Source organism: Adiantum capillus-veneris, chromosome 1 (genome assembly GCF_014529385.1).
Source record: "Adiantum capillus-veneris isolate H3 chromosome 1, ASM1452938v2, whole genome shotgun sequence".
In the NCBI taxonomy this organism is placed as follows: Eukaryota; Viridiplantae; Streptophyta; class Polypodiopsida; order Polypodiales; family Pteridaceae; genus Adiantum; species Adiantum capillus-veneris.
The window spans coordinates 193,764,712-193,908,890 of NC_140931.1; the positions used below are offsets into that span (position 1 = coordinate 193,764,712).

The 144,179-nt window shown below is 40.1% G+C and overlaps 2 protein-coding genes across 2 annotated transcripts; both read right to left on the reverse strand.

The window, feature by feature from the left end:
• Nucleotides 1-93,130: 93,130 nt before the first annotated feature.
• LOC147466245 (uncharacterized) lies at nucleotides 93,131-93,481 on the reverse strand. Its single transcript, XM_086513577.1, has 2 exons — nucleotides 93,402-93,481; nucleotides 93,131-93,317 (listed from the first exon to the last, which is right to left on the reverse strand). Exons 1-2 carry the CDS (start codon nucleotides 93,479-93,481, stop codon nucleotides 93,131-93,133), a joined length of 267 nt encoding a protein of 88 aa, XP_086369703.1.
• A 3,734-nt stretch (nucleotides 93,482-97,215) lies between these two features.
• On the reverse strand, nucleotides 97,216-97,521 carry LOC147466246 (uncharacterized). Its single transcript, XM_086513584.1, has one exon. The coding sequence runs from the start codon at nucleotides 97,519-97,521 to the stop codon at nucleotides 97,216-97,218; it is 306 nt and encodes a 101-aa protein (XP_086369710.1).
• Nucleotides 97,522-144,179: the final 46,658 nt, after the last annotated feature.

Below are 144,179 nucleotides of genomic sequence, written 5' to 3' on the forward strand. Positions count from 1 at the left end.
GGTTCAAATCCAATTTGTCAAGGCAAAACGGGTTCAATATTTGAACCCATTTGTGAAGGAAAAACAGGTTCAAATCCTAAAAGAAGTGTATAAGGAGACCCCATATACCTCAAGTAATCATCTGACCAAGTTTTGGGTTCATACATGGAGGAACATGGATCAAGATCCATGACCCCCCGATAGATTTTGGGACTATGACCTTAGAGAATTGTAGCAATTATTAACCTAGATATGTTGTCCCAAAACAAGGATATTAAAAAAACACTCAAAGGAGACTTAAAACATGCTAGAGACAATCAAGACTAGAATTTGAGACTTTTGGGGGAGCTAAAGGTCATCTAATCATCTAAAAGTCCCCTAGCAATTGTCAAGATATTGTGGAAATCTTGTGTATCAAATTTCAAGTAATTCTATCTAAGGGTACATGGATCATGATCCATGACCCCATGACACATAAAATTTGCAGATTGATACCAAAGTAGGTCCTAGTCTTGGTAAATACATTGGTATTTTTAAAATCCAATTTGGATTTGTATTGTGCAAATTTCAAGAAAAATAGGAGTTGTGTCAAAAAGCTCGACAAAATTCTAACTTCTATAGATTTTGACTAACCCAGTGGCTGTAAGGTTATAGCCACAAAATGAATCTTGAATAGATCCAACAGATCATAGTCGACAGATCACAGTCGAGTGGACTTGTCTTCGATTGAAGCACTAAATGCACCATAAAAGGTCAGGGTTTTGTAAGCTTTGATTTCTTGATGTATTTGTGATCATGAAAATTGTATTAGAAATAGAAGTCCTAGCAGTAGAGACCAAGCGAGCCATATTTCCAAGGAGGGTAGTGTCAACCAAGGGACCATCCCACTTTAGAGCCAATCTCAAAAGAGATTCTTTCTGATACTTCGTCAGAGAGATCATATCACTACATGGATGAGGGAACCAAAACTGTGAGTTTTAAAGAAGAGACCAAAATGAGAGCGTGGTCATCTAAGCCCGTGCCAACTCAAAGACTTTTGCACTTACAATATGAGTTCAAGAATGAGGTCAGATAGATAAAGACGGTACGGATCAATACTGTGTGAAAATTGGAAGAGAGGCCAAGTGAGCTTAAGTTGGTAGTGCTAGTAGATTACAGTGTGGTGATCGATACTTTGACAAAGAGGGAAATGTGTATAATGTTGTGCCTAATCCTTTCATTAGAGAAATAGGGATTAGCATGCACCAAAGAGAAAGTTGACGTAGAGCCCGAAGAGAAGTCGCCAACGTTGGACATTCCTAATGCCAAGCTTTGGCGAGTAAATGTGTCTATACCTGTCAACATCGATAACATCCACGTGGGCTTATACAAGTATGATAACGATGAGAAAATGCTCTATTATAAATGTGAAGAACTCAATGTGAGGGAGTTAACTCAGCATAAATTCTTGTATGTGTTTACATTCAAAATCGAGAGGGACATCCAAATTATTATGTTGGACAAGTATGGTTGAAAGTATTCTTTAGTTAGTTGTAATGAGCTTGAGGACTATATGTACTTTGGAGAACCACTCCATGAGTACTACTTCACCCTTAGCCTGCATAGACCTACTATTTTAAAATTGACAAAACCAAAAACGACAAGAATGAGTCCCTTGAAGTCTCACGTGGAAGACTCATTCAGCTGATCTCACCTGTCTACACCTGAACTAATGGGATCCCTGGATTCTTGGGTTTCTATGTCAACACATCAAGGTAGTGCCATTGCAGACACTATATTCAATACAAGAATGCTAGAACTTAGAGTGGAAGGCCAAGACATAAGACCTGAGGAAAGGGAGACAAAACAAATCCTTTCCAAAGCACCTATCAATGGCTATGAAATGAGAGGTTCTATGGGTGTAGAACCTAGAGTGATGATGATGGTTGCAAAAATCAAATAATGAGAACTTTACAAGTGGCTAAATGCATACCAAAGAAGTATAGTGGATCAAGAGATTATTACACACATGTTTCCATCTTTAAGCAAGTCTTAAGAGAAGAACAACTGGTGGATTTCTATATAGAGTATGAAAGGTTTGAGTTAACCTTGGAAGGAATTGTGCTAACTTGGTTGTAGACACTCAATAGTGGGGATCTTTTTACATTGATCAAATTCTTACTAGAGTTTGCTGAGGAATTCTCCAAACGAGGAATCAAGCACAATACGATTTCTTAGATCTATGCTTTCAGGCAAAAAGAAAATGAAAAAGTGAAGGAAGCTTCCCTTCGTTTCAAGTAATACATTGAAAGATGTCCACTGCAAGAGTTACCACAACATGATCGCTTATCGGTTCTCTTTATCATGAGGGCTTGAGAAATGAAACTCTCAAAAAGAACTTGTACTTAAAAGCTTGCACCACACTTGAACAAGTCACCAAGGAAGCCTTGTACTTGGTTGACAATTGCAAGACTTATGGCAAGGTAACAAAAAGACTTAGAGACCAATCTTACACTATGAAAATTGTTTACCGCAGTCGTTTACCGTGTTTTGTAGAGAGAAGGTCCATATTCATTTGGAGAGCGTAGAGAGAGGAGGGCGGGGGGGTGTTATTAAAATTATTATTGCAAATATTTATGTGATTATTACCGCGGTATTTATCTCAGTTATTGCCGCTACTGTTACCACATTTATTTCCATGGGAAGATTTAGTGCCTAAAATTTCAAATTTTGGCTTAAACATTCCCCCCCCCCCCCCCCCCCCCCCCCCCCAAAATTCTGGTGTTTCCCTCTTCTCAATAAAAATTAAAGTATATTATATGGAATTTGCATTTTTTTTAAAAAGATATGAAAAAATGAAACAATAGCTAGCTATTTAGGATCGCACTTGGTTACAACTAAACTAATCAATGTCACTTGATTAACACAATTGAGCGTGTTCACAAAATTAGAGAGAGGAAGAGTGGGGAGAGAGATGCATGGATTACACAACCAAAATTCTTTATAACTTAAAGTATGAAAAATGTTTATGACTCATCTTCCAAAAGATCCCTACAAGAAGCATCATCCAATTCTAAGCCCATGGCTCCTAAACTTTCAATAAAGAGAGAAACAGAATTGTTGTTTGTGGATGCATGGGCTTCATCATCTTCAAATTTGTCATCCTCCATCTCATCATCTTCATCATCATGACAATCATCCTTGCTAAGACTTGCTACCGCCAAACTTGATTCATCAACCTCCCTCTCCTCTATCTCCACCTCATCCAAAGTAGGAGGTGGAAGAGGGTCGAAGATTGCAGGTTTGTCAATTTAGGCAGCACAAGTGTCGTTTCGCAGATTTAGGTAGCACCTCGGGTGTAGATTCGCCGGTTTAGACACATACTCATTGGCTGGCCACCACTGTATCTGGTGTGTTTTGGTTTCCCGGGTATACAAAATGAAGGATATTTGGATTTGGATTTGAAATGAATATATGTTGGCAGATATTTCAATTTGGATTTGAAATTGGATTAGGAATGGGTATATGATGATTTTGTGTCGCAACAGTATTATGTAATTGAACTTGAGATTGATGAAAATTGAATATTGAATGATGGGTGTGACCAATGATACCCTGATTCACTAGGGTGTGACATATACTGCTTATTCTAGTGGTATGGGACACTTGAGTCGGTAGTATGTGGATGACAGAAAGCATAAGCAATGTTGTTTAATTTCATAAATTTCTCTTTTACTGTGTGATATTTTTAACACAAAATACTAATCACGGTTTTGACAAGTATGCTTTGCAGATTCTTATCTTTGCAACAACTGAGGACAGTTTCTTTCTAACGGCGGAGAGGTATGTAATGGTATTAATATTTTGGTATTTACTTCAGCTAACATGTGGAAAAGGCTTAACCACACTAGGCCTATGCAAATGGATATATATTTTTTATGTGCATTTTATTATTCAAGTGCTCTTTTGTGAGCTTTGGCCATTTATAACTGGTTGACCAGTTTGTACTCATTTTGACCATCTAGAAATCAAATACATGCAAGAGGGAAATGGTCACTCTTGCATGGGGGGAGATTGTACCCAGTGCCTGTTTACCTCTTCTCTGCTCTTCTCTCCTCTCTCGCCATGCCGCCATAGCACTCCGCTCTAGGAGGTGTGCTTGCATGTGCTCTCTTCCTCTCTTCCTCTCTCTATCTCTGTTTGTTCGCGTACATCGTTGATTATGTGCTAATGGATTTTCTAGGTATGCAAATTTGTGTGTTTCATGGTTGCAATATATGGTTTTTAGTGTGTTGCAGGACCTTCCATGCCATCTGTTTGTAGAACTCTCTCTCTCTCTCCCTCCATATTCTCTTTTGTGTAATTAACATACCAATCATAGTATGAATGGCTCATTAATGTTTACACCATAATGCCATTCCCTTTCACTAAGCTATTGAAAATCTATAGAAAGAATGATATGGTTTATGCTATATAGATTAATCTTATAGAGAAGATCCAAAAATACCTAAACTTCACTGGCTTACCAAATTTGATGATATGTTTCCTAAATAAATTTTGGAGCTACCACCCAAGTGTGAAGTTGATCATGCAATAGAGATAATTCCAAGAGCTCAACTAGCTACTCAAAGACCATACAAGATGTCAGTACTTGAGTGTATGGAATTCAAAGAGCATTTTCACTTTTTCACAAAGGTTTCATTTGACCTAGTGTCTCTCCATGGAGTACTTCTATTATATTTTATTAAAAAAAAAGGATAGTTCTCTACACCTTTCTACCCACTATTGTGGATTAAATCCGGTAACAATCAAGAGTAAGTATGCAATAGCTAGGATCGATAAGTTACTTGACCGACTACATGGCGCTTCTATTTTCACAAAACATTGATCTTAAGTCTGGTTATTATCAAATACAAATCAAGGAGGAAGATGTACCAAAGAGAGGATTCAACATTCAATTTGGATTGAACTTATAGTTATGCCCTTTGGATTTACAAATGCTCTAGCAACTTTCAAATGTTCCCTTATGACCATCGTGTTTATAGAATATCTTGATCATTTTTTCTTTTCTTGTTTGATAATTTTTTGGTCTATTCAAAGAACAAGGAAGAACATGAATATCATGTACGACAAGTATGTGAGCTTCTATGACAAAATCAGCTTTATGCTAAGTGTAGCAAATGTGACTTTTTCACTATAGATTTAAGTAGCATTATTCATGATTTGGGAGATAATAGGAATATTATTCATTCACCTATATTTTACGTCCGTTTTATACATCGTCACATCAACAAAGACAGTGTTTCATATAAATTCTTATTTTTTTGATCAAAGTTTGTTTCGATAAGAAAAAAATGTATATAATCAGAAAGTGCTGCCTCTTCGGTACATTTGACACTTCAAAAGGTAATCAACGTGTAGAGAAAATTTTACGAATAAAGAAAACCCTTAACTTATAGAAATAGATTGGAAGTTACTAAGATAGTTTTAAAATAAATTTAATCCAAACAAATTAAATTATTCTTGATCAAATTTGATAGAATTTTTCTTTTATGGGTCAAATAGTATAAGCATTGTATGTTGTGTGGAGCTTGGTCTCTCACTGTATGCAAGGTGTTTGTTTTTGAAGATTCACTTGCCATGTGCTAAGTTAACTGACATTTAGAAGTGAATTAGTGAAATAATTTAGGGTATTATCATTGTGTGCAGAGTGTACTCTCACATAAGGTAATCACTTTGACAAATATAACATAATCGAGAGTAGTTTAGTATTAATTTGACTTTTGTTTTGCATAGATTTTAGCACTTCAAAGTGAACATAGGTAGACATTTTTATGTCCTCCATAGAACCATTCACACTATGATCTCACGAGAGTTGAAATTTAGAAATAGGATGTCCAAATACATTGATATTTAATAATCTTATTTGAAGTGCAAGATCTATCATACTGTGTGATCATACACATGATTGAACTTCATTTAAAAATCTATGGTGGAGTGTGAGAACACTTTAAATAGATATGATAATTGTCAAGGTTTGCAATTGATCATCATTAGCAATGTCACTTCCAGCTTCGATAGCTTGTGCATTTTGTAATGATAATCATTTTCAAGACTTGTTTAATATTATTGATTATCATAATGGGTGATAGCCACAAGCTTTCACTTTAGATAAATCGATATAGTAAAATGTCAAATGATCTAATTTACATGTATTGTTTTTATAAGTGATTAAGGTTATTGATTATCGTAATGTGTAGAAGTTGCAAGCTTGCACTTTAGATAAATCGATATAGTACAATGTGGAATGATTTGATTTATATGTATTGTTTTTTATAAGTGATTAAAACTATCAATTATGGTAATGTGTGAAATCCACAAGCTTGCACTTAAGATAAATCGATGTAGTAGGCTGTAAACATAATATGATCAAAATATTTGGTTTTAAATCATTTTGTCTTTTCTCATTTGGAAAGATGAGGATTGATTGTCATGAGTTGATACATAGAGAATGATAGATCATCATTTCTTATTGAAAATTGGTAATGTAGATAGATTTTGACCATGACAGTGGTAGATAGAGCATGAGTCTACTCGATAGTTTAGATAGATTTTGATCATTATATTGATAGATAGATCATGAGACTAATAGATAGAGTATGAGACCCTATATATTTTTTCCATGAGACTTATAGATAGTGCATGAGAACTATAGATAGAGTATGAGACCCAATAGATTCTCTATTGATTTAGATCCTCACATTGCTTGATGCTTAAATTGTTTTTGGCCTCAAAATTTATAGGTGCATTTGCTGCTACTAGCAGATTATCATTGTGCAACATGGTGAAAGACAAAAATAATACATCTCAATTGAAATTCAAGTCATGTGACCATGAGTTCAATGTTAATGCGACTAGAACCAAAGAGAATTTGTTTAAAGTCCTTGGCAATGTGTTGGAGTTTATGGCCTAGACAAAATACATTCATGTTAGATTTCCCAAGTACCCTCGCAAAGTAGAGTAGATTATTGCAACCAAAAAGAAAGGTGGCTCATTTGAAGAAGTTTGTACGGATGTTGAAAAGTCCATTGGCAATGATAAAATGGAGCATGTGTTTATGCAAGTAAATGAGCAATGTTCTCCTCAGCCAACTCCCCTTAGTGGACATGCTTCAACGTCAAGAGTGGGCCCTAGAACAGCTAAATCATGCAAAGCATCATCCAATGGACAAAGGCTATACAAAGCATTAGATAAGTAGTGGTTGCTTGAGCTGCACTTGAAATTGACTCAAGATTTTGAGGCATACGATATACCATTCAATGCTTTGCACAGCCCCATATGTCAAGATTCTTTGATGAGCACGAACAAAAAAGGGTTTATGCTTTCTCATTACAACAAGATACGCACTGAGTATTTAGATACATTGAAAGATAGTACTCAAGCCATCCTTAAGTGTATGGTGGTAGATAATTACACTAAATTAGAGCGAGAGAGAGAGAGAGAGAGAGAGTATAGACTCAAAACTCAACTTGATTAATCATAAACTAATGAAATACATGTAATGCTTGATGAGGTTGAGGTTAGAAAGTGTGTACAAGAGCTTTCTACTTATATAATAGCTCATAGGGCCAGATGCACCTCTCAAGGGTCACAAGTACCTTTTCCCAAGGATCAAGGGGAAACTCTCCAAAGGTCAAGAGTGGCTCCACAAAATGTGGAAATTCCAGGCTAGCTAGGATGGCATTTAGACTCTTGTGAAACTCATCTATCACATGTGCTGATCCATAGTGCCCTCACATGCTTACATGCTTATTGGGTTGCTTACTATATAAGGAGATGGTTCTCACACCAACTATCAGTGTTATGACAAAGACCACAAACCCAACATATGGCCATATGCATCATTATTGGAGGCATTTGAGGGCACAACATCACTATTAAAATTCTCAAGCGTAGCTTGCTGATGCTACCACTCTCAAAGATATATCAAAACACATCTAGGCAGGATGATGAAGGACCTCTCGCCCCTCCCGCAAGCTCGCATCTTCCAACCGCACGGTGTGTTCAACAATAGACCTTATTGGTAACATATCTCACAAAGCACTTTAAGATTCAGGCAATACTATTTCTTGTATTAGTCACCAATTGGCTCGTGATTTAGGTTTATGCACATCCACAACACCTCCAATTATGGTCATGTTTGGAGATAATAACCAAGTCTACCATTCACATACTCAAACATTGTAATTTCTCTCTTGCTAAAAAAAAATATCACCCATTCTTTTTATGTTTTTCCTAGGAAACTTTTTTAATGGAAATGGCCTATGGACTTTGCCAAGAATAGCAGGAGTAGGAGAATTAAAGAGAGCATTTTTGTGAGACTACTTTGAGAACACAGAGGGTGAACTTAATTGATCGTAGAAACATAATCATAGTACTTAATTAACTTGGCATGAACAATACTTTTGCAAGAGGGAGAGTTTACAGAACTTGACAACAATTAAGGATCCGATTTATGTGAAGCCGGTCCCCCCTCCAATAAGCTTTTGTATTATAGGTTCTCCCATCAAGAGAGACTTGGTACAATACAATCTTTGTGTTCCTTATGACCTAGGTGATGGAAAGCTTTATGAATCATGAGCATAACATAGTCTTTGTAAAAATCATAAACTATTCCCAGCCTCTGACCCAAGGCCTCAAACACCTTCAAAGGTGGAGAGAGCTAGCAGGGAACGAGGGTAGGGAAGAGGAAGAAGAAACATTCATAGGAAAAAGAAATAGTTCCTCACTTATCATCACTCTTCTTGCCACCATAAGATGGAGAAGATGGAAATATTAACCATTGAAGCATGGCTCTTGGTTGGATATGCATTCCATAGCCAAGAGTGTTGGTGTAGGATCTCAACTTCTCTACTATCTTGGAGAAGGAGATGAAGCTCTTATAATTTGCACTTCACACCATAAATGTGTGTGTGTGTGTGTGTGTGTGTGTGTGTGTGTGTCTGTGCGTGGGAGAGTATATCCTACAAAAGAGCAGTGAGCCAATCATACCCAAAGAGGCCTTCTCTCGGGTGGTGAGAGAGATGATGGATGAATATAGCAACTCGGTTACACGATTACAACTTGCAAATCTACTGGTCCTACAAGATGTCACCGAAGACATTTTGGTGCACCTTTTTCAAGATGGCGTTTGTTGTATGGTGCATGCAAAGCGTGTAACATTAAAAAATACGGATCTAGCCTTAGAATCAATTTAAGAAATGAAGGATGCCTTCATAAAAAAAAGTCTATCCCATGTACTCTCTCTTCATGAGATTTGTAATCTTTTTCTATAATATCAAATAGTAAATTTCTACCATTCCGTGCAATTGTTCAACTTTATTTTGCACATTGTTTATAATAAGTATTTGAATTATTGGGTATGTTAAATTAAAGTTGAACACCATGGCACTCTGTTCGTCTGACACTGTCCACATGCACAAAACCTCAAACATGCAGCCACCGAGCGGGCGGGGGGCATGTCTCAGTTATTCTTTTGCGAAACAGGGCAATTGGGGGGGGGGGGGGGGGGGGGGGGGGGGGGGGGGTTCAACCAGACCAAAAAATATCGGTGGCACCTACGATAGGGTCAGATGGGGCAAAAAAAGCCCCTGTGCGCCATGACGTGTAGGGAGCAGGTCTGGAAGTAGACGTGCCCCTCAGTCACCCGGTGTCTGCATGTTCAAGGTCTGTGCATGTGGACACATGTGGTGCAAAAATGAAACTTTTTGGACAGTATGAATAAAAAACCCAAGTGTCGAATGGTGACATAAATCGTTGACAAAAACAATTATTCTTTATTGATTTGGATATTACATCATGGTCGATTAGTTTTTCAATGAATTACATCTGCGGGTATGGGACGAATGGCTGACTTGACACCAAGGGATTTTACAATTTCCTCTAGGTTTGTCAACCCTTGACCTAGGCTCGAGGCGTAGTGGGAGAGGACCGAGCTTAGGTGCTTGCCTGTAAAGGCATACAATGCTGCCTCTCGATTCATCAACATACATTTGTGAGTGTTTAGGGTGAGAGAATCTTCACCGAGTATGCCACTTAATGCTTTGCACTTTAGGAGCTCCATAGAACCATTCTTGGAGAACCCCATGTGAGCAACTCTAAGAATCAATGGTCCCAGGTGACTTAGGTAGTACTAAACCAAGCTATCCCTACCCATGGAGACGTTGCACGAACCTCCAGTATGCATTGCAAACTTATCAACATGGTATGCCATCTGCAAAGCATTTTAATTGACTTTAACACTTGTAGTAAGGAATATAGACATTCTACCAGGTTAAGATTTGTTTATCTAAATTTCTTTATCTTTCTCTTCAATATTTTTCTTTGTAAGATCGATGCTAGATCAATCCTCTCTACCAATCGCGATCAGTGGTTTGTGTGGATGAAATGCGCTTTTTGGTATGCTTTTGTAGAAAGAGGCACATGATTCTATTTCCACTAGTGTACTTGCTATTGTTTACACCAACTGCTATTCAGTTTCATTGGGGAGGAAAGAGAGGCTTGATGGGAGATCTTGATCTTCAAAGTCAATTTGAAAATTGACTTTTTCTTCCTTTCCATTGGGATCCTTCATGCCCGCATAGATAGCAAGCACTATGAGCGACTCATCTTCTCTGAGTCCTAATGTTTTGGCTCATCTTCTCTAAGTCCTAATGTTTTGTCATTGTTGTCAAGGAGTAGAAAGTTACGATCATCCACCACCACTACATGCAAAGTGAGAATTTGGAGGTCTGGACCTCTTCCAGCACCTCATCTCCCTCTATCATTCGATCTTCCTCCTCACTGGATCTGGGATCTTGCAAGAGGACGAGTGCCATAATTGCTTCGGTCTGCTCATCAATATCTTTCATCACTTCATTTGACTCCTCCACAATGGTCACAAGAGGTCTTTGGTTGACTTTTCCTTTTATTTTCCCTTATCCGTGCCCTCAAGCACAAGTAAGACTAGAACCATGTCCCGTGAAATGAATTGGGTGCCTATGCACCCATGCCCAAATCTATGAGATCATCATCATCCTCTGTCATGTAGTCCCATTCTGTGAGGCCTTTAATAAACCTAAATAAGTGAAACCAAAGTTTTTTTCGGACGCATAGAGATGTTTCAAGAAATCCAGTGGCAACCACGCAGTGTCAGATCCCTCAAATATTATGGAATATTCTTCCATGTGCTACACCATGTAGTCAAGAAAGCTTTTGAATGCCTCTGCATGAAGGTTGGAAGCGGCCTGCATGTCAATTATCCCCTCAAACACACTGATTAGTTCATGTGCTCGATCTGCAATTCCTACCTTTTCTAATTGTGTGAAAAATGCATCAGTAGACGCTGCCATGGGTTCGTTCGCGAAGAAGATTCAAGAGAGATTAGAGCTAGAGTTTTGTGAATGTGAGAAATGAAGTTTAAAAACTAGAAAGTCACTTTTTAAAAATCACTTAAAATTAACGTCAAAATAACTTAAGACTATAATTTTAGAAATCACGTGACAAGGCATTGAAAGAAACCAACATTGAAAACATGTATTCTCCACATCAAATAAATTGCATGTTTCAATTGAAAACTTAAACAAGTTGAGAATAAGCAAGTATGCGTAGAAATAAGATTCAAAACATTGTATGTATTAATGTGGGAAAAACCCCTATTAGCTACAAGCTTTTACAAAAATACATCGCAAAAACGGAACATTCTCACACAGAAAGCGCTTCTCTTTTTTGGAGCAAACAATCCTTTCATTGATTACAAAGAGATATTTCTCGGGCAAGGTATATTGAGATTAAGGTACTCACAAAGGTGACTGAGATGCCAGTCATTGTTCACTGTAATGTGGTGCAGTGCATCATTGTGGAGGCGTATTTGTAGGTCAACTAATTCTCTAGCAGCAACCTCAGAGTCTAGTGCCTTCCATTCTCCCATCGTCAACTTCCATATTCTATAGGGAGAAACCATCGACAAGCTTTTCCTCGTAATATGGTATCTGAACACCAGATTGTCAGAAAATAGAGAGAACTTGATTCTATCTCCTTGGTGGTTGACCACCTTAATTTTCCATCCAGTTGTTGCAAGAAATTTGTTGATCGCACTTCCCCCTTTTCAAGTCCACATTGTTGGTGTCTTGTGAACACTTTGAGGTCGAACTATAAACCATGTTACCATGGCTTTGTGGGAACCATCGGTGCATTTTATTGCTGCTTGCACATCCACCTAGATTCTTCTTTTGGTTGCTGCAATCAAGGCACTATCTGGCTTAGGCCATTCCAAACTCTCCAAGGTTGGCGAGTGAGCCAGAGATAGATTACCATATCCATTTCACCTAGGTGTGACATAAGTATGATTATAAAAAAATGTCACGTGAGGCAAGATCAAAGGATTGGCAGCCAGCATAGAGCAACTTTCCTAGCTCAATGTGGATGGCCTCAAAAGATCATGTGAAGGACTTTATTGGCTCCCACTCTACAAAATCAGATGGAAAACAATATGCAAACATAAACAAGCAATGGAAATCTTACAACACACCAGGCAAAAATACTAAATAGATGACCGAAAAGCTTGAAAGAGGAGTAAAAATTAAAATATGTAGGAAACCTTGATGGAGTGACTACTGTCTCTAGATTCACTTGTGAAGCAGCATACACATGTTGCACCTGCGCAAGCCTCTTGCCATTTTGTGTTTTCTTGAACTCCATGATTCTTCCCTTCCAGTGGTGTGCTCGAGAAGCCATGTATCTCCTTGAGACCTTGTGTGCACCTCTTGAGCTGGGCTACATTGTCACCCACATCATTCATTTTAACCTTCATCGCCACCCAATATCCATTGTCGTCCTATACATTGCTACATGAAATGGATTCAATGACACTCCTAGGTCAATGAGTATCTGATGATGCCATGGGAAATAGTGGCACAACCTACACACAAACACAATAGACATTGCACATCCATGTTCTCAGTTGCATAAAGAGAAAGATTATTGATGGTACACAAAGGTGAAGGATACCACTTACTGCTATACTGCTCCACCTGCTTGTTGGCTTAATGCGGAAGATAATGTTGCAAATCTTGAGAGGGAAATAGATCCTCTCCAGAGAGCTTAATGGATAAGGAGCACGAAACTTGTTGAGTAAAGAAAGAGGGATGATCTAGTAGAAGGATATGCTTTAGATCTTCAGCTTTAGCCAGAGGTATTTAGTGAAGCCCATGGAGAAATGGAGAACTTCATCTTGAGGAGAATGCAACCCTCAAGAATGTAGTAAGCTTGAGGAGGGAAAGCAGGTTCAAACTTCTACTGCAAAGATTTTGGGGGGGAAAATTGAAAGGAAGGAAAGAGTAGCAAGGTGAAGTGAAGAGAAGTGAGAGATGGTATAGTAGAGAGAGAGGGAGGGAATGATCAGCACGTTTTTGGAGGGACCCTCTTTTAGGAGAGAGGGGGGGAGAAACTGACAGCCAATAGAGAGAAAGGATTGGTTTTTACTCAACTATTTAGAGAAAAGTTTAGTTTTTTGAATTTAAAATAGATTTTCTCTTTATATTTTATAAAAGAGTACAAGTTTGACCATTTAATTTTAGGCCCTTCCATACACATCATTTCAGTCCACATGGCATCCACCTATTTGTCCCTTCCATAATCTCCTTTTTAATCCCATGGAAAATAAAGAGGGCCCCTTAGACCCCATTCCCTTCCTAATGGATTGATAATTTTTCTGGTTTTGGGCTGATTAGGTGATGCTACAATTTCTCCCAACAATATGACACGATGGATGTTGGCAATCCATGGTGTTTGAAAATATGAGATATGAAGAGAGTTTCCATTTGGTTTGCCTTGATAGTCTTTTTTATAGGAATAAGGTGTGCTTGCTTGCTAAACCTGTCAATTATTGTCCTTATTTTTGTATTCCCATGGATAAACTTGGGTAATCCAAAGATAAAATCCATGGATATACTCTCTCACGGTGAATTTGGGATAGGCAATGGCTGGAGTAACCCAGGTTGCTTCCCTCTATCATTCTTAGTCTTTTGTCATACCACACATTTTGAAACATACTCTTGTATGTCCACTTTCAAGGTAGGCCAATAGAAATACATCTCTACTCCTCGAAGAGTAGGTTGAATGCCTCTATTTTCCACATATATAGTAAGGAGCATGGGATTCATACATGACTTTCTCACGAAGGGAGTGGGTAACACATAGCCTCTTTCCATGGAGAAGATAACCATCCTGCAAGGTGAATGGTTCATCTTTCTTTCTCAAATCAAGGGTTGACATTATGGCTTTAAATTTGGGGTCAGAATCATACTCATCTATCATAGAAGATAGATCATTATGAGTTGCTATAGACACCACATTAACTTTTGGTTGTCATGAAAGTGCATTGGCCACTTGATTGTGCTTGCTAGCAATGTGAGAAATCTGAAAATAAAATCGCAAAAGAAAATTTACCCACCTCATTTGTTTTTCAGAAAGCTTAGTTTGCGTCATGAAGTACTTGAGACTTTGGTGGTCGGTTCGTAGAACAAATGGAGTCCCCAATAGATAGTGTTTCCATGTGTTTAGGGCATGTAGAACAGCTAAAAGATATTTTTCATATATGCCCAAGACTTACTCATTGGTATTGAGCCTTTGGATCTCATATGCTATGGCATGCCCTTGTTGAAGCAAGACTGCTCCAAGGCAATCACCACAAGCATCACATTGGATCTTAAATGGCTTTTGAGAGATCCGGAAGAATAAGGACAGGTTGGGAGGTAATCTTCTCTTTGATATTGTCAAAAGAATTTTTCTCCTAAGCAATCCATGAGTACTTAACGTTCTTCTTTGTTACATAATGGCCCTGCTATTTGAGAGAATTTTTCTATGAAGCGTCAATAGTATGCACACATACCAATAAAGCTTCTTCGCTCATGTAGATTCCTTGGATTAGGCCATGCTTGTACTACCTCTAACTTTGATGGATCCATACGGATACCATCTTGGGAGATAATATGACCTAAGTATTGAATCTCTTGAAGGAGAAATTCACTTTTCTTTTGATTGATAAAAATCTTGTTCTCCCTCAATGCTTGAAAAATCACCTAGAGATGTTGCTTGTGTTCCTCCAAGGACTTGGAGTAGATGATGATATCATCAAAGAACACTCCAGTGCATTTGCGGTAGGGTCTCAAGATATTTTCCATTAAACAATTTAACATGGTTGGTGCATTAGTCAAGACAAAAGGCTTGATTAGAATTCATAAAGGCCAAATGTTCTACAAAAGCGGTCTTTAGGATATCTTCCACTATCCTTATTTGATGTGATAGCCACTTTTGAGGTCAGTCCTACTGAAGTAGGTAGAGCCTTGTATCTTATCAAATCGACCTTCTTCTCGAGTCATGGGATCTGTTTTTGATAGTAATATGGTTTAGTGCTCAATAGTCCACATGCATATGGTATGTACCATCTTTCTTTTGCACTAAAAGGACTCGAGAACAAAAGGGAGAGGAGCTAGGCCTCACCATCACTTTGTCTACCAATTCTTGTACTTCCCTCATGATATCCTCTTGTTGAACTTGGGAAAGTTGATAAGTAGGATTGTTAGGCGGTGAGCTTGCTGGTAGGAGCTCAATTCAATGGTCATCATCCCCTCCTTTTGGAGGTAAGTCCATAGGGATATAATCGATGAACACAAGTCTAACTCTTCTCGATTCCTACTATTTACATTTGATGAAACATTAGGACCTTTTAGGGACTCTTTGACAAAAATCATGTACGCAAAAACTAAGCTCTTTAGTGATGTATCAAAAGCAGGAGGATTTACAAGTGGTATAGTAAGACAAGACTCAGTAGCATCTATAAACATTTTCTTTTCACTGTAGGTGAAGTAGATTCTTCTTTCAGGGAACTTCATGTTGGTAGCCATGTGTTTGAACCATGGTGCCCCTAGGATAGCATCCTCATGTTGGAGAGGAGAGATGAAAAGTTCTTCTTTGTCCACATAGATTTGGACATGAAGCCTCAACTTCTTAATCAAGGGAGTAACGGAGGCTTGTTGTCCCTTGTTAGCGGTATCGGCAGTTATAGTATCTCCCATCTCAAAAGCTTGAATGCGCAACTTGGTGGCCAACTCCGTTGATATGAATTTATGAGTACAGTCAGGGCCAAACAATATGAAGGTATCATGCTCCCTTACCTTTCCTCAAGCATAAGAGAGAGGTGATCCTTTGCAATGAGCATCCTCTTTTGGAGCTTTGATCGTGGAAGCTCTAGGAGTCTCATTGCAAGAATTTCTCTTGGGGAAAGAATGATAGCCATGTCCTTGCTCCCCACACTTAAAAGATTTTTTGTCCTTGCAAAAAGATTTAATCTCTTCACGAGAGAGTTTATTTTTACCTTTTAAACTCCCTTATCTTTGGATCGATTGTTCTTGTTGTTGTTGTTGTTGTAATTACCTTGGGAAGAATTTGGGCATTGGTTTTCTCCTTTGCATCACTTTTATCTTTGCTTTCCATGGGATTGACATTCCTTCTAGCCCCTCGTTGGAAATTGATGCACGAAGCAACCATAGTGTGGTGAATTACTTCAGTGATAGAAGCAAGCCATTGGGAGTTGGTGTACTCAGCCATCTCTTCAAGTAATCCGGCACGTAATTGTTGCTTTTTCTCATCAAAGTCTATCTTTTGAAAGACACTAGCCTTGAAATGTAAATCCCAAAACTTTTTCACGTATTTGTGGATAGACTCATGAGATAGAATCTTCAAACTCTGCCATTCGGTAAGCACTTTGTCCTTTGCATCGCTTGCAAGGAATTTCTTCATGATGGAAACTCGTACAGTTTTCCATGTATTTGGGGCTTCGTCATTACCATGAAGTCAAGCCCACCATTGATGAGATGATTTTTGAAAGTGCATAGCTACATGGCATAGCTTAGAGCACTCTTTGAAGCCCTCGTCTCCAAAGGCCACATCAAATTGCTAAATGAAGGCCAATACTTTGTCAGTAGCACCAAAGGTGTCATCATAGGTGAGAAAAGAGATACTCTTTCCTCCCTCTTTGAATTTCTTGAGCTTTTTTGACCTTGGCCATGCAGGGTAAGATTTGCGATGCCCTCCCCCCTTGTATTCTCTAGGAGAATAGCCATAAATTTCATCGAAAGAGGAGGAAGGTGAGGAAGAAGGAGGAGAGGGTGGCCTCTTTATTTCCCCTTTCTTCCTTTGTTTCCCCTCTTCCCTTTTGGAGTGACAAGGATAAGTACTGTAAGTTGACCATTTCCTCGTGGGAGGAGTTGGTGACTGTCTAGATCGTTGTCTTTGTGGAGCCATATCTTCAGAGGAACTTATGTATTCATTACTTTCTTGCTCTTTGGATTCCTCCTCTCGTATGTGAGAGAGTCTTCTTTTGGGGGTCTCATCAAGAGGCCTCCTAAGCTCTCTCTCCTCTTGGAGAGGAAGGAAAAACCCATAAGCACGAAGTTGTTGAGTAACTTCGCCTTGCAAAGCGGGATTGCCCATAGCTTGCTGCAACCTAGTAACAAGATAATTGACGAACATGGGGGCATCATCATTAGTACCTTCATGTGCAAAATCAAAGTTATTAATGCTCATTCTACTCTCTTGGTTATTGTCATCCATGCTAATTAGACGTATATATAGATTACTTTGTGCTTTGATACTCTCAAAAACTTTAGTCGTTACTCTTGTTTACCATTGAAAATCAGCTCTCAAGCAGCCACACCCATGGTTTAGACACTGTTGATTGCAAAGACTAGTGTAGAGGATCTAACATTGCTCGGTTAATTATGGTTTGGTTAAAGCCAAAGGCAAGCCCCGAGAGGCTCCATTATTAAGACTATAGTTCCCAATGGTGTACCTCAAAGTAAGTCCTTCTCAACCAAGATAATAGATCACTATCCCACTTACCCTATTGCAATAAACAGGCCGAGCCTTTCATGGAAAACTTAAGGACTTCTATTCTTAAGCAATAAAAGAGAAACCAATAGCTTCGATCCCAATGCAATGGAAATGGCCTATGGACTTTGAGAATATCAAAATTATGAGAATTAAAGAGAGCATTTTTGAGAGACTACTTTGAAAACATAAAGGGTGAACTTAATTGATGGTAGCAACACACTCATAGTACTTAATTTACTTGGAATGAACAATACTTTTCCAAGAGAGAGAGTTAGAGAATCTGACAACAATTGAGCATTGGATTTATGTGGAGCCTATCCACCCTCCAATAGGCTTTTGTATTATGGGTTCTCCCATCAAGAGAGACTTGGAACAATACAATCTTTGTGTTCCTTGTGACCTATGTGATGCAATGAAGATAGAAAGCTTCATGCATCACAAGCATAACATAGTCTTTGTAAAAAGCATTAACTATCCCCACAGCCTCAGTCCCAAGGCCTCAAACACCTTCAAAGGTGGAGAGAGCTAGCAGGGAATGAGGGTAGGGAAGAGGAAGAAGAAACATTCATAGGAGAAAGAAATAGTTCCTCACTTATCACCACTCTTCTTGCTAGCAACATAATAGCATAGTAATGAAGATGGAGAAGATGTCAAGCTTAAGCATTGAATAATGGCTCTTGGTTGGATTTTCATTCCATAGACAAGAGTGTTGGTGTAGGCTCTCAACTTCTCTACTAGCTTGGAGAAGGAGGTGGAGCTCTTACACTTTGCACTTCACACCATGAGCATGCGTGTGTGTGTGTGTGGGGGGGGGGGGGGGGGGGGGGGGGGGGGGGGGACTATATCCTACAAGCAGGCCCCTCCTTGCTTGGGTCGACCCCCTCTTCTAGCTCTAGATGAAATCTCATTTGCCCTTCCAAGCCCACCCAATCACAAGCTGGGTGCGCCCCTAGGACAAGTGTCCCCCTTTCCCCTTAGCAAGAGAGGATAAATGAAAAAACAATTAGCTAAATTAACTACATTATCATTGGACCTCTCTAGGGATCAACCATTAATCGTTGGAAACTCCATGAGGGAAACCTAGCTAGGGGCTTGACATGTGTCCTACTTGCCTCTTGAGCAAGGGGTGCCCTTTTGGGAGAGAGAGAGGTCAAGCAACCACCCCCTAGGGAGATTTGCTGACTTTTGTGACACCTCAAGCCCCTCAATCTTGGGCCCGGTTCTCACCACAAGCTCATACCTTAAGCCCCTCAAGCTTGGGCCGAGTTACCACCTCAAGTACAACCCTAGCATCTCAATCATGACAAGCACCTCAAGCATCAGGCATGACAAGCACCTCAAACTTGGGTCAGGTTCCCACCTCAAGCACAACCCTAGCTTGCCTAAGGTCAATGGACTTTTAACACTAACCATTGGAGGTTTTTAATGAAGATTACCCTAAGGTCTTTAAGATTCATTAGCTAGCCTTGCTCTTTGATAGATCATCTCTCATTTGGACCCCTTTACCATTGGCCCCTCGTGTTGAGATAGACCCGTAAGAACATGTCTATATTCAAACCCTTGTTCCCATCTATTATCCCACATTAAATGATCAATTTAATATGAGAAAATCATATGGGTTGGTTAGATATTAGATTTTATGACAACTTTTTTCATTACTTTGTGATGTGATCAGTTTGTGAAAATGAGAGCATAGTTGAATTCTGATATTAATGAGCAAGTTTTACAAAACATGCTTCATGTGCCCATGCTCTTCTCTCTCAAAGTTCAAAATTTTGTGCATACTACACAATGTAGTTTAGAAAGTGCACACACACATTTTTCTCACAATATTCCTCAAATTTCTCAAACTTTTTCACCAACAAGCACACATATATGAGATAAATCTACCCACAAAACATGTAATCAATACAGGATATGCCTTTCCAGTCTACATGGCATCTCAACAAATAACTCCTCTTGAGAAGTAGAGAATAGATGAAGCAATTCAGAATGTGCTTAAAAAAGAAGTAATCATTCCCTCTTACAGTGACTAGGTGTCTGAACCTTATCTAGTACGAAAGAAAGATGAAATTATTGATTTTTGGAAAATAAATAAGGTGACGTATTAGACCAAGTAGCGATTTCAAGGTACCTCCTCTTACTATAGTAGATGACCTATTAGACCAACTAGGGAAGTCAAGGTACTTTACCTTCCTAAATCTTGCATGAGGGTCTTGGTATATAATGTTGCATCTAGAACATTCCCAAAAAACTTTCAAACTCACAGAGGATTGTTCCAATTCACTAGGATGCCAATTGGCTTGTCAAATGCTAGAAGCTCTCCCCAAACATTTATACATTTTGGAGAAAGTACTAAGAAAGTTCTAGTAATAAAATCTATAGGTGCAATTAAAGAAATATAAATGGCAGATGAGAAAACTCAAAATTTAGGTTTTATAATATTTGTAGATGGTATTGGGATGGATTACTCTAAAATTATTGCTATCCAAAACTACCCAGCTCCATCTTCAGTCAAAACCCTCCAAAGCTTCCTTCGGATAGCAAATTGTGCACTCAAGTTATATAATATCCCAATTGGGTTGGGAAAGGATTGGCTTCTTTGCTGATCACATCTTTGAAGCATTGGAAATTGTGTTCACATTCTGCAGTCTTGATGTATTTATTTCATTTCTTTGTGAGCTCATACAAGGGTAGGTCTTTAGATGCAAACATATGAACAAATCTTCAAGAAGAATAAATTTACCCCAAGAATGAACTCAATCTTGAAACCGTGGTTGGTGCTCTAGCTTGCTGGATACTCCTAATCTTATCTTTAACCATCTCAATCCCATTTTGTGAAACACTATGTCCCAATAGGTGACCCATCTAGACCATGAAAACAGACTTGAATAGATTCAAACAGATCCTCTTTTCCTTGCACCTTTCAAAGACCATTTCCAGAAACAATATATGCATTTCTTCAGTGAAAAAGATAGTAAAGTCGTCCACAAAGATGGTGAGAAACTTGTGCAGAAACTCGCTGAAGATTTCCATCATACACCACTGAAAGGTTGATGGATCATTAAAAAGTACAAATGGAATTACCAAATATATAAATTCTCCCCATTTAGTGATGAATGTTGTTTTAGCTTTATCTTTTGGTGCAATCTTTGTTGATTATAGCCACTGTATCCATCCATGAAACTAGAAATTTCATGGCCTGCAATCTCATCTAACATCATATATGTGAATGATAATAGGAAGGGATCTTTAATGGTCTGAGCGTTCAATTTCCTATAATCCACATAGACTTTGAGCTTGTCATTCTTCTTTGAGACAACCACTATAGGGAATAGATAGTCACTGCTTGCCACCTTTGTCATGAACACAACTTTAAGCAAATTATCAATTTCCTCCTTGATGCTCTTTGCATAATTAGGATTCATTATGTATCTATGTAGTCGTAGTGGTCTGGCATCAGGTTGTAGTGGTATGCAATGATCGCACATTTCTTGATCTACTTCCTTTAGATCTGTATGTTCCCAAGTAAATACATATTTGGTTTTTGGGGAACAGTACCTTGGCTTTTTTCTTGATCTTGGGCTTCAGATGTTTATTGATTTGAATCATTTTAGGATTCTCCTCTGATTCGAGACTCCATTCTTCTAATTCTTGATCATCTTGAAGCAGCCAATTTTGCCCACCTCCCTTTATCTTGGCCAATGACTCTGCTTCCTTGCTATTGGAATACTAGCAGCATCGTCATTAAATGGATTACTAACTTCTAGTATATCACTGTGAACATCTGGTTGCAGTACTACTGGAATTTCTTCATCAACAAATGACCCATTCATTGAGCTAGGATCTGATCCAAAGGTAAGCTTTCTTGGTGTAGACTAATTTAGTACCCGACCATCAATTTGGATTGATCTTTCCCTAGTGTTCAATTCAGTAAATTGTTCTGGGTATTGTTTCTTTTGTTGCTCAACTTATTCCTTGTCCATCAATACTGCACTAAGGCTGATCTTTGTTAAAGGGAAGATATCCACGGAGGCTAGCATCCTCTCAATCTTCTTTGTACCATACTTCTTGTACAACTCTTCTGGCCTCAGTGCTTTCCTCTCCTCCATGTCCTGGTATTTTTTGTCTTTATATGAACTCTTCTACTAGAACCTTGAATTGTAAATGTTTCGTTTGCATAATCATGTCCAACCCCAACAGTTTTGAGCCATGGACTTCCCAGAAACATTCCATAGGCTCCTTGAACGACCAACACCAAAAATCTAGTTTTGAAATGTTCCTTCCCTACCCATATCTGCATTTTTTTAATGAGACTAGTGGCTTGGACCACTCTAATATGATTGTGGATGGGTTTCCTAACCTCACTCATATCTTATTGCAGACATAGCGAGAAACACAAACATAATTGTCAATCCATGGGATGAAGCTGACTTGACTAGTGCATGGAGGCTACAAGAGGGTGTCAATCTCTTGGAAAACAACAGAAAACTTTCACCTAACACAAGCTACACTCAATGACCTAAGTCATCAAAAGCTAGTCACTAATTGATAAACAAACCATGACAAGTATATAAGACCTAAGTGCACATTCTTATGGTCTCAAATCTCACATTTGATGAAGTGAAAAAAATGAAATTATTAACAGCAGTGAGATTTTGACCTAGTCTTTTTTGACTTCAAATGTATCTAAATTCTTAGTAATGATGTCACAATACACCACTTATGCTTATTTTGTGATTTCCTAGCTTAAATTCCTACTTATGATGAAATTTGGTTGCGGATCGGTGACGTCAAAATCTATAATTTATCATGATATGTTTACGTCAATGCGTGGAGCTCTTACATGTGGTTGCAACACAACAGACAGCACTACAATGTGACAACCGACAAGGAAGATAGAAGCATGAGAAGGAGAGAAGTGAGCGCCGTAAGCTCACTCTGTGTATTTAACTTTACAAAATTAGCTATTATACCTTAGCCAAGGTTTCTTTGGTCAAGAACTAATCATCTAGGAGCTCTAGCTAAGGATAATTTGATACAATGTGGAAGGTTATAGCTCCAGCTCATAGATTACAATATTCACTTGTTCAATAGGAGTTACAATATGTTCGATTTATCAAAAGAATAAGTGTTTTTACAATAGAGCTCCCAGAAAATGTAACATGGGTTAGCTTGCTCCTAACAGTCCCCCCCCTCCTCGACTGCATTGTCCCTTGACATAGTTTCATGGACTGAAATAGTCTTCACGTTGACAATTGGCGAGGCGGTCTTTAAGTGGTTGAAGTGCTTTTTGATATTTGATGGGCCGTTCTTTCTCAGGGACTTGCAAAAACTAAATACTAACTTTATTTTGGAGTTCTATAGCTGAATATTTGATGAAACTTGCTGTAAGATTGTTGATCATTGGTCCAAAAATCTTTGTACGCCATGTGAAGAACCTAGTGTAAAAAGCTTCTTGAAATGCCAACATATTGCTTGATGGCAAGAACATGCATATGCAATAGAAGCTATAAAGGACTTCTTCTGAAGGTTGTGCAGTCAAATCATTGCATAATCCTTGGTTACCTTCTAAAAAGGGCATCCATGGGGATCGTGCTTGTTCAGGCTCTGAAAAACTTGGATACATGTGAGCAGCATTCTGCATATTTTAAATATCATCGCACACAAGAGGTCAGGGAGGCTCTTCAAGAAGTTCATGGCGCCCGTTAGGGTTTTCACCATGTATTCCACAGTTGTGGGTTCTTGCTGTGGAGCTGGCAGTTTCAGGTAGTTAGGCCAAGTCGGCCTTTGCTTCTTTAGTGTTTCATGTGCTTGCCATGTCTTTACCCTTGGTACAAGAATTTTTTTTGGGTCTTTTTGGATTGATTCCGGTGCCCTTGTAAACAAGATGAGATACCTTGAGTTTTTGTTCAGCCAATTTTTCCTCCATTTGGGGTGGAGAGAACCTGACCCTTCTTCTTGTATATCCTTGTAAAGTCTTTCTTTTACTTGCAATAGCTCCACCTTGATCAAAGGATACGGTAGTGACTCTTGATGCCACTAAGAATTGAATTGACTGGGAGTGAGTTGTGTTATGTCGAGAGAGTGAAGAACCCTCAACTCCTAATCCATAGCAGCTTTCCATTCAGCATCCACTTCTTAAACAATCTTCTCTTTAAGTGCATCTTCTTTAGCTTTAGAGAGCTAGACCATTGGCACTTGCTCCTTCTCGATAATTGGTACTTGGAATTCAAAACTTCCTGTCTTCCCTTCAGTTGGTTGTGTTTCCATTCTTGCAAAGGAGATTGTTGGTATCTCTAGATTTGGCTGTTTAGATATATATACCTCCTCCTGAGTTTTCACACTCCCTTCTCTCAGCAACTGATAGGATTTCTTTAATTTCTCTATCTCTTTAAGCAATTGCTCTTCTCTTTGTATGCGCATTAGGGTGAGGTCGCTCCGTTGTACTTGTTCCAGCTTCAACTCAAGTTCCAAGTCTTTGTTCCTCTTTTCTAAAGTCTTGTAAACTTCATCAGTCCCCTTGAGTGAAGGTATTAGTGGATTTTTCTTGATTTGCTTTAAAAATGCCGCTTGGTCATTGATTCTCTATTCTTAGCATTGCAAAGAGGCATTTTCTACATTCAACTATATCTGGAGCTTTTGTACCAACAAGGTAGAAAAAAAATTGTTATTTCAATCAGCTGCTGGTCCTTTCTTTTATAGGCATACGACAACTTTGTGAGGAGCTCCCCTAATTCTTCCATCTCCTTTTTTTGCTTTTTCTTGACGCTTTGGTGTTGTGCTGCCTTGTTCTTGAGCTCTTGGATTTGGCCTTGAAGATTTTCAATGATATTCATCATGTCTTCATGCTCACCTTGGAGAGCATCAATCACTTGTTAAAGTTCACGAGCTTAAGCACTACGGCTAAGAGCTGTTGTGTTCGCATTTTCTCCGTCTTCATCTGCATCTGCTTTGCATATTCATTTACTTGGATGATAACTTCATTTGCTATTTCCCACTCTTCAGATTCTACTTGAGGCTCTTTAGAAGGTCCAACAGATTTTACTCCTTCTTTGTGCTCTTGAGTGTTGTAAGCACATACTCAGCATGATCTATTGATTTTCTTGTGGTTGACTTCATTACCTATGTGAAGGTGGTTGCGATAGCATGATTTGGGATAGTGTATCTTGGTGGTTTCTTGGCAAGGAAGTGGAAGTTCTTGTGATATAGATGGGTGGGATCCTCTACTTGCTTTAGCATAAGGTTGAAAAAGGTGGCCGTAGTTGTGCTCTTTGTGAATGTACCAGTTGTCTTACAATCTCTGTATCTCATTGTCATACCTTCACATGGAAGCTTTAGTGCTTCAACCACCATTAGAAAATTTCGGAGGTCATTTGGAGGGCACTTGCACCTTGTGAGTACGTCCAAAAGGACAACCAGACACTTTAAAAAGTAGATTTATATTCCCAATCGTCCTTGAAAACGGTCACTTTTTTATTTAATGTGAGCGTCTTTTTCAGGAGGCAGGTGCGGCGCATTCAAGGCAGCTTACGTCATCACTGAAAGTTAAAAAGTCACAAACTGTCAAATAGTGATAGATTTTGAGGCTTTTGACACCACCAATGCGTCCGAAACGCCAAAATACCCTAAAAACGAATGTCTACTTGTTTCATTCCGACATCCGGAGAGGCAAAAAATGTCAAAAAACCCCAAAAAATGGGCTTTTTACTTAAGGCGCACGAGGAAGCATTCTAAAATGCTAGAATGCCCCTCTGCGCGCCGTTAGTACAAAGCTCTTTTTAGTGATTTTTTGACAATTATCTTTCAAGAAAGCCTACCCATGTTTCTCTATTGCACTTTTGCACCATGCTCTCTCTCTCTCTCTCTCTCTCTCTCTCTCTCTCTCTCTCTCTCTCTCTCTCCTTTCTATAGCTTAGCATATTTAAAGAGAGAGCGAGTGAGAGACTCCCATTACTAACGACGCGCGTGGAGCATGTTTTGACCTCAAAAAACACCTCCTCGCGCCGTTAGTATAAGGTAACAGAAAGACTCTCTCTCTCTCTCTTTCCCCCGCCTTACTTCCTCTCTCTATAACACTCACACATACACACATAAACACATACATTGGTGGATGCACAGTACTAAAGGCGCGCATAGAGACATGCACACCGGTTGTGCCTCTCTACGCGCGCCTATAGTACAGAGAGAGAGGCTCTTTGTGTTTATGTGTGTGTGTGTGTGTGTGTGTTATATTTGTGTGTCTGTGTGTTTGTGAGTGTGTGTGTCTCTGTGTGTGTCGTCTGTGTGTGTGTATGTTATATTTGTGTCTCTGTGTGTTTGTGTGTATGTTATATTTGTATGGCTGTGTGTGTGTGATCAAAATGCACTTTGTAGAATTGTAACAATCGGTGTGCGTGCTCACTCTTATAGACCCGAAATTATGATCTCTAAGGCTAAGATGATGAAGAAAAAACCTATGTGATAGATGGAGGCCTTTTTAGAGATTTTTTGACATTTTCCTCTCAAAAAGCTCTCTAAAAGAGGAAAAAAGGGGTTTTTTACTAACGGCGTACGATGAGGCATTCCAAAATTTTGGAATGCCCCCTCGCGCACCGTTAGTAAAATGTTCTTTTAGGGGTTTTTGACATTCTTTTCCTCTTTGGATGTCGGAGCTAGGCAATTGGACATTCATTTCTAGGATATTTGGGCGTTCCGGACGCATTGACAGTATCAAAAGTTTCAAAATATTCCACCACTTGATAGTTTTGTAACTTTTTGAATTCTAGTGATGACGTAAGCCGTATCAAATGCACCGCATCTACCTTCTGAAAAAGGTGCTCGCATTAAATGAAAGAGAGTGATCGTCTTCAAGGACCACTAGATTATTAAATGAGGAGAGGGACACCTTTTATATTTTTGTTAATATCAATCTATTTTTCTACGTAACGTAGGCTCTTCTCTCATTGGAGGAGCTTATTTTCCTCTCTCTTCCAAAAGGCCCTCCAAAAGACCTCCGAAATCTCCTAATGTATGTCTTTCTTAATGACTACTTTGACCTTCTGTCCTTGCTGATCTATAATCTGGGCAGATCCATCCTCTTTGATTTTTGACAGCAGTTCAGAAGCTCTTTGGAAGTCTACTCCACATGGCTCTTGATTGTAAAATTCTTGAAGGCCTAACCTCCTATTGGCTTCATTTCTTATTGGCTTAGCTGCTATATCATAGACTTCTTTGGGTATCATTTTCAACTCTACCTGATTTCCATCTTCACTTTTGAATCTTCTAGTGAAAACTACAATGTTGTGCTCCTCAAGCTGTTCTTTTGACAGGTAGGTTACTTTGGTCGTCTTCACAGAACTCGGCTCCAACTGATATGGTGGCAACTCTTCCACTTTTTCTTTCTGGGTCATTCTCTTTTTTGCTTTCTCAGCAGCTTGCATTGCACCTATTAGAAGAATACAATTTCAAAGTTAGAAAATTACACATATTCGCTCTGAAATACCCTATGTCTGAATTGCTGGCAAATGATGTCTGTTTTGCTTCAAATCAATTTTGGAGCATACATAGATGCACAAATGTTGAGCTTATATGTGAAGCTACTCAATATATGGCACCCAAGTCCCCTCTATATATACATCATCTCATGTGTGTATTCTACACACTTTGGGTCTCTCTCTCTCTCTCTCTCTCTCTCTCTCTCTCTCTCTCTCTCTCTCTCTCTCTCTCTCTCTCTCTCTCTCTCAACATGGTATCAGAGCATGATTTTTTTGTTTTCAAATTTTCTCCTGATTTAAAATGATTTTGCTAAAACTATTCACTTGAGGTACCCAAATCGATGTGGTCTACAACTTTGCAGAAGAAAGTTTTTCCAAATTTTGCACCGATTTTGATTTATCGTTCGCGGACTGCGTACATGCCTAAAAAGCAACTTTTGCGTTTTGTTCTTGATTTTTCTGTTGATTGAAAATGATTTTGCAAAAACTACCTAAGAAAAGCACCGGAATCGATGTAGTCTACAACTTTGCAAAAGAAAGTTTTTTCTAGTTTTGCATCGATTTTGACGTATCGTTCACAGACTGCGTACATGCTTGAAAAGCAACTTCGCTTTTTGTTTTTTATTTTTCTACTAATTGAAAACGATTTTGCGGAAACTGGCCTTTCAAAACTTTAGAACTGATGTGGTCTACAACTTTGCAGAAGAAAATTTTTCCAAATTCTACACCGATTTTGAGTTATCGTTGGCGGACTGCGTACATGCTTGAAAAACAACTTTCGCTTTTTGTTTTTGATTTTTCTCCTGTTTGAGAACAATTTTGCAGAAACTATTCTCCTGGGCCATCGGAATTGATGTGGTCTACAAATTTGCAGAAGAAAGTTTCTCTAAATTTTGCACCGATTTTGGGTTATCGTTTCGGACTTCGAATATGTTTGAAAAGCAATTTTACTTTTTACTTTTGATTTTCCTCATAATTGAAAACTTATCAATTATATTTTTTCTTCATCAATCATATATTTGTTACTGATATAACTTTGCTGCAGAAGCCAGTTACATATCGTTCCGATTCAGTCGAGCCGTTGATGATCGTCCAAATTTTATCGAGCTATTGTTGGTACATGATCTTTTGTTATATGATATACTCGTTCATTGATTCTCGTATAATTATTCTTCTAGAGATATAGTTTATGCCATTTTATTGATAATTTCTCGTTGATACTATAGTGATTTTGATGGTATCAAGAAGATGTTTTGTTAGTACTTTGGTCATGGTGATTTTTGTTGATACCATGATGATACTTCATTGATACCATGGTTATTCTCGGTGATGCCATGATGATATTTCGTTGATACCATGGTTATTCTCAGTGATACAATGATGTTGTTTCGTTGATACGATGGTTATTCTCGATGATACCATGATGATATTTCGTTGATTACATGGTGATTTTCGTTGATACCATGATGATGTTTCGTTGATACCATGGTTAATCTCGGTGATACCATGATGTTGTTTCGTTGATACCATGGTTATTCTCGGTGATGCCATGATGTTGTTTCGTTGATACAATGATTATTCTATAATGCTTTTCGTTAATACCATGATGATTTATTCATTTTTTTTGATACAATGATGATATTTTGTTAATACTTTGTTGTCGTGCATATATATGTCGTCAAAAGAGTGGCATCGTGAACCATCTCTTATGGCATTGTGAACGTAATTATTTCACTAACGATGCTAATAAATTTCATGATTATGTTTTTTGAGTCTATGATCTATGTAGGATTGATCAAAGAATTTATTTCATGAAGACAAACTTGGTGACAATAAAAGATTTATGAAGACATGTTTGGTTATGCGATATTGATGACAACATGAAGATATGTTTGGTGATGCGATAGTGATGACAAGCTACATAGCAGATTCATGGAGACACTTCTAATTACGAGCTAATCGATAGCCTTTACACCTCTTTATTGAACCTTTGTATTCATTATTGTATTTGATAGGATAGGAGTAATGTAACTCCTCATAAAGCATTCATTGTAAAAGGAGTGATGTAGCTCCTCATAAAATATTCATTGTAAAAGGAGTGATGTAGCTTCTCATGAGCATTTGTATATTCAATGATTTTTATAATATAGCGGTGGGTGTATATAGAGCTGTGGGTTTTTTCCTTGATCCCCCAAGGGTTTTTTCATCCATAGTTAGGGACCCTTATTTGAGCAGGGGTGTTGAAGTTATATGTGAAGCTACTCAATATATGGCTTCTCTATATATGGCACCCAGGTCCCCTCTATATATACATCATCTCATGTGTGTATTCTACACACTTTGGGGTTCTATTTCTATTCTCTCTCTCTCTCTCTCTCTCTCTCTCTCTCTCTCTCTCTCTCTCTCTCTCTCTCTCTCTCTCTCTCTCAACAATAAAAACATGTAAAGATCAAAACCATTCACTCCAAGTAGAAATTGCAAGCAAAGTACATAATTGCAATCCTTCATAGCTGTGAGGTCCCTGTCCCTTTTTGAGAGGAGCGGAGTACCTTTGATAGGTCTCTAATCCTGAGAAAGAAAAACCAACGGACATTGCCTTAGCTACTATGTAGCCACGGGCATGAACCGTTAGTGAAGGATTGGTCCTATCTCGCTATGGCGGAGCGTGACCACCATAACCCTATCTAAAAACTATTTATAATCAACTATACCTAAAAGTATAAATCTTAGAGTGACCAACCTGTGCGCTTTTTTCCCCATGTTTCAGAAGCACAGCCGCCAAGGTTTGTCTCTTTTAAGATTTATGACTAATTAATATAAAAAAATTCTAGCGTTAGAAAGTTACCCGACTCATCGGGTCCACCCGTCCCTAGAATGATACCGTCGGGGTATCATTCTCTCACTTTCCACACCACACTCACCCTTCTTTTGTTATCTAATTACTACCACACTGTTAAAACATACATGTTCCTTTATTTTATTTATGATACTGGTTCGTTAAAACAGCCCTTCAAACAGTATTACAAACAATAGTCAAACAAGAAGTCGTCCAATTTTAAACCAACAACCCTTGAATTAGGTTCACTCAAGAATCTCTATTGGCGCTATTATGTCCGATCGGTATATACATTATTTATAAAAACCCTTGTCCTCATGATGGTCCCATACCGCTCAACAAGTACTCGTTGTGCTAATCTAGAGGTACTCCCGTCACAGCAACAACGGTGCCAATCTGGGCGTCATCCTCACGCCACGGCAAAACAAAACTGCAGTATCCACCTGGGCTAATCTGGGTGTACTCCCACCACAGCATCAGCGGTGCCATCCTGGGCGTCATCTCACGTCTCGGCAACTGCCACATAATGCCAGCGCTAATAAGTAGAGAGACTTGAGAAAAACCATACCAAAGGTTTTGGACAAACATTCTTTCCTATAGCAACTAGTTTAACCAGACAATCTTTCCTACTTGTCAAACATATGACGAGTTTCTTCGGGTTAAGCCCTATGGTTTCGGTCCATGTTTTCTTTTTATAAGGTACATAATATATTCCTATGGTCTCGCATATGCAATGATGCATAACTTGAAACTGCAATACTAACCTGTACCATATCTCTGATTGGTCCGATCAGTGGAGACATAGCATTTTCCGCAGGGATTCCACCGTTACTTGTACCAGCTTCATGATCATTAGCGCCTTGGGTTCGAGCACGCTTTGGAGCCTTTTTTTTTTGTACTACACTTATGTTATACACTTAGAACTTTAAATTGGTCAATTTCCCTAGTAATCTCCTTGTTTTCAAAGAGAGTCTGTAATTTGAACCCTCGCCAACTCGGACGCCAACTCGGATTCACACTTAGTGTTGTTGTTCTACATCTAATTTCTATACATCAAATATTTCCTAATCTTAATTAATCAAAAATTAAGTGTGTAAATTACAAGTGAAAGTTTAGGAATGCATTACTTTTATGCATGACATTTCTAGTCCAATTCTAATTTCAATTTCTATACTTTAACTAAATCAATTTTTAGTATTATTCAAAATTCTATTTAACCTAATTGATAATAACATTGGTGAATGAGAATTTCATCATGTATAATAAGAATATGATGAATTCTCTTATGTATTAACTTTCAATTAACTATACATAAGTTAATAGTGAAGATCTACTAACTAGAGAGAGTAGATATACTTAAAGAGATTATAGTAAAAGAAAACATACAAACACATCTTTTCTAAATTTAATTGAATCTTACTAATCCATTAGAAAGATTAGAGTAAAAGAGAACACACACACATCCTTTTCTAAAGCTAATTGAATCTTACTAATCTATTAGAGAGATTAGAGTAAGAGAAAACATACACACACATAATTCCTCAAGTTAATTGAACTTTACTAATCTATTAAAGAGATTACAATAAGAGATAGTACACACACACATATATCCTTCTTAAAACTAATTGAATCTTACTAATCTATTAGAGAGATTATAGTAAGAGATAGCACACACACACATATCCTTCTTTAAGCTAATTGATTCTTACTAATCTATTAGAGAGATTAGAGTAAAAGATAGCACACACACGCATACACACATATCTTTCTTAAAGCTAATTGAATCTTACTAATCTATTAGAGAGATTAGAGTAAGAGATAGCACACATACACACATATCCTTCTTAAAACTAATTGAATCTAACTAATCTAGTAGAGAGATTAGAGTAAGAGATAGCACACATACACACATATCCTTCTTAAAACTAATTGAATCTAACTAATCTAGTAGAGAGATTAGAGTAAGAGATAGTGCACACACACACACACATATCCTTCTTAAAGGTAATTGAATCTTACTAATCTATTAGAGAGATTAGAGTAAAAGATAACATACACACACACACATATATCCTTCTTTAAAGTTAATTGAATGCTTAATTAATACGCACCTTATTAGTCCACTAGAGTTTTTGCTCTCTTAGTGGTTTGTGGACGCCTTCTCTCTAAGAGAAGTGGCAGCACTTCCTGAGCGCTATAGAGGCAATCTCTATGTCTAAAGTGTGAGCATGGATGCTCTATTTATAGCAGAAAAGAAAACGTCCAACTTTTTTTTTCCCAAAAAAAATAATATTTTTTTAAATTATTATTTTTTTATTTATTTTTTTCCAAAAATTATACCCGCATTTTTGGTACCCTTGTGGTACCCATGAGTTTGACCACTTTGTCATTATCATCAAAAGATAAGGCCACACAGGACCCCCCTCATTAAGATTAGTCAAGAGTAGCCTCTCCTTTTTCATGTGACAATGTGTCCCACTTTGTCCCCTCCTATGTGAGTCCATGTGCCTTCATTTGTCATCCCTGTGTATTCTTTTGTCTTTATAAATATTTTATGATAATTTACTTCACATTTTTAAGTTAAACTTTACAGTCTTATATTAACTTTACAGTAGTTAAAGAAAATTCTACAATCAGTAAATAAGTCTTACAATAAGTTAGTTAGTAATTCATATGGCTAAACATGTCAGAATTTTGTAGCGTAAATTTTAATTTCTAGGTTTTCTCAACCTACGATTCATAATTTGAACTCGAATATCTTAAATAAGGAGTGATGGTTCAAAAAAATACAAATGCGTAATATAACTTGTGTGCAATTTGAAAGGAGAGACCTTACAATCTCCCCAACTTAGAATTTGAGATGTCCTCATCTCAAGAATAGTGAAGGGTAATCCTTAAGAAGGGATGTCTCATCTTCCCAAGTAGCATCTTCTATAGGAAAATCCTTCCATAAGATAAGATGTTCTTTGATGGATCTATTCCTAAGCTTTCTCTCTCGAGTTTCTAGGATAGTATCAGGTTGGAGTTGTAGAACATCTTGAGCAGGTAAAATGATTTGCTCATCATCAAGGACATGGTCAGGGTTATATACATAAGGTTTTAACAGACTTACATGAAATACATCATGCACTTTGAGATGAGAAGGGAGTTTTAGTGTATAAGCTTGATCACTTACAACCTTGATTATTTCGTAAGGTCCACAATATCGGTAGCTAAGCTTCTTATACCTTTCGAGAGACAGATTGCTCTTTTTGGGCTTTACTCGTAAGAAAACTTTGTCACCTTCTTTGAAAATACGATCAGATCTTTGTAAGTCGGCGTACTTCTTTTGTCGATATTGAGCCGCTTGAATATCCCTTAGAATAGCTTTGGTTTGAGCTTCCATTTCTTCAAGAATTTTCTTTGAGGCTTCTACCCTTATAGTGGGGTCAGAAAAGTTAAGAGGTGATAAACATTCTTGACCATAAAGAGCATTAAAAGGTGTCATTCCAATACTTCTATGAGTAGAGGAATTGTATGCATACTCTACCAAGGGTAGGTATTGAATCCACTTGCGAGGTTCCCTATTGCAGTAGGCTCTGAGGATGTCTTCAATTACTTGATTAACTCTTTCAGTTTGGCCATCAGTTTGAGGATGATAAGCAGTACTAAAACACAACTGGGTTCCAATAGCTTGAAACAATGATACCCAAAACTTTGAAGTAACCTTGGCATCACGATCACTAACAATCCTCTTGGGTAAACCATGAATTCTAAAAACCTCCTTCACAAACAGACGAGCAATATCTGAAGCTGTAAAGGTTGTCTTGACTGGGATTAAGTGAGCCACTTTAGTAAGCAAGTCGACTATGACCATGATTGAATCATATCTAGCTTGGACAGAAGGAAACTCGGTGATAAAGTCCATGCTAATGCATTCCCATTTCATTTGGGGAATATCTAAAGGATGTAATTTACCTGGAATCTTTAGTCTCTCTGCCTTAATCCTTTGACAAGACAAACACTGCTTGACATAGCAAAGGACATCACCCTTCATACCTTGCCAATAGTAACTTCTGCAAATTGCATTGATGGTTTTGGCATAGCCTGGATGTCCTGAAGTTGGGCCATCATGTGCTTCATATAGGATAGAATTCCTTAGGGTAGAATCCTTAGGTATGCATAATCGATTCCTATAGTAAATTTTCCCATCTTCTAAGGAGTAATGTAGAGGTTTAGGCTGATTTGATGATACCCTCTCTTCACGTAGGATACTAGCAAGCATCTGGTAATCTGTATCTCTGACAGCAACATCCAAGACCTTGTCTAGAATAGGGTTGTTAGCCATGGAAATTGCCCCAGAAAAGCTTTACGGCTTAGGGCATCTGCCACAACATTATCCTTACCTGGTCTAAATTTAATATCAAAATCATATTCGTGCATGAGCTCCATCCATCTCCTCTGTCTCATGTTAAGGTTAGGTTGGGTAAAAATCCACTTAAGGCTCTTGTGATCTGTTACCAACTGTAATTTGCATCCCAATAGATAATGTCTCCATAGCTTGAGAGCATGAATAACTGCTAGCAATTCTAAATCATGTGTAGCATAATTCACTTCATGAATCCTAAGATTCCGAGAAGTATAAGCTACAGGCCTTCCTTCTTGAGTAAGGACTCCTCCTAATGCAAGGTTACTAGCATATGTGATCACCTCGAATTCTTGGGTGAAATCTGGAAGTTTTAAGAGAGGTTCTGAAGCAAGATACTCCTTCAGCTGTTTGAAGTAAGATTCATGTTTTTTTTCCAAAGTATTGTAGCTCCTTTCTTTAGCAAGTCACTTAGTGGTGCAGCTTTAAGAGCATAGTCCTTTACAAAGATCCTGTACCACCCTGTGATACCTAAGAACCCTCTAACTTCGGTTTGTGAAGTGGGTTGAGGCCATTCCACAATATCTTTGACTTTGTCAGGGTCAACAGAGACTCCTTCAGGTGAAATGACAAACCCTAAGTAACAGACCTAAGGGGTAAAGAAGGTACATTTGCTTTTCTTTGCATACAACTTATTTCGGCATAAAAGCTCTAACACTTTCCTAACATGTCCTTCATGCTCTTCCTCTGATTTGGAATAAATTAAGATATCGTCAAAGAATACTAGGACAAAATCATCCAAGAATTCTCTAAAGATATCGTGCATCAGACGATTGAAAGTTGCAGGAGCATTCGTAAGTCCGAAAGGCATCACTGTAAATTCGTAATGACCATAACGAGTGTTGAAAGCTGTTTTGGAGATATCAGCCTCCTGGATTCGAATTTGATGATATCCAGATCGAAGATCGATCTTTGTGAATATTTTGGGTCCATGTAATATGTCCAGCATCTCATCAATACAAGAAATTGGATATTTATTCTTGATGGTAACCTGATTTAAGCCCCTATAATCTATGCAAAGTTGAAGAGAGCCATCCTTTTTCTTTTGGAAGAGAACAGGTGCACCCCATGGAGATGTACTAGGTCGGATAAACCCTTGCTCAATCAACTGTTTGAGCTGCTCCTTGAGCTCTATAGCCTCTGGAAGTGACATCTTGTATGGCGCTCTTGAGATTGGTTCACTACCTGGAAAAATTCTGATTTCATGGTCTACCTCCCTAGGTGGTGGTAGTTCAGAAAGTTCACTGGGGAAAATATCCAAAAATTCTTCTAGCCACATTGGTTCAGGGTTGGAAGAAGATTATTCTACTTTTTTTAGCTTGACTACAAAAATTTGTTGACCCTTGCGTAACTCTTTCAAAAGACGATTAGCTTTGACCAAGTAAGCTTTTGGTCGTCCATTCTGGCCTTGAATAGTGACCTCTTGACCTAGGTTGTCTTGACCTAGGTTGTCCACAAAAGTAACACTTCCTTGGGCACAATGGATATTGGCATTATGATTGGCTAACCAATCCATTCCAAGAATTTCGTCATAGATTCCTATGGGTAAGGTTCGAAAAGTAGCAGAAGTAGAGTATTCTCCCAACTTGAAATCTATTTTTCCCACAGTGTACTGAGATAACACCTCCTTTCCATTGGATAATCCAACTCTCATCTTTCTTGTAGGATGTTGATTAAGTCCTAACCTCTTTAAACATTTAGGTGACAAGAAAGAATGAGTACTACTGAGGCGGTACGGGGCGGGCAACAAGAAGAGCAACCTCTAGACACCCTTCAAGGCTCCCGTGCTGCTCAATGGGACTGGGGCACAACACAACACAAACCAAAACAGCAAACCCACAGCCAAAACCCAACTACACAAGGGGCACCACCTAGTTTAAGAGCGAACTAGGACGCAAAAGAGGAGAATCGTTAGAGCAACCCACAAACAAGCAAGGAATTTACACTAACCCTAACACCAATGGAACACTCTCACACACTAAAACACAAGAGAGAGAGAGAGAGAGAGAGATGGTGTACAACTTAGCTTCAACTTTATATTTTGCACAAGAAGGAACTTAGAGCTTGCGGAATCAAGTGACAAGATTTGGTTATAGCATCACTAGCACATTGTCTTAGGGTTATGGGAGCCCTCTCACCATCCACCCTTTTACAATGGTAGCCAAACAATAGCCAATGAATCACAAGAAACAAAACAACAACCTTCAATGAAACAAGTCACCTTATGATGCTGAATGAGTTTGCCAAGACAAATTGGAGGAGAAGCGTGAGCCTTTGGACATGAATTGCACCCAAGACTACCAATTCATTGATGTTGGGGTAGATACAACAATGGTAGGAAGAGTATCTTCTCCTCGCACTCACTCAAACTAGCTCAAGCTTTTCTATGCACCAAAGTGATGGTGTATAGAGAGCTTACTCTCTCTTTACAACCAAGATAGAACTGGCGTGTGCTACGCTCAATATAGTGTGCAATGGTATAGTGATGTCTTTTGCAAGGAGGAATGGGTTCTATTTATAGGTTTTAGAAGCCTTGATTAGGATTAAGCCTAATCAATTTTATTAGGAAAGATCAAGGATTATGAATTTTTATGAATTTCAAATGAGAGTGGGGTCTCTCTTATCTCTTGAGTCACATGGATGTGGGCTCAAGTAAGAGAATTATTGATATGGTGAAAGGAGAGAAGCTTCAATGGGAGTGAGTGAATTTGGTTTACTTGTGTGGTTGCCTACTCCATATGTTGATAGTGTGGGTGCATTTTTACAAGAGAAGTTAGTTGTAGTGGTAATAATCACTAGAATTGTTAGTGATACATTTACAATGGGTAGAATGAGTTGATTTGATGAAGGAATAGGGGTGAATTAAAAGAGAATCATTGATATGGTGAACCTTTGAAGAAGCTTGAACTCACCCTTGTGTAGATTGTGGAAAAAACGATCGCTGGTCTTCTTCTTCTTCTTCGCTTCTTTACGTCGCCGCCACGGTTGACCACCACGATGAAAAAGAGGATTTGTTGATGAAAAATCCTCAATTTGCAGAAGTTAGCATGGATAAGATGCTGAATTTTAGATATTTTTAGGAGAGTTAAATGAAATTGTAACATAGAAGCAATAGAGAGAGACATGGAGAGGGTGTATGTATGTAGAGGTTCATAAAAGAACTATAGGGATGAGAGAGAAGGGTAATGGTGAAGAGGGTGGGAGAAGCCATGAAAATTGCAGGTTTGAGTGAAGCAAGGAGAGGGAGGAATGTGTAAGAGTGAGTAGGTGTGTGGAAGGGTGAGAGAAATAGGAAGATTTTTTGGGTGTATGAGGTGGCAGTTTTGAAGTTGACCATAAATCTCATGTAAAATCGCCCTTGACTTCAAAAAGTTTGAAAAAATTATAGAAAATACTTCAGCTCACAAGCTACGTTTTGTCTTTTGGAAGTATCCTCAAATTTGGATCATAAGAAGGTGCCAAAATTTGAGCAAAAAGCCATCCCTGCAGCACCTAATAAAGCTTGAAATGGGCCACTGTTTGATTCTTTTTCCTTTGTAGTCTTCCAAGTGAGCCCCCCATACATCAACCATGACCTAATGAATCCAAGTGGCCCTTGCCATATGCATGGATGATGAATTTTGATGAATAAAAAACAATTGCACATGATAGACCTAGTGCTTGGATTTTTCCTAGCCTTTCTCTTTATGAGCACATGGTGTATGGAAAAAATATGTGCAGGACGCATGAAGGAAAATCACGATAGAAGTATTTTATTTTGTTTTTGGGTGAAAGAGTAAAATATCCAAGTGAGAAAATATCTAGTGAAAGTGAGTGACAGAGTAGAAACAAATTTCGACTTCCACGAGGGTGCGGGATGAAATATATAGGTTTATTTTGTAAAAATAAATATGATGGGGTATGTACACAGTAACATAGAAATATTTCATGCCATGAAAGGATGCAAAGAGATCTATAAAAATGCACACTTAGGTCTGATAACACACACCTAGGAATATATATTTATATAAATATAAAAAATTTGAGAAAAGAAACCCTTTATACTTAGGTCCTTTATTTGATAAAAATATTTACATATAAAGAGGACCGTAATATTATAAATTATTATTTTTGTCTCCTAGCCCAATGACTCGCTCAATGATTTGATATATAAAAAAATATGATAAAAAACTAAGCGCACGCACACTATTTATAATGAAAAAGCGAGCCTAGTCATTGTACTAGGGTGTTTTTGTGGGGTGAAGTGGCTTCTTAAAATTATTTTATGAGAGCCGAAAAACGGTTATCACTACCACAATCAATAAGAAGCTCAAATTTTTCACCTTGGTGATTTGCAGGTGTTTGAATGACAGCATATTGTTGTCTTGCTCTTGGGTTATCAATTGCAGCATGTAGAGTTTCTCTTTCCTCTTGTTCTTCTCCCAATGTTGGTTCTCCTATGATAGAATTGACTCTGGCAGCCATTCCACGCCCTCGACCTCGTCCTCCATTTCTTCCTCCACGATTTATTATTTGTCCTCGTCCTCTAGCTCGAGTAGGTGTATTTGTTGCGGAGACTCACCTAGGACATACATTCCTGAAATGTCCTAGCTCGTTGCATTCATAGCATCTAAGATCTGCATTTTGAGTTCCATTTGCTGAAGCTGCAACTATTGGATGAGTTTGGTGAACTAGGTGAAATTGCCTTTGGTTCCACATCATAGACCGTCCTCTCCTTCCAGCATTCCTTAAATTTCCATTTCGTACCCTTTGAGAGTTTGACATCTCTTTAGCTAAGGGTTTAGCTCTTAAAAGAGCATCTTGCAAATTTACAGGCCTCATGGCTTGTAGACGAGTATTTAAAGGAGAATTTAGCCCTTGGCAGAAACGGGCTACTTGTTGATCTGCGGTCATTGGCGGAGCATAGCGCCTAAGAGTTACAAATTTGGAGTAGTATTCTTCCACTGTAAGATGAAACTGACGTAAGTTGAAGAATTCATTCATCTTAAGGGATTCGTGTGCAGGTGGAAGATAATGTGCTTTGACAGCATACTTAATGTCTTCCCAAGTTTGAGTGTTTTGAGCTACTTGATTATCTTTGCAGTGTTGTTTCCACCAAAGCTTGGCATTCCCCGTGAGACGAAACATAGCCAACATTGCCTGGTTATCGGGAGTAGTACCAGTAGCAGCAAAATAATCCTCCATCTCTTCGAGCCACACTTCAGCATCGCGCTCAACTAGGGCTCCTTCCCCTTTGAAAGAGGGAAGTTTAGCTTGCTTGAGAAGTAGCTTTTTCTCTTGAAGAGATGTGTACACCGCACTCTGTGCAATATAGATTAAGTGAAACTTTATTGGATACTATAACTTTAATCCACTTTAAGGCAAGACTTGATTAGACACTAATACAAACAAAAGATAATATTAATCCAAAATTTATTTATATATACATTATTTACTACCAAGGTTGGTAGTCTTTAGGTACAAGGATTGTAATGTCTCTATATTTTGAGTTTAGTGACTACAAAAGGATAGGATAAAGGATCAAAATAATAAGTTTCTTTTGACTCCTGAAAGCTACGAGATACACATATGGGTCGAATCCTACCACCATGGATAACTTTTGTAACTTGGTTATAGACCCATTGAATCTGAGATATCTTTTCTCCTCCCAAGGTAATGGTAGCATCCGGATTCTTAGTACCAATGAAAAGATAAACTTCGATGACTTTTAACTTCTCTGTCCATCGAAGTTTCTTGAGATTGGTATCCATGCACCATATCTTGTCAGCATCGATGGTATAGATTCCTCCAGATGGACTCCAGTTGATGCCCCATCCTCTATGCACCCTTGGAATAGGTGGTGCAAACACCCTATCCAAAATCATCATCACCATTTTTCGAAACTGATAATTTGGTGATTGGCATGCATTTTCAAACATGATCGTGAACACCTGGAATTTCTGGTAGGCTGAATGAACATTTTTCTGTACCAAGAAAGTTCAGTCTTCAATACCATATAAAAACTCAAAACAATTTTTCTGGGTTCTTCTATTATTTCAAACATTCGCATCCTTCAACATCCAAACATCAATCTAAAAATCTCCCCAAGCTTTAACCTAGGCTTTGATACCAGTGTGAGGTCCCTGCCCCTTTTTGAGAGGAGAGGAGTACCTTTGATAGGTCTCCAATCCTGAGAAAGAAAAACCAACGGACATTGCCTTAGCTACTACGTAGCCACGGGCATGAACCGTTAGTGAAGGATTCGTCCTATCTCGCTATGGCGGAGCGTGACCACCATAACCCTATCTATAATCAATTATACCTAAAAGTATAAATCTTAGAGTGACCAACTTGTGCGCTTTTTTCCCCATGTTTCAGAAGCACAGCCGCCAAGGTTTGTCTCTTTTAAGATTTATGACTAATTAAAAAAAATTCTAGCGTTAGAAAATTACCCGACTCATCGGGTCCACCCGTCCATAGAATGATACCGTCGGGGTATCATTCTCCCACTTTCCACACCACACTCACCCTTCTTTTGTTATCTAATTACTACCACACTTTTAAAACATACATGTTCCTTTATTTTATTTATGATACTGGTTCGTTAAAACAGCCCTTCAAACAGTATTACAAACAATAGTCAAACAAGAAGTCGTCCAATTTTAAACCAACAACCCTTGAATTAGGTTCACTCAAGAATCTCTATTGGTGCTATTATGTCCGATCGGTATATACATTATTTATAAAAACCCTTGTCCTCATGATGGTCCCATACCACTCAACAAGTACTCGTTGTGCTAATCTAGAGGTACTCCCGTCACAGCAACAACGGTGCCAATCCGGGCGTCATCCTCACGCCACGGCAAAACAAAACTGCAGTATCCACCTGGGCTAATCTGGGTGTACTCCCACCACAGCATCAGCGGTGCCATCCTGGGCGTCATCTCATGTCTCGGCAACTGCCACATAATGCCAGCGCTAATAAGTAGAGAGACTTGAGAAAAACCATACCAAAGGTTTTGGACAAACATTCTTTCCTATAGCAACCAGTTTAACCAGACAATCTTTCCTACTTGTCAAACATATGACGAGTTTCTTGGGGTTAAGCCCTATGGTTTCGGTCCATGTTTTCTTTTTATAAGGTACATAATATATTCCTATGGTCTCGCATATGCAATGATGCATAACTTGAAACTGCAATACTAACCTGTATCATAGCTCCGATTGGTCCGATTGGTGGAGACATATCATTTTCCGCAGGGATTCCACCGTTACTAGTACCAGCTTCATGATCATTAGCACCTTGGGTTCGAGCACGCTTTGGAGCTTTTTTTTATTATTCTACACTTATGTTATACACTTAGAACTTTAAATTGGTCAATTTCCCTAGTAATCTCCTTGTTTTCAAAGAGAGTCTGTAATTTAAACCCTCGCCAACTCGAATTCACACTTAGTGTTGTTGTTCTACATCTAATTTCTACACATCAAATATTTGCTAATCTTAATTAATCAAAAATTAAGTGTGTAAATAACGAGTGAAAGTTTAGGAATGCATTACTTTTATGCATGACATTTCTAGTCCAATTCTAATTTCAATTTCTATACTTCAACTAAATCAATTTTTAGTATTATTCAAAATTCTATTTAACTTAATTGATAATAACATTGGTGAATGAGAATTTCATCATGTATAATAAGAATATGATGAATTCTCTTATGTATTAACTTTCAATTAACTATACATAAGTTAATAGTGAAGATCTACTAACTAGAGAGAGTACATATACTTAAAGAGATTAGAGTAAAAGAAAACATACACACACATCTTTTCTAAATTTAATTGAATCTTACTAATCCTTTAGAAAGATTAGAGTAAAAGAGAACACACACACATCCTTTTCTAAAGCTAATTGAATCTTACTAATCTATTAGAGAGATTAGAGTAAGAGAAAACATACACAAACATAATTTCTAAAGTTAATTGAATCTTACTAATCTATTAAAGAGATTACAATAAGAGATAGTACCCACACACACATATCCTTCTTAAAACTAATTGAATCTTACTAATCTATTAGAGAGATTACAGTAAGATATAGCACACACACACACATATCCTTCTTTAAGCTAATTGATTCTTACTAATCTATTAGAGAGATTATAGTAAAATATAGCACACACACACACACACACATATCTTTCTTAAAGCTAATTGAATCTTACTAATCTATTAGAGAGATTAGAGTAAGAGATAGCACACATACACACATATCCTTCTTAAAACTAATTGAATCTAACTAATCTAGTAGAGAGATTAGAGTAAGAGATAGCACACATACACACATATCCTTCTTAAAACTAATTGAATCTAACTAATCTAGTAGAGAGATTAGAGTAAGAGATAGCGCACACACACACATATCCTTCTTAAAGGTAATTGAATCTTACTAATCTATTAGAGAGATTACAGTAAAAGATAACACACACACACACACACATATATCCTTCTTTAAAGTTAATTGAATGCTTAATTAATACGCACCTTATTAGTCCCTATAGTTTTTTCTCTCTTAGTGGTTTGTGGACGCCTTCTCTCTAAGAGAAGTGGCAGCACTTCCTGAGCGCTATAGAGGCAATCTCTATGTCTAAAATGTGAGCATGGATGCTCTATTTATAGCAGAAAAGAAAACGTCCAACTTTTTTTTTCCCAAAAAAAAAAATAATTTTTTTTAAATTATTATTATTTTATTTATTTTTTTCCAAAAATTATACCCGCGTTTTTGGTACCCTTGTGGTACCCATGAGTTTGACCACTTTGTCATTATCATCAAAAGATAAGGCCACAGAGGACCCCCCTCATTAAGATTAGTCAAGAGTAGCCTCTCCTTTTTCATGTGACAGTGTGTCCCACTTTGTCCCCTCCTATGTGAGTCCATGTGCCTTTATTTGTCATCCCTGTGTATTCTTTTGTCTTTATAAATATTTTATTTATTTCTTTAATGATAATTTACTTTACATTTTTAAGTTAAACTTTACATTCTTATATTAACTTTACAGTAGTAAAAGAAAATTCTACAATCAGTAAATAAGTCTTACAATAAGTTAGTTAGTGATTCATATGGCTAAACATGTCAGAATTTTGTAGCGTAAATTTTAATTTCTAGGTTTTCTCAACCTACGATTCATAATTTGAACTCGAATATCTTAAATAAGGAGTGGTGGTTCAAAAAAATACAAATGCGTAATAGAACTTTTGTGTAATTTGAAAGTAGAGACCTTACAATAGCAAGGAAATTTTTCCATACTTTTACACTTTTGACTTCATAGGCTTGAAGAACATGTGATTTAGATACTCTCAGGGAAGTGTGAGCACCATCCAGGTATCATTTTCACGGAGAACAAATAGGCATCTGGTAGATCATTGTCTAACCCTTTAGGTGATCCTCCTGAAATAATGCTTGGCAAATGATCTGCTCTTTGATGAGTAGTGCCTTTTTTTACAACCACATTGAAATCAAATTCCAGAAGGATGATGAACCATCTCACTGTTCTTCTTGTGCTGCATGGCTTGTTGACCAAGTACAATAAAGCTTGGTGGTCTACAAAGAACACAAATTTGTTTACGAGTAGGTAATGTCTATACTTTTTTAGGGCATAGATCATTTATAATCCTTCCCTTTCAGTGGTGGTGTAGTTCTTTTCTGCCATGTTCAACTGTTGGCTAGCATTAGAAATAGGAAAATCAATTTTCTTATCTCTTGGTTGAGCTAGGATACAACCTATGGCAAAATTGGAAGCATCTACATGTATGTGAAATATCTTATTCCAATCTGGTGCTTTCAATATTGGAGTTGAGGTGAGAGCTTGTTTAAGCTTCATGAAGGATTCTTTACATGCCTCGGTCCATTCAAAGTCTGTAATATCCACAATGCCCCATGAGGGCTTGAACCCCCTTGACTGTTGTTGGTTTAGGCAAATCAACAATGACATGAATTTTTTCAATATCAGTAGCTATGCCATTTTTAGACACTATATGTCCAAGAAATTTTTCTTGTCTACCCATGAATGTGCACTTTTCAGGATTTAAGAAAATCCTATAAAGTCTACATGTTTCGAATACCTTTTTGAGGTGTTCAAAATGATCATCCCGGATTGATGAATGTACTCATAGATCATCCATGTATACTTTCAAGAATTTCCTAAGATATTCTTTAAAATCATGGCTCATCAATCTTTGAAAGGTGGCTAGAGCATTAGTTAACCCAAAGGGCATAACCCGATAAGCAAAAATACCCCATTCTATTGCAAAAGCAGTTTTATGGTGATCTTTTGGGTCAACCAAAAGTTGATTGTATCCCAAAACTCCATCTAAGAAACTGTAAGCTTCTTTTACTGTAACTCGTTCTAAAAAATGCTCAGTGATTGGAAGAGGAAAATTGTCTCAAATGGTAGCTACATTCACTTTTTTGAGATTGACACACACTCATAGTTTTCCATTCTTCTTGGGTACTACCACAATTGGAGACACCCAATTTGTGTGTTCAATTTCGTAAATGAGTTTGGCTTCCTTTAGTTTTTGAATCTCTTCCCTGATCTTCCTGGCAAATGTTTCATTATACGTGTATGGCCTTTCTCTACTTGGTTTTGCATCATCTCTCATGGGTATGGTATGTTGACAGATTTATGGATCAACACCCTTGAGATCCTTGTAAGACCAAGAAAAAATATCTCGGTATTCTTTTAGCAAGCTACAAAAGCTTCTTCATCCTATATTAGGTCATTTGCAATGTAGAGAGGCTTAGGTTCTTCCCCCGGTTCAGCCAAGTCTATCTTTTTCGCGTTCTCAGGCCCTTCGTAGGACTCGCCTTGTTTCCGTAATTCTCTAAAAGGTTGTTCGACTATGATTTTTTGATCTTGGAGAGTATAATTTTTGTAATGGGAAGGAACACTCATTACATCCTTACCATCCTCTTCCGTGGTTTCCATTTTGGTTGTGTATATCTCCTTTAGAGATTTTTTTAACTCTTGATATTTCTTTTTCCACCCAACTCTTGTCATGATTAGCCCCTTGTCCTGTTTGTTTGGCTTTGATTGAGTATCCTTCCTTGTTTTTCTTGATGTTTTTGACATTTCTGGATTTTCATTTGAAGGATATCTGCCATTGATTTTTTCTTTGACACAATCATTTGCATCTATCTGCATCAAGAATTGTGTTCTTCTAGAGACTGAAGGCATAGGTCTAACTTTCACATTTTTAGTGTCTCTTTTTTGTCTATACCATTTTTGTCTTCTTGATTTCTGGTTAGGAAAGTCAAAAAACTCTTCCTCCCCTCCTTTCAAGAGTAGCTTATCTCTCACTTGTTCTTTTTATTTCTGGCCCTAAATCTTCTGAGGTAGCTAAGTGTTCATCTAACTCATCTGTTGCAGCGTAGTAGAGGTTTGAAAAGACTTGCTGAGCTTTCATCAAGTCCTTGGGTTCCCCATTTTCATCTTCAATGTTGAGGGTTGAAATCACTTGGATGGGAATTATTTCATAGCCATCCTCATTGAAAAATGGAGTAGGCATAGATGTATTCACACATACATCCATTGTCGCTAAAATTTGAGTCCACTCAAATGACTCAAACAAATGCTCTGGAAAGGATTCAGGTTCATAGGCTTCACCTGTGCAATCTCTTTCTAGAATACATTCTTCTCGTTTTAAACTCTTGTTTTCTAAAGCTCCACGCATTCAAATAGGAGTGTCTTTGTTTAAACAGGATGGAAGCTTATTTTCAGCCGAAGAGACTGAATCAAACTCTTGTATGGGTGTTTTCAAGACATCTCTATAAGTGTGATCTTTTAGATTTACCCTTGTTTTAGATCCCACTTGCTTCAAGTACAGATAATTGTTTTTCCAATCTTGGATAAGTTGTACCTGTTGCATGAAAGGTCTTCCCAATATGATTTTGTAATTGAGTTTTTCCCCAAAGTCTACTATGGCAAAAGTGTGTTGATATTTAACCCCACATGAATTGACTATCACTTTTTCAAGCATCCCCAATGGTCTCTCAATGTGTCCGTCAGCCAATTGAAATTTCATTCAAGTTTGTCTAATGGCTGGTTGTCCCCAGGATTCCCATACTGCTTTCGTGGCTATGGCTATGCCTGTCCCACTATCCAGTATTTCCATGGTTTCAATGTCATTATATTTCATTGCAAGGGTGGTGTTTCCTTCTTCTCCTTCATAATATTCTCCGACTTTGTTCATTGGAATAGATTGAATCTCTTTGTTATCCATTTAGTTTTTTAAATTTTCCACATTTTTTGAGATCAGCCCTGTTATCCCCACCTTCTCTAGGGTTTTCTGTAGATCATTCCATAAATATGGTCCGAATTTTAGCAGTTCTCCCAAAGTAAGAGTGAATTTGATGGGTGTAGACATGATTGAATGAATGTTATCTACTTCTAGGGTCTGTTCCGCTCTTTTTACTTGAGTGGTCTTACACACTATGGATTCATCTTCGTTATCTCTCAAGTAAGTGGGTAATGTTTTCAAGGTCAATGGTTTTGACATTCCTGAAGCTTCAGATCCGCAATATCCATACAAGGATTGTACATCCATGTCCATATTAGATGGTAGGTTATCTAACCAAACTTCCTCTATAAGAGCTGACTTTAGAGTGAGGCTCCCATCATTGATCTCTCTAACTTTTTCCCATAAGTGTGATGGTCATTCTTCCTCTACAAATGGAATTCCTTCTAAGGCATCTTTGTTGTCCGACACTATAAATTCTGGTTCTTTTGTTTCAAGGTGGGGTTCTAGCACCACTTTGGATTTTTCTTTAGTGTCTCTTAACACAAGCTCCTTAGGTTTTGTGATACTTTCAAGCTTGGGTTTTTGTTATTCTAGCATTTCTTGCGTGACTCTTACAAAATTTGATAAGCTTCAAGCTTAGCTGCTTCCATGTCTGGAGAGGGATAGTTCTTTGATTTGTTTTCCATCTTTTGGCCTGCTTTTAGTCCTGCTTGGTAAGCTTTCAAGGCTGCATTAATAGGCTCAAAAATTTTATCAACCAAAATTGATCCGCTAGATTTTGCGGTTGTTTCCTTGATTTCGCTTTCAGTTTCTTTCATATTTTCCTTGAATAGTTGTTTTGCTTGCTCCTCGATTTCAGCTCGTTGTTTCTATCTTCACAATTCATACCTTTTGCTTCTGCTTCTTTTGGTCTTTTGAAAGGCAACTTTTGTAGTCTCTGAATAATCAGAGGAGTTGTGTTTCTTTTTCTTAGCCTGAGCTCTAGTGATTACCTTGATTGGAACAATCGGTTCACTCTCAGATGAGCTACTAGGTATCACTTGGACTACGTTTACTACTGTTTTACCCTTGTTTAAAGGATTTTTAGGACTATATTCCGGAAAGTGTCCTCCCTTTTTGCAACATTGAATACAATAAGCTTCAAGAGGCTTGAGGTTTTTGTCAAGCTTTGGGCAATCATTTTTCCAATGATCATCTGCACCACAGTTGTGACAGTTTCCCATTCTTGGCTTAATCATGGGTCTTACCATAGGAGGTTGGACACCTTGATTAGCTACATAATACATTGGTGCAAGCTCGCGCAGAGCATAAGTCACAGGTTCCTCCATTGGTGGTGGATGTGAATTATACCAATCTCCCTCTACCATTACTGTAGATGGACTAGGCTCAACATAAGGTGTAACTGGAACTAGTGCTTGTTCATCTATGACTCCTTCATAATGCATGTACTTTATAGGCACTCCATTATGTCCTGGATATGGAGGTTGCTGACGCAACACAGGTTGAGGTCTTTCCATACCCATTGGTGGTTTTTGAGCTTGGGCAATATTAGGCTAATATCTGTACATGGGTTGTCCTTGTGGCCTCATGGGCACGTACGGAACATTCCCATCATACTTTGGACGGAAGTAGCACTCATGGGTCTCATGGTTGGTCCATTTAACCTCGATTGCACACCATTTTTGTGGCCTGATTGGTTGTCCCTATTGTGATATCCCTTGTCGTGGTCCCATCATAGGTGCTTTTTGCATGTTGTTCATCATGTCATTCATCCTTTTGAGCATGTCTTCTATGGCTGAAAGCGGTTCTGCAACAGTCGTTGCCACTTGTGCTGGTTTTGTGGATGCTGTTTTTTCACTTTGGTTATCCTTAGGGATATCTTCTTCGTTGAAAATATCACAATTGTCTCCTAATTCAATCGCATCTAACACACACGCTTCTAGGGTTGTATGCTTCTTGCTATAGAGTATAGCATGAAGTTCTTTGTTTAGAAATCCCTCTAGAAACAATGATACCAGTAATTCTTCTGCAGGTATCTTTAGCTGTGGGCATATGGCAATGTATTGCTTCATTCACGTTGCACAATCCCTAACAGACTCACCATGTTTCTGCTTAAAGCTGTAAATTTGAGCTATCGTATTGTGTTTGATCCCAGTTTTGGAACAAGCAGCTACAAATCCTTGAGCTAAAGGATTCAAGTCCATCATTGACCTTGGTGGAATGTTTTGGAACCATGTCAATGCTTTTTATTCTAATTTCATTCCAAACCCCTCGAATTGAGTATGGAAATCGAATATCCATTCTGCTCTTAGAACTTGCTTAAAGCTTGCTAAGTGGTCGTATGGATCCCTTGATCCACGTATTTTCTGACCCATTTTTGAAAATCAGCTAGTCTGCGTCTATTGGGTTCAACTCCCGGTTTCTTGGAAGTTGTGGGCATGCTCCGAGTCTTTCAAACCAGTCTGTTGGAAATAGTGACTCATGTATCCCAGGACTAGCCTTAGTGTCAATCGGTTTTCTTTGTGATGAGGTGGTTTATGGTCTCTTAACGTTAATCTCAGATGATCTCTCACGGTGTGCATCTCTTGGAATGGTTTCTAGTCCTTGGCCCAATATCCAATCCCTTATGGAATACCCTTGGTATTTGGTTTCTTCTAACTTCTCAAGAGTCATCATAACAAAGTTGTTGTTATAACAATCCCTAAACAGGTAGGTAGGTAGGTTCACTGATCCCTTATCCTTGATCTTCAAGATATAGATGATATTCATGGCCGTTAGTTGTCCTGATTTGGCATGCGAAGTCCACAAAAGATCTTTTACGTTTCTATCCTATCCTAGGATTATCCATACTAAGCCGTTTCAAAGGCTTCAAATCTACTTGATCGTATCCCTCGCACTCTAAGGTTGGTGGTCCTTCTTTTGCTGACATATCTAGGATTATGGTGTTTACTTCTAGCCCCCATTCGTCTATCACATCACGGTTTTCAACTTGTAAATACTGAGTTCCGTTTCGATCTATGTACATTTTTCCTTGTTTGTTTGCCCTGATTTCTTCTTCGGACTCAATACCATGGTCATCAATACGAATAGCGTACTCTTCGTTAGGGTTTAGGTAAACCTGAGCTCCTCCGCAATTAGTCTTATAAAAAGAGAGTATATGCTTATAGCGCATTCTCGTTCCGGTTTCGGAGTGAGTTGAATAAGAATACATTTCGGACGTCGAATCAAAAAAATTATCTAAGACTTCTTCCGGAATAGTGTGCAAGGAATTGCCTTGATTCATGCTTTCCATTAGGAAAATATTGGACTTCTTTGGGGCCTTGTAAGGTTTGGGATTAAGTTTCTAATTGGTAGGGGGTTAAGGGGACACAAAAAACCTCTTAGTGGTTTTGAGCTAGAATATGTCAGTTTTCAAAAGAAACTGACTAGTGGGGTCTTTGGCCCATATTTAATAGGCCTTGGAAGATGGACCATTGGTTAATTGGAGAGGAAGGTGCAAGATATTTAATGGGTAAAAGACCAAGGCTCCATATGATGTGGGGGTGCAATGTTGACCATGGGATCTTGCACAAGATCAAGGGTAGAGGTTGAAAGGTTCCATTTGAAGTGGGGGCTCAATCTCAGCCTTTGGATTTCAATCAAGATCAAGGGAGGAGGTGAAAAGGCGCATTTTGAAGAGAAGGGAGTCCATCCTAGCCACTGGATCTCACTCAAGATGAAGGGTGGAGGTTGAAAGGCGCCTTTTGACGATATCCATTGGATGAAAAAAGGATCTAATGGTTGAGATTGAAGCCCCCCCCCCCCCCCCCCCCTCCCTTTTCCCCCCTCCCCAAATTCAAATTACATTGTACCATCATGTCATCTTCACTTTTCCAACTGTCACCTCACTGTCACAACCTCCTTTTCCAAGTTTTAAAGGCTTGTAAGAGCATGGTATTCTCTTCTAAAAGTTTGATTTGACCTAGGCAAACCAAGGGAAAGAGGGGACAAACTATGACACACCTAGCTCTTCCTATTGGCTGGCCTCTAATTAACCTTAATCCCAAAGGGCCCCTAGAGGGTTCATATTTCTCCTAATGCTTCGGTGGATACTCTACTGGAGGTTTCTCCAAATATTCCTTGGTTTCATAGTACACGGCCAAATCTAAGGTTCATAAATACTTGTGAAGCCCTGGATAGAGTACTTACCTTTGGATTGACTTGCTGTCAATTTCCACTTGGCTCGATTGCAACTTTCTGTCAAGCTACCAATTCCTCGTCTGCAACCTGATTCTTGTACAAATTTGATCAAGTAAGCTATTCTTCTATAAAGACAGTAGAGTTTTTGCTAATATGTCGTGATTGGTTTCTGTCTATCACTTCAAATCGAGCTATGGGAGTCAGCAAATGACTTTCAGATTTGACTTTGACAAAAAATCAAAGGATTAATCTACAACTTGGAAACTGAGTGAGCATGTACCAATTTGGATCCGATTGAACCCAAAATTGCCCGGTGGCTTTGTATTATGCTGGTCTAACACTATACAAGTTCAAAAGTCAAAACTTGTGTCCGTGCGTAGCAATAGTAAATAATCATTATTATTTACTTTTGCTAGTTTTTTGCACTTTTTGTCTTGGTTTGGCAAGTATACAAACTGCTAAAGTCCCTGAACAAGTTTTAACAAGTTTGGACAATTTCTATTCAAGTTTATCAACTGTTTTGTGTCCGCAGACTCTGATTTCAAGAATCTGGTTATGTCTCACTTTTGTGATCCAAATTTCACCAAAATTGATTTGGGTGGTCTACTTGATATGCTTGACCTTATGGTATGCTCAAACATGCAAAATTTTCACTTTTTAAAGCAAATGCAAATAATCACGATTATTTACTCTAGCTATATTTTTGTAAATTTTTGTCCCAACTTTGACACAGATCTGTTAAGCACCTCAACTTAAGGTCCCTAGCCAAGTTTCATCAAGTTTGAACAACTTTTGGTCAGATGGTCATCAATTTTTTGTCCGTAGACTAGCTTTGTAAATTTGGTCACAATTTTCAATCCTATGATCCAAATCTTACCAAATTTGGTTTGTGGGCTTATTACAACATGGTAAAGCTAGTGATATAGTTGAAAAATGGGACAGATGTATGATTATTTATAACTGGTAACTTTTTGCATCTTTTTGGTCAATTGAGCATATACACATGTTTATCACATCAATATAAGCCTATGAACCAAATTTCAACAATTTTGGACAAATTTTTCTCCAATTTACACTCAAGATTCAAAAAGTCAGTACAAACTTTAATTTTTACCCAATTTTTTTGCCAATTTGGTGATCCAAATCATTTGAGCCTTTACAAAAGTTGTTTGTACACATGCAATGAGTCAATGGTATGAACCTTGGTCAAATATGAGCTGAAAGTTAATAATCACGATTATTTACTTCAAGCTTAAAATAATACTTTTTTGCACTTTTTTCAAGGATAGCCCTTTCATGAGCTATTTTAAGCCTATGATCATGAATCAAGTCAAAACTTAATTTGGCCTAAAATATCAAGAAAAAGTGAATAATCTGAGTTTTGGCCAACTCTTGAAATTTTTACCTCGAAGTGTCCTTGAGCTTACCCACTGGTTCATACAACTTTAAGCCTACTCTCCAGTCGGATTGAGTGGTTTCACATCTTTTTGTGCTATTTCTAGCCATAGACCTCCCTCTCTCTATCTCAAGTTATTGTGATTTGATGTACAATAAGTTGTTGTATAGATCATGGTGGGAACTTTGGAAGAATTCTATTACAATGTGGGAATTCTTTTAAGAAAATCCACATCATGGTATATATTGAGGTTTGGATTAACCCATCATATATAATGAGTCATCGACGAAGGAAGGGGAGGGGGGGGGGGGTAGGGTTATAGATCATGGTGGGAACTTTGGAAGAATTCTATTGCAATGTGGGAATTCGTTTAAGAAAATCCACATCATGGTATATATTGAGGTTTGCATCGACCCATCATATATAACCAGTCATCGACAAAGGGGGGGGTGGGGGGGGGATAGGGTTATTGCAGTGATTTGATAGAAGAGTCACCAAGGGTGATAGTCATGCTTGATGTAATGAGGAAAACTTTGTGCTCGCACATGGCTTATCCCTTTCACCTATCTATGTGTTTATTGATCATGGTTACAACCTCCCCCCTTCTGGGACACTCTCTTTGATCTCTTTTGCCTGCGTTGATTCGTGACAATACTCAAACGCCTACTGGTTCTAGAGAAATTTAGTGTGAAACCCTTGATATATTGATATATATTCAGTGTACCTCTTAGTGTTGTTTCTTTTGAGCATGAGTCTGGAATATATAGACCACTAGGCTCAGATCCTAGTGCTCCATTGTCATTGCAACCCTCTCTACTTGCTAATGGCATTATTGCTAACGATATTGTGATGCTAGCATCTTGAGGCAGCCACAAGAAGATCCTCCCACTTCTGTGAGAAGCCCACCCATGCAAACACCTGCGCACTACCTGCAGCTGTTCACAAAGAACCTACTAATGGTTCTCTCGGCGGGCATGTAATGAGCCCATCCATTTCTTGCTGCTAACCTTGGCACCGTGGTTAAATCCATCCAAGCAACACCTGATGTAGGTGCAGCCAAGCCCGACGCATCCTTGCATGCTTCCGCTCAATTTCTTGGCACTGAAGCTCAGGACATTGCCACCTCCACTAAGGACCCTTTCTCAAATCACCCTGCTCTTGTGGTGAAATCCACCCAAGCCCGCCTTGCCCCTCCAAGTGACGCCAACCTGGTCAAGTTAGTGCAAGGCAAAGCCAACAACGTCATCATGGAAGAATTTGTTGTTTCACTAGAACAACTTTACTCAGTAGCCTACGATGATGTTGTTCCCCATCAGGTCACACAGTGCTCGAAAAAAACCTAGGTTTAGTGTAATCCCACCTACAAATTATGAAATTTACTTCTAAATTTTTTATTTAAAAATTAGTCTAATTTGGTGTAAAAACCTTCAAATTTTGTCGATTTACCTCTGTTGTTTTGCATACGTAGGTTTGCCTATTTTTTGGGGGAAAAAAAATCAAGAACTAAGATTCAGGTGACGATGCGGCAAATTACCCTGCAGAAAACAGAGAAGTTGCGATGAACAGCTCTTGTGCCACCCTCTCAGCCCCTTGTTGTGGATGATAATGCTTCTCCTGCAACCGGCGTCCCAGGCAACCATGACCTTGCTGCTCAAGTTACCGCATCAGTCCAAGCGACACAATCTACACGAACTGCTTGGGGTGCAATCTTGATCTTGGTGACACTTATCTTGTTGTTTGGTGTGGTCAGTTGTATTGATGATTTGCACCCAATTTTTACCAAATGTTACCTTTTTTCGTTGTTCAGATTCTCCCTCAGGAGGTTTTCTCGAGGTACGGCCTAGCAGTTGGAGCAACACCGAATCCTATAGTTCGGGTCCTAGTCCTTTAAGACGGTACACACCTTCCAGCGAACTGCTTGATGGAAACAATAGATCCTTTCCAGGCACAATCCAACAAAACCCTCACCATCTTTCTTATAGCTTGCGATACTTCCTGTAGGCTTGTAGCGAAAACAAAGACGCAAGCATATCTTGCACCGTGTGAGGTTGCCCATGGCTTATAGCCTGCGATACTTCCTGCAAGATAACATGGCTGCACTATCCAGGCTGCACCCTGCGAGGTCGCCCATGGTGAGGTTTTTCATAGCAATATCGGCATCCAGTTTTTCCCACCCTCTAGAATGCACCAGAAACCTACAAACCTCTCTCTAGCTATCCACGCCGGCGTGGATGGCTAGAGGGAGATGCATTGCACCCTGTGAAGCTGCGTACCAATATCTTAATCCACCTTTTCTCACCCTCCAAAATGCAAGTTGAACCTAGAAAAACTCTCTCTAGCCATCCGCGCCGGCGCGGAGGGCTAGAGGGAGTTCCGACTTTATTAAGAGTTGACTCGATAGTGGGGAAATGATCACCAAGCAGTCCCTCACAGATCCTTCTCAACGGGTAGTGTGCTCGTTGCAACTGAGAAAGAGAGAGGTGTTGCTTACAGAGTTTAGGTAGGTAGGCAAGTAGAGAGAGAGAGAGAGAGAGAGAGAGAGAGAGAGAGAGAGAGAGAGAGAGAGAGAGAGAGAGAGAGAGAGAGAGAGAGAGAGAGAGAGAGAGAGAGAGAGAGAGAGAGAGAGAGAGAGAGAGAGAGAGAGAGAGAGAGAGAGAGAGAGAGAGAGAGAGAGAGAGAGAGAGAGAGAGAGAGAGAGAGAGAGAGAGAGAGAGAGAGAGAGAGAGAGAGAGAGAGAGAGAGAGAGAGAGAGAGAGAGAGATGTGTGCCCTAGCTATTTCTGTCGATCCCAGGTGTCTTTCTCTCTCACACACACAAAGCTCAGCTTTTCGGCGTTTAGAGAAGAAGAAGAAGGGAAGCAACGCATGGTCCCCACGTGCCTTGCCTGTCCCCCTTCTCACTCATCCTCTTCGAACCTTCCCTTTTCCATTTTAGATTAATACCACCATTTTTTGAGTTTTCTCCAGCTGGTAGCCCATACTGGGGTCGCACTTGGGAAAAAATTATATCATAGTTCGAGAAATCTCACTACTACCTTGTGAAAGTGGAAAGGGTAACCAAAGTTCACGAGTAGATGCCCGTCCACCCCAACTTTCCTTGCCTTTAACATGTAGATACCCGTCCACCCCAACTTTTCTTGCGCCATCCTGGCCTACCTTGGCATACTACTGGCTGCAAGATTCTCCAATTTCCAAAAGTTATGGGCACATTTTCTAAACCCATTGGATGCGCCCGGTTTTAGGGGGAAGTAGCTATGTAGCTTCATAGACATGACTCAACGTGTGCATTCATAATAAGGTCTCGATTTGTTTGATCAAAACAAAAGGGTAGACTATTGATGAGCTCTAAGAAGGGTTGAAATTCTTCAAAGCTAAGGCGATAAACAGAAATCTCTAGAACTTCATTTTCTGGATCCAAAAGAGCAACCACGTCCCAAGTGATAAATTGCACTTGCTCTACAATTCCCAATGCACAAGCGGTTTGTATAAAAACTAGATCTTCATGCTCGTCGAAGGCCGTGAGAAAGTAGCAATTGACTAGGAGCTCCTTTCCTTCGAGTTCCACACAGTCGGAGTGAGGCAACCTTCTCACAATTTCATAAAGAACATCCTCATCAAGTCCGATCAAGTTTGCAAGATTTAAAGACTCCACTTGTGCTACAAAATTCCTGGACAAAAACTCCTTAGGATTATGGTTAAATCATTCAAAAGCATAAAGAGATTTACAATGTCTCTATGAACAAAGTGTCATAGAAAGTAGAGAAGGATGAGAATTTATACAAATTTGCAATCTTCTCTATGCTCTCTTTATTAAGACAAGCTCTGAATAGCTCCCTATCTCCTTTGTTGAAAGCGAAAGGAAGACTATTAATAAGACGCAAATGAGGGAAAAGTTCACCAAATGTGAGTCTATGAAGCATGAACTCTGGCCGCAAGTTTCCTGAAGAGTCTTCCTCAATGGTGAAATGCACTCGCCAAACGCCAAATTTCACTCTATTTACCAATCTTAGGGCACACACTAGTTGGATGAATGCGCGGTCTTCCTTAGTGCCCAACAACAAGAGGAAAATGGAATCCACGCGTAGGACCTTCCGTCTTAACTTCACCACCCTCTTGTTATGAGGGAGACGCCTTACTACTTGCTCCTGCAACTCAATTGGTAATAGAGCTAGATCTCTAAGGATTGAACTTTCACTGCACACACATTCCCAGTTAGAACAAATGATCGTTTTTTTGTTTCTTGTAACAACTTGGACAAAGAAAAAACAAACATACACACTACTTTGCCGGGCTGCACTTCATTTTAAAATAAAATGAACACATGTACATCAAAAGAAGTGTGGTAGTTGATGAGAGGTAGAATGACAGGGTTTGGTGATGCAAGAATTTCTCCTGCTCTTTGGGCACCAAACATGAACACCATTCGTTGTTGAAAATGGATCTTTCTACTAATTGCAACGTTTATTCTAATGTGTGGAGTAAAATGAAAGGGAAAAACCTCTATTCCTGGGCCATTATCCATGGCCTATGCATGTCCTAATGCTTAAAACAAAACAAAAATATAGACGTCCAAACTAAGGTCGTACCTAATGAGAGGCAAAATAAAAGGATTTACTGAAGCGTTTATCTCGGCCAACCTAAGAGGACCTAAAATTCTACGAATGACACGTTGAAATTGCAACTTAGTACTAACAATTATGTGTACCTTTTGCCTTGCAATGGGAATGAAGGGATCATACAAATCTTCGTGATTCATGCACACTACTTGACTATGCTAAAGCTTGATTCTACACAAAAATACACAAGCCGTCCTCAGTGGGGGCACCAATTTGAGGCGGTCCGGGGCGGGCAACAAGAAGAGTGGCCTCTAGACACCCTTCAAGGCTCCCGTGCTGCTCAATGGGGCTGGGGCACAACACAACACAAACCAAAACAACAAACCCACCGCCAAATCCCAACTACACAAGGGGCACCACCTAGTTTAAGAGCGAACTAGGACGCAAAAGAGGAGAATCGTTAGAGAAACCCACAAACAAGCAAGGAATTACACTAACCCTAACACCAATGGAATACTCTCACACACTAAAACACGAGAGAGAGAGAGAGAGATAGAGAGAGAGAGAGATAGTGCTCGGGCTGCTTTGAAACGTATCGGCGATGGTCAAGCAAACACAACTATATATTTAAGAAAGAGAGAGAAAGGGGGAGGGGGTGCTTGTTGCATTAATACCTTCTTACAAATTTTTCATGACAAATCAAAGTGAGATTAGTACTTGTTCAACATAGCTTGCGTAAATTTCACCACAACACATCACTAGAAAAGCCACCCCAATCACTGTCTTAAGGCCAGGGGAGTCCTCTCCACCCTGTCGCCCTCTTACAGTATGTGGGATTTATGGCTAGATTGATGACAACACCAGAGACAAGCTATCAAGAACTTAAAAAAAAAACCAAGACACTTACGCATCATTGTTGTCCATTACTTCGCGTTGGAAGGGAGACAAAATATCCAAGATTAGTCCAAATCCACCCTCCTTGATTCAGCGAATGTTGGGCTTACACTAGTAGGAGAAATGATAGATTTACTACTCTCAATTGAATGATCACTCTCTCTCTTACAATGGCATAGATTTCCCTTGCTAATCCCCTATTACAACACATGCACATGCATAAGACAATGAGCTTCCACTCAAGAGCTCCTTCTAGAGAGGTTGAGCTTGGCTTCTCAAGCTATAGCATAGTGCTCTTGCTTATGGCTTCCCCCTTTTATGCTAGCTACACCCTCCTTTTATAGCAATTTTGAAGGCTAGGGTTACTCCTCTAACCATGGTTGGGTTAGATTTTCAGCAATTTATCTAATTTCTTTTGCTTGGAATTATCAAGAAGTTGGTGGGGAAAGAGAGAGGAGAGAAATGGAGGTGATAGGACTTTTCATAGTGGGTTAGTGTTAGTAGAGTTAGTATTAATTTACAAATGGAATTGGATATTTACAATGGGAGTATCCATGTAGGATACAAATAAGGAAGAAAAACTCTTAAGAGGTAAGAAAAGGTGGATTTCTTACAAGGTTGATGCTCCAAGTGTCTTGAGTAGGGCCAATTTTGATGCTTGTTGTCGATCCACTAGCTTTGACGGTACATTTTTTCTCCACTCTTGACCTTCCTTGAGAGACAAGGTAATTGAAGCTGAGTAATCAACCACCATGATGCTGTCTTTTAAGAGAAGAGGCTGAATTTTGTGGTTTTTTGATAGATATGGGTAATTTGGAGGAGTAAAAATGAGACTAGGTGATCAATTTTGGAATGGAATTGTGTGTGGGAGGTATGAGTTCACCATGGCTTCTCTTATTCTTCAAGGTTGAGGAGAAGGTGAGTAGTGTGCAGAGAGGAGTGGTGAGAGAGATGGGGATGATGAGTGGAGAAGTGTGTGTGAAAGAGGAAAATGATAAAGTGGAAGAGAGAGTGTGGCTGCATAGCATGGGAAAACTGGGGTCCACTAAAAAAATCATAGCTCACATTTGGTAGCTCCAAAAATCATGAAAACATTTGGGGTGATTATTCAAAGTGTGGGCTACATTTTCTCTTTTGACCACCGCTCCAAATTCGGAGTGGAGATAGGTGCCAAAACTCTCACCAAAAAGCCTGTTTTTTAGGCCTGCAAAAGTCTTTTAGTGGTTCCCTCCTTTGCTGAATTTGTACAATGCATCCAAGAGTGAGCCCCTCCTTTGTCATATCATAATACAAAGCATTCAAGTTGCCCTTGACCCATGCATGGAGGAGGATTATTGGTGAAATAAGAAATATATACATGGTGGGACTAGTGTATGGACTATTCATGGACTTTAGCTCAATGAGCACATGGTGTTAGAATAATGAGTAAAAATAATAATAAAAATATGGAGGAGTTATGGATATGGAAAGATATTGGAATCATATGATATGGTCCCTCCTTGAATTATTTTGGGTGAAAGAGGAAAAGGTATGCAAGTAAATAATATAATAAAAGTAACCAATGAGTAGAAATCAATTTTTTGTTTTCACGAGGGTGAGGGTGAAAATGTAGGAGTGATTTGTATAAAGGAAAAATATGAGGTTAGAGTATGTACATATTGGCAAAAAAAAAAAAAAAAAAAAATTATGGTGTAAGAGGATGAAAGAAGGTGTACATAGGTTTAATAAAACACACACCTAAGTAGAAATATTTAAATAAAATACCAAAATAATTATAAAAAATCCCTATATTTAGGCCATATATACAATGAAATATTTACACACAAAGAGGCCATAATATACTTTTATTTTTTTATTTTTATTTTTTATTTTTTATTTTTTGGCTCACCTAGCCCAGTGACTAGCTAGCTGAGGGTTTTTAAGAAGATAAGGGAAAAGTCCCGTGACTCACGCACGCCTATGTACAGTGAAATGGTAGGGATAGCCACAGTGTTTGGGTGATTTTGGTAGGGTGAGGTAACTCACTGTGGCAATTACAGATAGCCGAAAAAACGGCTATCAATAGTCGTGAAGCAACTCATCCAATTCTGGCTCATTTGGAGTCAGTTTGACCTCGTATGTCGAAGTTGACGCTTTGTAGCCTTCTATCCGTTTTCTGTTTTTTGAGGGATTTGCTTGATTGATCTCACAAAACCAATCATATACATTGAATATAAACCTCGTAGGCAAGCTGTCTATGGAGTCATAACCAAATTCTTGTATCTGCCAAAAACCTAGCTTTTCTACTGGGGACTCCCTCGACCCCTGTTGAATGGTCAACTGATGATATAGAAAGGTTTCATTATATTACGGCATGCAACAGTTCAAATCCCATCTGATTTGGTCGAGCTGATAGGCCGCTATGGTCAATTTTTGGTCGTAGATCTTTGTGCACTGCCTGGATTCTAGGGTTTTTTTCTAGGGGTTTAGACTAGCTTCCGGCCGTACAAAATGGATCATTGATAAGTAAAGAACTTACCCCTCATGTCTTGTGTGAGACAGCATTGAAAACGGGCAACTGTAGACTCCGGAAAGTATGCGCGAAAGAGGTCGAAAAGCTCTCTCTACAAAGGTCACAAGTGGGAATGAGGTGGTTTTAGCCTACATGGGATATCTATACCCGGACATCCCAAACTATTTTTCCCAAATTCCGCCATTAGTCCTACTAGGCCATGAAATCTATGTTAGACTCAAAAATTTCTCCGATCGGATGCCTGTAGCTCATTCTGCAAGAATTTGGCAAAAGTAGGTCGCCTAAATTAGGCCTCCTGCTTCCATCTTCTAATTTCATTGAAATTTTTTATGCTTGTCCATATTGTCTTTTTGATCAGCATCGTCTCTTCAATTTTTCCATATGAGCTCCCTTGCTATTTATTATTAATTTTTGACTTGTTTATTGAAAAAATCAAAGAAAATAACAAAATGCACTAAAAAAGAAAAGTGAAAATCCAATAATTAAGAAAGTCCATTGAAAAACACAACTTTATTTTTTTCTGTTGGATTTATTCATTTTAAGTCTCTTTATCAAGAAAAATGATGAAAAATAACCAAAAAGGACTATTTTTTGATAGTATATACACTATTTACACTCATCGGGAAGATATTATCATTGAATTTTCCCTCGATGATGAATTATAAGGCATTATCAGGTAATTTTGCAAGAAATCACACGTTAACATCAAACTTTTTTCTTCCTCTTCAAACATTGCCCTTAATTACTTAGTGCCCTTCCACCCCTCCTAGATGGCGTACTCCGGGACGACTGTGTGGATGGGTTGAACAATCGTGTATTATGCATAGCCGTGGCTGGCTCTACCATGCTTTGAAGATCAATGCAATTCAAACCAATATGCTGTGCAAGAGCTGGGTCTTGAGTAATTAACTCAAGGGTTTCTAATGTCGAGGCTTTCTGATGATGTCTTTCAAAGAGAAAATCCTGTAGCTAGTGGGCTCTTTGTTGGATTGTACCATTAGGATGCTTCAGCACGCTGATTGTCTGAGCTGTTGGTAGCACTGTTGTCTGTTATCGAGCTTTTTCTCGCCATTGGTAGGTTTGTTTGCTTGGTGTGGAATGGTGTGGTGAAGTCTTTTGAGACTTAACTCTCCACTGCTTGATTGGTTTACGGTTTGTGGAGAAGATAAGTGCTCCTTTTTTGCCAAATCCATTTCAAGTTAGGTTCCTTGCTCGCAGATGCTCGTCTCTGTGTTTTGACCTTTGGAACTGTCTTCGGTTTTGTCGGTATTGTTTTGGGCACCCAAATTTTAATCGGCTTGTCCTTAAGCTGTGCTTTTGGTACCCAAATTTGCCTAGCTCCATGCATGCTACTTGTAGCATTTACTTGTCAAGAGGATGGAGAAGATTGATTACTTCGTGGTTTGCTCTGCTACTGACTGCCTTTTCGTTCCTCCTTACTGGGTGCAGTTGGAACAATGAGTTGTCTGCCTTTTGGTGATAGCTTGAGTTGATTTATATCCCAATCTGGTATTGCTTTATATGTACGCATCGAGGGAATTCCAAGAATCATCGCCTCATTCATGTGTTCATCTGGTAAGCATACAAACTGATGAGGACATGAACATACATGTGCTATCACGTTCAAGTTGACTACTCCCAATGTTGGTGTTGGGTTCTTGTTGCATCCTTTGACAGTCGATATCCCCGCCGTCAATGCTGGACTTGTTGCTTTCTTGTACGTGGAATAACTTACTGCATTTACTCTAGCTCTTGTGTCGACCAAGCATTTGTGCTATGATTGTTGAGATGTACTTTGATGCGCATGTCCATTCCGTCTGGCTATTCATCATCTGTTGAAACTGCATCTTTAGGCAATTCCCATTGTCAGTCATCTATTTCCAGAGTGTTGATGGGAATCGATATCTCTTGATTCTTGAGAGCAACTTTCTGTTTGAGTACCCAAAGCGGAGCTTCCTCTTCGGCTTCATCAATAACCTATTTTCCTTTAATCGTCCTTTTCTTGGCTGCATGCATCCTTTCTAGCAATTCCTTGGTTAGCAACAACTTGTATTTCTTTAAACGGCATCCACTAATCCAATTAGCCATTGGTTCACCATCTAGGGTGGATACATCTTCAATGATAAACGGTCTGTTTTCCTTTTTCTTAAACTTGGGAATGTGTTGCTTAAGGGAATATACTAAAACTAAGTCCCCTTTCTTAAAGATTTTGGTTATTAGATGGGAATCAAAAAACTGTTTTTGTTTCCGCTTTTGTGTATAGATATGAGCTACAGCAGCTAGCCTTTGCTCATCTAGCTTCTCTAAATCTTCTAGTATTTCTGACAATTCATGTCCAATCTACTCAAGATTCTTTGGTACCCTTAGTGTCAGAAAAAGAGATTCTATTGGTAGTATGGCATCAAGACCATAAACAAGGTTAAAGAGTGCAACATTTAAAGCTGTTTTGAATGAAACTCGATAAGCCCATAGAGCTGCATGGATATTCACTTCCCAGATTGTCCTTCCTGAACTAACAAATTTAGTCAATATCGTGCTAAGAATCTTATTTGTATGCTCAGCTTGTCCGTTTGCTTGTGGGTGATAGGGAGCTGATTTGTTATGGATGACCATAAACTCATTAAGCAAATACTCAATTACCTCATTGAGGAAATGAGTTCCCCGATCACTGACGATTTCAATTGGTAGTCCATACCTCGTGAATACATACTCATATAAGAATGTGGCACTGGTTCTGGCATCATTCTTTTGAGTTGCTTTAGCCTCAGCCCACTTAGTCAAATAATCTGTAGCTACAATAATGTATTGAGCTTGGGTTCTATAAGTGCTACAGCCAGAGGCGTGGAGTTCCCTGCAAAATATCAAAATAACACGTTGCAACCATAAAACCGACAATCCGCATACCTGATGAATCTCATAGTACAGAATCGAAGCCATAAACGAACAGAGAGAGAGCAAGAGCAAGACAGCGCACGTACAGGCGCACCTCCTAGAGCGGAGTGCTACGCCGGCACGGCGAGAGAGAAGAGGGGAGAGGGGAGAAGAAGTACACAGGCACTGGGTGCAATCTCCCCCCGTGCAAGAGTGACCATTTCCCTCTTGCACGTATTTGTTATATAGATTTCTTGAATGGTCAAATTGGTTACAAACTGGCCGACCGGTCATAATTGGCCAAAGCTCATAAAAGAGCACTTGAATAATCAAATATACATAAAATGTAACATCCTTCTGCATAATCCATTATCTGCTGATGCTCTTGCCACCTATCAGCTGCAATAGATAATAAAATATCAATTCTATAACAATAAGCAGGTGGTTGTATTGGCCCAACAAAATCTATACCCCATTTCGCAAAAGCTCTAGCCCCCATCATTGGTCTGAAGGGCATGTTATCTACTTGTGTTGGTATTTTTGCTTGTACAAGCATCACACCTTCTAACATATTCCTTGGCATCTGCAAAAAGTGTTGGCCACCATATGCGTGCCATCAAAATTGCTCTTGCGGTGGTTTCACTAGAAAAATGACCTCTAGCTAATCCGGCATGTGCTTGTTCTATAATTGAAATATATTCGTCTTCATTTGCACAAAGACACAAATGTTGATCCTTAACTCTGCGATACAATTGGTTTCCAATAAGAGCATAGTCTCTTGCTTCAGTTTCAATTGCTCTTTGATGGCGTTTACTCATATCCTCAGGAAATGTTCAGCTTGATAAGTAAGTAACTAGACAGTTACTCTACCTTGGAACAAGTGACATTTGAAACAATGTCACGTGAGGTATGGGTGTTTGCTTTTGACATTGAGGGTACTCCTTTACAGAAGAGCGAACATCACTCCTCATAATCAGTCAAAATACTCCAAGTCTCAAGATTCTTTGCATAGTTTGGCCTTCCGCAAAGTGAAGTCCCACTATGGCAATATGTGCTTGACTTAGGTACTGGTCTTTCTCTTCACGGTTAATGCATAAGAGAAATATTCCATCTCGATTTCTTTTGTATATCCTACTAGCTAGTAATTGATACATAGCCAATTGCAATAGGAAGTGGTATTTGTGAATCCACTTCAGCTATCGTCATCAATGATACCGTACAGGGTGGAATGGTGCCAGATTTAGTCTTTAGACTGTGAAACAGTAGATATGAAGGAATTTAGGGTTTTTGAGATCCAAATGTGATCAAACTTGATTATGGGCTTATCACATTATGTACTTTGGTCCCATAAGGTCAAAGGTAAAATTTGTGTTCATTCTAGTAAAAATGTAAATAATCACGATTATTAACATTTTCATCAAATTGAACATTCTTTCTTGCAAATTGGTTCTAGACATGCTTTAGACCCTCTGTGTGAGATATGGGAGGTTTTAGATCAAAACAAGGATAAAAAACTATGGCAAATAACTCAAAATTTGGATTGAAAAGCTTTTAGTGCGTTTTTTGACAAAATATGAGATTTACTTGATCTTTTCGGCTCATATTTGACATGTGACATGAGATAGATGTGTATAAGTGATAGGTTAAGCAAAATAATGATTTTCAAGCCAATTGTGCATAAAAGTAAATAATCATGTTTATTTAGAATAGTTGAATGTTTTGCTTGGAAGGACAATTTTATGACCTACACATCTTCATTATATCTAAAGCAAGTCCTAAAATGAGTTTGGTAAGATTTGATCATGTCCGCATCACTCCGTGATCTTGTCGACATTGAAATCATCGATGTTTGTTACCACTTGGTGTGTAGAGTTGTTTGGTCTCTGTTCAAACCATGGACTTGTCCGCTACATAGTCCTGATGCTACTCATTCGGAATCAGTTTGACTCCATATATCAAAATGGATGCTTTATAGTCTTTGAGCTGTTTCCTGCTATTAGAGATCTTTCCTTTACTATTTTCTTGTGTGACGAGACACGTGAATACAAGAACTGAATAACAGAAATTTGCAAGTACACAGAGTAGACGTAGGAAATCAAAGATGTATATTGAAATCAATTCCCGGGTACAAGAAGAGCGTAGCTCGTATCAACCTCCTGACCACCCCCGAGCTATCTCACTCTCAATCTGTGCACAGTTCTCAATCGCACTCTCAATCTCAATCACAAGGCGCTTTCACTGTAGAATAGCCTCCTTCTCCACAGGCTGTCTTCTTCACGCGAGGAAAAGTGGCTATTTTCATCCTTCTGTCAGTCTTTAGCAAAAGCGGCCCAAAATAGGTTCCAAAAAGAGCTGTCATGCATTCAAACGCATAAAAACCACATAACGCAACCCACACTCTCGAGTTAGCCATTTTCAGTGAGTCATAACTCCCAAACGGTTCAGAATTTGACCGGGTCTGTCTCACATGAATTTGTTCGTCTCATTGAGCTCTTCGAAAGTCGTGAGATGCAAAAAATCCATATCCTGCTCAGTTTGCCCGAAAAATTACCTGCAAGTCAGCAATTTTCACAAAAAACAGTCCAAAACAACATTTTCTCACTTTTTCTCTAATCTACAGGCTGAAACGGGCATCAAAATGCAAGAACCAGCGAAAACACAAAGAAGCAATATTTTTTTCTTGTGTCGAGGGCTACAAGTGCTACATACAAAACTTTTCCAAATTTTGACCATAGTACTCTCAAACCTGGCTCTCGAGGGGTGTGACAGGTCAAAATTTGAAAGTTCAAGAGAACGATTAGAATGAAGTCTTATACTGTGAAAAAACGCTGGAAGGAACAAAATGTACTCTAAACAAAAATATTCATCAAAACTTTGCAGAATAAGTCCAATTACATCTTGAATGCATCTTGAAACCATCTAGGTACATTGCGTATAGACCTTGTCTATATGTTGCGCATGGATTCAAAATTCAATTCTGGTATGTGACAAAAACCTAGATTATTTACTTGGGGATCCCCTCGACCCCTATGAAGTGGTCATCTAATGATACAGAAGTGCTCTACTATCTAGGGACATGCTACAGTTCAAGTCTTGTCCAATTTGGTTGAGCTGACAGGCCGCTATGGTCGTTTTTTTGTTGTAGAAATCCGTTTACAGCTGGGATTCTATGGTTTTTCGTGGGCCTAGACGTGCTACCTGGCTACATAGAAATGTTCTTTGATGAGTTTAGAACTTACCCCTCATGTCTTGTGTGAAATGGAACTGAGAATGGGTGATTGCAGACTCTGGAAATCGTGCACGAAGAAGGTAGAGAGCTCTCTTCTCCAAGAGTGACTAGTGGAAATGAGGTGATTTTGGGCTACCTAAGATATCCATACTCGGACTTCCCAAACTACTTTTTGGCAGATTTCCTTGTTAGTCCTAATAGTCCGTGTTAGACTGGAAAATTTCCTCAATCGGACTCCGTTAGCTTATTCTGCAAGAATTTGCAAAAACAGGCCCTAACAGCGTAGCTAGGTTGAAAGCCAATCTCTCTTTAGCCATCAAAGTTGCAATGGTTTGCGAGAGAGAGAGAGAGAGAGAGAGAGAGAGAGAGAGAGAGAGAGAGGTCCAACTTGGCTATCCATGCAATAAACTTAGGGGGGGTTCTAACTACCTAGACCGTCATACCGTCAATCGAGGTGGAAAAAATCCATTGGTTCAAAAGAAGACGCTCAGTTTTGGGACCCACTAGAGGGATGCCTTTCCCCTCGGAATAGAGGCAAGTTTGGTACTTTTTGGTGCAAAATACACACAAGGGTTTGATCTCTAACCCTCACCTGTAGTTGCGAATCACATAACCACAAACTCGTATCTCATTTGTTGCTTCAAAAGATGACATTTTCTTTTGTACCTAGACGTAACAACAATAGTCTAAATGCGAGGATATTGGAAAAAGGAATTTTGATGTCGGGGTGGTGTGGCATGTACAATATGAATACACGCATTGAGTCATGCATAGGGGTAGTGGGGAGATGGATTGCGCCCTGTGAAGCTGCCTTGGTCATGCAACATTCCAACGTTTCATGAACATGGTGTTTCAAGCATTCTTTGGAAAGTCAATTAGGGTGTTCATTGATGATTTCTGCATTTATAGCTCAAAATCATTGCATCTACAAAGGGTAGAAGAAGGTTTAAAGAAGCTCTATGACATGGGAGGTCAACTCAACCCCGACAAGTGTCACATAGGTGAGGATGAAGTGATCTTGCTCGGTCACAAGGTTTCCTATAAAGGCATTGAGGTGGATCCTTCAAAGGCAAAGGCTCTTATTGAGCTCCCATCACCGAAGAGTCTTAAGGAGGTCATCTCTTTCATTCAAAAAGTGAAGTATATGTCACGCTTTATTCACTTAGCTTCGGAGTTGCTTCATCCTTTGCAAAAGTTGACACAACAAGTAGAATTTTCATGGTCTGATGAGCTTGAAGAGTACTTTTGTAACATTAAAGTCATTTTGTCGGAGCTACCAACACTCATGCCTCCTTGTTGGGAGTACACATTCTTTGTTAGCTCTAGTGCTGGGAAAGAAACAATTGGTGCTGTGTTGCTACAACAAGATCCCCACAGTACAAGGATGCGACCCATCTACTTTGCTAGTAGGGTCATGAATGCTTTGGAGAGAGACTACACAGAAGCAGAACTCATGATGCTTTCTCTCATGTTTGCGGTGAGAAAGTTTAGATCCTACCTGCTACCAAAACCTTTTGTAATTCTCACTGCAGAAAATTTGTTCCCTTGGGTGTCATCTCAAATGAATCTTAGTACTAGGATCTCAAAGTGGATTATGGAGTTGCAAGAGTTTCAATACTCTTTCAAGGTAGAAGATAGTGTGCGTGCACAATTGGCAGGGATTCTCACTTATAGGGTGCACGAAAAGGAGATTAAGGTGCCTAAAGTAAAGACCCTACCATTGCCACCACCAAAAAGTATTCCTAATGCTTTTACTTTGTTCTTTGATGGAGCTTTTCGTCGAGCCACAGGAAAAGCAGGGGGAGGGCTAGTGTTGCTCAACCCAAGTGGAGAGGTGGTCATGAAAGAGAAGGTCAATCTACCAAGTTCAGCTAGCAACAATGAAGCAGAATATGACACTCTACTTCATGGTTTGAAGATGTGCATTGGCCAAGGGATACAACGCCTCATGGTAAAGGGAGATGCACTTCTCATTGTTAAACAGATTTTAGGCATTTGGGCATGCAAGAATGAGAGCTTACGGACAAAAGTTCATGCCATTCGTAGATTGTTTAATCAATTTGAAGAAGTGCAACTATATCATATTCCTAGGAAACAGAATGAAGATGCTGATTTACTTGCACAACAAGCCGTTGCATGTGTAAAGAAAGAAGTGCAGGTCATCATGGTGGCGGCTGCTGTGAAGCAACCGAGGTACCAGGGATTGGAGTCATTGGCTCCCATCATTGGCTACATTTTGGAGGGTGAGTTTCCACCAGACTTCACAAAAGCTCAGAAGAGGAGACTCATGAAGAAGGCAAGCGTATATCTCTTCCTAGAAGGCTCCCTCTATCAAAGAGGGAAGGATCAAGTGTGCAGAAGAGTACCAACTATCGAGGAAATTCCAGCCATTCTAAAAGGTTTGCATGAAGAGGCATGTGGTGGTCATTTTTCCCAAGAATCAACTGTGAAGAAGATTTTGCTTGCGGGGTATGTTTGGCCAAGCTTGCATGTGGATGTTCAACATTGGTGTAAAAGCTGTCACAATTGTCAGATAAATGGAAATAGAAGGTTGGTGCATGGCCCGAGGCAAATAGTGCTTGCAAATGGACCCTTTGAAAAGTGGGGCATTGATGCTATGGGTCCTCTGCCTAGGACAAAAAATGGTAAACTCTACATTCTAGTGGCTGTAGACTATATGACTAGGTGGGTGGAAGCTCAAAGTGTGGCAAGAGTGAATGAGAGGACAGTTAGCAAGTTTGTGTACACTCACATTTGTTGCAGATTTGGCACACCTTTGGAGATTGTTTCTGATAATGGTCCAGGGTTTAGGAAAGGCTTGCTCACAGAAGTTTGTGAAGAGCTTCACATTCTACATCGTCATAGCACACCATACTACCCACAGTCAAATGGTTTGGTGGAGAAGGCTAATGGTGTCATTGCAGGAATCATTAGAAAGATGGTGCAAAACAAGACAAAATTATGGGATGACTTCTTGGATGGTGCCTTGTGGGCATATCGAACCACATATAGGGAAGCCACGGAGTTCACACCATTTCACTTGGTCTATGGTCAAGAGGCTTTGCAGCCTATCGAGCTCAACATTCCAACAATGCGACTTCATGGCAAAGGAGCACAAGATGATCAAGAGGTATGGATGGATCGACTTCTTACGTTAGTGGAGCTTGAGTGGAAAAGAGAAGCAGCATACGAGTGCTACAAGAGGAAAGCCACACAAGCGAAAGAATCGCACGACAAGAAACTGAAGGACAAAGGCATCAAGGAAGGAGAGCTTGTGCTAAGGTATGACAATCGACTTGACAATCGTTTTGATGCCAAGTTTGAAACTAGATGGCAAGGGCCATACATAGTCAAGAAGGCTTTCAATTCTAGTTACTATCAGCTTATGGACTTGAATGGTAAAGAGCACTCCAGGAAGGCAAACGGGTATCGCTTGAAGCCCTATTTGAGTCGCCTTCTACCAAAGGATCTACCAAAGATCTGTCCAAAGGCCTCTGTCTCATGTAAGTATTGTTACATGAAGCATGAGTGTAACTCCAGCCAAAATTCTAAGGGGCTAAACAATGAAGATCTCGTCAAGGACTCTGAAGCACTCTCTTTGGAAAAGATGCTCTACGATGGTACATGAATATACCATCATCTAGGGGGAGGGCTAATGATAGCCGTTTTTTCGGCTATCTGTAATTGCCACAGTGAGTTACCTCACCCTACCAAAATCACCCAAACACTGTGGCTATCCCTACCATTTCACTGTACATAGGCGTGCGTGAGTCACGGGACCTTTCCCTTATCTTCTTAAAAACCCTCAGCTAGCTAGTCACTGGGCTAGGTGAGCCAAAAAAGTAAAAATAAAAAAATAAAAAAAAAAAAAAAGTATATTATGACCTCTTTGTGTGTATATATTTCATTGTATATATGGCCTAAATATAGGGATTTTTTATAATTATTTTGGTATTTTATTTAAATATTTCTACTTAGGTGTGTGTTTTATTAAACCTATGTACACCTTCTTTCATCCTCTTACACCATTTTTTTTTATTTTATTTTTTTTTGCCAATATGTACATACTCTAACCTCATATTTTTCCTTTATACAAATCACTCCTACATTTTCACCCTCACCCTCGTGAAAACAAAAAATTGATTTCTACTCATTGGTTACTTTTATTATATTATTTACTTGCATACCTTTTCCTCTTTCACCCAAAATAATTCAAGGAGGGACCATATCATATGATTCCAATATCTTTCCATATCCATAACTCCTCCATATTTTTATTATTATTTTTACTCATTATTCTAACACCATGTGCTCATTGAGCTAAAGTCCATGAATAGTCCATACACTAGTCCCACCATGTATATATTTCTTATTTCACCAATAATCCTCCTCCATGCATGGGTCAAGGGCAACTTGAATGCTTTGTATTATGATATGACAAAGGAGGGGCTCACTCTTGGATGCATTGTACAAATTCAACAAAGGAGGGGACCACTAAAAGACTTTTGCAGGCCTAAAAAACAGGCTTTTTGGTGAGAGTTTTGGCACCTATCTCCACTCCGAATTTGGAGCGGTTGTCAAAAGAGAAAATGTAGCCCGCGCTTTGAATAATCACCCCAAATTTTTTCATGATTTTTGGAGCTACCAACTGTGAGCTATGATTTTTTTAGTGGACCCCAGTTTTCCCATGCTATGCAGCCACACTCTCTCTTCCACTTTATCATTTTTCTCTTTCACACACACTTCTCCACTCATCATCCCCATCTCTCTCACCACTCCTCTCTGCACACTACTCACCTTCTCCTCAACCTTGAAGAATAAGAGAAGCCATGGTGAACTCATACCTCCCACACACAATTCCATTCCAAAATTGATCACCTAGTCTCATTTTTACTCCTCCAAATTACCCATATCTATCAAAAAACCACAAAATTCAGCCTCTTCTCTTAAAAGACAGCATCATGGTGGTTGATTACTCAGCTTCAATTACCTTGTCTCTCAAGGAAGGTCAAGAGTGGAGAAAAAATGTACCGTCAAAGCTAGTGGATCGACAACAAGCATCAAAATTGGCCCTACTCAAGACACTTGGAGCATCAACCTTGTAAGAAATCCACCTTTTCTTACCTCTTAAGAGTTTTTCTTCCTTATTTGTATCCTACATGGATACTCCCATTGTAAATATCCAATTCCATTTGTAAATTAATACTAACTCTACTAACACTAACCCACTATGAAAAGTCCTATCACCTCCATTTCTCTCCTCTCTCTTTCCCCACCAACTTCTTGATAATTCCAAGCAAAAGAAATTAGATAAATTGCTGAAAATCTAACCCAACCATGGTTAGAGGAGTAACCCTAGCCTTCAAAATTGCTATAAAAGGAGGGTGTAGCTAGCATAAAAGGGGGAAGCCATAAGCAAGAGCACTATGCTATAGCTTGAGAAGCCAAGCTCAACCTCTCTAGAAGGAGCTCTTGAGTGGAAGCTCATTGTCTTATGCATGTGCATGTGTTGTAATAGGGGATTAGCAAGGGAAATCTATGCCATTGTAAGAGAGAGAGTGATCATTCAATTGAGAGTAGGAAATCTATCATTTCTCCTACTAGTGTAAGCCCAACATTCGCTGAATCAAGGAGGGTGGATTTGGACTAATCTTGGATATTTTGTCTCCCTTCCAACGCGAAGTAATGGACAACAATGATGCGTAAGTGTCTTGGTTTTTTTTTTAAGTTCTTGATAGCTTGTCTCTGGTGTTGTCATCAATCTAGCCATAAATCCCACATACTGTAAGAGGGCGACAGGGTGGAGAGGACTCCCCTGGCCTTAAGACAGTGATTGGGGTGGCTTTTCTAGTGATGTGTTGTGGTGAAATTTACGCAAGCTATGTTGAACAAGTACTAATCTCACTTTGATTTGTCATGAAAAATTTGTAAGAAGGTATTAATGCAACAAGCACCCCCTCCCCCTTTCTCTCTCTTTCTTAAATATATAGTTGTGTTTGCTTGACCATCGCCGATACGTTTCAAAGCAGCCCGAGCACTATCTCTCTCTCTCTCTATCTCTCTCTCTCTCTCTCGTGTTTTAGTGTGTGAGAGTATTCCATTGGTGTTAGGGTTAGTGTAATTCCTTGCTTATTTGTGGGTTTCTCTAACGATTCTCCTCTTTTGCGTCCTAGTTCGCTCTTAAACTAGGTGGTGCCCCTTGTGTAGTTGGGATTTGGCGGTGGGTTTGTTGTTTTGGTTTGTGTTGTGTTGTGCCCCAGCCCCATTGAGCAGCACGGGAGCCTTGAAGGGTGTCTAGAGGCCACTCTTCTTGTTGCCCGCCCCGGACCGCCTCACTATGTTGCGGACAAGTTCAAAGCCTCACAAGTGACAAACCAACTCAACAGGCAGTGTAGTCACAGAAATCAGAGAATTCAGAGTCGACAAAGTACAAAGTGATGCTGACAAGACCAAACTTGACCAAATTCAATTTAGGACTTGTTTTAGGTGTATAGAATGTGTTTAGGTCAAAATTTTTAAGCTTTGCAAGAAAAATGTGACTCCTGTAAATAATCGTGATTATTTACTTTTACACTATTTTTTCTTGGAAATTGCATCATCACCTCATTTATCATGTGTATACACGTATTACATATGAAAAATCAAGTATGAGCCAAAATGAGCACCTATAACTTGGAAACCTGCCAAAAAACACAAAGAAGTCTTTGCAAGCCAAATTTTGAGTTATGGACCACTTTTTTTAATCCAAACCACCTCATATCACATACACAGAGTCTATACAATGCTTAGAACCAAATTGTACCAAAAAATGTTGATTTTGGTAGAAAAGTTAATAATCGTGATTATTTACTTTCTAGCCAAAATGGGGGAATTTTGATATTTTGCCATCATACATCCAAAGTACATGATGTGTTAAGCCCACTAGCCAAGTTTGAACCAATTTGGAGCTCAAAATCTCAAATTTCCATTATATCTACTGTTTCAGAGACTTGAAGCCAAAATCTGGTACCATGTTTCACTCAAAGCATGTATTTGGTTTATACTTCAAGCTTGTAATGCCAAATTTGCAAAAAGTTGAAAAAATTACTCAGCTGTAAATAATCGTGATTATTTACTTTGGCCTTGCAAAACTTTTTTTGGACTTTACAATTTTGTTCCTTATATGTCTTTATGCATCTATGCTTGTTTAAAAATTGATTTGAAGCAAATTGGACCAAAATTGACAGCATTGCAGACTAAAGGACATTCAAAGAAAAATTCGTCAAATCTGCTAACTTCGACATTCTATTCACTGAACAGGAGCCATGCAAGCAGCAGATAGAGACAAGAAGAATCTCAACCAGAAAGAAAAGTTGCAAGAACTACGTGCATACCAACTGGACCCCGATTCAGTCTAAACCGCCAAAGCAATCTATCTCGCAAAGGAAAAGCTTGAGGAGCATCACACCACAGTGTTCACTGGAAAATTCAAGAGCGAGGAGGAACATAAGGTAGAGTTGCAAATCCTACCAAAATAAATGTATGATGTCATCGCAAAGCCCAAAATCAAAGATGCCAACCGACGGCTAGGACTCAGAGAGAGTCTACGAACAAGATCCATGCGGAGTGGACTTCCAAAAAGCTTACAAGCTTTTGTCCACAATCAAGGAAGATGGAACGGTCTAGATTTCTGACCCTCAAGGTAACAAAGTTGAGGTGGTGATCACCAAGGAAATAGTGGCAGAAGCGTTGAGATTTCCCACAGAAGGAATGACAATGAGGGCAAGGGATAGGAAGACGACCGGAAATTTCACCAAAAAAACCACCGCGGCCACCTTTGCTAACCTTATTCACAAGCAGGTTGAAGAACCAGCCAGCTTATACCACCAACACTTCCATTTCCTCACTAAGAGGCCGTCAAGGTATACAACGCCAACCGTACGGTTGCCACCACCTTCACACAAGTCCTCAAGTCAACAACAGGCAACCGGTTGACCAAGCTCAATATGTCTTGACCACTTTGAAAGGAGTAAAGAAAGAAGAAAAGATCACATACCTAGGTGCACCAGAGGTGTTGAGGCAACTGGTTGACCATGCTCAATACGTCTTGACCACTTTGAAAGGAGTAAAGAAAGAAGAAAAGATCACATACCTGGGTGCACCAGAGGTGTTGACAAGAATTGCATACCATGCCATCGGCATGCCGATAACCTACCACCTGCCCCATATCAAAACACTTGGATAGTGTCAGGTCCACCATCTCCTCGAGCTACAAGATCAGCCAAGAGATCCTACAAATCTAATGAAGAATCTGCTGAAAGCTCGTCGGAACGGCACAGCAGTGAGAGCTCGGATAATGAAGAAAGAAGAGCACGCATAGAAGAGATGAAGAGAAAAGCCGTGGTAGCACACCAGGAGGATCCTGTTCAAAAGCAAGCACGATTTAAAAGAGAAGAACATTCATACCAATGCAGTCACCAAGCACAAGGAAACGACCAGGAAAAGTGGGTGCCTATTGAGCTTAAAGGGCCTAGAACAAAGCATCATACTAGGACAATTTGAAGATCCAACGGAATCCTTGGAAAAGATGTACCAAGAAGCGGAATCTTTGAAGCTGAAAGAAGTCGAAGACGCGGCGAGAAAATAAAAAGAGGCAGAAGAAGAGCAAAAGAGAGCAGAGGAAACTACTACACAAGGAGAATCACAACATGCCCAAGGTGATGTGTCATGTGTCTCCCCGCATCTCTTCTCCTGTGTCTGAACACCGAGATCAACCAATGCCAAGCCCACCACCATCATCAACAGTTAAAGACACAACAAATAAGACAACAAAAGAACCAGAAGATGAACAGGCAAAAATAGTTGAAGCTACACAAGAATCTGAACAGCAAGAAGCAACGGAAACATCACAACAAGCAGATGTGTCTAATCAAGAGAAAGATCTAGAGACAGAAAAGGCAGCCAGTACTGCACCAGAAGAGGACTCTGCAAGATTTGAGCACACAAGAGAACAAGAGGTCGAGGAAACACCCTCTACCTCAACACACCAAGATAAGGCTGAGATACAACCCTCTACCTCCATAGAGAAAGATTAGCAGCCACAAGGGCAACAACAGCAACCAGTAGCCATGACGCAGCTAGAGGTAAAAGAATCTGCACAGACATCAAGACAATTAACACAAAGAGAAGACTGGAAATCGAATGATGAAGTCATCCTGCAAGTGAACGAATATGCTAAGTAAATGCAGGACATGACAGAAAGACATCGCTCAGCAGCACTTGGCCGTAGCACACGGGCCAAAGAGTTAGAGATGATGATCTATGCACTCCAAGGGGAGTTAGACGACAAACTTAATGTCATCACCGATCTTCAAAGGCAAGTGTAGGAGTTCAAAGCGGAGGCTGAACAGCATCAACTCGCAAGAGACAAGCAACAGAAAGAAATGGAAGAACTGGGTGAGTTGCTTACCAAACTGTCAGATGCACACAAATCCAAGGATGATCAGCTGATGGAAGTGACAAATGAACTTCTAACTATGAACCTCTCAGCTCAAAAGATCCAGATACAATTACATGTGGAAAATGCTTCCCTATAGTACTCAAAACAAAAGATCAATGATCATGTGATATTCCTGTGGCAAATACGAGAAAATCCAGTCGTCCTCTCGATCAAAGGAGCAAACAAGGTCTACAAATCCTTAGAAAAGAAAAATAAAGACCTCAAGATGGAGCTGAAATAAGAGCAGTCTCAGCACAAAGACCTGGCCTTGATGCGGGTCCAAAGAGAAGACGAGCTGCTAAGGGAGATAGCTAAACTCAAACGAGTCAACCAGCTATTGAGAGAGGGAAGGACAGACACGCAAGAAGAGGTAGGCACTTTAGAGCCACCTTAGATAGAAATCCCCTCATTATCATTTGTTGACATGGAGACACAGGCCACAGTAGAGCTGAGCGGCAAGGAAGAATTTCACAAAAGAAGATGCAGTGCCCATGGTCCAGTTTCTCAAAGGCTGAAGAAGATGCACTGAAAGAAAAAGTTACACAAGAGGTAGATGAGAAGTGGAAGGAAGCAATGGATTGGGAGCTGAGAGTACTTTATTTTGTTAATGTCACACAACTCACTCCCAATCAAATAAATGCGCAATGGCACCAACAACACCTGCCCTACCCTCTGATTAAAGTTGAGTTGCTACAAGTAAAAGAAAGACTTTACACAGACATGCAAGTTGAGGGCGTAGATAAAGACCACCCAAAGTGGAGGTTGAGTTGTCTGAACAAGAACCCAAGGTACTTGATTCTATTCACAAGATCACCTGCGGCTGTGCAAAATGATCCTACCTTCTATCCTGTACCAAGAGTACGGCCCTGGATAGCACATGAGGTACTACGAAAGAAGTGGCCAACTTGGCTGAATTACCCCAGATTACCTGCTCCAAAAAAGGCACCAGCGAAGAATACATGGTGAAAACCCTAAAGGCCGCCATGTCATTCTTTAAAATTCTACCAAATTTATCATGTGCTATGTTATATAAAATCTATCGAATGCTCCTCACATGCATCGAAGTGTTTAATGAGCCAGAGCAAGCAGACACCCCTTGGATGTCATTCCTTGAGGATAACAAAGGTTTGTGCTATCATCTCAGTGGCCAACCTTCCGAAGAAGTCCTCTATGGATTCTACGCCAGATGCATGTTTCTACCTTCTCACAATATGCTTGCTTTGGAGGAAGCGTTCTACATGGGATTCTTCACTTGGAGAGCGAAGATATTTGCGCCAGTGATCAGCAATTTGACCTCAAGGTTTGTAGGCTACTCAGCAGTAGAGCTGAAAAATAGAGTAACTATGCAGTTCTTGCAAGTGCCAGATAAGGAAAGGAAAATCAGATATCAAAAGGCTCTAACAGCACTTAAAGACCGCATCGCTAGCCGTCAGTCCGAAGACTATTTTAGCCCATAAAGCTCTGTCAAGGGATGACACAGGCGAGGAGGGGGGGAAATGTTAGTAGCAAGCTAACATAGACACCACGGATACCATTTTTCGGAGTTCTCATTATAAAACATTTATTATTTTGATAAATCGAGAATATTGTAAATATAGGTTTCTCGGATAAACTTTGTAATTGATAGCCGGTGCTACAAGATTTCAGATTGTATCAGCCTGTCATTACCCATCTTTGGTAGAACTCCCAGATTATTAGTTTTGATCATCAAAAACCTTGGCTAAGGTATAAAAACCAATTTTTGTGAGTTATTATTAAGTTTTGGATAATGCAATACACAGTGTGAGCTAACGGCGCTCACTCCTCTCCTTCTCGCGCTTCCTACTCCCTCCCCGGTTGTCACATTGCAGTTGCGTTTGTTGCATTGCAATTGCAGGTAAGAGCTCTACACACTGACGTAAACACATCACAACATTTCGTAGTTTTTGGCGTGGCCAACTAAAAGTCATAACTAGGAATTTACACTTTCTAATAAAAAACTAAGCATAGGCCGGATATTGGGGCATCTTTGCTAAGCATTTAGATGCATTCTGGGTCGAAAACAACTAGGTCAAAAATCCATTGCTGCTAATAATTGCAATTTTGGAACTTGACCTAAAGTGGGGTTTAAAACCATAAGCATGTGTGCTTAGGTCTTATAAACATGTCCTAGAAGCTTCTTTACATTTGGATGTCATTTGATGCTGCAATGGATGTGATTTGTTTGCCGATGAGCGATTGGCTTTTGGTGATTTCAGTCACTTTACTGTAGCTTGAGTTAGATGTAAGTTGTTAGTTGTTTTTCGAGAGATTGACAACCTCTTGTAGCCTCTATGCACTAATCGAGTCAGCTTTATCCCATGGATTGACAATTTAATCGTGGTTCTCACTAATACTGCAATAAGATAGGATGGTGAGGCTAGACATGCATCCCACATGTACAGGTAACTATTCTCTAATGTCCTAAATCATTTAAGGAGTCCTTTGACTCAAAGCATTGGAAGACTTAGGAATCCAAATCTCTTTATTACCTTTGTAGCTTCCTTGATGACTTTGTCTGGCACTAGGTCTTGTTGAGCTTTTGAGATCTTCATGCAACTTTTTCATAATTTTAGTTGGTCGTTGGATGACTGGTTGCAACATCTTCATATAACCTGTGTAGAACCTTTGTTCAAGACGAAGACTCCTTGAAGTACATCTCTATTTTGTATCCTCTTGAGAGTTGTGGTAGACTTGAGTAGCATTGTTGTTTTGTTGTAAACCTATTTGGTAGGTATCTTGGAATATTGTCGAGGTTGGTACCTAGTGGGCCTTCTTTCTTTGGAGGGTCTTGATTCCACTTCATATGCTCTAACATGCGGTTTTGGCACCCATAGCTGTCTATTATCTCTATGGTACTCTTGCTCTTTTAAGCTCCATTGTGATACTATCCATCCCATGTGATTGTATTTTTGTTCTCATCTTTTTTCTTCAATCCAAACTGGATCAATGACTTTCACTAAACTTCTCGAAAAAACACTTGCTTGACTATCTTTTGCTTTCTTGAGTACTTGGGTTGATATACCTTTCATTTTTTGGGTGTCTCCTTAGAGGTTTCAATTGGGTCAGGAATTGACTTGAAGTTTTGAAATCTTGACTTTATTGAAGAAGCTGATCCATGAGGATTCTTTAATGTAGAGGCATATGTTGTCACACCTTTGTGCTAGTCAGTTGAAGGTCCACTTTAGCTTTACCTTTTTCTGCAAGATTTTTCTTTCATTCTTGTGACTTTTGAAACTTTGAATTTAGTATTAATGGTACTTGTATCTGTTTCTTTCTATCTCTTGGGAAGTAGAGTAGTAGCAGTGTATCTTCTCTCTAGGCCTTGTGTTGGTCTAACCATTGATGTCCAAGGATGACATCTATCTGCATTTTCTTCAAATCCTTCACTTGAAAACTTTACCTACTCTTCATGCTTTTTGATGCTAAAAATAGCAGTCATTTCTTCTTGACCCACAACCATACCTAGCATTTCTTTAATGTTCTGTTTACATGGAGTGATTTAAGACCACTATATCACATGCGTTCAGGCTCTTTTTCTAAAATCCCTATCCTGTGAATTTTCTAGGAAATATAATGAACTCTTTTCTTTTAAATTCTGTAAATTTTCTTGAGATTTGTGAAAAACATATCCTTATGTAAATTTATTTCTGAAAGTTTTAAGGGATTTAAATACCCTTCTATTGAACTCATGTGATAGGTTACATACTATGTAAGGTGAACCCCCCATCGTGCTGCAACACCTCATTTGTAGGAGGAGGGTCTCACAGTTGAGTTCTTGTAAGCTTTTTAGGCAAGTTGTGGGACGCCAGACAACCGTGGTGAGTCACTTTGTTCCAATGGCTGGTTGCACACAAGGATACAACAGTGGGGAGCTATCTTGTACATCGTGGTCTCTCGACAGCATGTGTAGTTTGTGGTCACACTCTAGAGAGTTAGCGTCACTTTGGGACTATCCTATGGCACAAGAGTTTTGGCTTCGAATTCTTTGATTGATGCTAGCTTTTCCCTTAGCATGATAGTACGCTTGGGGGGAAGCTTCTAGGTCCACTCTCATGGGCCTGGCACTACATTTTGAGCTATCCTCCACCAGTAGGATGATAGTGATCCACGGGGTTTGACCTACACTCTAGCCTGCTAAAGAGATTACTCCACAGAAGTGGTGCAGCGAGAGAGAGGAGTGTTGGGAGCTCATCTACAACCTAACACTCTGGTTCATCTGGCGGGCCCGTTGCTTCCGCATCTTTGAGACTCGCCCTGTACCACCAGTAGAGACAATTTGAGATCTATTGCTAGAGCTGTTCCATACTCTCAGGGGACAACTTAAGAGACTGTACGACAGCTCCGATTGCATGCAAGAGCGTAGAGAGGCTTTCCTTCGACTCTGCTGCCCTAGGCCTTTCTTCACCATGATCTAGGGTGGGCTCAAATGGCACTACCATCCACTTGTGTGGATTTTTCCTCCTCCCATCTCCTAACTTAGCCTCATCGTACATATGCTATTTTTTCATTGGGAGAGACTCTCCTTGTGATTGTTGTAGCTCTCTCTAGTAGAGGTGGTTGTAGCGATATGGGCAGTTTCATTGACTAATAGAAGGATCTTTTTCTCAAAAAAAATAAAGTAGGGGCCTCTTCCAAGGACATCTGTACCTGCTGGACCACAATTGCACAATTGTCTCTATCATCCTACCCATCGAATAGAACTCACATACCTCTAGGGAAAGCAAAGCCACTTCCTGGAATTATTATTTATCCACCATAGACCCTGTTTACTACACTCGAAGCACCACAATATTTGGGTCCATTCTCTCTCCTTCATAAAAAATTCCCTTGATCTTTGAACCATCAAGATCTATACCCTCAATCAGCCACTCTTCAATGTCAATTTGCACCACTAGCTTGCTGGATTCAACTGCCTGCACTTCAATCACCTCTTCTACCGCTTCACCATGCTCTAAGAAAGTAGAGAGAAACTCTCCCCACACTGCATCATCATGGTCCTCATCCGTAGGCAAGGCCACCCCTACTTGGTCTTCATCAAGCATACCAGCATGTATCGTTCCTTGCTCTTCACATGTATCCATTGTATCTCCAAGCATTTGCAAAAGGCCAAACTCTTCATACCTTGACTAGGTTGACTCCGTCTCCCACATAGTATCTGCATCTGTAGAGCTACAATCACTCGGTACATCCTCATCCTCGGTCTCGAGATCAGGAATTTCCTCCAACTTGAAAGCTTCGGATTCATCGACAAATCGTGTAGCAGGACTTGATTTTTGAAGTGTTTAAGCAATAAATTAAGTTTTTCTAGGAAGTTTTGGTCGTTTTAAAGTTGGTCCACTGTGTAGAAGAAAATGGACGATGCCATGCGAGAAAAGATCATGAAGTTCTGTATACTAAATTCAGAGCCAATGCAAAAATGTCTTGAAAGGTACAAAGAAGAGAAAGAGAGATGCAATAAGGAGCGACACGATTTCAGGCGAAGCTAAACAACTAGAGGCTTACCCTTGCCGGACCATCTCGCTCCTCTACGTGAATTCCCTACAATGCCATGGTTGGACAAGACAGTGAGAGCAACTCGACAGATCGGAGAACCCATATGTCTAAAAGAGGAAGAGCTGGCTTTTGGATGTGACTAGAGGTATCATACATACATGGCACTATGGTCGCATGGAAAGAATTTCAGAACACAAAAAATTGACATCAGAAGAAACACGTTTGAAAGTGGAGTAATGGTTAGTTTCATGAAAAAGAGCAGGGCCAGTGCCAGAGACACGAACGAGAGCACTAGCAACCTGGATTACTATGGTCTGGATTCAGATATATATCTTGAAAGTTAGCTTCAAACGGTTGAGATGTTTCTTTTGAATGTGAAGTGGTTCAAGGTGATTACTTCTGGTCACAATGCAATGGTACGCAGAGATGGAAACAAGATTATGCAGGTAGATTCTACAAAGATTTGGACAGATGCGAGTGACACGTTTGCGCTCCCTAAACAATGGGAGCAAGTTGTCTTTGTACCGGACCCTCGAGAGCCACAATGGTGATTTGTGGTTCAGGTTTCTCCAAGAAATACACTACAAGAGGCTATTCATATTAGCGACGCTCAAAAAAAAATTTCCCGGCGTCGCTATGAGCGTCGCAAATTTCTTTGTAAATTTGCGACGCTCATAGCGACGCCGACTGGGCTAAAACAATAATAGAGAGCGCCCAAAAACTCAGATCTCAGATCTGAGTTTTTCGGCGCCCTCAAGCAAGGAGCAGGTAACGCTCTCCCTCTCTCTCTCTCTCTCTCTCTCTCTCTCTCTCTCTTTCTTCTCCACACACACACACACACACACACATACACACACACGAGGAGAGGAAGGAGAGCCAGGTATGATCCTTCCCTCTCCTCACTCTCATGTTCCCTTCCCCTCTTTCTCTCTCCCTCTCTCTCTCTCTCTCACACACACACATACACACACACACATAGTGTTTTTGAGAGAGAGAGAGAGAGAGAGAGAGTACAAACATAAACAAAAACGCACACACACATACATAAACAAAGAATGCACACACACATTGAGAGAGGAAAAGAGAGAGAGAGAGCATGCATAAACAAAAAACGCACGCATTGAGAGAGGAAAAGAGAGAGAGAACATGCATAAACCAAAAACGCACACATTGAGAGAGGAAAAGAGAGAGAAAACATGCATACGATCCAAAAAAACGCACACACATTGAGAGAGAAAGAGAGAGAAACTAATTTAACGTCGTAGGAAACTAATTAAAATTAAAAGACCTAAAGATATAGCCGACGAGGAGTTGAACTCAAGACCTATTATTCAAGAGGGAAATGGCATAACCAATCTATCATACTTGGCATGGGTGATAGAAAGGTTATACCATTTATCTCTTTTTATTGGCACACACGCGCACACACACAAGAAGAAGAGAGTTATAACGTCGTAGGAAACTATCCTAAAAGACGTTAAAGATTAGGTTAGATGTAGACTTACGTTAAATTAGATTTAGGTTTATTTAAGTTAAATTAGATTAGATTTAGGTTTATTTTTAGTTAGATTTATGTTTATTTACGCTAGATTTAGATTTACGTTATATTAGATTAGATTTAGGTCTCCATAGACTGCGATGCCTGCATGAAGCGGGTGAAGAAAGCCCTCAATGGAATATAGGGTATTGCTGCCTTCACTCATGGTGGGCTCCGTCGATCCAAAAGTACTGGTGAAATGTCTTCAGAAGATAGGGAAGAAGGTGGATCTTCAGGGCGGCAAGAGTCACTACATCCCCGACAATGACCATCTAGACAACCTCTAGCCATTCAACAACAACTTCAAAGTTAGTAACAAGAGCAAGAACGGTCCAAAGGGCCAATTGCTGTCGTCAGATGTGGATGGAGATGAGGCAGCGTCACCGCCGGAAGTTAACTCTCACATCTTTAGTGATGAGAATGCCAATTCTTGCCGAGTTATGTGAAAAATTATGTGTTAAATCAGTTTTAAGGTTCTTATAATCCCTGTTAGTTTAGTTCTTTGTTTTTAATATAACATAATTTACGTTAGATTTAGATTTATGTTATATTAGATTAGACTTAGGTTTATTTAGGTTTACCCACACACACACACACAAGAAGAAGAGAGTTTTAACATCGTAGGAAACTATCCCAAAAGACGTTAAAGATTAGGTTAGATGTAGACTTACGTTAAATTACATTTAGGTTTATTTTTAGCTAGATTTACGCTTATTTACGTTAGATCGAGTCCACGCAAGAATTAATTACGGTTTAGGGTTTAGAGTTAGACGAACAGTGAAAAGATCTACTATGAAAAGATGTTAAGATGCTGTGAAGTGCTACAACTAGAGAAGAGGCAAAGGGGTTTTGTCCACTACATGCAGTATCATGTAGACGTGGGTATGTAGATTTCTTGTACCCACAAATATAGGTATTGACCAATAAAGACGAGATTATAACCCGGTGGTTCTGATCTCTGTGCACCTCTAGACCGAGGTGTGCGGGGATTGGACATGACTAGAGAATGTGAGGTAGAGAGAGAGAGAGAGAGAGAGAGAGAGAGAGAGAGAGAGAGAGAGAGAGAGAGAGAGAGAGAGAGAGAGAGATAAGACGAAGAATGCCAATAGAATATTAAATTTGTTGTCCAGGTTATAAGATTTTTATCCTCATTATGAGTAGTGACGAGGATGTGGGACCGTCCAACCGAAAAACCTGGCAGGTAATATTTCATCCTACAAAGTCTACATAAAACTGGTGGTACGTCATAGAGGTAGCCCCTTGTAGTGCAAGGACGTATGAAGGCTACCATGTGCCAATCACAATGGCATCAATGGAGGAGATAAGAGAAGATGCTCAATCAGAAGCCGCTGCGGTGGTGCCAGACGAGCATCAAGATGCTACTACTCTATATGGGGTGCATGCAGAGGAGCTACAAAATGAAACAGAGGATATGTGTTTAAACGGAGAGCTCTATATAGATATAGGAAGTTATGCTGAGTTATGCGAGGATGAGAGAGAGATCTCTTAAAGCCACAAATATTGTATTTGAACAATTTTGCTCCGTGTTGTAAAAGCTCTGGCTCTCTAAGTACCTTCCATGGTGTATAACGCTCTTTTCTACTCGCGCTCACATCTTTTGATTGAAAATTCTGAGTTTTCGACTTGCCTCTTCTATCACTCAATTCATTGCGTCATTGTATTTATATGCATCATTACGTCATTGTATTTAATGGTCTTTGCGTCATTGTCTACTCTATTCATTCAATATTAAGTTTAAATATTCGTGTGTTTAATGCAGGTATGGATGATGAGGAGTTTCTTTCTTCTTTGTCACCGTAGCAGAGACAGTGGTACGTGGAGCGTCATCGCTCTGGCGCATCATCGCGCGTTCCTACTCCATCCGCATCTCCCTCTATTTCGGAGCATTCGGCGCACTCCGAAGCTTCGGCGTCGACGAGACGAGCTTCACACTCGTCTAGACACCGGCGCTCTAGTGGTGGCGGTGGCGGTTGTTGTGGGGATTCCGCCACCGATACCTCCACACCGGCTGGTGTTCGACGAGGCTCTTTACCCTCCCCTTCTTTGCCCGCCCCCACACCAGCCACAACATCGCCATCTACGCCAGGTTTTGCACGACTGACTGTTCCTAGCAGCTACATACCTCTACCTACTCCGCCAGGGGCCACCCCACTCGACACTCCTCGCTTCGGGGCCCAGACGCCGGTGGAGACACCTGACGTCCGTACCCCCATCGACACGCCACTAGAGACCCCTGCTGGGACACCCAGGTTCACGCATCACCGGCCAGAGGGCTTGCCTTACTCCGTCGACTTCAGCGGAAGAATCATCATGGATGATGACGGCAAGAAGGTGATCTCGCGCATGCGTGGTCTTTGCTCTCAGCTGTTTAGACACTACATACTAAACAAATGGAGTGAAGTACCAAGTGATTTAAAAAACAGAGTCATCAGCATACTTCATGATGAGTTTCCCGTTCCAACACGGGATCAGCGCTTCAATGAAGACCTGATAAAGATTCGAATGCGCGAATATTGCAAACACAAGCGTTCCGAAGTGCAAAAAGCAATCAAGCATGGGTGGAACAGGCCAGATTGGCTGGCCAAAGAAGATTGGAAGAATGCGAAGAAAGCAGCGCACGAGAATCCCGACAAGTGGAAGCAACAAAAGGATGCAGCCAGAGCGCGAGTAGAGGCAGGGAGCTCGCACCACTTGGGGAGCGGTGGATGGGCATCATTTGAGGCCGATTTGTAAGTGTTTTCGCATTGCTCTTTATGTTCAATAGTTTAGGGTTTATGAGTTTTTTAATTCTAACATAATGAATTCTTTGTATGTTTTGACAGTGGTCGATGACAGGACGTGATCCCACACCGTACGAGCGCGAGTACGCAGGCAGGAAGGGCTTGAACGCCCTGATGGACATTCTCAGTTCTCGCGACGGCATGGTTAGTATTAGGGTTTAATCTTTTCTATTTTTTGTATTGTTTTATAAATGTCATTATATGTTTATACTTACTGAAAGCTGTCTTATTGTCTTTTTTTGCAGAATCCGACAGATACGCCGCTTGGACGCGATGAGACGTCTGACTAGACGACGTCTGTTTAGCCGTAGCTAGATAGCATTAGTTTAGGGTTTCTCATAGCTTATGTATCATGAGACGGATTTTATACGTCTTTTTGAACCATGTATATTATTACATTTGTCACCGCAGTTCATTTTGCCAATCAATTCTTTATGCCTATGATGTTGTACAATTGTCATTATTACATTTGCCAATCAATTCATTTTGCCTATGATGTGTACAATTGTCAATTTTACGCTTGTCAATTTTGCAAACAATGCGTCTTGTGGGTGACTATTTTGGGTCTATTATCTACCCTTGCACTTTTTTAAAAAAGTGAATCAAGTACAATGTGGTTGATGGGTGGCGGGGCATTCAATGCCCTGCCACCAAAAAAAAATTTCTCTCGGGCGTCGCTATAACCGTCGCTATTTATGGCTCTGTAGCGTCGCTATGAGCGTCGCTATAGACTTCTGTCTAAACGTCGCTATAATCGTTGCTATGACCGTCGCTATGAGCTTCTCTATATAGAGACGCTTATAGCGATGCTCTCGTAGCGACGGTTTTAGCGACGCCGGGGGTTATAAAAACCCAGTGTATTTCCGTCGCTAACAGCGTCACAAGAGCACACAACCTCTTGTAGTGATAAACAAGTATTTGAAGGGCAAGAGATGTTGGAGGAAAGTGGGCCAGACCACGTAGATACTACTGTGACATTAGATGAGATGGAGGAAGGTATGGCAGAGGAAGCTGATAGATATACGAGGAATGAAGCAGACGAGGCAGATATGACACTTGTAGATGAAGATGCAATGGATGAAGACAATCCACCAGAATGAGTTAGGGTAGAGTTATGTCTGCAGTTAGAGATAGACGATGATACGATGCAAGATCTTATCAATGATGCTCACTAGTTGAGGCCTGTAAGTGTTTGTGTGAAGACATTGATTTAAAATTAAGCTCTTTCTTAATTTAAACAAAGGTGTTCTGACGCTTTCTTTTACTTTCTTTGTGCAAGACTTTAGTATGGTAGACCAGTCGCCAGATCCCAGTTCTATGAGTGCGGATGCAGTTATGGGCTTCGTCACACAGATGACGCCCACTCAGATGGCATAGGCGTCTCAATATTTGATACCCAGAGGTACGGGTACCACACCTCCAGGCTTCACACCTGAGGGGGGGACTCCTATGGGGGGGGTATGCCTATGGGTACGACGCCTGGGAGGTCTCCCATCATGGCCTCTTCGACACCTAAAGGTACGGTAGAGGCGGGTACGTCAGCATCTCCGCTTCACAGGCGCGCTCGCCGATCTCGGCGATCGTCAGGTGGAGGTGGTGGTTGCTGTGGAGGAGGGTCCACAGATGCTTGGACCCCTCCTCGCTCACGACCCCCGTCCTATGCACACACTTCTCGACACACCTCTTAGCACACCTTAGACACCTTGGGGGGCACACGATCCTAGTGCCTCCAAGGTCTATACTGTACGGCCAGATAGAGAGGTTGACATGGATAGTGTCGGGAATGAGATAAGACAGCGGGTTTTCCAGCTCATGGAGGTGTAGTTTTCTAGCACCATCATGACATCTTGGACTCATCATGATTGCAGCAAAATCAATTACATAGTGCAGACCATCATGAGAGAGTATCGGCCTGCTCCGGGTTCAGAGGAGCTTCCGAGGAGGTGGATGACGAATGTTGCATAGGACACCATGAAACATCGTCAAGGCAGCTCATTGGGCTTTCAGGAAGGGCTCGTCGAAGCCTTCGGGCATCTCACACGAGTTGTGGCAGCAAATCAGGGAGGAGGAGGAGACAACAGACACGAGGTTCAGACAGCAACGTCTCGCCGCGGAGGTACGTAGGGAGACTAGGGGCACATCTCATCTTGGCAACGGAGGCTTCGACACCTTTTGCTATGAGTTTGTGAGTTTCCAATCCAGTCCTAACTATGGCGTTTTTTTTCAAGAGCGATGAATCATGTATTCTTAATTACTTCGGTTTTTGTATAAACGCAGAATCTTGCAATGCATCGATCTCCAACACGCCAGGAGGAGACATATGGATATCGGAGAGGCATTTATAAAGTATTGAATGATCTTGCTACCGCAGGAGAGACTGCAGAGTGGGAGGCTTTAGAGTCTCGTTGATCGATTGAGGTGAGACGTTTGATCAAGACAAATAATATGTGTGAGTTGACTTAATTAGTTAAGTATATGTGAAGTAATATCATACTGTTTTTTTGACTTGTCCCTTTATGTGCAGGTTGTGACGCGCGAGTCATCAGTGGTTTTTCTATATATGTTTGTGAAACACAGACACATGTCTGTGTTTCTTTCTTGTATATATAGACATGCACATATAGGTGTTGATCATGGTTTTGGTTATGGTAATTATGCAAGAATTTAATGAACTTTATGGTTATGGTTATCGTTATGGTTTTGATCATGGTTATGGTTATGGTTTTACACAAAGTTCGTTATATATGAAGTTCGTTATGGTTATGGTTTTACACAAAGTTCATTATATATGAAGTTAGTTGTGGTTATGGTTTTAATTTGGTTATGGTTTTGCACAAAGTTCGTTTCATTTCTTCCATCAAGTTGTGCCTTAAATCTCATGTGAGATCCTACATGGATATCATGTAGGAGGCCTATATATGGTTTTTTTTTGAAAAGTTTACGTTAAAACAAAGGGAACTCTGCCAAAATTTCTATGGGAGCACGGTTGATTTTGGTGTTGCTCGCTTTCTTGGGCAGAGGATAGGCAGTCTGGCTGTGGCTATGTCCATCTTTTCACTGGGCATAGGCCAGGCTGCTTGTCCTCTGCCCAAGAATTTTTTTCTCATATGGTCGTCAATATAGGCGTCGAAATATGTGTCAAAAACTAGGACTATCGACGTAGATATCGACGCGTATTTTGACTGTTTCATAGGGACGAGGATTTCGACGCGGTTTTCGACGGTCAACATCGAAATTTGCGTCGAAGGCATCTGTTTTTGTTGTAGTGAAAGGAGATTGATAAGGCTGTGGTCACGCGAGGCTTAGTTATCAGTTATAGATAACTATGCCAAATCTGCCCATACAAAGCATCAAATGAATAACTAAGCCTATTGCATGGTCCAACAAGGCTTTGTTATTCATTCAACCTCCCAACAATGCCTTGAACTTCACAACTATGCCAAAATCGACATGATATGCATAATTATGTTTTTAATGATTTGTCTGATGTGTGACCAAGGATGAGGTTATTAGTTCAAATAACTAATAAGGGCATCCATAGCCTCAACCCAAAAAAACACTTTTTTCAAAAAAATTCAAAAAAACCTCACTTTTACTCAAAACTTCTCCCCAACCTATATGTATACTCAAACATCAATTTTCTCTCTCAAAATCTCACAGCTAGACCCGCAAAATATGAAACTCCCCACCTTTTTTTATGTCCCTCCAAAATCACTCCTCTCTCTCTTCTCTCTCCTACTTTTCAGCGCACACTCTACCTCCTTCCCTCTCTCTCTCCTCTCCCTCTCTCATCTCTCTCCTACTTTTCAGCACACAATTTTCTCCTTCCCTCTCTTTGTTGCAGGTCCACTCCATAGCTTTGCTGCAGCTCTCCCCCCATGGATCTCCACTCCATAACCCTACTCTCCACTCCGTAGCTCTCCTGCAACACTCCACTCCATAGCCCCCCCTCTCCACTCCTTAGCTCTTCTATAGCTCTCCTCTCCACTCTGTAGCTCTCCTGAAGCTCTCCATCCCATAGCTCACCTCTCCACTTCATGCCTCTACTGCAGCTCTCCACTCTTGCTTGAGGCGAGCTTTGTTCCCCTTTCCATGGAGCTAGGCAACATTACAAACCTCCCATCCACAGCAAGATTGTCAAGTTCAAAAATGATTTATCTACATGTTCGGTTGTCAAAGGACTTTGCACACCCTCAAAGCGTCATTACTTGCAAACTGCACAACAACGTCCTGCTGCAGGTCACACCAATGTGGACCTTTGGGTGCATGGTTGCCTCTACCCTAATGATCTAGCCATCAATGTGTACCCAGCATTCAATAGCCTTGATTCATTCTTACAATATGTAGGTAGAGGGGAGCAAGGTCTTCTTGGATACTGCAAGCGATTGTCGACTATTGGAGCTGATAGTGCACTATTGTCTTTGCATCGATGTCAAATTCTTTCCCATACCACTAGTGGATTGTTGACTAGGATATTATATGTTGAGTCTAAAATTGGAATGCTCCTCTGAATATTGCTGACTCTGAATATTACTGATTCTGATATTTGGTCAGTTAGATATTTTCTAACTTTGATTATTGCTGAGTCTAATATCTGGTCAGCTAGATATTTATTGAGACTGAATATTTGCTGGGTCTAAATATTTTATAGGTTGGATTTATGCTAGGTCGGATTTTTGTCAGGTCGGATTTTGGCTAGGTTGGTTTTTGCTAAGTCTGATATTTTATGCTAAGAACATTTTTGGGTTGGATAGTTATAACCATCAGTTGGTACTTGTATTGGGACGAGTTCTGAGTAGGGAATGTGAGAGAAGCTTTATCCATGGTGTTATTTGCTCTGTTTGATCTTTTCTCTATGTTCTGTTTGCTGACTCTAACGTTATCTGAATGTGTCTTTTGCTGAGCCTGATCATGGAGTGAGTATCTTATCATGGATTCTTGAGAGTCGTTGCTTGCATCATCACCTGTGTCATTGCCTACATCATCACTAGAATTCTCTAGAAGAATATAGAAGGATCTAGAAGATTCTAGAAGTTTCTAGAAGCATGGAGAAGATTTCAAAAGAATCTATAAGTTTTTGGAAAGCTCTAGAAAGTTGAAGAAGGATCTAAACGGTTCTAGAAGAACTAGAAGGATCAAGAAGGTTCTAGAAGATTCTAACCTCCTCAAGAAGAACCTAGAAATTCCTAACCTCCTCAAGTAACCTCCTCAAGCACTAGTATAAATAGGGGTCTTGGGCCACAAGCCCCTCAGCCTTGCCAACACCAGTTGTGAGGCTGCTATGAGGAAATACCTTTTTCTAGTTCTTATATTCAAGTCTTGTCCTTGCAATCAAGCCTTGTCTTGTACTCAATTCATGTAATCCAAGTCTTGTATCTAGCTCTCTTAATAAAGTATTAAGTCTTATAAGCAATATTAAGCTTATCATCAAGTCCGAGTTCTTGTACATCAGTGAGTGCCTCCTCTTGCTCTCTTCTAGCTCTATACGCGCTCATAAGATTTTGGTAAGACTACCATCTCTTAATCTTCTCAAGCCATCATGGAGGCGATGATGGAAGGTGTCATCAACGCATTGCAAAGCATCCAAGCTCAGTTACAAGAACTTTGTGAGAGTAATGCTCAACTTCAAGCAAGGCAACCCCTACTCTTGGGACCAGTGTTGCAAGATCCTCAACGTCAAATTCAAGAGCTTCAAGAGACAAGCACATATCAAGCACAAGATGCAAGATCTAGCTATTCTCAACAACATAAAAAGGAGCCGAAGCTCAGCATGTCTGGAAAATTTGATGCGACTAGATCAAAGTTGAGGTTTTCTCCAACAAGTACATCTCTCCATTCGAATGCAACAAGAGCATTATCCAGATGATGCCTCTCAAGTAGGCCTTATTGGGACCCTCCTCTCGGGTATGGCTCTCTCTTGGTTTTCTCCCTTACTTGAAAAAGAATCTCCTCTCTTGCATGACTTTGAAGCTTTTGTGCGGGAGTTCTCTACAACCTTTGAGGATACTGACAGAGCAAGGGTTGTTGAAACCAAACTTAGAAATATCCTCCAAGGATCAAGACCTGCATCCGTCTATGCATCCAAATTTCAACCGCTCACTTGTGATCTGAGTTGGCATGAGGAATATTTCATTAGACAATTTCGGTGGGGATTAAAGGATGACATAAAAGATCTTTTATTGACTATGCCAAAGGTTCACACACTAAGCGAGTTCATCTCTCAAGCAATAGAATGTTATAATTGACTATTTGAGAGGAGACAAGAGTGGCGTCTTGGGGCACCATTGCGACCCCAAACAGAAGTGACACATAATGGCTACACACCTCAACAGGGCCATGAATCAAATTGAGCCCATGCAAATTGATTCAGCACGATTTCAACCTCTCTCAGCCCAGGAGAAGCAAAGGTGACGCATTAATGGCTTATGTATGTATTGCGAAGTGCAGGGGTACATGTTGGGGTAAAGCCCCATGTGGCCGGTTAGACCAGGTGCCCGCCCACTATACTTATTCATTATGTACATAATAGAATAAGGGGCCTCACATGTAAAGAGTGAGTTTTTAGCCCCTGCAAATAGAGTGCTTTTTTTTTGCGAGGTTTTCATTTCGATCTTTTTCATGAAATGTAAAACTATTTTGAGCTTTTTGCTTTTTTTTAAAGCATTTTTCCATTTTGTTTCAACATCTTTTACATTCTTGCAATTCACTTAGAAATATTCAATAGAACAATATCACCTCACATTGAATATTCAGAGAAGTCCGTATTCAAACTTGCTCTCTTTAAATATGCTAGGCTATAGAAAGGAAGAGAGAGAGAGAGAGAGAGAGAGAGAGAGAGAGAGAGAGAGAGAGAGAGAGAGAGAGAGAGAGAGAGAGAGAACATTCAGAGAAGTCCGTATTCAAACTTACTCTCTTTAAATATGCTAGGCTATAGAAATAAGAGAGAGAGAGAGAGAGACAGAGAGAGAGAGAGAGAGAGAGAGAGAGAGAACATTCAGAGAAGTCCGTATTCAAACTTACTCTCTTTAAACATGATAGGCTATATAGAGAGAGAGAGAGAGAGCATTCAAAGAAATCCATATTCAAAACAAAGCTTAACAAGGTGTCTGCATTAGTGTTTTATATGGATGTTAGAAAGAGTAGATAGTTCACAAAAGCATTGCAATCAAGATCACTTCAAGAACATGCACAATAAAACCCTAGATGTCCAATGTCAATATTCTTGAAACAAAAAATAGAGAGTGTGTTCAATAATTGTTTCAAAAAACTATGGATGTGATACTAAACTCTCTTTTCCGCATATGGACCACAAACCACCTTTTTGAGACACTCCTCATAGACTATGTCATCCCCCTCCAAGCACAAATAATATCGATAAACCTCACCACATGCTTTGCCAAGGCCTCCACATCTTGAAAACACATCTAGTACATAATCTGAGTCATCCGTGAAGGTCGCAAGGAGCCATCTACACATGCAAATTTAAAATATGTAAGTCATTTTTCAACTATAAATTAACGCTCAATTTACATTAAAATGATTATCTTCTCACCTGTAAAGGTCAGGTGACCTCTCTTCTCCACCTCTGATGGGTATATCAAGAACAATGGTGCGTTCTTGATGCTCCTCCATTAAAAATCTTCGTGATGCAGGAAACATGCGAGGAGAGACTTTCTCCCCTGCCTCCCTATTGTATGTGGGTATAGCAACATCCGCTCGACAAAAAACTCCCACCGTGAGATCAATACCTACATATAAGCATACATTGTACACACTTGAATCAAAATCAAGTTAATAATGCAATCTTTCACAACAACATGGTATTTTGATTCACCTCCTCTAGGGTATCTGGGTGTCTATATCCCCCATTACGCATGAGAGTCCATGTGCGATGAAGTCGTAACCCAGCCTTTATAGCATGGGTAATAATCTCTCCAATATGTTTTGCAAGACATAGAGTCACGAAAAAGCCTTCATCTGCCAAGAAAGGTTCTTCTACATCCATCACACCTTGCACAAGAGAAGAAAAAAATATATTCCATTGTGGAATCTTTTTGCTTAATCCACCTTTGAAAAGTTGTTTAGAGTGAGTTTTTCAAGTGATATAGATCAAAACAAAAAGCATAAACAAAAACTTTGAGTAACCTGCTCGAATTGGGCCTAAACCATCCACCAACAAAGAAGTAGGAAAATCCACAAAGATAAGACGAAACACCTCACGACAAGGTACTCCACAATGGTGATACAAGCCAAGACTTTGAGTGCTCAAAAAAATTTTAATGCTACACACAAAACGTTTATTGCTTAGTACACCATCCACCTTGAACATTCTATTGATGTTGATAACACAAGCCACAAAACCTTTCTTTTACCTTTGAATGGCAAAATCATCAACATTATCCATATCAACTAGAAGAGCATCTACCACAGTCAAAAATTGAAAGCCTACAGTTTTTCATTAAAAAATTATCTTAATTACAAGTAATATAGAATTGTTTTGCACTATCAAAAAAATAAATATTTAACAAGTAGAAACTTACCGGTATTTCATGAGGTTGGTCGCCTTGATGAAGTTGGTCGCTCCATGAATGACTCAACCACTATTGAAACGCTTTTTTCACTGCTTTCTTTAGGCATATCAATCTTTAGCCCTCCTAATGGATAGGTTGTTTTGTTGTGGTCACCCATGTTTGACCCACTCGCATGATTTTGGTGCTCTCTTTGAAGAGGTAGTGAGTGATTTCTTTCTTGTGTTCTTTGTGAGCCCCCATCCATGGTCAAGTCATGATTGTGATCCATGTCTTCTAAGTGCTCTAAAGAAGCAGATTGGTTTTTATCTTTGTCTTTATTCTCTTCCAAAAACTCTACCACAAGAAAATTTTAATGATATAAAATGAAAATTAATTTAGCATTTGCAAACTCAAGTCATTTATAAAAAACTAGAACATACTTTCTTATGCATTTTTTCATGCATGAGAGAGAGAGAGAGAGAGAGAGAGAGAGAGAGAGAGAGAGAGAGAGAGAGAGAGAGATAAGAGATCAAATGCTAACGAGTTCAAGGTTGGTGGACTTGAATGATAATAGGAAAATTGAATATCATAATAGAAGAATATAATAATAATAATATGAGAATAAAGAAATTGTATATGAGAATTAACTTGATGTAAAAAGAAAAAGTGTTATACTTACTTGCATGTAAGTCTAGTTCTTGCTTTGGGATCACCCCCAAAGGGTAGTCCAACCACCATGGACAAATTCTGCACTCCCACATAGAAATACCCTTCTCTACCATAGAACCGGGATACATGGTATTTTCATCCTCTAGCTTTGACCAATCTTCGGTAACCATAGGCATAGTAGCAAGTGTACCATTTAAAACACATTCACACATCCATCGACACCATAACAACATTTAATCTCTTGAGCAAAATAATTTCAATAAGAGCCAAAGACTTTGTTGGTTCATGTAATTTCACCTGTATAAAATCCTTTTACAAGACTCTTGTAGCTCAGGCATTTTGGAACAGTCCCTGACACTTTTAATATCTCCTAAAGTTGAGGAAAAGCTTGCAAGCCATGATTTCTTAATTGCACCTATGGTAGTCATTCAAATTAAAAAACAATGCAATAAAATTCACATTTATTAGAAAAAAGTGACCAATTTAGAAAACAACCTTGAAAAACGCTTCAAATCCATCTGGTAATTTGAACTCTTCAACCTCCAACCTTCTTATTATTAACAAAGCTTCATCATACATGTGATCCCAATAAACTTCTTTTCTAATGTAAGCCCTAAAGTGCTTCACATCACCAAAGTGGGAAAAGACTGAATCTTTGGCCTTTGTAAGACTCATCATATCCAATATATATTTTTTCCTTCATTATAGACCAAAAATATATCAAAAATTTGAACACCATCTTATATAAGTATATTCATATACCATTAATGTAGAAATTGTTTGCTCAAGTAGAAATTTAACTCTCTTTTAATGTCACTATTTTCATTAGAATTGAAAAACATAAACAAACAACTAGTAAAAAAGTATTGAAAAGTCTGATACCTTTCAGAAGGTAGTTTTGAGGAGCACAAAGCATTTAACTTGTCTCGTGTGATTTTTACCATGGATGGATCATACCACTTCACATCAAAGAGCAACTCAAAAAATTCCTCTCCATGAACTCGGTTGGCAATTGTCAAAAACTTATAACCTCTATCCTTCAATCGAGCTTCCTCTTGTTTAGTTGCCTTCTGCAATCGCCTTTCAAACTCCACCTTATCTAATCCAAGAGCTTTCAATTTTGCAGTTTCCTTTGAAATAAATGCATTAAAATCATCCTACATAACCACAACTACATTCATTGAATGAATCGTAAACAATCTTGAAAAATATACATAGTTAATACTCAATTCAACAATTCACCTTCCAAAATAGTTGAGAAATCAACACACAAGGAGAATTATACCAAGGAGGAACTCCTTGATATAATCTACTCTCAACTGCCATCTCTATCTCAGCCCACTTTCTGTCCTCTTGAGTGAGACGTGCAAGAATGCTCTCTTTATTGGCGATACCAAATTTTTGGAACATGTATATCTCATGTCCAAGATTTGGTTTCACTGTTGATCGTGAAATGCTACAATAAATATATAAACAAATGAAAAATAATAGTTTAAAGCGAGATTAAATTAAAAATGCAAAAAGACCACAAATTTACAACTTACACATTAGTGGTGTCAAGAGCAAGCAATAGTTTGGCCTCTTTTTTTTTCTCTAGTTCCAAAAATTGGCATCTCACACTCACATGATATTCCTCATTATCATGCCATACTTGACAAAAGAACATCAAATTAGCCAAAAAAAAGGTACAGCTAAATCTAGCAAACAATTAGTGTGTCGATGTTAATTCTTACCTTCTTTTATGTGTCGCATCCATGTTTTCAGCCGATGGTTTCCATCCCATACCAAAAACAGACGCCCTCGAAGCTCTTTCCACTCCTTATTGAGCTAATTACCAACTGAAACACTCTTAGCTTGCCAAATAGGATCCCAACTACCTTCCACAAGAGGAGTGACAGGCATGTAAGAGCCGAAGGAATCTTTCACCAACACCAAAAAAGAACCCATTGTATCCAAGTAAGCAACATTGTCAAAACTAGGAATCAACCAAGATGCAGAATCTATAGCCACTCGTACAGCTTCATGAGCAACCAAACGACATAAGGGTATAAGCGGAGGGTTGCTTCTTCGTTTTAAGTAAAATTGACTTAATACATCCTTCATAATCCCCAACGGGATTCTTTTTCCCAAGTGTCGAGAATGTTGGGCCACATCATCCTCACCTATCCCATCAGACTCTGTTAAATCTTAATCTTCAACATCCTCACCTGTTTCAACCTCCATTGTCAGCTCTCGAGACTCATCTCCTTTTACATCATCCCCACTCTCCAAATGGTTAGAACCTTCCTCCATGGCAACTTCATCATCAACAAAGATGCATTTTCTACATCTCTTTCCCCCTCGTTTGAAACGAGGACTGCGAGTAGCAACTGCATGAGAAGATGCCTCTTGATCGATTGGATGCCTTCTCTTGGAAGGACCAGATCTCAAGGTCATGCATGGAGAATCAAACGTTCTCTTGATTGACATGCTGCCTCGTCTTTTGGAAGCCATAAATGTCTACATCAATAAAGATTTGAAAAGGCATTATACATCATCATCATTCAAACAATGGCTACAATCTGCAGCACTTGTTAATGCCGCTACATTTCATAGCAAACACCATAATAACACGCATTTAAGTGAACTTCTATCACATTTGAAAAGCCCCAACCTAAATTTGTGTGAACTTGATAGAGTGTACCAAGTTTTCTCCAGATGCCGATCTCCAAATTTGCTGCCCACTCTTCGAATTTGTCAGCTGCAGTGCTAAAGAAAAACCTAAGTTTAGTGTAATCCCACCTACAAATTTTGAAATTTACCTCTAAAGTTTATATCTGAAGGTGAGAAAACCTACAAAATGTTGAAAAAAAAATGTAATTTGATTTAAAAACCTTCAAATTTTGTCGATTTACCTCTATTGTTTCTAGTTTGCCATGTTTTTGAAAAAAAATTACACTGTTTTCAGCAATCAAGGGGTGTGTTTTGCTCTAATGACCTTGACCTCTTTGTCAAAGTTACTCACAAGGATGCTAACTATCCGCCTCTGGTCTATGTTTACGGCACTTAGAAGAGCAAATAAAATTGGCCTATTTTCTCAAACGATAAAGAGATAGATACTTAGAGCACGCAATTGGCCTTGGACTAGAAGGAGAAGCTATATTAGCAAGCACACGAAAGTGTCGGCCAATCTGCAGCTCAGAAGCAAGAGGTGACCATTGAGGTGCTAAAACAAAGAATAGCTAACAAAAACCGACATGAACTGGCACCCACGAGACAGTAATCAACTCGTGGTACCCACAAAACTCCGCAATTTGGATGCAAAATGGACGAGCAGCAGCACCATCTTACATCAGGAAGTCGAGAGAGAGAGAGAGAGAGAGAGAGAGAGAGAGAGAGAGAGAGAGAGAGAGAGAGAGTAACAGATGTGCTGTCCGGTTTGCAGGTCCGTCCGCTTTGCAGGTCCGTTCGCCTGTCAAATGCTGTCAACAAATGCCTATTTGCCAATGTCCGCCTGTTTGCCAAATGCTGTCAAATGCCAGTCCGCTTTGCAGGTCCGTTCACCTGTCAAATGCTGTCAAATTGCGCTTTGCAAATGTGCTGCCAAACGCTCAACTACGCCTGTCAAAGGGTCAACTGCACCTGCTACCTACACCTGTCCGCTTTGCAGTTCTGTCAACTGTGTCCGTCAAACATTGCGCTGCCTGTAAAAGGAAACAAATGAAGCTCCTCAACCGTCAGCGCGCGCGCTTACGGTTGGGGAGCTCGCGCGTGAGGGACACCAACTCCAACATAAATAATGAAGCAGGAAACAAATCAAGCTCCTCAACCGTCAGCGCGCACGCTGACGGTTACCGAGCTGTGGGAGCATGGGTGCGGGGGAGGAGGAGGAGGGGATTGTACCTCACGACTTCACGCAGGGGATGCAACAAGTCCACCAAGCAGGAGCTCCTAGCAAAGTAGAGTAACCAAAAGTTGCCTAGGTTGAAACTTACACCTAAATTAAAAATCCCTCCAAGAAAAATCTGAACTGGAAATTTTACATTACTAGCAAGTGTTTTCCATGTATTTTGAGCAAAATTTTCTCCTTCTTGCACTCCCCTCAACCGGCTACTTTGATTTTGCAACCGGCTCAAGGCTAAGCTAAGGCACACTTTTCCCAAAGCTCAGTGAAAATTCATTTTCACAAACATACAAAAATCCCTCCAAGACAAATTTGAACCGAAAATTTTACATTACTAGCCAGTGTTTTTGCAAAATTAAACTATTTTCCATGTATTTTAAGTGGAATTTTCTCCTTCTTGCACTCCCCTCAACCTGCTACTTTGATTTTGCAACCGGCTCAAGGCTAAGCTATGGCACACTTTTCCCGAAGCTCAGTGAAAAATCATTGTCACAAACATACAAAAATCCCTCCAAGACAAATCTGAACTTGAAATTTTACATTACTAGCCAGTGTTTTTGCAAAATTAAACTATTTTAAACTCCCCTCAACCGGCTACTTTGATTTTGCAACCGGCTCAAGGCTAAGCTGAGGCACACTTTTCCCGAAGCTCCGTGAAAATAAGCTCCCGGTTTTCAGGTCAAAATTCAAAGCTTTTGTCGGTGATCACACTAAAATCTAAAATATTCGGTGTTCAAAATCCAAGGGGGATTTTTACAATTTCATACGCTTAAAATACACTGTCTTTTCACCTACTCATAAGAAGATGAACTCCTTAACTAAAAAACTTGAGCTTTGTGCCAAATATTATAAAAATTTGTGGTTTCTTTATACACCATTTATAAGGAGGTGAGCTCTGTAACCACCGCTTGACCACTTATAAAAGGAAAAATATCTTGAAATCTTAAATTTTTAAAAAAAATTAAAAACATAACAACGAACAATTATGACACTTGCATAAAAACTTACTTAAAAACCATTTGTACATGTCCGTCTCCATATATTGACCTCTTTACTAACTGCTTATTTCTCTATGTCTTCTCCACCTTGTTAGCATGGATGAAAGAGCATCCATCATCACCTGGACAATAGGTGATCAAGAACTTGAACGAGAGGTTCAACTTAGAGATGGAAAGCTCCTCCTTAGTGCATATTTCTTGCAAAGTCTACTACCACCTTACAGACATTTTCAAACATTGAATGCACTAATACAGTTTGGATATGAAGTCGCCCTTGTTGAAACACCATCTCACTTTGATATGGAGGGCCATCAGCATTTCATTCTTGATGCCTCTTTATCAAAAAGATATGCTATGGTGCATACAGAGAAGGAAACCAATGATGTGGAAGACTCAAAGGATACAAACTTACTGAATGCAAGCTCTTTCTATGCTGAAGCTACCAAGATACCAACCCAAGGAGATTTGCACACAAATTTGCAAAAACAGCAGTAGAATTATATTGTCCTCGATAGCAGCAGCGGTGATGAGAAACTGTCAAAAAAGGTGAAAAGTGTGGTGGACTGGCTATTATCCTTTTCAACATATCACTAATTGAAATACCTAATGAAACAATCTCATGGGCCTGTGAAAGTGGAAGAACTACCTAGAGAATACAACGGGAATCTGGTGTTTGAACTTCCATCAAATTTTGGCAAATGTAATTCAATGAGCGGCATGGAGCAGAAATTTGATGGACATACATGGATGCGCCCCCAAACAACCAACATGTCCATTGGGTGTCCAGTTCGGATGAGTTATTGTTTGGGCTCCTTGGAATGTCATAGAAATGTTTGTCAGTTCTATTTAAACAATAAAGAATTCAATAATGCATATTCTCATGGATATTTATATAAACCAATAGGAAAAGGTTACCTTGCTCAGGAAGACATGACAAAGATTACATGTCATTATTGCGGCAAGGTTGTCACTTGTCAAGCTATATGTCCATGCATAATTTACTACGTTTTGCCAAGGGATTGAAACATGTAAAGATTGGTAGTGCATGTAGGCCACCATGAGCATGATGTGCAGAAAGGTACATCTCGTGCTGTCATAGAAAAAATCCGAGGATTAGTCCAAACAGTGTTGAAGATTGATAAGTCTAGTGGTCCTCAAAAAATTCAAATGCTTGTGGCTCGTCAAGTTCTGATGGATTCACTCATTCTTGACAAGGGACATTCTATGGGAGATGCAGAACTTCAAAACTTTCTAGAAGAGATGATGCCACTTGTGCAAAACCAAAGGTAAGGATACATTTTTTTTGTTAATATTTATTAGTATAGTACTTAAAATTCTTTTTTCTAATGCATAACAGGTTAAAGAGTATCATTGCTTCAGAAAAACATCAAGGGTCAGTGGTAGTGGGAGATGGATTTGACAATATTCTCTTACTGAAGAAAAAATGTTTGTTCCCATTTTTTCATGGGAGTCGTTTTCCTGGCCAAGGAGGACTTCATGATAAATGTTTTGTTTTTAAGATGTACACCAAAGTTCCTGGTTCAGGAGTTGATTTAATAAGACGCATGGATCGTTCTGGTCAAGGAGACCTGCATAATGCTTGGGTCCATTTTGACTATACGCATCGTGTTGAAGGATGGTCAGCCATGTCATGCTCAGTTTATGACCCAAGGTGATAAATTTCTAGATGTATATAAAAGTGATAATTTAATCATTGACTAATACGTCTTACCATGCATACTTTTGCCTCAACATGAAAAGCTTGATGGTTATTGCAATATGTGAGACCAAGGAGGAAGATACAGAGTCACAAATATTGTTTTGGAAAAGTCTCAATTCTGTTATGGTTGAGAATGGATATTCAATTGCAAAATTCACTGGGTGTATGGCAGATGAGGCAGGTGCCAATTGGAGTGCTATTCAAGCAGTCTACAATGGAGGAGCACACAATGTAATGGAAGGTCGTGAAAGATCATGCTTGTTTTATTGGGAGCAAAGTCTCCAAAAGAAAACAAGAGCACTTATTCCCAATGAAAAACAAATGGAGCATATTTCTTTGTGTGAAAAATGGTGAACAAGTAACACTTTGTTGGAAGCACAAATGTGAGCTAGGTCAACAAAGAGACGGTGGTATGAGAATGGTGTTCCAATAGAGAATCTGGTGCCTTTGAAAAATTGGTTCTCCTGGTGGGAAGATAGAATCTCACATTGGGGGGGTATTTCCATAAATGTGAGTTTTTTTTTTGGGTATAAATCTCACAATTATGTAGTAAATATTGTGAGCGAGCTAATGTTGTGAACTAATGTTTCTAATCTTTCAGGATGACTTGAGCCCATGGGATCGCGCTGCTATCCCTACTACAAACTTATCAGAGAGTATACATGCAAGTTGGCTTTCTGGAGGAGGAAAAAAAAAGATCACATTGTATGATGCTTGTGTTACAGATGTCATCAACTCCTATCTTCAATGTGCAAAGCAGTTGGGATACTTGACTGGACGATACATAGGTACTGGACCAGACATACACTCTCTCTTGAATAGAGCACAATCAAGGTTGACTCCAACCCCGGCTACGGTGACTCGTGTGCTGCATAGAATGAATGATAATGAAACTAACTTCCAAGATCCAATTTTACATGGTGACAAAGAATCGGTGCAAAGAAAGAAGAGGTCAAACCTTGACAATAGCTCTCACCGACCAGGGTATATCATGGAGTCACGAGATCGCTGCCAACGCGGACGACCACGAAAAATTAACTTCACAAATAAGAACAATGTGACTGTGGATAACTCAGCTAGATTGTAGGAAACTTTTGTCGAATAAGAAGGACCAACTTACAATGAAAGTACAAAATATCACAGCATTGGTAATAAAGATGATGATGGTGGTGGTGTGGACGGTGCAGCTCAAATTTTGGAAGAGGATATACACATGTCAATGTGGGCCCTTAGGCGCATGCCAATTCACTATCGTAGAAAATTCTGTGGTCTACAACTTTGCAGACGGAAGTTTTTTCAAATTCTGTACCGATTTTGAGTTATCGTTCGCGGACTGCGTATATACCTGAAAAGCAACTTCCGCTTTTTGTTTTTGATTTTTTTACTTATTGAAAACGATTTTGCAGAAACTACCCACTTGAGAGACCGGAATCAATGTGGTCTACAACTTTGCAGAAGGAAGTGTTTTCAAATTCTGCACCGATTTTGAGTTATCGTTCGCGGACTGCGTACATACCTGAAAAGCAATTTCCATTTTTTGTTTTTTATTTTTCTGCTTATTGAAAACGATTTTGCAGAAACTACCCGCGAGAGAGACCGGATCGAATCCATGTGTTCTACAACTTTGCAGAAGAAACTACCCGCGATGGGGATTGGAATCGATGTGGTCTATAACTTTGCAGAAGAAATTTTCTCTAAATTCTGCACCGATTTTGGGTTATCGTCTCGGACTGCGAATATGTTTGAAAATCAAAATTTTACTCTTTGTTTTTGATTTTTCTCATAATTAAAAACTTCTCAATTATATTTTTCTTCATCAATCATATATTTGTTACTGACGTAACTTTGCTGCAGAAGCCAGTTACACATCGTTCCGATTCAATCGAGCCGTTGATTATCGTCCAAATTCTATCGAGCTACTGTTGGTACATGATCTTTTGTTATATGATATACTCGTTCATTGATTCTCGTATAATTATTCTTTTAGAGATATAGTTTATGTCGTTTTATTGATAATTTCTCATTGATACCATAGTGATTTTGATGGTACCATGATGATGTTTTATTAATACTTTGGTCATGGTGATTTTCGTTGATACCATGATGATATTTCATTGATACCATGGTTATTCTCAGTGGTGCCATGATGATATTTCGTTGATACCATGGTTATTCTCGGTGATTCCATGATGATATTTCGTTGATTCCATGGTGATTTTTGTTGATACCATGATGATGTTTTGTTGATACCATGGTTATTCTCGGTGATACCATGATGTTGTTTCGTTGATACCATGTTTATTCTCGGTGATGCCATGATGATGTTTCGTTGATACCATGGTTATTCTCGGTGATGCCATGATGTTATTTCGTTGATGCAATGATTATTCTCGGTGATATCATGATGCTTTTCGTTGATACCATAATCATTTATTCATTTTTATTGATATAATGATGATATTTTGTTAATACTTTGATGGTATTCATTGATCACTACATTGATAAATGTTGTTTTATGTAGTATATACACATATCATTTGTATCACGTAATCACACATTTTGTACTTTTACGTTTATACTTTATGTACCATATGTTGTCGTGCGTATATATGTCGTCAAAAGAGTGGCGTCGCGAACCATCTCTTATGGCATTGTGAACGTAATTATTTCATTAACGATGCTAATAATTTTCATGACATGTTTTTTTGTTTTGGAGTCTATGATCTATGTAGGATTGATCAAAGAATTGATTTTATGAAGACAAACTTGGTGACAATAAAAGATTTATGAAGATATGTTTGGTGATGCCATATTGATGACAACATGAAGACATGTTTGGTGATGCGATATTGATGACAAGCTACACAGCAGATTCACGGAGACACTTTTGATTACAAGCTAATCGATAGCTTTTACACCTCTTTATTGAACCTTTATATTCATTATTGTATTGATAGGATAGGAGTAATGTAACTCCTCATAAAACATTCATTGTAAAAGGAGTGATGTAGCTCCTCGTAAACATTTGTATATTCAATGATTTTTATAATATAACGGTGGGTGTATATAGAGCTGTGGGTTTTTCCCTTGATCCCCCAAGGGTTTTTTCATCCACAGTTAGGGACCCTTATTTGAGCGGGGGTGTTGAGCTTATATGTGAAGCTACTCAATATATGGCTTCTCTATATATGGCACCCAGGTCCCCTCTATATATACATCATCTCATGTGTGTATTCTACACACTTTGGGGTTCTACTTCTATGTTCTCTCCTTCTCTCAACACCATCAACACATGGCAATGCATCAACCAATGCTCTCTAAGCAAGATTTAGCCTTTATACTTGCTCAGCCTCGTCTTCTAAGTCCAGTTTCAAGATAGTGAATAGCTATGCGATCTCAAACAGATGCTCAAAGTTATCCCATCAAAAAGTATTTTGGCCACTTGGATTCCCCTACTAATTACCAAAATGCATTGTAAATTCTATTTTGTTGTAACTTTTTTGTGAAACCCATTATGGTATCTGGTGAAATTTTAACAAGAAAGATTATTTTGAGCTCTATCTTTCTAGGAGAAATAAAGTATTAAATTAAGGTACCATGCCCACATTGGCAGGTCCATGTGTTGGGCACATGGTTTAGTGGTTGTTTATTTCACTACAAAATGTTTTGGCATTTTAGTTGTCTCTACTAATTATCGGATCACATTTATAAAGCTGATTTGGATGCTCTTTGATACACATTTGGTACATGATTGATGCTCGTTTATATTTCCATGTGGATGCACATGATGTGCGCTTTTCGGCGGATGGTATTCTTCGCCTTGCAATGGCATATGTGGGCTGATTTTCAGCTGTTTTGAGCATCAATTTGTGTCATATTTTGGTTGGTTTGTATCCACGTTTATGCTAGTATATGCCTCGCTTGTAGAGTACGGTTGATGCACTTTGTGTTTCGGCTTACATGATTGTTTTCCAAGTTTAGGGAGTTGAGACTTTGGGGCAGCTCATGTATGCTTGAGTGCGGATTTTATGCATGATTTGCTCATGATTTTGAGCATGTTTATGGCATGTATGGTTATTATGATTAGATAGCCAAATACTGCCGAAACTCTGTCGGATTTTTCTTGCGAGTTTATTTGTTTATGCGCATGGTTTGCAATCGTGTTTTGATTGCATGTGGCACTCAGTGGTTGCTTTGCCATAGTGTTTTGGCATCACATTGTGAGAGTGTTTGCTCACCGGATTATTTCATTGACATAAATGTGGTAATATCTTCAGGAGGGAGATTGTTGATGATAGTTTCATTGATTACCACATAGTGCTCTTGGATTAGAGTGAGGTTTTTTTGGCATCATTTGAGCGGTTTTTCTCACTTGTTCATTACATTGATCGCCATATTTGTTGACACTTCTCTTGGACAGCTTATGGCAGCTTGTTGTATTTTGGCAGTACTTGGTGTATGAGCTAGCCAGGATTTGGCTATTGTCAGTTGATCGACTTGTGCTTGGTCTTGTCACAGGTTATCGCCATGGATTTGGCATGTACATCATTGTCAGGGTTTGTGCTTCTCCATACAAAGTTTGATGGTTCAAACTTTGAGCGTTGGAAAGCAGGTGTGCATGATGCATTGACTCAGTTGGGTCAAGTGTTGCCACTACAAGGCATGGATGCTAGGCAAAATTCCATGACTGACAATGAGTGGGAGGACTTGGATGAGCATTGGTTTGGATGCATGTACAGCTAGAGAGTTATGGAAAATATTGTGCAATGCTTTTGGCACAAATGAGTCTAGAGAGATGCCTACAGACAAAGGACGATCTTGCAGACATAGAGATGTTGTGTGTTGGCATTGTGGTCATATAGGGCATGTACGTAGGTGTTTTTTTTGGCGGATGATACAGCACAAGAGACAGTACAAGAGGGATGTTATCACTTTGGATGATGTGGGAGAAGACGTAGCGTATGTGGATACACATGGCGGAGATTTCACCTTTGCTTCCATGTTTACTCTTGACTTTCTTATGTCGTTTTGATGACACATTACCTTCACATTGGATACTAGATGTGAGTGCTAGATTTCATGTCACGCTGAGTCGTGAGTGGTTTAGCACATATGCTAGTGGTATGCTTGGACGTGTGTGTCTAGCTAATGGTTTAGTGCATGACATAGTTGGTGCAGGAGATGTCAGACTATCGTTGCCAACTGGTGCATCATACGTGTTGCAAGATGTACGCCATGTGCCAGGTTTGATGCAGAGCTTGATCTTTGTGAGCCAGCTACGAGATAGTGGATGCCAAGTAGTGTTGGATAAGCACAGTTTCAGATTGCATCGTGGATAGCTAGTCATATCTAGAGGTGATAGTGTTGGCACAATTCATGCGATGTGAGTATGTCATGTACGAGACGGCAGAATCTCCATGAGTACGCAACCATGACAGAGAGACGAGGCATGTCTCCTTTGTGGATAGGTTGCATGATGCTCCAGTTAGTGAGAATGTTGAGCTAGTTGTGCAGCAGGGAATGTCATTCATGGATACAATGACGGATATGGATAACTTGAGTGTTGAGGATTCAATTGTGATTCTGTCATTCATGGATATGCTTAGGCTAGAGGCTGATGTGTGTGAGTTAGAGCTAGGCATTGCTCTTACCACAAAGGGTTTAGGACAGACAGATGCTCTTGGTGCGCATGTGACATGCGATGGACACGAGGATGGATTCCGAGGATCGGAGTTTGGGTGTCAGGGTTATTTCCATGAGTGGAGTTCTGAGCCATATTTGACTGAGATGGTCAGATTGGCAGATATTTCTAGGATTGCATCAGCATTCGGGAGTCTCATGTACGAGATACTCATCTCGAGACCCGAGATTGCATTTGTAGTAGGTGCATTTGCAGTGGGAGCATTTAGTCGTGCAATTACTGATGTAGGCCTTGAGAATAGGGGCACTTTGTAGCATATAGTGAGATACCTGCAGGATGTGTGCGGCTTTGGTGAGGAGTATGGTGTCGATCGCTATATACTTCCTCTACAATTAGAGCTGGATGCACACAAATTGAGTCAGCCAGTGGGCGTAATTGGTTGAGGTCATACTTGTGATGGTCTTGTACAGGTTTTGTGTTGAGATGTAGAGAGAAAGAGAGAGAGACGAGACAAGAGACACACCATATACGCTCCCAAAGACTGATTCATATTGAGGACAAGATACAAATATATAGGTGAGACCAAGTTGAGTAGAGTGAGCCATATATAGCTCCAACACCCCCACTCAAACAAAGGTCTCTAGCTTTGGATGAAAAAACCCTTGGGGAGTTCAAGGGAAAAACCCAAGCCCCTATACAATGTGAAAATATGAACCAGCGATGATGATGTGAAAGTGAATTGTGCATCTATGTACAAATATTCAAGTGACTTAGAGATCACGATGTGCAAATGTGGAGTGTGCATAGTGCATGGTACCTAAAAGATTACAATGTCATGCGTACAAAGCTATTACAATAGCAAAGAAGCTAATCTAGAAAGAGTGAGGTCGAAGCAACTCCAAGCTCCGAGCGCAAGAGGATGAAACGTGACTCATTGAGGCCTTTGGTCAAAATGTCTGCAATCATCTGGTCACTTGGACAGTGTTCAACCATAATGGTTCCCTTGCGTACTTCATACCTGACATAATGATAATGGACAACAATGTGCTTTGACTTATTATGTTGAACATAGTCTTTTGCAAGACTAATAGCACTTTGGTTGTCACACCGCAAGGGTGTGCTAGAAAGAGGAGAGTGACCAATATCAACCAGCATTTGTCGAAGCCAAATCAACTCATGAGCTACAAGTGATGCCGCAACATATTCTGACTCAATCGTAGAAACTGCAACACAACGTTGTTTCTTGCTAGTCCAAGAAACAAGACAACCATTTATAAAGAAGCAATTTCCACTAGTAGATCACATAGATAAATGTGAGCTTGCCCAGTCTGCATCTGTGTAACCCAAAAGAGAAAGAGATTGCATAGAATCCAATGTAAGTTGTCGTCAATAGACTAAACCAAAATCTGTAGTGCCTTTCAAGTATTTCAACACACGCTTTGCAGCAGACCAATGCTTAAGAGAAGGACATGCAAGATGTTGTCCAAGATAATTAGCAGCAAACAGAATATCAGGACGAGTGTTCATGCCAACAAACTAAAGACATCCAATCAAGTTAGCATAAGGTTGATTTGTGACAAGTTGACCGCCATTGTCAGAAGTGTTCTTCGTAGAGCTCGCAAGACAAGGTGTGTTGGCTGAATGTGCAGATTCCATACCAAATTTTTAAATAGTATCTGCAATAAACTTTGACTGTCGAAGGAATAAAATACCTTTTGTACGGTTCCGTTGGATTTGAATGCCAAGACACTAGTGAATCTCTCCAAGATCCACCATATCAAATGCAAAAGACAATAACTTTTTCACTTGCTGAAGAAATCCCAAATCATTGGAAACAAGGATGGTATCATCCACATAAAGAGCAAGAATCACAAAACTGCTACCTTGCCGTTTTATGTATAAGTTGGGGTCTGACGAGCAAGAGATGAATCCTTTAGAGGTGAGATAAAGATCAAATTTTGTATACCAGGCTCACGAAGCTTGTTTGAGACCATATAGTGCCTTATGGAGTTGAGCAATAAGGTTTTCTTTACCTGGAATAGCAAACCCTTCTGGTTGTTCCATATAAATTTCCTCTTCCAAGTCACCATTAAGAAAAGCAGTTCGCACATCCATTTGATGAGCTTCTAAATCAAATTGAACAGCAAATGCCAATAAAACTCGAACACTTGTAATGCGAACAACTGGTGAAAAAGTCTCTTGATAATCAACACCAGCTACTTGGGAGTAACCTTTTGCAACTAAACGCGCCTTGAACTTGTCAAAAGATCCATCTGCTTTTACTTTTGTCTTATACACCCACTTACATTTAATAGGTGTATGACTAGGAGGTAATTTAGTTAGTATCCATGTACCTTTAGAGATAAGAGAATCATACTCTGCTTCCATAGCCTCTTGCCATTGATCCTTTTGTGGTGAAGAGATAGCTTCATCATAAGTAATGGGATCTTCAAAAGTAGAAAAAGCATTATCAGCAATATCGTCATCATAAACATGACATGAGCCATGTTCAAAATCAATAGGCAGATCAACAAAAATATCAATATCATCATTGGCAACATTCGGAATGGATGGTTGTGAAGAGGAAAGTTGCTCTATAGGAAGAGTTTAATCTTCTGAAAGAAATGGAAAATCTTGAAGCAATGATTTAGTATCATCAGAATCATCCATGGACCATGAGCCTCCCATAAGCTGTTCGTTAAAAGTAGCATCACGATTCACAATTACTTTCTTGGAGGAAGGGTCACAGAATTTGTAGCCTTTGGAAGTGTCAGAATATCCAATAAAAATAACTTTAAGACCAGGAGCATCAAGCTTTGTTCGTGTTTCTTTGGGAACATGAATATAAGCACTACATCCAAAGGTTTGAAAATGAGATACAGAAGGAATGTCACCTGTCCATGATGTGATGGGTATCTTACCAGAGGGTGCAGTAGTAGGAAGATGATTCTGAATAAATACTGCTATCAAAGTAGCTTCAGCCCAAAAAACAGGAGATAAGCCAGAATGAATCAGCATACATCTTACAGCATTGAGAATAGTGCGATTCTTTCGTTCAGCAACACCGTTCTGTTGAGGCGAATATGGAATAGTGTGTTCATGATGAATTCCACTATTAGCACAATAACTCACAAACTCTCGAGAAACATATTCGCCTCCATTGTCACTACGAAGCTTCTTTAGGCGACAACCAGTTTGAAGTTCCGCAGCCTTGTGGAATTGTTTGAAAACAGATAAGGCTTCAGATTTTTGTCTAAGTAGAAATACAGTCGTATACCTTGAGAAATTATCAATGAAAGTAATGAAGTAGCGATATTGTGATCTCGAAGAAGGTAGAGGTCCACATATATCAGTATGAACAAGATCCAATATGTCATGAGAATGAGTTGTATTTGAAAGAGGAAAGGGTTTGCGATTGTGTTTCCCAAGAGCACAAAATTCACAAATTCCCATATGAGGATGGGCTTTAAGATCCATGCCATGAACAAGATCACGACGTTGAAGATCAAGGAGTTTTGAGAAATCAGCATGAACAAAACGGTGATGCCATACTTTGCAATCATGATCACCTGGAGCAGTGACAACATTTGCTACAGCATCGTTGAGAGAGAGTTCAAACAAATTACCATTTTGAGGAGCAGTGGCTATAGTCTGTCCATCTTTCTCAATTAGGCATTTGGTATGATCAAATCCAACAAACAGACCAAGATCAACAAGTCTAGCAATTAAAAGAAGATTACGTTGAAGATCTGGTACATGTAATACTCCTCGTAAAATTCGAGTGGAAGAAGATAAGGTACCAAGATATAAGTCTCCAATACCCTTTACTTGACAAGTAGTATCATCAGCAAGATAAACAACACGTTGAACTGGCAGTGGATGATAGTTATGGAGCCACTTAGACTGATATGTCATATTTCCTGTAGCACCAGAATTGACAATAAAAAGTGATCCATCGCGTACATGAAGTATTCTGTCTGGAGCAACTGAACATAGGACGCAGCTTGTTTCTAGTACAATGTTGTTTCGATGTTCAGTAGCATATGCTCTATTCCGATCTGTGTCAAATCGACGCTTATAGCACATATGAGTGGGATGATTAGATCGTCCACAATATTCACAAGAAGAAGAAGAAGAGTCTCTAGATAAACGTGGTTGTTTTGTGGTAATATTGTGTTCTTCATCATATTGACGTGCCCAACAATCATCTTCAGTATGGCCATTTCTGTTGCAGTAAGAACATTTCTTATTAGGAAATTTGAGACGAGAGAAAATATTACCACGACGGTCACCTCTGCGGTTTCCTCGTTGAAATGGACGCCTTCGAGCATAAAAAGTCTGTTCCATCTGTTGTGACTCAGTCTCCTCGTGTGAAATCATAGCTGTATCATGACTAGCATTACGACGTTCTTGACGTTGAGAGTATTCAATTAAAGACATGCAGGCTTGGTCGAAATCAAGACCATCTTTATTAGAGAGAATAGTAACAATGTTATCATAAGAAGAGTCCTTCATCGTATCAAGGAGAAGTGTAATCAGTTGCTTTTGTGGAAAAGGATCACCGGAAGTAGCAAGTTGATTAATAATAGATTTGAAAGATTCAATATGTCCCGTCATGGAAGTACCAACTTCATATTGTAACTTGTTAAGCAACCCTCTCAAATAAAGTATTTCTGTGACAGATTTCTTCTGAAAGTTTGCAATAAGGTACTTCCATACGTCATGGGAAGTAGGCAGTTCGTACATATCAAGCAAAAGGGAATCAGTAAGAGCAAAAATAATATACCGAAGAGCTGCTTTATCACGTCGTTGCCAATCCATATAGGCAACATTCCAATCTTCAAATATAGGTCCTTCAATGATAAGCACGTTATCATTATCCGTATCAACAGGCTGAGGCGAACAAACACAATTTCTAAGAACAACATCAGAGATTTCATCGCCTTCAAGAATTAACAACATCTTTGCTTTCCAGCATGGAAAACCTTGACCTTGGAAAGGAGGAACAAAACGCTGGCCAGAAGGAAAGCTGTTGACGAGAATATTCATAGCCATATCTTGTTGCGAGAAGATGTATAAGATAAGATCGCAGAATTTTCACACCATATATGGTGAAGGCCGCAATTGAGAATGAGAGAGATATGAGGACTGCGTTCTGTCAACGATAAACGTAAGAAGGATGCTCAAGGAACTTCCAAAGATGTGAGAGACGTCACCCAAAAAGGGCAGGGTAAAGGAGACGTTAATAATAAAAGAGTCCTCAAAATAGAGTGGCGTGAGATGCAAGATTGACGGCCACAATAAGAATAGCAAAAAGCTAAATCTTCTCAAAAAAGTTAACGCCAAATTAAAAAAACGATCGCGGACGCTTCACGAAGAAGTAGGGCGAAGAAAGCTGCGTCAAGCTCAATTGCAGTAAAAACAACATAACTTTCTGCTGCGAACTCCGATTGACGCAAACCTAGAACTCAAATCGAAGAGCTCGAGGAGACGAACAAGTTTTGGATGAAAAGTGCCATTGTGCTACGCTCCATTGCGCTTTTCCCAATTTTCCAAATTTTGAGCAGAACAACAAGAAAAATTGAGATGAAGTTCAGGGTGTCATCAACAAGAAAACGTAATCAACGATTAGATTGATTAGCAATAAACGTCACACAAAACACTAATCATATTCTTCTTAACACAAAACAACCACAGTTAACAAGAATCAATGCTCAAAAATAAAATTTGTAGCAATTTTTGAATCTTACAAGCAAATCGTATACACATACTGTTTTGTCACCATGAATTGAATCGGCGCATGATTGTTACTGCTCTGATACCATGTTGAGATGTAGAGAGAAAGAGAGAGAGACGAGACAAGAGACACACCATATACGCTCCCAAAGACTGATTCATATTGAGGACAAGATACAAATATATAGGTGAGACCAAGTTGAGTAGAGTGAGCCATATATAGCTCCAACATTTTGTACAGTTTTCTTTTCTCTCTCGCGACCACATTGGCCTTGACGTGGGAGGTTGTTGGGGTAAAATGCCCCATGTGGCCGGTTAGGCCAGGTGCCCGCCCACTACACTTATTCATTATGTACATAATAGAATAAGGGGGCTCACATGTAGAGAGTGAGTTTTTAGCCCTTGCAAACACAAGCTCTCCTGTTCTCCTCTCATCTCCATTGCTGCACACACTCACACACGCTCTCGCTCAGGCACTTCAGCACATAGTTCAACAGTCTCCAAGGAAGAGAAGGATGAATATTCATGGTGCAATGGCCTCAACGAGTTCGGAAAACATGGATGTCCAACCCCAATAGAGACCGGCGGGTTGGACAAAAGACAAGCAAAAAAATATCTCTTTCTTCCCGCTGATTCCAGTTCAAGTTTTATGCTACCAGTCAAGATCCATATGTCGGGTGGGCACATGGATTGTGAAGCATTACTAGATTCAGGTGCAATGGCGTGCTTCATGGACAAAGAATTTGCAAAAGAACAAGGCATACCACTTGTGGAGAAGTCTAATCCAACAATTGCAGATGTCATTGATGGTCGTCCCCTCGCTTCAGGGGATGTCAGGTATGAAACTCGCCCCATAGAATTGACATTGAAGGAGCATGTTTCAAGAATAGCATTCAATATTATACAAAGCCCAAGCACTCCAATTGTTATTGGTCTACCGTGGCTTGAATTACATAATCCTGACATCGATTGGAGGGCTCGAAGAATTGAACCACGAAATGTCCAAAAGAAGAAGGGAAGGCATAATAGGCCTATATATCTTGGATCCAAGGTCTTCATGCGTGCAGCCAAAAAGTATCCAACTTTCTTTGCAACACCAACCGACGTGTCGACAACAAAAATCATGCAGGCATTGCCACGTCAATATCAAGATTACAATGATTTTTTTGAGAAGAATAATGTAGACTTCTTATCGGAGCATTAACCCTATGATTGTGCTATAGAGCTTCAAGAGGGAACCCAACCCCCTTTTGGCCCAATATACAAGCTATCTCAAGATGAATTGGTAGAATTACAAAAAAATATTGATAAGAATCTTGCTAAGGGGTTCATATGGCACTCAAAGACCCCAGTAGGAGCTCCATTACTCTTTGTAAAAAAGAAGGATGGAACTCTCCGGATGTGCGTGGATTATAGGGGCTTGAACAAGATCACCGTCAAGAATCGCTATCCCCTTCCCTTGATAGCTCCTTGAGCGCCTTGGCAAGGCAAGAATATTTACAAATATGGACCTTTGTGGTGCTTACAACCTAGTCAAAATCAAAGAAGGTGATGAATGGAAGACAGCCTTTCGCACAAGGTATGGCCACTTTGAATATACCATCATGCCGTTTGGCCTCACAAATGCCCCAGTTGTTTTTCAACATTTAATGAACAATATCTTTCGGAGTATTTGGATTATTTTGTGGTAATATATTTGGATGATATCTTGATATTTTCCAAGGATCAAGAAGAGCATGAGCACCATGTACGATTAGTGCTTGAAAAGCTTCGTGCATCAGGGTTATATGCAAAGTTGGAGAAGTGCTCTTTTCATCAAACTAAGGTGGAATTTCTTGGTTATGTAAGTTTTGAAAAGCGAATCTCCATGGATCCAAAGAAGGTTCAAACCATCCTTGATTGGGAGACACCCACCTCGGTAAGAGATGTTCAATGTTTCCTTGGATTTGCAAACTTTTATTGTATCTTGATACAGGGATACTCCAAGGTGGTTACAACACTCACAAGGTTGACAAGCCATAATAAGTTTTTCTGGGACTCAGAGGCCGCAAAAGACTTTCAGACTCTCAAGAAAGCTTTCACGAACACACCCATTCTAATTCACGTAGATCCTACAAAGCCTTTCATCCTAGAAATAGACGCTTCAGATTTTTCCCTTGGCACTATTCTATCCCAAGTAGGACAGGATGGTCGAGTACATCCAGTGTCTTTTCATTCCCGCAAGTTCTCAGCTACAGAAATCAAGTATGAAATCCATGACAAAGAGCTCTTAGCAATCATCGACTCCTTCGACACTTGGCGTCACCTACTTGAAGGAGCTCCTCATAAGATCACTGACTATACAGATCACAAGAATTTGGAATACTTCATGGCATCCCGCTTCTTGAATCATCGCCAAGCCAGGTGGAGTGGTATCCTATCAAGGTTTGATTTTATTATCTCTTATAGACCTGGGCGTCAACAAGGTAAGCCAGATACCTTATCAAGAAGATCCTACCTTGCACCTAGAGAAGGCGACGTAGCATTTGATCAACAAGAGTCAGTGATTTCGAAACCTGAGCAGCTCAAGCTAAACGCCACTATGAGCCAAGATCCTAAAGATTCTACTTTTCTTTCAAAGGTGAAGACGCAAATTGCCAAAGACCCACTTGCTCAGAATATTAGACAACAACTACAAGGACAAGAGGTTAATAAGGCCTTTCAAGAAATTGATGGACTGATTTACTATCAGGGTCTTCTCTATATTCTTCCAGTACCAACACGCTTGGAGGTACTTCAGTAATGGAATGATCTTCCATTAGAAGGGCATTTTGAGGTTAATAAGACAATTGAGCTTCTCTCCCGTGACTTTTGGTGGCCTCAAATGTGGAAGCTTGTCAAGGAGTATGTAGGTATTTGTGACACTTGCAATAGATCAAAGGCTCATTTTCATCATCCTCATGGGTTACTCCATCCCTTGCCCATTCCAAGCAAATCATGGTCATCCATCTCCATGGGTTTCATTGTAATGATACCCTTGTCACAAGGATTTGACGCCATTTTAGTAGTCATGGATCGGTTTACAAAAATGGCACACTTCATTCCAACCGCTAAAACCATCACCGATGAAGGTATGACCAAACTCTTTCTACAACATATCTATCGTTATCACGGATTACCGGATGACACAGTTTCTGATCGAGGCCCACAATTCATCTCTAGCTTTTGGAAAAGCTTATTCAAGCTACTCGGAGTACAAATCAACCTCTCCTCAGCCAATCACCCACAAAGTGATGGACAAATAGAGAGAGTAAATCAAGTTTTGGAACAGCATCTCTGTTGTACTATCATTTATCACCAGGATAATTGGGTTGAGCTCCTATCGCTAGCAGAATTCTCCTATAACAACAGTTTTCATGCCTCCACCCGTCACACTCCATTCTTTGCTAATTATGGTCAACATCCCAAATAGGATATCCACAGACACCATCAAGTCAAGAATCCAACTGCTATTCATCTTACACAACAATTATCGGAAATTCACGAAGAACTTACATTCATATCAAAGAAGCTCAATCCAAGTATAAGGAAAGTGTGGGACTCCATCGCATGCAGCATCCAAAATACAAAGAAGGGGATAAAGTGTGGCTTCTCCGATGTGATCTCCATTCATATCGTCCTTGTCAAAAGCTTGATTATCAAAGGCTTGGGATGTTTAAAATTATCCATCAAGTCAATCTAGTCACGACTCCGATTTCCCTCATCCATGGAAATCTAATCACCTATCGACTCCGATTGCCCTCATCCAGTCACCTGTCGACTCCGATTGCCCTCATCCATGAAAATCCATCCGGTCTTTCATGTCTCAGTCCTAGAACCTTGTCACACATCTAAGATTTCAAGAAGAGCCCTACAACCACCTCCTCCGGTTGAGATTCAAGGACATGACGAATATGAGGTCGAGAAAGTCCTAGATTCTCAAGTTTTGCATGGCAGGTTACAGTACTTGGTGCATTGGAAAGGCTATGATGTCAGTGAACGAACCTGGGAACCAACACACAATCTTCATCATGCATCTCTCAAAGTCCAAGAGTTCCATCAACAGCATCCATGGAAGCCCTAGTCAAGGAGCACCACTTCTCTTCATGGAACTCGTATCTAGAGGAGGGTGTAATGTCATGGATGCTTGAGAGTCAGTCGTTGCCTGCATCATCGCCTGTGTCATATCTTACATCATCACTAGAAGACTCTAGAAGAATCTAGAAGGATCTAGAAGATTCTAGAGTATCAAGGATATTCTAGAAATTTCTAGAAGCATGGAGAAGATTTCCGAAGAATCTAGAAGTTTCTGGAAAGCTCTAGAAAGTTGAAGAAGGATCTAGAAGGTTCTATAAGAAATAGAAGGATCAAGAAGGTTCTAGAAGATTCTAACCTCCTCAAGAAGAACCTAGAAAGTCCTAACCTCCTCAAGCACTAGTATAAATAGGGGTCTTGGGCCACAAGCCCCTCAGTCTTGCCAACACCAGTTGTGAGGCTCCTATGAGGAAATCCCTTTTCTAGTTCTTATGTTCAAGTCTTGTCCTTGCAATCAAGCCTTGTCTTGTACTCAAGTCATGTAATCCAAGTCTTGTATCTAGCTCTCTTAATAAATTATTAAGTCTTATAATCAATATTAAGCTTATCATCAAGTCCAAGTTCTTGTACATTTTGAGCGCCTCCTCTTGCTCTCTTCTAGATCTATACGCGCTCATAACATATCTATTCCCTGTTTGAGAGCATGTGTGTGAGAGATATTCTTGTGTGGGAGGGCTATGGAGTGGAGTTCTGCAGGAGAGATACGGAGTAGAGAGGAGGGCCATTGATGACAGGGAGATTAGCAAGATGGATGTTGTTGTTGTAGGAGTTTGACTTTGTAACTGTTCATACTCCTTGCAAAGAGAATATCATAGCTGATTATTTAAGTATAATTGATACAGGAGAGCAACCAACTGGGGTTTCAGATGATATACCTGATGCTGATTTTCTTGAAGTTCATAATTCAGTCTTTGAATCATGGTATGACCAGATGCTCATATTTATGACATATGGTACAATGCCAATCGGATTTTCAAGAGACCAAAGAAGGAATTTTGCTTTAAGGAGTCGACCATTTTTGGTAATAGTAGGAACATTGTACAGGAAAGGGATTGATTAGGTAATCCAAAGGTCCATTCCAAATTTTGAACAGAGAGCTTTTCTGCAGGAAGCTCATTCAGGAGCAACATGAGGAAATTTTTCAGGTGACATTATAGGCAAAAAAGTGTTGCAAGCTAGATTGTGGTGGCCCACTGTGTTAAAGGATGCTCATGAGTATGCTAAAAGCTGTGTAATTTGTTAGAAGTTAGGTCAGCCAAATTTTAGAGATAGAATGATAGATCATCCTATTTTACCTCTGCAACCTTTTCAAAAGTGGGGAATGGACTTTGTGGGGGCTGTAAAGCCAACCACTAGTAGAGGATGAAAGTACATCCTAGTTGCTATAGATTATTGCAACAAGTGGGTTTGAAGCAGTAGCTCTGAAAGACAATAAAGCTCGGAGTGTTTCTCGGTTTCTCTATCACAACATTATGATGAGATTTGGATGTCTTGTGGAGCTGGTGAGTGATAGAGGCAGCCATTTTCTCAATGAGGTGATTGTTAAGAAAACCAAAACTCATATGATTATGCACTAGAAGTCCACAGCTTATCATCATCAAGCTAATGGGCAGGTTGAAAGTACAAACAAGACCTTGGTAAGGATATTGAAGAAAATTGTTTAGGACAACAAGAAAGATTGGGATCAAAAGCTTAATTCAGCATTATGGTCTTTTAGGAAAGCTTTCAAGGTGACCACATGTATGACTCCATTTTAATTGGTTTATGGTTTGGAAGACGTGGTCCCTATGGAGTTTGTGGTTCCAAGTCTTCGAGTCAGTGCTAAGAAAATGAGTCCAAAGTTGTCAGTCAAGTACAAGAGCAAGTATTTGATGCAATTAGAAGAAGACATATTGATTAGCTCATATATCTCTGAGGTGATTCAAAGAAGGAGGAAAGCTTGGGTAAGTATGCATGTTAAGTTTAAAGCTTTTCAGGTTGGAGATTGGGTTATGTTGTATAAATCCAGATTAGGGCCACATCCAGGCAAGCTGACTTTGAGATATATTGTTCCTTATAAAATTGTCCAAGACATGGGCCAGGGAACATTCATAGTTGTTGATGTTTTTGGTACTAGAGTTGAAAAGCTTCTTAATGGGTTTAGGTTGAAAAACTTTCAAGGAAAACCACCTCATTTTGAATGTCCTTTAGCAGGGCTGATTAAACCTGACCAGTTTTTGAGGTGTAGTATGGAAAGATGGTTTGGGGCTTGTCAAACTTTTCCAAAGGCTGTGTTTATAGAGAATTTTGAATCCCTTTATGCAATAGAGATTGGTGCAAAATTAGGTCACAAGGGTCAGAGCCCAAGGCTCAAAAGTTAGTTATGTAGAGAATCTGCAATCAGATTTTCTCAAATAAGATCTGCCTGCCAGGTCAAATTATTTCGGATCGGATTTTCTCACGACGGATTTTCTTAGGTCGGATGTTCTTGGGTCAGAATTGTTGGAATTAGGGTTGCAGAGAAACGCACACATCTTGGAGAAGACAAAGGAATCTCAAGGCACACAATAGAGAGTGTGTTACTTAGTGTGCAATGGAAAGATAGATAGCCCTAGAGTGATGGGCATATTTACAATGCACGGGGGAAAAAACCTCCTAAAGAGGGAAAAAATGCCCCGTCGTTCCTAGTGTGTTCACACACATCACTACCACATGTATATGGTAACAAATCCCCCTTGGAGTGATGCGGTGAACGAGAGCTGGCACATGAGTAAAGGGAAGTGCCATGCCCTAAGGACATGATCAGTCTACAAAGGGGAGTAAGCCCAAATCTTTGTGGAAAGCTTCAAGCTTCTCACGAGACAATGCCTTTGTGAAAAGATCTGCAAGGTTGTCCTATGTTGGCACATAAGCCAAGCTGATCTCTCTTGCTGAGAGCCTCTCCCTGACATAGTGGTAATGCACCTCAATTTGCTTTGTGCGAGCATGAAAAATTGGGTTGCTCGCAACTACCAATGTGCTCTGACTGTCAATGTAGATAGTGTTGGCAGTGTCCCGTCCAACACCCAAATCAGCCACAAGGCGTCTGAGCCATACACACTCAACCGTAGCTGTGAAGACTGCCCTGTACTGAGCCTCACAACTCAAAGTGGCCATAGTAGGTTGCTTCTTGCTCAACCATGATATACATGAACTGCCAAACATGAAAAAAAAACCACTTGTGGACACTCTCGTGTCAAAACAACTAGTAATTCTGAGTCCGAAAAAGCATGTAAGTCTGGCGGCAATGATCCCCCCATTGGGATAAAACAAGCCAAGATGTAAAGTGCCACTAAGGTAGCGGAAAATCCTCTTGACATCCTACCAATGCTTAGACCCTGGGCTATGCATAAATCTGCGGACCTGTGAGACTGCAAACTGAATATCCGGCCTCGTGTTGCATACATAAATGAGGCAGCCAACAACAGTTTGATAAAGAGTGACATCAGCAAGATCGCCAGCATCATGTAGACTCAACTTTAAACCTGTTTCCATGGGAGTGGCAATAGGTTTGCAATCCTCAAGTCCAAACTTACATAGCAATGTCTCTATGTAACTTTTTTGACACAAGGCAATACCACCATCACACTGCTTAAACTGTATACCCAAGTAATGATGCAACAGCCCCAAATCTTTCATCTTGAAAGTAGCATTCAAATCAGCCTTAAACTCAGCAATATGTCTCTCATTTGGTCCAGTGATCAGCAAATCATCAACATAAAGAACCACAATGAGAAGTACATCACCCTGACGCTTTACATACAATGTGCTTTCTGTTGGACTGTTACGAAAGCATTGTTTGACCAAATGAGTGTCAACTTTCTCATACCAAGCACGAGGAGATTGATTCAACCCATACAAGAGCCTTGTTACATTTGCACACTTTGTCCTCTTGTCCTTTTATGACAAAACCGTGAGGCTGCGTTACATAAATTTCCTCAAATATGTCACCATTCAAGAAAGAAGTAACAATGTCTGATTGATGTACATCCCAACCAAAATGAGTTGCCAATGCACATAGAAAACGCACAGTAGCCATACGAAAAGTGGGAGAAAAATTCTCTTCATAATCTATGCCTTTTTGCTGTGCATAACCCTTTGCAACAAGTTGACCCTTATGGCAATCAATCTCACCATCCGGCTTGCGTTTCAACTTGTAAACCCACTTTGTACCAATGGCCTTTTTGCCAGGAGGCAAATCACATAAAGTCCACGTGTCATTTTCTATGAGTCCATCATATTCTGATTGCATGGCAGCCATCCAATTTTCTGAATTCTGTGCTTCATCAAAAGACAGAGGCTCCTCAACATCATGTAAGCTAGACACAGCCAAAGTATAACAATCTGATGCATAATATGCATGGCAAGAGCCTAAATGAGTACGACTAGACAAAGGTGCATCCAATTTACTGTCACGCAAAGTGTGCACCATCCATTTTAGCATACCTCTAGCCTGCTCATTTTCAGCCCTTTCCTCATCAAGTACATCATGTACATCTGCATCAGTAATAGGCTGATCTAAAACATTTTCAGAAACCCCCATAGGCTGTACATTTGCCTCATTGGAACTTACATTTGTATTTCCACCCACTGAAAAGAGGCAACAAAGTGTCATAAATGTCCTGTGAGGTTACATTACTGTCTCTAGTACATGACAACAAGGGTTGAACAGAATCTTCCACAAACACTACATCTCGTGAAACCAGAATACGTTTTGTTTGGGATGATACAACCTGTACCCTTTTCTTTCAGCACTATAACCAACAAAAATACATTTGACAGCCTTATCATCCAATTTTCTTCGTTGCACTTGTGGCACCAAAGCATATGCCAAACAGCCAAAAACACGCATGTGCTCAATAGAAGGCTGTCTATCATGCCATGCTTCATATGGAGTAATAGACTGCAAAGCTTTTGTAGGACACCTGTTAAGTACATAAGTGGCACACATGATGGCCTCAAGCCCAAAAGAATGCGGCAAAGCTTGACTTTTGACCATACATCGTGGCATTTCCGTCAGTGACCTGTTTTTCCCCTCAGCAACACCATTTTGCTGAGGTGTATAAGGCACTGTACATTGGTGTTTTATTCCATGACTAGCCAGAAATGCATTAAATTCATGAGACATATACTCCCCCCCTCGATCGGAACGGAGGGTGCCCATAGTACATTTTGAGACATTTTCAGTCATAGCCAGAAATTGTTTGAAGCACATAAAAACTTCGCACTTCGCTTTAAGCGGAAATACCCATGCTTGTGCATAGTGATTTCAGCTTACCTGTACTATGCACAAGCTGCAACCTGCATGTGGCCCTAACTGAACCATCCTTTGGAAACTTAGAACGCTGCATTTTACCCAGAATACAGCCTTCACAAACATGTTTGACAGGTGCTTCAAGAGGCGGCAAAGAAGCAACCATATCAGATTTCTTCAAACGCAGCAAACTGGCAAAATTCAGATGACCAAAATGTGCATGCCAAAGTTTTGCATATGAAATAGCCCTTAAATCTATAGCAGCATTTGCAAATTTTGTCCACACTTGTCATAAAAAGTGAGCTTATACAGCCCACGGCACAAAAGCCCAGATGCAACAATTTCATCGCCAAATCTGAGATCATGAACTGTACATCTATCATCCACAAATTTGACTACAAGTCCAAGTCTCGCAAGTGTGGATACAGACAAGAGATTCTTCTAAATCCCAGGTACATAAAGTGTATCAACAAGTGTGAAGGAGCTGCCATTAGCAGCACTGAGCACAATCTTTCCAACTCCCTGAACTGGATAAGAGGCGTTGTTGGCACAAGTGACTGAATTCCCATGAGGTACAGACTCGAGAGAGGTAAACAATTCACGATGTGAGGTAATGTGATTTGTAGCACCACTGTTCAAATACCACACATGTGAATCTGCAGCAACTGACAAGCATGCATCATGGACAGCAAGATTGTAAGTGCACTCTGTGCTAAAAGCCTATTTTGCATCAACATCAGCATTATAGTCTCCTTTCACAGAAGACTAAAAAATGGCTACATTTGTAGTGGAACCAGCATTTGCAGTGGAACCACCCTCTTTCTTCTTAGCCTCTTTGGCCTTCAACTTAGGACACGACTTGATCAAGTGATCATTAGCTTTACAATAATGGCAATGCATCTTCTTTTTGCCCTTGTCACCAGAATTTCCAGACGAATTCGGAACAGAATTTTTGCCACTCGCAGCAGAACCATAAAAAGTGGCTGCATTATTGTTACCACCCTTTCTTTGAGGAGCAATAAAAGCCTCTTCAACTGCACGCTACCTAGTCCTTTTTTTTCTAGAAAGTGACTCTTACAACAGCAATGTGCATAATGCATCAAACTTGACAACTTTTGGATTTCCTTGGGTCATAAGTCTCCAAGTACTAGCAAAAGTCTGGTAAGAATTTGGTAAGGCATCAAGAATAGTCTGCACAAGGGAACTATCTGAAATGACTTCTCTTACAGAAATAAGTTGCTCATTGATATCCTTGACACTAGCAAGGAAAGTGTCCATATCATCTTCCTCATGCGTAATCTTCGACTCCAACTCTTTACGCAGCAAAGCAATTTTAGCCTCATTGCGACTTGCATAAAGACCAACCAAAATATCCGAAGCCTGTTTTGCAGATTTTGATTAACGGATGTGAGGAACAATGGTGCGCATCACAGACAATGAAATTAATGCACGAGCCTGCACATCCTTAACATCCTAATGAGCTTGTTCTTCCGTAGGCAAAACAACTCTAACAGCAGCAATCCTTGCAGCAAGACTTGCAACATCCTCAACATCGCCTACATCTTCAGAACCAGGACGTACATCAATGCCCTGCACAATGTTCCAGACACTGTGAGCGGGATGGAAATACACATAACACCTCTATAAGGACCCGACACAAACTCTTGGGAAGATACACACACACACTATGGGGCAACACTTGGCTTACACAACACACCTGGCCGAGACAGGGAACACACCTATGGAGTGAGAGGAGAGAGACTATCTGTTTGCCCACTCCACACACAGAGATACACACACACACACACCCAAAAAACTCAGCTCAAAAGAGGATAATTTATGATGTTTAAATACAAATGAGCTTGGGCCAACACCAATGGAGAAAATAGCTCACACAATATGGGTAAAATGTACCAGATACAATCATAAATTGGAGCAGAAGCTTCGCTCATAGGAGAAACTTACACAGCCCACACAACAGAAAAAAGTGATGAATTTGGCAAAATGGACAGCACCATCGCGTTCGGAATGGCCCAAAAGCCCACTCTACAATGTCAAAGTGCTCAAATCCGACCTCGGATGACCTCGGATGAACAGTTTACGACCAAAATAGGCTCCAAAATGAGCAAAAACACAGGAGTGGCTGTTACTTCTCTTCTCTCCACTATTTTTCTGGTCTTATCTCTGTTTTTTCAGTTCCAAAACTCAGCTTTATTACTTGGGCACCCTTGGCCTTTTAGATGACCTCAAACGGACCTCGAACAGGCCAAAAACTAACCTCGCAGTGCATAGTTGTCACCCTGCTGCATCCATCCGCACACCTGGCACTCAACTTTTTCCAATAATGCCTCCCGCCACCACGTAAAGTGGACCCCAAAATATGGTCCACATGATGACCTTTCTGCATAATTATCACAAGAAAACACCCACGTTGTGTCCGTACTCATCCACGTGCAAGTATTGACCCCATTCGGCCTCCTGACGCCACTAGATGCCATCTGACGCACCTGCTTACCTCATGTCGTCGGCCCGTGGATAGCTTCCTCGAGAAGTTTTACGTGCTACCAACTCCTCATATTATAGAAAAAACACACTAGTAGTGGTGATAGTGAAAATTGATGCACTATGTACATGTTGTCCTACCTATACACATGTGGGCCCCACGTAACCACCTGGCTCTAAAAAATGGGCAATCCTTTATTTGATTCACCATGCATGTGTATGTACATATGCGCAATTCCTTGCTCCAAAAAACTCCTGACATAATTTGCTCATCCCCTAGCCTGCTAGATCATTCATGATCAGCAGCAGCAAAAAGAGATATGAGACTCGCTGTGTCACAGGTCTCCTCATCCCTCACACACCTTACTTGTTCTACAGACATCTCATATTGTTCCACCATCATCAACCTGGCATGATATAATTTAAGACGCAATCCATTTACCCTTGACTTATGTAGAACCCCATCCAGGTTAGCAAGTTGATATGTACCATTCGGAAAACACTCCACTACCTTGAAAGGGCCTTCCCACTTAATTTGAGACTTCTTTTGGAAGGTGTTGTCCAGCTTACTATTGTAGCGCAAAACTAGGTCATGTTTCTTGATACCCTTACTTTTGACCTTTTCATTTATCTTTGCCAAAGCCTTATCCTGCATCTATCCATAATGCTCCAATGCGCTCATCCTATCCAACTGAACCTCTTGTAACTGCAAGAGCCTCTCTTCAAATGCATCACTAGGTGGCCCAAGCAACTTCTCTAGCATCTTTACTGCAGGAAACTCTACTTCCACAGGCAATAGTGCTTCCTTCCATACACCAAATGAAATGGAGTAAACCATGTACCTGTCTTCACCGAAGTACGGTAAGCCCATAATGCAGTAGGCAATTCCAAATCCCAATTCTTTCCTTGGTGCTGTGTCACTTTCGAAAGAATTTGCACCAACTCACCATTGAATCTTCATTTAAGCCATTACATTGCGGGTAATAAGGAGTGGTATGCTAGTGCCTAATCTTCATCTTCGTCCATAAAAAATCTAGCAATTTAGCTCAAAATCCTGGCCCCTTATCTGAAAGTAGCTCTAAACTTGCAACATATTTCATCATACACAAATTTTGCCACATCCTTTGCAGTGATCTGTTTTACTGCTATAGCCTCTGCCCATCTAGAGAGATAGTCCACTGCAGTCAAAATATAGCTTTTACCCCTGCTTGTGATAGGTAACGGGCCTATTGCATCAATCCTCCACTTTTCAAACACATCAAACGCCATACTAGTTTTTCGTAGTTGTGGCTTCAACACTCTCTTCCCAAATGCTTGACACCTATTGCAAGACCTACACCAATGGTGAACATCCTTGTGCAAACTAGGCCATACATACCCCTCTTGCAAGATCTTATGCAAGGTGATCTTTAGAGAAAAATGGCCGCCACATGCGCCTTCATGATTCTCTTCCAACACTCTATAAAGCTCCTCCCGCCAAGGTGCCCGTCTCAACACGAGATCAGCCCCTTTCATGTATAAGACATCACCAATCAATTTGTATCTGTATGCTCTACACACAAAACCATACTTCTTAGACTTTTGAATGTCCTTTGGAATGACACCTGTTAGCAAAAACTCCTCTTCTTGAGCCAAACTTTCTCGACCATAATAAAGAGGTAAATTGGTCTTCAACACAAATAGCTCCCCAATCATGCTTTGAGCTACTTCATGTGCCTCTCCATTTAGAGCACGTTCAATGTGTCTGATGCTCCATGCTTCAAAATTTTTTAACAGACCTTTAATTCTGAAACACATTTCCTTCAATGAGGTGTTCTTGCTCTTCCACACACCCAGCACTTGCTTCACCACTAACAAGGCATCACCTTTTATGCTCAACCTTCAAATCCCATGCTTCAAACAAATGTGTAATCTAGCTTCCAAAATAGCATATTCAGCCTCATTGTTACTATGAGCATCCAATTTGAACCCTTTCTTGCACACTAGCTTCCCCTCTCGATCGTAGAGTGCTATATCCCCTTAAGCTGCATCATGGCTCTTTCTGTATGAGCCATCAAAGAACAAAACACATGAATTTCTAATATGTGGCACTTCTTAAACTACCTTTCTCACCACCTCTTCCTTAACAATGAGGGGATTCTCCTTATAAGCCAGTAAATCAGCTAGGGTAGCTCTTGTACTGTCTTCCACTAGAAAAGAGAACTCAAACTCTTGCAGCTCAATTACCCACTTCTTGACCACATTTGACATGTTAGTGCCATTAATTAACTGTGGCCAAAAGGCATAACTCGTCAAAAAAATAAAAGGTCGTGGTAGCAAGTAATGACGAAAGCGTCGATAAGAAAATATTACACTGGCCATCACTAGCTCTACTTCCGAGAATTTTCTTTCTACTACCAACTTCACTCAGCTTGCACAATACACTGGCCTCATATAATGGTTGCCCTTCCCCTTTTGCAATAGCATGGATCCAATGGCATCATCCCCTACTGATGGATTTACATAAAACACTTGCTCCCAATCAGAAGCCTGCATGGCTGACAACCCCCCTAACACCTCTTGAAACACTTCTTCACACTTGTCATCCCATTGCAATGGATCATGCTTTGCCACTTGTTGTAATGGATAAAGAAGCTGAGAAGACAATGGAATAAACCGTGCCATGTACTTCACTTTGTGTATAAAGGTTGCCAATTTCTTTGTACTCGTAGGTGATGGAAGAAGAATAATAGACTTAACCTTGTCTGGATCAGCCTCTATGCCATTTTCTGACACCATGTGGCCCAATAAGTTCACTCTTGGCTGGGCTAGATGACATTTCTTTGGATTTAGTTGTCCTCCACATTCATCATATCGAGCCAATACCATCTGCAACTTCTCATGGTGTTCAACCCTACTGCTGTAGACACAGAAGTCATCCATAAAAGCTTTAACACAACTGCCAATGAATGGTTCCAATACCCAATTTGCTCTCTCTTGATAAAAGGATGGTCCATTTTTCAACCCAAATGTCAATACCGTGTAACAATAGCAACCCCATGGTGTAATAAAAGTTTTCTTTGTGCGGTCTTTAAGAGCAATCTTCAATTGAAACTAGCTTGAAAAACCATCACACACACTGTACCTCTCATAACCTGCCACTGAATCCAAGATCTGATCAATGAATGGAAGAGGATATGGGTTCTTCTTAGTGGCTGCGTTTAAGGGTTTAAAATCTACACAAATCCTCCACTTCCCATCCTTCTTTGGACTGACTGCTACTGGACTCACCCATTCTGTGGTCTCCACTGGGACTATGAACCTTGCCTTCAATAGCTTGTCCACCTCTTCCCGCAAGGCTTCCATTTTCTCTTGACCCATCCTTCTTAGCCTTTGTCTCACTGGCTTAGCACCTTCTTTCAGCTCTATAATATGCATCTCTTTTCCCTTAAACCCTCTAATCTCTTCATATGAAGTAATGAACAAATCAGGAAAACTAGCTAGTATGTCCAAATATATCTCCTTCTCCATAGCTGAGAGGTCTCCACTGATCATTTGTGTCATCAATTCTTGCTTCTTTGACAACTCAACCTTGGTTTGCATCAGCCCTTCAATCACTTCATAAGGCCCTTCACTTTCATCTTGAACCTCATTCCAAATGCAACTTAACCGGACTCCTGGATTCCTTTGTCCATCAAAAGAAATGCAACATCAACATCCTCATCACTGCTGGTAGTACTATCACTGTCCTCATCAGTCACTGTGGAATATTCTTCATCACTAGAGTCATACTCATCTTCATAAAGCTCCTCCAATCGTTTCCTTGTGTTCATATTATATAGCTTCTTGGCACCTGTCTTTCCATGAACAGCTCCCACTGCACGTAACCATGGTCTACCCAGTATAATAGGATATGCTCCCAACCCCGCTGGCATCACATGAAAATCAACCACCGCATTTGCATCATACGCCTCCACTTCTAAGCTCTTTACAATCCCCAAACATTTTACTTTTTGATGGTTTGCCAATCTGATCCGAAAGCCTGACACCCCAGTCACTGTAAGACCCATCTTCTCAACGCATGAGTGTGTTATGACACATATTTGGGGTCCGCCATCAACACAACCTTGTCCTAGATTTTTTCCTTTGTTCCACACATCTACTATTGGGCAAATGTTTGGTAGCTCATCCATCGCCAACACCTTCACTGAACCTCTCTCTGGCTCTTTCTCCATCGGGTTAACCATCCTCTTCCACTATCGCTTTAGCTTAGGCACCATCTCTATAAGCTACCCAAAAGTAACATCTGCCTTTTTGCTTGTCAAATCCTCCTTCAAGTCATAGCTTAATTGCCCATCCCCTAGGGGAAAATCTGAAACATGAAACTTGTGACAAGCCCTCCTTTTCCTCTTGGCCTTGACATCCTCGCCTTCATGCCTTTTTCCCTTCTTCTTACTAGGACCTGGGGCACTTCTTCCTTCCTTGTCCTCTGTGGTCCTCTTCCCAATAGGCATCACTAATGTATCCTCTAGCTTTGATGCCTTCTCCAAGGTGACTACACTTATCACTTTTGTCTTTCTCTTTTCCTCCTGGGTTAATCCACTGGTTCCTTCATCTCCTTTAATTTCGATGCCATAATCATTCGACCTAGTTAGCACCTGTTTTGGCAATGGATACATGTCTCCCCCCATCCTTGGTGGTTTATCACATTGCGGGCTGATGTGACCCAACTCTGCACAATTATAACATGTGGGCGTCTGCCTCCAGAACCTACCATTGCTTTGTCCAACACCATTCCTAGGCCTTTCTTCAACTCCTGGCTGATTTGCAAACCTCTCTCCTTATTTCCCACTTGACCAAGCATGTTTAGACCAAGATTCTTCATTAAATCTACCACTTGCCTCATGTCTTGCCTTAGCCCATCATCTTGCACTCCTGTAGTGACCATTGCTGGCATAACATGAGGAGTAACAGAAACCACTAGTTCATGATGAACCCCTGACATGCGACCTTGTAAAGAGTCTATAGGCTGAAACTCAGACCTCATGGGCAAAGACTCTACCCCCAACTGGCTCATTTTCCTCAACTTCCATTCTTTGTTCCTTACTACCTCTAGTGCATCTTCATATGTCCTAGGCTTCTTTAACTCCACTCTCCAACGTATATTCTCCCAAGGACCAGCCAAGAACCTGTCCTTCTTCATCATGTCAGGTGGGGGTACTTGTAGTGCTAAGGCCTTGCACATCCTCTCCCATGCCAATGAGAACTTACGTATGTACGCATCTACTGGATCACCTTCCTTCTGCACCAAACCTTGTACTTCTTGCCACCACTTTGTCAGGATCTTCTATCTTCACAAACTCCACTTCCAACCCATGCCGTAGATTGTCCCAACTCAACCTTATAGGTGGATCAGCCACACGCAACTCCTCTTCAAATGCTTTGGACCAAACTCGTCCATCACTCTTCAAACAGATTTGGAGAAGACATAACATCTATGCCGGGTCATGAATCTGGTTGCTAATGCAGGCAACCTCCATCTTTTCCAAAGAGTCTTCCACATCTTCATCACTTCTTCCATGAAACTCCGGATAAGAGAAAGCCATGGATACCCAAATTACGATGCTTTGAGAACCCCTTCAAACACACGTGCAAGAACCCAAAACTTTTGACTGACTCAATTCCCAGAAACTTCAATGGAGCTTGTCTTTGGATAAGGACAAACACATGCACATCAAATGAGTTTTCATAGTTAATAATTGGAATTACAATAGGCAAAGGACATTCCAAGATCTCTCTTAATCTTCTTGGCCCGAACATAAAGACTATACGTTGTTGGAAAAAAATCTTCCTAGACACATGAACATTTATCTGGATTCTCTGAGTTAAATGAAAAGGAGTGAATTGAGTGCCATTTTGATCATCCATTAAAGTCAACCATGCAGATCCCAAGAAAGCACACCTGTCTTATCCTCTGATTTTGCCAGAATTTCAGCAGCATAACAACATAAATGGCTTAAAAGACCAAAAAACCAGCCATCATAACTTGGAAGAATTTTGACAGAGTTTCCCTAGAAGTAGAGCAGTAGGAACCCAAAATATAGACTGTATATGTATGCATAAACTGTCAACAATAGAACCCGAGCATCAAATAGGACTCACTAGTACATAGCCTATGGCGAGGTCAAGAAAAGGGTGCTCCAACTACCTGTATCACCGAAAGGATCTCTACATTTGAGAATCCTCCAGCTCAATAAAACCTCACGCTATCGACCCTCACACGAAGGCTAATGCAAACCGCGTATAGTCAAGTCTCAGAAATGACTATCTTCCAAACCAAGTCTCAGAAATGACTGGGACTGCCAAATAAAACCAAGCATGGCTCCACAAAGGCGTACAATTGGCAGTTTCTACAAGTAACGTACAATACCAACAGACAATGTGCACAAACACGCGCTAAATGATGCATACCCATGGCAACTGCAAGTGACACCACTGCTAGTATATTATTGTACTCCAGCTACCTCTACCTATGTGAATCACCTGTACCTGTCCCTGTAACCTGTAACCTATAGTCTGTAATCCAGAATCTCGAAGCTTGAAGCTCGAAGCAGAAGGTACTCGAAGAAGATCCTCCGTGGGGGCGCCAAAAGAATGTGAGCGGGATGGAAACACACACAACGCCTCTATAACGACCCGACACACACTCTTGGAAAGATACACACACACACACATTATGGGGCACCACTCGGCTTACACAACACACCTGGCCGAGACAGGAAACACACCTATGGAGTGAGAGGAGAGAGACTATCTGTTTGCCCACTCCACACACAGACATACACACACACACACCCAAAAAACTCAGCTCAAAAGAGGAGAATTTATTATTTTTAGATACAAATGAGCTTGGGCCAACACCAATGGAGAAAATAGCTCACACAATATAGGTAAAATGTACCAGATACAATCACAAATTGGAGCAGAAGCTTCGCTCATAGGAGAAACTTACACAGCCAAAACAATAGAAAAAAAGTGAGGAATTTGGCAAAATGGACAGCTCCATCGCGTTTGGAACGGCCCAAAACCCCAGTCTACAATGTCAAAGTGCTCGAATCCAACCTCGGATGAGCAGTTTACGACCAAAACAGGCTCCAAAATGAGCAAAAACACAGTTGCGGCCGTTCCTCCTCTTCTCTCCACTCTTTTTCTGGTCTTCTCTCTGTTTTTTAAGTTCCCACACTTAACTTTATTACTTGGGCACCCTTGGCCTTTTAGATGACCTCAAACGGACCCCGAACAGGCCAAAAACTAACCTCGCAGTGCATAGTTGTCACCCTGCTGCATCCATCCGCACACCTGGCACTCAACTTTTTCCAATAATGCATCCCGCCACCACGTGAAGTGGACCCCAAAAGATGGTCCACATGATGACCTTTCTGCATAATTATCACAAGAAAACACCCACGTTGTGTCCGTACTCATCCACGTGCAAGTATTGACCACATTCGGCCTCCTGACGCCACTAGATGCCATCTGACGCACCTGCTTACCTCATGTCGTCGGCCCGCGGATAGCTTCCTCGAGAAATTTTACGTGCTACCAACTCCTCATATTATAGAAAAAACACACTAGTAGTGGTGATAGTGAAAATCGATGCACTATGTACATGCTATCCTACCTGTACACATGTGGGCCCCACGTAACCACCTGCATCTAAAATATGGGCAATCCTTTATTTGATGCACCATGCATGTGTATGTACATATGCGCAGTCCCTTGCTCCAAAAAACTCCTGACAACGCTCTTTGACACAAGAACATGTTGCATCATATAAGCCCACATAGGGTAGTTGTCCTCATCTAACCTGTCCTCAGCAGCAAACATCTTGAACACATCTGTGTTGTTGTTGTCAGCCATGGTAAATGCTGTATCTGATGTGAAAACTGCCCAAAAATAGGAGAAACGAAGCGGAAACAACACGTGCTATATAGCACAAACCGTAGAAGACTATAAGGCACCTGTTATGCAGAAAACGGCACTGACATAAATTCTGTACAAAATGACGAAATAGCCTATGCAGTACTTCTTGTAGTAGAAATGGAGGCCGAAATGAGCCCAAATAAAAAATCTGAGCTAACCTATCTCTACAAGCTTTCCCAAAGTATTTTTCGACCTGCAAACCTTGCCAAAGCTCACTGAAATCGGAGAAAGTGAGCAAGCGTGTGCTGGAGCAGCTGGCGACTAGGCCCGGGAGGACGCAACCTGCTCTGATACCAATTGTTGGAATTAGGGTTGCAGAGAAACGCACACAGCTTAGAGAAGACGAAGGAAGCTTAAGGAACACAATAGAGTGTTTTACTTAGTGTGCAATTGAAAGATAGATAGCCCTAAATTGATGGGCGTATATACAATGCACGGGGAAAAAACCTCCTAAAGAGGGAAAAAATGCCCCGGCGGTCCTAGTGTGTTCACACACATCACTACCACATGTATATGGTAACATGAATTTTTTATGAAGGTAATTTGAGAAAATATTTTGATATGCGGGATGGTTTTCCATTATGTGAATCCCTTGTGCAACGGGTATTATTAGTGGAGGGTACACTAATCGAAGGTACCATCTAGCACCTCTGCCGCTCTCAAACGTGCCTTATGTTTTTGCTTGACCTTTTCAAGTACACACCCCCTCTGCGCTCACCTTCAACCATGGTACGCGAGAAGCAAAGCAACACCATGCAACTGGAGTTGGAGCACGATGAGCCGCCACGATGCTTGCGATGGAAAGGGAAAGTGGTAAGTGTTGATGTGAGCAGTTCGAAAGAGGAAGAGGCTTTCGGTGATGAGGATACACAAGTGGCAACTCCGCTTAGCGCGGAAAAGCTGCAACAACCCCTGATGGAACCCTTCACCGATTTCAGAGTGTCTTTGGACTTATCCATGGAAACAAATGTGGCATGGTTGCAAACCATCGGATTGCAGGAATTTGCCTTGTTGCCATGGGAGGACTAGCGGAACAACTATTACGCCAAAAGGCCCAACTTGACATCCTTAAAAAAACAAAGGGTATGATTTCAAGCAATTTGTCTCTTACTCCTGATTTGGTAGCCCAAGTTTTTCAATTGCCATAAAAATGAATTATCAACATCCCCAAGTGTTTCGAAGTTTTGTTGAAGAAGGAATTTGGTCCCATTGTGGGTGGTAGGAAGTACTACATGCTTAAAAATGTGAATTATAACCGAAGGGAGGAGTTAAAGTGATACCGAGAAAGATTGTCTTTCTTGATTAAGTTCAACTACATGTCCAAAGAGAACTATGGGCCACTGTGTTTTGCAGAACAAGAAGGTAAAGTAAATTGTGCTCAGTGGTTATATAATAAGATTTCTGTTGAGGTTTGGGGGGGTGCACTATATAATCATGTTAATGTATGACGTGAGTTCGAAAGGAGGGGTTTTAAAATGCAAAAAATTTAGGCAATTTAACAGAGATACACTAAAATAAGGGATTTAGAGGGGTACTGAACGATGAACCCCCCGAGACTGAGGTATACATGTCAGACAAAAGAAAAGCTTCAAATTGTACTAGGCTCTCTACATTTTTGGTAGCATTGTTTGGAAATGGAGGATTTAAAGATCAAGCATAAGGATGAGATTGAGACTGTTTTGGGACAACATAAAGATTGTTGGGGTGGTAAAGCCCAATGTGCCGCACCTGAGTGTTGGGTGGCCGAAGACTAGCTAGGAACTAACAGTGACCATTCATTCTACATAAAAGAATAAGGACTCATAACCCTAACACTATTGTGTTTTGGAGTCCACCCAAAACCTCTGTCTCATCTCTTCTCCTCTCTTCTCCATTGCTACACACACACACTCTTTTGAACGTGCTCTTCAACTGGTATAAGAGCTCAGGGATTGGGAGCACCATTGGAGCTCAGCGGGGAAGCAGACAAAGAAGCAAGGGAAGCATTGGAGCTCAATGGGGAAGCAGACAGAGAAGGAGAAAAAACTGCATCACGTTTTTGCAGATCTGCTTCAACCTATCAAAATGTATTTATTCAAGATGATTCCCTCTTTTCTTGACCGGTTTTTTGTCCTCTTCAACTTTGCAAAAGAAAGTTTGCACAAAATCTTCACCAATTTTGAGATATGTCACTCAGACTACCTGTAGGTTGTGAAGTACAAGCTACAGATTTTTACAGATCTATTTTGATCTCTAAAATAGCTTATTTCATGTCCATTCCTGCATTTTCCAATCGTTTTTGCGTGGTATACAGCTTTGCAAAAGGAAGTTTCTGTAAATTTTGCACGGTTTGAAAGATATTCAATTCAGATAGCATGTTGGTCTACCTTCTCGGTTCTTCTGCGTGTACAGGTTTTCGTTGAAGACTCTTTCTACAATCTTTGTCACATGCATATTTGATGCAAGATCTTGAAGGTCTATTAAATCAGACAAACCGTCGTAGCGGTTACATAAAAGGATTTTTGTGGTTGATGTAAGGTTTTATGTGATTTATGTATTGTGATGGAAATATGCAAAGCCTATTGTTGACGGTTATGGTAATGTTTTATTGAGCTAGGGGGTTCTCAAATGTGGAGATCCTTTCAGTGATACAGGTCTTGGAGCGAGCCCCTGACATCCCTATAGTTTTGGCATCGACATAGGATGTATGTTTATGCGATTAGTGCAGTACATGTTTGCATCTGTTGACCCGCCATTATTGGCATTGCTTTCATCTTTATGCGTATGCGTTTGACAATGTTCAGTTGATTAGAGACACTCTTCTACAGTTGGAGACATTGGCAGTGACAGTTCTTTGAGATTCTATCTTGCCGGTTGTGGGATGCATGTCTAACCTCACCATCCTATCTTATTGCAATATTAGCGAGAACCACGATTAATTTGTCAATCCATGGAATGAAGATGACTCGACTAGTCCATAGAGGCTACAAGAGGTTGTCAATCTCTTGGAAGACAACTAACAACTCACATCTAACTCAAGCTACACTCAAGTGACTGTGAAATCACTAAAAGCCAATCACTCATCGACAAACAAATCACATCTGTTACAGCATCAAATGACATTCAAACGTAACAAAACTTCTAGGACATGTTTATAAGACCTAAACACACATGCTTATGGTCTCAAACCCCACTTTATGTCAAGTTCCAAAATCGTAAGTATTAACAGCAATGGATTTTTGACCTAGTTGTTTTCGACGCAGAATGCATCTAGATGCTTAGTAATGATGCCCCAATACCCCGACTCTGATTAGTTTTTTATTTGAAAGTGTAAATTCCTAGTTATGATGAAATTAGGCCGCAGGTCGGTGACGCCAAAAGCTACAAATTATTGTGAATTGCTTATGTCAATGCGTAGAGCTCTTACCTGTGGTTGCAATGCAACAAACACGACTGCAATGTGACAACCGGGGAAGGAGTAGGAAGTGCAAGAAGGAGAGGAGTGAACGCCATTATCTCACACTGTGTATTTCATTATCCAAAACTTATAAAAACTTACAAAAATTGGCTTTTATACCTTAGCCAAGGTTTTTGGGTGGTCAAAACTAATAATCTGGGAGTTCTACCAAAGCTGGGTAATGATAGGTTGATACAATCTAGAAGCTTGTAGCCCCCCGCTCATTAATTACAGAGTTTATCCGAGAAAATAGGATTAACAATATTCCCAATTTATCAAAATAATAAGTGTTTACAAAGAGAACTCCGAAAAATGGTATCCGTGTTAGCTTGCTGCTAACATTCCCCCCTTCCTCGCCTGTGTCGTCCCTTGACACAGTTTTATGGGTTGAAATAGTCTGACGGTGAGTCGGTCTTTAAGCGCATTCAATGCCTTTTGGTATTTGATTTTCCTTTATTTATCGGGGGCACTTGCAGAAACTACATGGTTACTCTGTTCTTCAGCTCCACCACTGAGTAGCCTACAAACCTGGATGTGAGGTTTCTCATCACTAGTGCAAATATCTTTGTTCGCCAAGTGAAGAATCCCGTGTAGAAAGCTTCCTCAAACGCCAACATATTATGTGATGGTAAGAACATACACCGGGCGTATAAGTCATAGAGGACTTATTTGGAAGGTTGTCCACTGAGATCATAGCTAGCACAAAACTTTATTTCCCTCAAGGAATGACATCCACGGGGTGCCTGCTTCCTCTGGCTCATGAAAATCTTCAATACAGTTGAGCAGCATTCTGCATATTTATATAACATTGCACAAGAGAGATCAGGTAGACTTTTGAAGAAAGACATGGCGCCCGTTAGGGTTTTCACCATGTATTCCACTGTGGCCGGTCCCTTCTCTGCAGCTGGCAATCTTGGGTAGTTCAACCAGGCTGGTTGCTTCTTCGTTAGTGCCTCATGCTCTTGCCAAGTCCTTAATCTTGGTACAGGACAGAAAGTGGGATCTTTTTGTAACACTGTAGGTACTCTTGTGAACAAAATCAAGTACCTTGGGGATTTTGTTCAGCCAACTCAACCTCCACTCTGGGTGGTCTTTATATGCGCCATTTATTTGCATGTCTTCATAAAGTCTTTCTTTAACCTGTAGTAACTCGACCTTTATAAGAGGGTATGGCAGGGACTGTTGGTGCCATTGCATAATGATTTGATTGGGAGTGAGTTGTGTAATGTTGAGAGAGTGAAGAACTCTCAACTCCCAATCCATTGCGGCCTTCCACTGCTCATCCACCTCTTCTGTAATCTTCTCTTTTAGTGCATCTTCTTTAGCCTTGGAGAGTTGGACCATGGGCACTGTGTCTGCATCTGTAATGTTTACCTAGAAATCATCCTCACCACTCAGCTCTACTGTGGATTGTGTCTCTAGTTCAACGAATGACATTGAGGGTATATCTATTTGCAGGGGCTCCGAAGTGTCTACCTCTTCTTGTATCTCCGGCTTTCCGTCTCTCAGCAATTGGATAACTCTTTTAAGGTCAGCTATTTCCTTTAAAAACTCTTCTTCTCTCTAGATCCGCATAAAAGCCAGGTCCCTGCACTGAGATTGCTCCAGCTTTAGTTCCAGCTCGAGATCCTTGTTCTTTTTTCTCTAAAGCTTTGTAGACTTCATCTGTCCCTTTGATCAAGGCTACATCTGGATTCTCTCTAATTTGAGGCAAGAAAATTTTATGATCATTTATTCTTTCCTTGGAGTATTGTAAAGAAGCATTGGCGACATCCAACTGAACCTGAATTTTTTGAGCTGACAGGGTTGTCGTTAGAAGATCGTTTGTGACTTCAGTCAGCTGTTCATGTTTGGTTGTACATGCATCTGATAACTTTGTAAGTAGATCACCTAACTCTTCTAGCTCCTTCTGCTGTCTATCTCTGGCTAGCTGATGTTGTTCAACTTTGGCTTTTATTTCCTTCACTTGCCTCTAAAGATCGATGATGACATTCATTCTGTCTCTAACTCTCCTTGGAGAGAGTAAATCACCATCTCTACCTCCTTTGCCTTTGTGCTACGACCGAGTGTTGCTGATCGGAGTCGTTCTGTCATATCCTGCATTTTCCTTGCATATTTGTTTACTTGCAAGATTACTTCGTCATTAGACTGCCAGTCTTCCTGTCTTGCTAGCTAGGTTGATGTGCCTGCAACCTTTTGTGTGCCTCTCGGCTGTGTCCTGGATCTGCTGGTTCTTCTTGCCCTTGAGGCTATGGCTATTCTTCTTCTGCCTTGTCTTCTTGAGGCCTTGTGGATGCCTTGACTGTTTTTTGTTGTGTGGAGGTAGAAGGTTGTGTCTCGGCCTTCTCTAGCTGTGATGCGATAGAGGGTGCTGGCTCAAACTTTTTTGTGTCCCTTTCTGGCTCGGGTTCTTTCTCAGGTTGTTTCTCTTGTGTAGTGGTTGATTGTTGTGCAAATTCTTCTGCCTTTTGTTGTTCAGGATCTTGTGTAGCTTTGTTTGCTTTCTCTTGTTTAGTCTCATCTTCTTTCTCTTTTTTTTTCTCTTTCTAGTCAGCCTCTTGTGCAGATTCTGTCTCTTTGGTGGACTCAGCTTCTATGGCTTTCTCTTTCTCAGACTCAGCTTCTTTAGTTGGCTCTTTTGTGGTGTCTTTACCTGCAGGTGATGGTGGTGGGCTCGGCATAGGATCATCCTGCTATTCCGTAGGCGGTGAAGTGGGTCGGGGAGACTCGTAACCTTGTTCGTGTTGTGCCTCTTTCCTTGCCATTTCCTCGGCTTATCTCTGGTCCTCTACCTCTTTTTCTTTCCTTGCCTCTTCTTGGGCTTCTTTCAGCTTGAGGGTTTCTGCTTCTTGTTATATTTTTTCCAAAGACTCTGTTGGATCTTCAACTTCTTTTCTGGTGTGATGCTTTGTCCTTGGGCCTTTAAGTACACTAGGCACCTCTTTTTTCGGGTCCTTTACTTGTGCTTGTTGACTTCGTTGGTAAGCATGTTTTTCTCTTTCAAAGCGGGATTGCTTTTGCAAGGGCTCTTCTTCTTGTGCGGCCACAAATTTTCTCTTCATCTCCTCTCTTCTCCTCATTATCTGGGCTCTCACGACTATGTCTTTCCGGCGAGCTTTCAGCCAACTCTTCATCTGATTTATAAGATCTCTTTGTTGACCTTGTAGCTCAAGGAGATGGTTGTGGTGCCAGTATCCACATGTTTTGGTCTGGGGCAAGTGGTAGATTATCGGCCATGCCGATGGCGTGGTACGCAATCCTTGTCAAGACTTCTGGCGCATCCAGGTAAGTGATCTTCCCTTCTTTCTTTGTGCCCTTCAGAGTGGTCAAGACGTACTGTGCGTGGTCCATCAGATGTCTGGTTGTTGACTTCAGAACTTGTGTGAAAGTAGTGGCAACCGCATGATTTGGCGTGGTATAACTTGGCGGCCTTTTTGCCATGAAGTGGAAGTGCTGGTGGTATAACCTGGCTGGCTCTTCCACTTCTTGTGAATTAGATCTGCAAAGGTGGTTGTGGCGGTCTCTTTGGTGAAAGTACCTACCATTTTCCTGTCCCTTGCTCTCATGGTCATTCCTTTTGTGGGCAGTCTGAGTGCTTCTGCCACTATTTCTTTAGTTCTCACCACTTCGACTTTATTTCCCTGCGTGTCAGAAATTTGTGCAGTTCCATCCTCTTTAATAGTGGACAAAAGCTCGTAAGCTTTTTGGAAATCCACTCCACACAGCTCCTGTTTGTAAAAGTCTCTTAGTCCCAGCCTGCGGTTGGATTCTTTGGTCTCAGGCTTCGCGGTGACATCGTACACTTCTTTCGGTAGGAGTTTCAACTCACCTGATGTCCCTCCTCACTCTTAAATCTGACGGTGAACACTCTGGTGTCATGCTCTTCTAGCTGTTCTTTTGAAAGATATGCTACCTTGGTGGTTTTGACTGAATGTGGATCTAGTTGGTATGCGGGTAGCTCCTGCAACTTTTCTTTCTGGTTGAGCTTCTTCTTGGCTCTCTCTGCTACTTGCATGGCTCCTGTTCAGTGAATAGTATGTCAAAGTTAGCGGATTTGTCAGATTTTTCTATGAAATATCCTTTAGTCTGAAATGCTGACAATTCTGGTCCAATTTGCTTCAAATCAATTTTTGAACAAGCATAGATGCATAAAAACATGTAAGGAACAAAACTGTAAAGTCCAAACAGATTTTTGCAACCAAAGTAAATAATCGTGATTATCTACAACTAAGTATTTTTTTCAACATTTTGCAAACTTGGGATCACAGGCTTCAAGTATATACCAAATACATGCTCTGAGTGAAATATGGGCTCATTTGGATGCATAGGGTGAAAATGGTACAAGATTTTGGCTTTAGCTCTCTGAAACAGTAGATATAAAGAAAATTTGAGATTTTGAGCTCCAAATTGGTTCAAACTTGGCTAGTGGGCTTAACACATCATGTACTTTGAATGTATGATGGCAAAATATCAAAACTCCCCCAATTTGGCTAAAAAGTAAATAATCGCGATTATTAACTTTTCTACCAAAATCAATATTTTTTGGTACAAACTGGTTTTAGACATTGTATACACTATTTATATGAAATATGAGGTGATTTGGATCAAGAAATGTTGTCCATAACCCAAAAATTGGCATTGCAAAGTCTTCTTTGCGTTTTCTGGCAATTTTCCAAGTTATAGGTGCTCATTTTGGCTCATACTTGATTTTTGGCATGTAATGGGTGTATACACATGATAGGTGAGGTGATGTGACAATTTCCAAGCAAAAATAGTGCAAAAGTAAATAATCGTGATTATTTATAACAGTGACAATTTTTTTGCAAAACTTACAAATTTTGACCTAAACACATTCTATACACCTAAAACAAGTTCTAACTTGAACTTGGTCAAGTTAGATAATGCCAGCATCACTTTGTGCTTTGTCGACTCTGAAATCACCATTTTTTGTGACTACACTGCTTGTTGAGTTGGTCAGTCAACTTTGAGGCTTTGAACTTGCCCGCAACATAGTGATGGAGAATTTATTTATTTATTTTTAAAAAAACTACTTATTTTTCTTCTGTCGGAGCCTTGGTGACACTGTTAGAAGGCTCAGAAATTCCTAGTCAACCTCACGCCGCTTTTACGGGCATAGGGTTACCCCCCCCCCCCCCCCCTTCGATTGTCCGGCCTTATCACCCTCATGCCCCCGCTCGTTTATGCCCCAGCGCAGCAGGCCGCCCTAGGCTTCAAATACCCCTTCTCTCTCTCTCTGTAGTTTTATTCCCCCGGCGGGCATCGACTGAGATATCTCTCTCTCTCATTTTCCCTACATACCTCTCTCTAATATCCTTTCTCTCTTCTCGGCACCCCTTCCTCCTCTCCCTCATCCACTCCTCGATCGCTGACAACCCGCTTTCCCCAGCTCTTGTGTGGCCACATGCCCGCAGGTGGTCCGGCCAATCCTCTCTTTCTATCTCCCTCGTTGCCTACCAATGGCCGATCTCTCTCTCTCTCTCTCTCTCTCTCTCTCTCTCTCTCTCAAATATCCTCTCTCTCTTATCGACACCTTGTTGACCCCAATAACCCCCCTCACTGGCCACCCTCGGCTAGGCGCAAGCCTCGAGCACCCACCCCCCTTCTCTCGCTTTCTATCTCGCGCTCTCGCTACACCGACGCACCAGCAACACACCATTCATCGGCATCACGCAACCACGACGCCATTTTCAGTAATTTATAGGTTATGTTCATCATTTCTTCAGTTTTCACCCAAGCCATTGTAAAATTCCCACTTTGTAAATTCCCTCTCTCTAGGTGATGGTCACAAAGGCCCACCTAGAGATTCTCATCTTTTAATAACCTCCCAAAAGAAAGCAAGGGTCAACCACATCGGGCCCACCGCTTGCTTTGTCTCCACGATAAGCTTAGCCTCATACCATAATCCAAGCAGCCAACACCTATAAATTGGCACTCAGAGGTCACTATCGGGGGGGGGGGGGGGGGGGGGTCATGAGAGGTCAGCACATGGTAGAGTGTAGTGGGAAAAGTTGACACTATTGGCATCATGGGAGGGGGCTTGTGTGTTGTTTTGCCTTGGGAATTGCACCATGCAAAGGGATCCACTTTCACCTCTCGACTCCAATGGTCGATGCACACACGTATACACGCTCTTGGTAGCAAGCTTCACAATCATTGAGTCGTCTCAGAGAATGCACCAAGTAGTTTGTGTTGAGCTTATATGTGAAGCTACTCAATATATGGCTTCTCTATATATGGCACCCAGGTCCCCTCTATATATACATCATCTCATGTGTGTATTCTACACACTTTGGGGTTCTACTTCTGTGCTCTCTCCTTCTCTCTCAACATGGTATCAGAGCAGTACGTTTTTGTTTTCAATTTTTCTCCTGATCAAAATCGATTTTGTAGAAACTACCCGCCTGAGGGATCGGAATCGATGTGGTCTACAACTTTGCAGAAGAAAGTTTCTTCAAATTCTGCACCAATTTTGAGTTATCGTTCGCGGACTTCGTACATACCTGAAAAACAGCTTCCGCGTTTTGTTTTTGATTTTTCTGCTAATTGCAAATGATTTTGCAGAAACTACACACGAAAGAGATTGGAATCGATGTGGTCTAAAACTTTGCAGAAGGAAGTTTTTTCAAATTCTGCACGGATTTTGAGTTATTGTTCGCGGACTGCGTACATACCTGAAAAGCAACTTCCGCTTTTTGTTTTTGATTTTTCTGATAATTGAAAACGATTTTGCAGAAACTACCTGCGTGGGAGACCGGAATCAATGTGGTCTACAACTTTGCAAAAGGAAGTGTTTTCAAATTCTGCACCGATTTTGAGTTATCGTTCGCGGACTGCGTACATACCTAAAAAGCAATTTTCGCTTTTTGTTTTTGATTTTGCTGCTTATTCAAAACGATTTTGCAGAAACTACTCACTACGGAGATCGGAATCGATGTGGTCTACAACTTTACAGAAGGAAGTGTTCTCAAATTCTGCACCGATTTTGAGTTATCGTTCGCAGACTGCGTACATACCTAAAAAGCAATTTACGTTTTCTTTTTTTGATTTTTCTGCTTATTGAAAACGATTTTGCAGAAACTACTCATGTGGGAGACCAGAATCGATGTGGTTTACAACTTTGCAGATGGAAGTGTTTTCAAATTCTGCACCTATTTTGAGTTATCGTTCGCGGACTGCGTACATACCTAAAAAGCAATTTCCGTTTTTTGTTTTTTATTTTTTTGCTTATTGAAAAGCAATTTCCGTTTTTTGTTTTTTATTTTTCTGCTTATTGAAAACGATTTTGCAGAAACTACCCGCGTGAGAGACCGGAATCGATGTGTTCTACAACTTTGCAGAAGAAACTACCCGCGATGGGGATTGAAATCGATGTGGTCTATAACTTTGCAGAAGAAAGTTTCTCTAAATTCTGCACCGATTTTGGGTTATCGTCTCGGACTGCGAATATGTTTGAAAATCAAAATTTTACTTTTTGCTTTTGATTTTTCTCATAATTGAAAACTTCTCAATTATATTTTTCTTCATCAATCATATATTTGTTACTGACGTAACTTTGCTGCAGAAGCCAGTTACACATCGTTCCGATTCAGTCGAGCCGTTGATGATCGTCCAAATTCTATCGAGCTACTGTTGGTACATGATCTTTTGTTATATGATATACTCGTTCATTTATTCTCGTATAATTATTCTTTTAGAGATATAGTTTACATCGTTTTATTGATAATTTCTCATTGATACCATAGTGATTTTGATGGTACCATGATGATGTTTTGTTAATACTTTGGTCATGGTGATTTTCGTTGATACCATGATGATATGTCATTGATACCATGGTTATTCTCGATGGTTCCATGATGATATTTCGTTG

Coding starts and splice junctions, on each gene's coding strand:
- LOC147466245 (XM_086513577.1), bottom strand. CDS start 93,481: ATGGAGGAGCATCAAGAACGCACCATTGTTCTTGATATACCCATCAGA. Junction 93,318..93,401: donor AGGTCACCTGACCTTTACAG/GTGAGAAGATAA, acceptor TTGCATGTGTAG/ATGGCTCCTTGCGACCTTCA.
- LOC147466246 (XM_086513584.1), bottom strand. CDS start 97,521: ATGGCTTCCAAAAGACGAGGCAGCATGTCAATCAAGAGAACGTTTGAT.